General features: G+C 37.0%; 1 protein-coding gene and 1 long non-coding RNA gene across 3 annotated transcripts; one reads left to right on the top strand and one right to left on the bottom strand.

Moving 5' to 3' along the window:
* Window positions 1–3,775: 3,775 nt before the first annotated feature.
* On the bottom strand, window positions 3,776–98,298 carry HHIP (hedgehog interacting protein). Of its 2 annotated transcripts, XM_023226013.2 has the most exons (14): window positions 97,338–98,298; window positions 91,492–91,684; window positions 84,494–84,650; window positions 83,545–83,746; window positions 36,379–36,530; window positions 35,797–35,970; window positions 34,436–34,579; window positions 30,645–30,766; window positions 28,387–28,510; window positions 27,305–27,435; window positions 23,623–23,704; window positions 7,712–7,860; window positions 4,701–4,829; window positions 3,776–3,858 (listed from the first exon to the last, which is right to left on the bottom strand). In XM_023226013.2, exons 1-14 carry the CDS (start codon window positions 97,614–97,616, stop codon window positions 3,848–3,850), a joined length of 2,049 nt encoding a protein of 682 aa, XP_023081781.1. In that variant the 5' UTR covers window positions 97,617–98,298; the 3' UTR covers window positions 3,776–3,847. The 2 variants fall into 2 exon arrangements, with proteins under 2 accessions (XP_023081781.1, XP_023081779.1); XM_023226011.2 differs by lacking the exon at window positions 3,776–3,858 and having other exon boundaries at window positions 4,547–4,829.
* On the top strand, window positions 98,270–101,370 carry LOC111551930. The gene is made up of 2 exons (XR_002734507.2): window positions 98,270–98,585; window positions 100,554–101,370. It is a non-coding gene; the product is annotated as an uncharacterized LOC111551930 (long non-coding RNA).
* Window positions 101,371–144,179: the final 42,809 nt, after the last annotated feature.

The raw sequence follows: 144,179 nt of genomic DNA on the forward strand, positions 1-144,179 counted from the left end.
TATTCCATAGAGAAGGTTGTTCCTTGGCTAGGAAATAACTACTAACTTTCCCTGCTGTTAGCTAACCCCAGTGTTATTCTCCAGGTCTTTCCTGTATCTTTGCTAGACCAGCTGAATTGGAGCATCTGGACTGGTAGAGATTTCTGCTCTTCCTTATTTCTTTCAATGATTGTAATAGATCAGCCTAGTATGTCATTTGTTTACTATCCACTTCTTTGTTACATAGAATTTGAGAAAATGTGGAACCAGGAGAGGCTATTTTTCAGAAAAACAAAGAAAAGATCATAACCAGCAAAATCAATAACAGTCTAGCCCAGGATACCTTCAACATGGTTGTATTGAGAACACGTCTATTTAGGCAAAACCAATAGAAAATGTAGGAGAGGGAAGTGGCTAAATAAGTGCATGTGTGTGTGTATATATATATGTGTATATATATGTGTGTATATATATGTGTGTGTATATGTATGTGTGTATATGTATATATATGTATGTATATATACATGCATACACACACACACACACACACATGCACATATATATTAGCCGAGAGAGCGAGAGAGAGAGAGAAGGAGGGAGGGAGAGGAAGAGAACATAGACATTATAGGTAACATTTTATAAACTAATTGGTTAATCAGTCAACTACAATTAAAACTACAACTGCCAATGGTATACCTTAGCTTTCCTCTAAAAATCTGGGCTTGATTTTTATGTTTCCAAGCTAAGAGTTTTAGTGGAAAGTTGGACTAATAAAAGTTTAAATTAATGTATATCTTGAACTCTCCTAGATGTAGCATCTAACCTCACAACTTACACCTGGTAAGCTTGTATAGTTTATAACTCAGAGATAAAAACAATATCAAAAGCAAATGGAGGCTGGGCATGGTGGCTCACGCCTGTTATCCTGGAACTTCAGGAGGCCTGGGCAGCTGGATCACTTGAAGTCTGGAGTTTGAAATCAGCCTGGCCAACATGGTGAAACCCTGTCTCTACGAAAAACACACAAAAAATTAGCTGGGAATACTGGCGGGTGCCTGTAATCCCAGCTACTCGGGAAGCTGAGGCAGGAGAATTGCTTGAATCCAGGAAGCGGAGGTTGCAGTGAGCCGAGATCGTGCCACTGCACTGCAGCCTGGGTGACAGAGCAAGACTCCGTCTCAAAAACAAAAACAAAAACAAAAACAAACAAACAAAAACAAAATGAAACAAAACAAAAAACAGCAAATGGATTAAAATTGTTAGTATACTATTTTGTAATTATTTTCAAAGAAATAAATAGGGAAGAAGTAACTGCGCTGGGGCATGCAAATAACAAAGAGAACAGTTTTCTATTTAGGTTGTGTGTGTATATTGTATGTGTTGGTTTCCCTGCTCTTTATGAGATACTCATCAATCTGAGAAAACTTCCGAGTATTCTTTGTGATAAAATAAAAAATATATTTTACAATAATTACATTGAAAAAAAATCGAAGAAAAAAGTTATGGATGGAAGCACTTTTAGCCATCACTCAATTTCTTAAATCTTTTCTCCTTTTCACTTAAAGATCTGCCAATTGGTATGCCTTTTATTACCTAAATAACTGTCAAGAAAACAAGGTTTTATGAACCAGGACAACAGTGTGGCAGAAACAGTAGTAGAAAGGTTATTTCCAACCATTTAAAACAACTACAATGTCATTTCACATTCAACTGACAACCACAGCTTAAACTTGAGAATGGACAAGGGAATAATAATATACATTTTTCTTTTGCATTATTTTGTCTTTATCTTATGCATCAGCATTCTTACGAAGAACCTTTGTTTCTTCCATCTGAGATTGTGTGCTTTATGAACTGAGCAGATGTTGCCTTTCATGTGATTAAACAATATTTTTTTCCTAGCTCATACTTCTTAACCAATTCCTACCTGCCTCTCATCATGAATCATTGAAGATAATTCTCCAGTCATGCATTTAAAAAATCTACTTGAAAGAAAAGGTCAAAGAGATTTTTCGAATTGACCACTTAATTTAAAATATGTTGCCATCAATTAGCCAGTGCTATCTACTTTTCTCCTAAGAACAGAAATAAATGACTCCAATGACTTGACTTTCTTTGCTTGGTTTAATATCCGTGGATCTTGCTATCCTCTCTTGAGAAGAATTTGGTCTTTTATTCTAACGACTCACAAAAGGAAAGGCAGTGACACCTGGGGCACATATGTTTTTCTAAGTCACTTGAAAATCTTTCACTTGGGAAAAAGCTGTATTAAAAATCTGGGCCTGGTCAACTTAATATAGATATTTTAAAACAGTAGAACTAATGGCAATAGAACACCTTTTATTTTGGGGAGGAGATGGAAAGTTTAAAGATGTAAGAAGAAATGCTTGATTTTTTTAGATTTTACTGAATATATAGCAGTATCGTTATTGTTTTCAGGGAGGCTAGGAAGAATTGGAGAATGTGTAATAAAACTGCACGATTTGACAGATTTAGACAGCTGGCTCCCTCACAAGAAGTTCACATTTTGTTAATGTCACCCACGTTGAATAAGGGACGATTAGATGGTAAGGTCCATTTACAAAAATGGTTGTCAGGACATTTTTTTTTTTAATTGTAAAACTTTCTGTGATGGAATTCAGTAAAAGGGCTATGAAGAGAAAGCAGTGGAGACAAAAGATTGCTATTAACCTACAGATGCAGGCTACTGCATGGTTCATTGCAAGATTTGTCACACTGTTGGGCCAATGAAGTGTTAGTGTGACTAGAAGGGACCACCCCTTTTCTGGGGTAAGAGGGCAATTTGGTCTCCATGCTCATTTAATCCTGAGACTTCTTTGAATAGACTGTCAATTGAATCTAAATTGTGCAAAATTATGCATGCACTTTTTAATGCAGGCTATTGTTCACTAAGCACTGAACCAAGATTTCTCAACCCATTTCCATTTGGCATGAGGTCACTTGAAACTTAAGTAATCATATATGGAAGACAAGAGCAGTGTACTTAACCAATCTTTCTACATTGTGGCTTCTATATAAATGCTTACTGGGCTTTAATTGCAAATCTCTCACCTTAAAACAACAGAGAAATACTAGCTACAACATATTTTTTAAATTGAGGCTTGTATTCCTAAAGGTAAGGAGCAGGTTTAGAAAGTCAGCTGGTGCTGCATAATCTCTACTGCTCTACAATTTAGATTCTAGAGGAATGGGTGTTTACAGAAGGACAGCCATAGTGGGTATGCACTTGTCATGAGTAGATGTGTTTTTTCAGTAGTGCAAAGAGGCCTTATATTTTGTTAAAATCCAAACGTGGAGAGCTGGCTTTGAAAAACATGAAGAAAAATATCTACTATACTTTTTGCAGTTTTAAGTCAGAACATGTCATCTCTTTAAAACCCTGAACAGAACATTTACAGAAAATTTATTGATACATTAACCAAAGAGTATTTTCATTGAGTTCTGAAGGAATACGTACATTTAAAGTCTTATTTGGCAAGAATGATTATGTTAAAAATTTGTACAGGTGACAGCTTACATAGCCAAGATTTTTAAAAAAACAAGTGAGCTCTTCTCCAGTGAGGTTCGATTCAGTGGAAATCTGCAACATTCTAATAACATGGACTCTGACAGTCTTGCTATGGTGAAAAGCACTTTACAAATGTTTAATGCTGGAATTTTATAAGAATTGGCTGTTTTCTTGCTTTTTCTTCCGTCGTTAATGATTACATGTTGGCACAAGGATACCTTGCTAGATTAGATCCACAGCACATTAAAGACTGTTTGCTTTCTCACTCCCCTTCTTTCCAATTAAGTTGGTGAAAAATGTAACTTTAGTGTTTTACAGGACAGGGTAAAGGTGTTTCATCTAGGTGATGTCTATATTATAAAAATAAAATAAAATATATAAATATGTAACACAAACCCAGTGCCTATTGTTAAATAAAATATACAATAAAAGCAGACCTTTTAGGAAGACTGATTTTAAAATATGCTGTTATGATTTAATTATAAAACACTTAAAAACAATCTTGAGATTAAGAGGAAGTAATCAGATTTCTCAGCCAATAAAAAGGTAAGTGTAACATTCTGTAATTGGATACACTGACAAAAATGAAGGTTACAATTTTATATCAAGTTGCTCACTTAGAAATTCATCAGGGAGTTCTGAAACATTCTCTCCTAGTATAGTACTTTAATATAAAAATATTGCCTTTTTTATTAGATCCATCAGATTGCACAGGAATGTTTCAAAACTCTATTAAAGTTGACTTTAGTGATTACTGACAGAAGATTCCTGGGAAGTCAAATAATCTCTTCTAGTGACATAAAAAATTCGTTATCAATTTACAGTGGAATTTCTGTGTAAATTACTCTGCCCAAGGAAGTATATATTTTTAAAAATCATCTGTTAAGTAACAACGCATATAAGGATTATGAGTATGTGTATGTGCATATGTGAACAAACATGCTGACATACACACAGAGGATCTGCACATTTCTGGAAATCATTTTTAAATTAATAAAAGAGAATGAAATCACAGGAGTGTGTAGCAGGATAACAGTCTTTTTTTTTTTTTTTTTTTTTTTTTTTTTTTAATGACAGGCTAAAAAATAAATGCCCATTGGAAAGGAATACGCAAACAGTCCCAGAAACTATACAATGTAACTTGTTAGATCCAGCAAGTAAGATGTCATGTCAATGATCTGATCAAGAATACCTGCCCTGGTCACTCTGCGGATGTTTCTGTCCACTTGTTCACACTGAGGACCAAGATATCCTTTTTTACAGAGGCACTTGTTCGGTCTAACACAGACACCTCCATGACGGCATGCTGGCTCACATTTTGCTGGGAGAGAAAAAGAGCAAGAACATCACACTCTCATTCTGTGTGTCAGAAACAGGACCGAGCATGAGACCTACAAATATTGCTGAATAAGGGAAGCGAGGGAAAAAAGGAGGGAGATAGTTACAAAATGATCTGAAAGATAAATATACCAGTAGCAAACGCGCTTTTACACCCATAGTTATTTGGAGGCCTGAACTCGGCAGAGAACGAGACATTTCTAGAGAAGCTGAGATCGTGAGAAACAGTTGCAACCCTTTGCAAAATTAACTCTATTTAAAATGAAGATTTTAGTCCTTCAAAATCTCTGCTCCACAGGAGCATTTTCTACAGAGGGCCTCCCAAACTCTGTTCCCATTCCTTCAAGGTAGGATCTCAACATGGGAGTGACCCAGCCTGAGGGGGAGACAGAGAGACTCAAGCATCTTCAATGTAACATAAAGGAACAATCAGTTTTGGATTTTGGTTAGGTGGAATATCCACCATATAAACTCCTTTGGATTCTTCCTTCCTCTTCCTTCCAGGGGCAGACAGCATAGGCTTTGCTCTCTGATGACACTTTGAAGTCCCTTTCTGGAGTCAGTGCAATTGGCCAACAAAGGATGTTCTGAGCCAACTTTTTCAGGGTTACCCTACAGCACAGAATTTATTCATTAAAGAATTTTTACCACTACAATATAAATGGGGAATATAAAGATATACTGCTAAAATGAGACATAAAATTGGATACATAAATTGCCATTTTCTGATTAAATCTGGGGAGTACAGTCACTGTGGATGGAGTCAAATTCCTTCAATACATTTCCCTATGTTTTGACAAGACAGGGTTATTTTAACCTTTCAAATACATTAATCAAATTCCAGGGGTCTGTTTTTGACACATGGAAAAGAAAAAATAAGCAGAAAGTAAACAATTTTATGTTTTAAATCTGTGGGAGATGAGTAAACAATGTGAGTACATGAATAAAATTCTTGATTGGGTCCAAAACATCTCAAATAAACAGATTACTTTTATAGAATGGTTTTGGTGAATGTTATATATTCAAACTATTTAAATTGATTCAGTGTAAAAATGAAAGTACCTCATGGAGTAAAACTTTATTTAACTCAATGTATGTCTATTTTCATTTATATCACAATTTATTATTAGTATCTATTAAGGTTTGTATAATGCCAACTGTATTCAAGATAATTCATTCACCCTCATTTAAACACGCTGTTACTAGCAGGCTTCAGGTAACATAAGAGATTAGGCAAAATGCAAAGCAGGGAATATAACAGAATGGACACTTTATGTTATATTCTGTTACTAAAAGATGCAGAGAGGCTGGGCATGATGGCTCACACCTGTAATCCAGCACTCTGGGAGGCCAAGGTGGCAGATCACATGAGGTTGAGAGTTCAAGACCAGCCTGGCCAACATGGTGAAAACCCATCTCCACTATAAATACAAAAATTAGCAGGGCATGGTGGCGGGCACCTATAATCCAAGCTACTCGGGAAGCTGAGGTGGGAGAATCACTTGAACCCAGGAGGCGGAGGTGGCGGTGAGCCGAGATCGCCTCACTGCACTCCAGCCTTGGCGACAGAAAGAGACTCCATCTCAAAAAAAAAAAAAAAAAAAAAAGGAAAAAAAAAAAGGCAGAGAAAGTAGATATTGTCAGGCAGCAAAGAAAGCAGAAAGACAATAGATTAGCAGGAATTTGAATATCATTACATTTGAATACTGATTCTCATATTTTTGGTCAACTAACAAAAAGGTAGAGAGGGTGGGTCAATAACATGTAAGCATTTGTTTTAAATAATGTAATTACTTAATTTCTGTTGAGTTTTAATTTTGATAATTCCTTCCTAGATACATAACCATAGTATTAATCAAACACATAATGTTATTAATGCTGAAGCAATTTAAGTTTAAAAGGTATCCTCTATGTGTGGTTTTAAATGTTGGTTATTTTTGTTGGGCAATATAAAGATAGACAAGTTATAGTTATAATTCTTGGAAATACATCTTGAGGACAAACAAAAAGATAGCATTTATGAATAAATAATATTAAATGTTAATTTGATATTTTAATTTTCATTGGCAATAAGTATTTTAATATTTGAAATAACCGAGATCAAAATCTTTTCTAAGTGATGGTATATGCTAATTGTTAATTATGCATTTTCAACATACACATTTTAAACTCTAGGTTTCTAAATTTATCTAATTTTCTGACTTTACACCAAGTAGAACTTAAACATCACTGCACATAATTGAGGAACTATCAAGTTAAAGGCTAGAACAACCCTGGAAAAAAATCTCCTTTGCTCTCTCTGAGCAGATGCACACCTAGTTGATGGTTCACAGGGGAGCGGCAAAAAGCATGAAAAAATCTCGTAATATGTCTCTAGATAATTGCATTTTCCCCTTTTATTTAATAACACCCACTGAAAAGCCCTGTTTTTAGTCTGCTGTGGTAGGAAAGCAAGCAGTAAAGGCAGGGAGGGCATTTACGGGGTGTCTGGAAAATGCTAGTGCTTGGAGAGGGGTTTGGCAAACACTATGTCATTGGCTAGTGTGAAATCTCAGAACCCAGGATTGAGAGGCCCACAGAGATTATCTAGTTGTGCTATTTGCATTTTTGACTTTTTGAAAGGACTCAGTCATTTAAAGGTTTTGTATATTTATAATTAACTTACATAAGTGAATTGTTTACATTAAGAAAATGAGCAAGATTTTACTTACAAGCTCAGAAACAGATAAGCATTAATAGTATTGTAAATGGCTAAACACTTTTGAACACTATATTGTTGTAGAAGAAACAATCGGTGTTGAGTTCTTGAGTACCTAAGGATTGACTCATCCCCAGTCCTTTTCAGGTGAAAACAAAAATACTAACCGATTCTGCAGAAGTCCCCCTCCCAGCCTGGACTGCAGCAGCACTTTCCCGTGGGGGTGCAGTAGCCGTTTCGACAGAGCCTGGAGCACTCTGAAGTCAGTGTCTGTGCAGGTTGTACCGTGGCTCTGCATTCCTCAGGCATTAAAGGTCTACATTAAAAGACAATAGTTGAAAGTGTATTCCAGTTGAAAACCAGCAGTGGAATGAAATTTAGTGATTCTGTGGTTTACAAAGCATGCCTCTTACTTTCTAGAGAGACTTTTATTTTATTTTTTTAAGACACTCAGATTTACAACTTTCTAAGGATAGGAAATACATACCAGTGAGGAAACAAACTAACCAGTTTGTAACCCAACTAAATACACTAAACATCGTAAGAAACTTTATCCTGATCAAAACCCATTGATGAAAACTATCTTTAATTAATTTGATATTTCACATTTGGTAACTACAAATTTCTAACAATTGCAATATTTAAAGTAAAGATGTATAAATATCTTAAAACTTTTCCCCCATATATACAAAAATGTTTAGGAATAGTGTCTGAGATAGTTTCACTTGTTATTGACACAGTTGGCAGTAGTACAAGGCTGAAGGCATTCATCAAACTGACTTGTAGCCTGAAAAGCTTTGGAATCAATTTTTGTTTTAATTTTACATTTCTTTTGAGATAATATTTTTAGACTGATTTTTCTTGAAAGGCAACCGTAATATATGTGTGTATACTATTGAGTCAAAGTTTAAACTCCATGCACAGAAAGATCCATATATATGTAAAGATTATATATATATAAAATCTGATTTTGATCTATACATATGTCAAGATTATGTATATATATATAAATAACCTGATTTTGTCCTGCTATAAGGAAAAAGAATGCCAAAAGTAGCAAACAGAAACATCTTATTTGCAATGTAAAATGTCATAGATTTTAATTGTTCTACAACTGCCATCATTTAGAGTGGAAACCAAGATGCCTTCAGAAGATTTTTATGGTTCTTACTGTTTTTAAAACAAGATGTCATTCAAGCTGGGTCAGGTTGGAGTCATGGTCACAACTGCTCATTACCTAATCTTCAGGGAAAAAATGTGCAGTGGCACTTTCCTATCAGTCGCTGTTACCTGTGCCACAGTGCGGTGAGAAGATTCTTTTCAGTTGAAGGAATGTAAACAAATGTTTTCACTGACAGTCAAATCAATAGCATTAGGATGGCCAAGCAGATGGACACCTTAAGTACCGTAAGAAGAAGATGACCATTACAGGTCAAAACCTCAAGAGGTAAATTACAGAGCTTTCTGAGACAAGCAAATAATTAAGCCCTGCAGACTCGGCTTTTTTGAGATAGGTTACCTTGTTATGTCCCTATGGCAATATGAACAGTGATAATAATTTGGGGCCTGATCACAGACTGTTTCTACAATGACTCAAAACCATATAAACCATATATGTTAAAAACAAAAATATTTAAAACGTACAGTGGCTTCCCTAGCTCTTCTCCCGAAGAAAAGTCCCACTCTATGTTGAAAGTGCTGTGTTCTGCAGCTAACATGACAATTCAGAAAACACCCTTAAATCTATTCAGCCTCTTATTTGAATCTAGGAATGGTCAATTTCTGTGAAAGGTCCTGCAGGCATTCTATGCACTAAGCATATTTTTATTCAAAAAACATTAACAGTTCCCATGTGTTCCTCAAAAGTGTCTTTCTGGGAGTAAGTGTAGGGTGGGATAAGGTAGAGAAAATGTTAAATGTCTATGCCAAGAAAAGTAAGGACACAATCTTCGCCTTCTTCTTGTTGTTCTTGAGTATCCCAAGTATATTCTCTTTCTTTCTCATTTAAAATTCTTATTTTATTTGTGAGACAATGGCGGCATTTCTGACCACAAGAAGAGCAGTTTTTCAGTAGCCATGAAATTCTTCTGAGTTGTAGGCCATGATCATCTACGAAGTGGCATTCAGTAAGCAAATATTCTAATTGAAATTGCAGAATTCTGTGCATCTAATTTCTATTCCTTACTCACTTGCTCACCCACTTTCTGACTCATTCAAGAAAAGAGACCCAGAAATAGAGTATGTCAAAAATCTATTACATGTTATAGGCAATGCAAAATTTGCAGGTACCTACCCTCACATACTTCCTCATAAGTTGGTTTACCCCTAAACTGGTGAATCTAAAGAGATGGCATCATTTAGATCATGAATATAGGTGAACTTTGTTAAACAACAACTAGAAGATGTTGCCTGTTTGAGGCAAAGTATAGGAACACTGATTCATGGGCACTGGGAAAAGGAATGAGGACATGATAAATAGGAATCCGATACTGAAGGGCAATTCTTTCGGGGAGAGTGACCCCTGTTTCCCCGCCGATACTCCAATTTGATGCTTTGACTATTTTTCACTGAACATTCAAACGTATGGAAACTCAGATTAGGGAGAAGATTCTAAAATTTTTTTTTTTCCCTAAAATTTGGTAAATGTTTGTCTACCTGCGGATGTAGTAATTATTTCACACCTGGGCTTATTTACTTTAATTTATATAAGACTGTGTAGCTGTAATATACAAACATTGTAATTCCCTCAAGTTTTATTTAAATACCGGGAGACTTTATCTTTTTTTGTTCTACATAGTTGATAAATAACATTCTGTACTTATTATATTAAATCAATCCTCTCTCTTTTAAACTGTTACTCTATCAAGATTCCCTTAATATGAACATTTACATAAAAGATTGCTTGTATCTTATAGAGTTCTGTTCAGGAATAGGCTATTTATCTTTTTTTTCCCCTTCTTCACTGAAGGTTTTCTGAGGGCAGAAGCTACATACTCAATCCCCTTCAAGTCCAATCCTTTACTTGGGCAAGTACTGAGCTCTTCAGGGGGATAAGACATAAATAGTACAGGGTCCTGAGCCTCACACAGACCACTGAGGATAAGACAAATAGGCATACACAAAAGTATAATGCAGTGTGATCTTTGCTATGATACAGGCACACATGAAGTATTATAGAAGCACAGATGAGGAGGCAACTAGTTTAAGGGATGTTATAGAGAGATGACATTTATACTACCATGTATTTTATCTTCTTCAAGTATTCATATTCATAGGAAATAGGAAAATTCTGTATAAGTCAGTCAATAAATGTTTATTAAATTAAATTAGGTCAGGTACGGTGGCTCACGCCTGTAATCCCAGCACATTGGGAGGTCAAGGTGGGTGGATCACCTGAGGTCAGGAGTTCGAGACCAGCCTGGCCAATATGGTGAAACCCTGTCTCTACTAAAAATACAAAAATTAGCTGGATGTCGTCATGGGTGCCTGTAATCCCAGCTACTCAGGAGACTGAGGCAGGAGAATCACTTGAACCCAGGAGGCAGAGGTTGCAGTGAGCCAAGATCATGCCATTGCACTCCAGCCTGGGCAACAAGAGTGAAACTCTGTCTCAAAATAAATAAATAAAATAAAGAAATTAAATTGAATCTATATAGTAGTAACTTTCTGAAGCACACTCTCTGAAATATGAACTCCATGAGGACAAATATTTCCTCTCATCTCTTGTGACTCCCCAGGACCTAGAAGAATGTGTTGCACGTGGAAGATGGTTAATAAAAATCTATTGAATGAGTGAAATTAATGAGAATATGGAATTTTAAAAGGGTGTTTGCGCCCTTTCTATGTTGTTGTGTAAAGACATCAGGAAAATATGGGTCATTCAGGGGAGGGATATCCTTAAAATCTAATTGCTATACTTTCATATCATAAACACAAAACATTTATTGTATTTCTCTCTATTGCCTAAATAAACTTGTCTTAAAGTTTTTTTCAAGGTACAGTTATACTTATTCTGAAAGATACATTTTGATAATAATTATAATCATAGTAAATAAACCGAAGGTTAAGAAGTCAAAGTCAGCATGAGATAAAGAGATAGGACTGTCTTCTCTTCCAGGTGAGAATTAAGTCAACACATTAAAATTCAATTTTCTAATATTTGGTAGCATCTGACAAAGATTTTTGGTGATTCCAACCATTCCCCTGCAATCACTTTTTGTAATGGTGACGTTCTCCCTTTTACTGAAAAGAACAGGGCCTCTTTACGTGGAATAAAGAGAAACAAAAAGGGAATAAACAGTACCTTTAAACTTTATTATTATTGTCTTATTGAAATAGACCATCTTACATATACTTAAGTGCTACATATATACACCTAGATAGGACCTAAACAAAACTTTAGGGTATACATCTGTGATGCATTAACCCATTTTCATACTTATTTTTATTGTACTGGAAAATTGGGTGCTTTAATGTACAATCTAATACATTAGATTTAAATGTATTAAATTAGATTTAAATATATTAAATAGATATCTATTTTAAATCTAATTTAAATTGTTTTGTTCTTCTTTTAAACAACAACTCTTAAACCTCTGGACCCTTCACTCTACTAAATGAAGTCAGAGTAACTTTCAAAACAGAAAACTTAACCAACAGGGTGTTTAGGCTTGTAGAAAAGAATATATCTAGTCTATTCGTTCACAGCTATCCCCATAGCCCTTGAATTTAATTTAAATCTGAAAAACATATTTCCTAATCCCTTCACGCATGACAAATAATGAAATGCTAAAACCCTAGTGCAGAAAACTGTCCAACATTCTTTAATGTATAAAGCACTGTTTTCAGAAATTTAAAAAATGTTCTTAGAAACCAACTTTGGCTTGTTTTGTGTAGTAGGATAAAGATTTGGATACTTTTTTGAAAAAAAGGAAGTTGAGAAGCATAAGTTATTATAAGACATGTTATAGGTGATGACTTTCTGTGAATAGCTAAGACTAACAGTGAACGTCTTTGGGTAGTGGTATTATGAATGGTTCTCATTTCATGATATTTAATTTAGGGGATGAACAAATAAATCAATACATGGGAAGTCCTTTGATTCTGTGTGGAGGTACAAGGATAAATCCTGTCTGAGCAGGACCACCCTTCCAAATGAGCACTGCAGAAATCTATTTTGTCTAACAAAAAGGAAAGGAGCTCATTCTGAAATTTTTGTGAGGTGTCCAGATTTTGAATTCATTTCATTGTAAAACAAGACATACAGATCAAGAGTAATATTTATATGTGAAATCCTGATAGGGGTATTAGAAGATGTACTAATTCTGTAGCCTCTCTTAGACAGCTTTATGTTTAAGGCGGAAGGTGACATAATAACTGTCTTACTTCTTTATCCATAGACACAATGGGACACATGGAAAAGAGCACCCTTGCAACTCTAACATTTAAAAAACTACTTTTCTTCCATGCTTTCTTTCATTCTCATGAGTTAGGAAAAACTGATAAGTCAAAATCCTCGTTCCACAGAATGCAGAATCTCAGGCCATAACCCCAGATCTACTGATTTTGAATCTTTAACACAATGGTCAGGTGACTCACATGCATATTCAAGTTTGTGAGGCCTGTTTCTAAATTAGGTCCATTTCCCAGCCAGGAGGAATCAACGTGGCCTTTAATTAGTGTATTCAGGTGCTTCCAAGTACAGAATGCTCTGAAATCTTCCAATTGGGTGGAGTCTTTGCCTGAACAAGGAGGCAGTCTTCGAATGCCACAGCAGATTCTATGGTTTAATGAATTTCCTCACGCTGTAAGCAATTTGATACACAGTGATTATCCTTGACCACTCATCGTTTTTAAGCCAATACTCATCACTTTTACCTAAAAAAGGGTAAGGAAGTGAAAAATTTCTTATGATGGGATAAATTTTTACTGTCTCCCATCTGTGGAGCTTTAGGCATAGGAATAAGTGCTAGTATAGTACTTGCTGTGTCATCTTTTTATTGCCTTTCTGAAAGGCAGTACACAAACTGATATTCTTCTTCTTTGTAATTGTCTTTAATCTGGCTGTTCACTGAATTTTTCCTGGTCATATTGGTGTTTCTTTCTTCAGTGTCAGTTTACTTATAAGAAGTAGAATGCTATATTCTGAAGGATTTACCGCATGTTTTGAGACTATACATAGCCATTTTGTAGCAGCTTTAAAAACAACAATGCATTATACAAACTCAATTTTGCTGAGGAATCATATATTTATAATACAATCATATTTCAGGTAGAAGAACGGAGCCAGTGGAATCTATTCCTGTGTAACCATGTAATATTGATCTCATTGAGACTTCATGGCAGTATCGACAGCAACATACATTTCCTAATGGCATTTTTCAAGTTCTATTTGAAGTACAGCAAGAAATTAAATGTTTCAAGAGTTACTGCTTTCATTTTATTTTTAAGGAATACCTTTTTTGACATTATAGCATATGTAGGCTGCAGAAATATATGTTTTATGTATTCTTAAATAACTCTGATACTAGAATAAAGAGAAAAAAAACCTTTGAATTCAAGGATAACTCTGATTTTATGTACTTTATAAATCATATTCAAATTTTTAATTTGTGCTAAATATTTCTAAAATTTGAGTTTAGGACAGATAAAGCTAATGTTCTGTCTTATTTTCACATAGTGTCTAGAAATTTCTCTGTTCTGAAATGTGTTGAAAACAAGTGGGGATTGGCATTGGCTGTCTTCTTTGTGACTAATATTCCCTTCATGTTGAGGGTTTCTGCTGTTTAAAAGTCTCATCCTCACATGATGAACTGACTTGCTCACTAATAAACAGTGTTACTTGGCTTTAATACCTAGGCAATTTGAAACTGAGTTGGCACTAAACCTTTCAAAGGAGGCAAAAGCAGTAGTAATTTAGTGAATTGAGCCACAGGTTTGACTATCTACTGCTAATAAGATTGTCAGAAATTTCACAAATATCCATCTAATTTTCTTCTGTGGTTAAAGATGCAACCATAATAAAAGCAAATAATGAAGCCACTTACATTTTTCATGTTTGACTTTATTCTCATGAGTGAAGGCCAACTTTGCAATTCTTAAATTTAAAAGATCAGAAAGTGTATGAAGAGATTAAGTGGCTTTCACACAGCTAGTTACAGAGAATTCTGGAACTCTTTCCTGGTTCAGTGTTCTTTCCACTGAACTGGCCCTCTTAGTTTAGGAAAAAAGGTAGCAACGTAACCACATTTCAGGTCCTATTAATCTCACTACACAAACATCACCACAGTGCACAAATATCTAAAAGGGTATGTGGATCTCCTGTATCAACTTTGTTTTATCAGCTTAACTCAATGCATATATTTCCATGGGAAAATCAGGACGTGAAAAGTTATGTAATATCTTACAGGAAAAACCTAGGAGAAAAGATTAATGAAACTAAATAATAATGTTACGTGCTTTTAGATAGACAACATCCAGTTTTATCAAATTGCCATAGGTATTTGTTGTATTATATTTGCAATATCCTAGTTTTAGAAACTGATCAACTATAATATGAGCAGTGAATATAGAAAAAATAGGCATTTCTACTGTAATTCAATGTACATGTTCCTGAAAAATATTGTATTCCACAAAATGGCACTTAAAATAAGTGGGCTGTTATGGATTGCTTGTTTCCCTCCAAAATCACATGTTGACGCCCTAACCCCCCAAATGACAGCATTATGAGACGGGGTCTTTGGGAAGAAGTAAGATTTAAATAAAGTCATGAAGGTAGAGCCCCCATGATACGAATATTGCCATTATAAGAAGTGTCACCAGAGAGCTTGCTTTCTTTCTCTCTCCATCATATTAGGATACAGTGAGAAGGTGGCAATATGCAAACCAGAAACAGAGCCTTCACCAAACATCCAACCATGCTGGCACCCTGCTCTTGGATTTCCTCCAGTATGACTGGAAGTAAATGTCTGTTGTTTAAGCCACCTAGGTATTTTGTTATAACAGCCTAAGCTGACTAAGACAAGGGCTTATGGGAAGAATTGTTTTGGGGCAGACCCCTCAAGATCTGTGCAGCTTTGTAACTAAAGCAGTGATGAAAACAAAAGCTGGTACCTTGGAAGAAAGTTTGGGCAACCAAGCAAGCAACTCAGAAGTAGCTGGAGGTCGTTTCAGGAAAGATTAGAAACACACAAAACAAAATGATGATGGAAGTGGAACTCTGAAAAGAGGATGTGTACCCTGAAGAGAGCCATGGAAGGCTGTGGGATGCATCTTGAAAGGCGGAAACCCAGTGCAGGTACTTACTTTCCATTGACGGCTCAGTTGAAAAGGCTTTTTCTGCCTGTGCAACAGCTAGACTGAGGGCGTGTTCCTTTCCCTATAATTCTTGTTACATCTTGCTTGAAAAGCTGCAAAACTACCTTCATGTTATGCTGAGATTCTCTTTTGTACATGAGCTTATTAGTGTTAAAGAAAGTCACACTGTAGCAGAACAGAAATGGGAAACCAAATAATGGTGGATTTTACCTACATCAATAACTTCTGGATCATCAGTTTGGCAATTTATAATGTACAGTGTTATGGTACAGTATTTTTGTTTCAAAGTGTTTTACCTCAAATAATAATTTTTATATTTTAATAATATATGCAATCTCCTGGTTTAAGGTAAAAATAAACTCCTTAGGGGATGGGACCAACTTTTTATTCATTCTCTGCCTCTGTGGCACATCATTGAATTCAGGAGACATACAAAAAATGCTTCTAATGAAATCAGCACTAATCAAATCAGGAATCTTGGATTATATCTGTACTTACTCTGATATGGCACAAAAATAAAAATTAAATAATTAGGGTATAATAAAAAAGCCAATGCCATTGCTTCCTAATATAAAGAAGGAAATATATTCTGTTCAGAATTTCATGTCCAAAATCAAGTTTTTAACTTAAATACTTAATTCATAAACCATAATTGATAAAAATGTTAGACACAAGTATTGCTTATGTAATAATATGATCAGAGAAATTTTTTCAGATTTTATCTATTTTTATTGTGATGAAAACAGCCCAGGGGAATGACAACTAATATTAACAAATACAATAAATAGGCTGGGCACTGTGGCTCATGTCTGTAATCCCAGCACTTTGGGAGGCCAAGGTGGGCGGATCGCCTGAGGCCAGGAGTTTGAGACCAGCCTGGCCAATATGGCGAAACCCCGTCTCTACAAAAAATACAAAAAATTAGCCGGATTTGTTGGCGTGCACCTGTAATCCCAGCTACTTGGGAGGCTGAGGCAGGAGAATCGCTTGAACCTGGGAGGCAGAGATTTCAGTGAGCCGAGATCATGCCATTGCACTCCGGCCTGGGCATCAAGAACAAAACTCCGTCTCAAACACACACACACGCACACACACAGAATAAATAAATAACACTTGTATTACAACATCATTCAAAAGTTTTAAGAATGCAGTATTTTTCTTTTAGAAATCATCAAAAAATAAATTCTTAACTCCATTTCCCCACTTATAAAGCAATAGATCTACCAGTGTTTTAATTTCATATCATTCAAAGGTAGAAATTTAAGATTCACTAAATGCTTTAAAGGAGAAAAGAAATTTTAAACAAGTTTCTTTCCTATGAAAGAGCACAGGAATGTCAGTTCAAATTCTCTTTGAAGATGACTAGCCTGATAAATTTCCAAATTTTGATGTTCATATATCATTCGTTAGTCACAGTTGACAAAAATAAGTCATTTAAGTAACAGTTTTTTTAACTCAACCGAAATGAATTAGTAACAAAGTGATGCTAAGATGCAGTTTTTTCTTTACAAGCTACATCTTCCTCTAGAAAACATCTTTTTAAACAATTTGCATGACTGTTTTAGACATATCTAATGCAACATTAAATCTGTCTTTATCTAAGGTACTGCAATATCTGATGATATACTACCTTATGATAAAAGTATAAGATATTCAAAAGGACTAATATCAGACTTCTAGCATTGTCCTAGAAGAGACAGTGGTGGGTATGGCAGTGGTTATGGCCATGTTAATTGAAAAGAAAATGCTTTTAGGAATTTTTGACTCAATATATAAGTCTCACTTTGAAGAATATATTCTTCATCATTCACATTCTCCATATTATATCTTTTTAAATGAATGCCAGTTTGAAGTGGCAATTCAGTCAAGTTTTCATAGCAATCTGTCCAATTACTAAAGAAGATGATATTCTAAGATTTGAAATTCATAGCTTAAGAGAGACTACTTAGAATAAAAGAGAAAATTCCTTTGAATGCTGTGGTCATATGTCACATTTCCAGGAAATAGGAGATATATATATATATATACATACACACAAGAAGACTGGTACATGTTCTCACTATAAATAATGATAAGTATGTAAGGTGACGGATATGCAAGTTAACTTGACTCAGTCATTTCACAACATTTATCAAAACATCATGTTGTACACCGTAAATATATGCAATTCCTATTTGTCAATTTTACCTTAAAGTTGGGGAAAAATTAAGAGTTTAGATTCATCTTTAATAGCTGTGGGAGACCAGTGAAGGATTTCAAGTAGGGGAGAAATAGAAGTAGTTTTGCATTTTATAAATATAAATCTGTCAGCATTTGGAATAAAAGCATATGATGGATTTTAAAAATAAGACATAAACACTTTAAAATAACACGGTCACACAAAGTTTTTTTCACAAATTATTATATAATAGTGCCTATTTATTTTGAAATAGGTGATGGCTCTACATAACATTGCATGTGCTACCTGTATGTTTCAGTGTGTCTGTACACATGTACATGTATGCAAATCTTACTAAAGTATGAATAAAATTTTAGTTATACTCGGGCTGCTACCATCTATTATGTATGCCTGCTGATCCATTCATTAGAAGTTTCAACTTTGATCTTGCTCAATTCTTTTGTAGTATATCTCTAAAATTTCTGATGCTATATGGCAGCTTAGTAGGGATTTGTTAGTTGAAAAGGTATTGTGCACCACAACAGGAAATCTAGTGTACTGAGAAAGAATATAATCAGGCAGATACATGTATATTCATCTTTGGTTACTGGATACGTAGAATAATGATGATAGCAAAAATGTGGAAAATGTTTCCTTGCCTCTTAGACTTCAAATCCACCATGCTGAATGGACTTTTATAGGGCATATACTTGTTCATGACCTCTAGTGTTAAGAAATTCTGTCATGTTTGAAAACTAGTCCCTAGTGGAGCCTGTATCCCTGTTAATAGCTGAAAGGTCAATGGAGCTGCTAAACAGTTTGTATTACTGTCAGGGTGGCCATGAAAACACCACCTGCTGCAAGAGGACTTGGCAGCTGGGTCAACAGGCACTGTGGGAATTTATCAACTTAGGGGGGCCACTTGCATAAAACTTTGACTGATGAATTGGGACTAGACTGGCTTATTGGGCTAAAGCTGCTCTATTATGTATAACTTTCTTTGGGATGGCAGAGCTGCCTGCTGGCTCCCTGAGACATATGCAAAGGATAAACAGAACTGGTTTCCTCTTATGAAGTGATTTTTTTGAAAAAACACTCTTTAGCATCCAGTCTAATAAGAAGTAGGATGAAGATATTAAGAAAACAATAAACAAAGGGCAGTAAGTGGGCCATGGGGGGAAGAAGAATGAGGGGCAGTTTTTGATATTGGTCACAGAGGAGATTGGGGATACAATATTTCTATAAAATGACCCCTCAAGCCTGGAATTTGCATTGTTAATTTATAGACTTATTAAGGGGATGGTCTGTGTGACTTGGTTGGGTAACAGAGAAGCGATATGTCAAAATATAGCAAGAGTGAGTACATAGTAATTAAATCTACATGATGGAGAATAATTTTCCTTTACAAATTCCTAGAGAAATAAAGCCTGGAAAAGTTTCAAAAAAAGTCATTTGGTTTAAGTTCATCTGAAACAAAAATTAAAGAATATTTGTCAATACTATGAAAAAAATTTGTGTTCTATAAAACTAAATCTTGGAAGTTACATAACTTTGTCGGAATTCTTTAATTTCCACCCCTAGGAACATTTATGTACTTCTGAAAGGATTTAGCAAAGAGCAACCAAGGTATAATTTGGACATTTGAAAACTACGTATTAAGAGTTATTTATTTATTTTTTTTGAAACGGAGTCTCGCCCTGTTGCCCAGTGCTGGAGTGCAGTGGCATGATCTCAGCTCACTGCAACTTCCACCTCCTGGATTCAAGTGATTCTCCTGCCTCAGCCTCCTGAGTAGCTGGAATTACAGGCATGCACCACCACGCCCAGCTAATTTTTGTACTTTTAGTACATAGAGGGTTTCACCATGTTGGCCAGGCTGGTCTTGAACTCCTGACCTCAAGTGATTCTCCCATCTTGGCCTCCCAAAGTGCTGGGATTACAGGCATGAGCCACCATGCCTGGCTCTATTGAAGGTTATTAGAAGCTCCATAGATGTCTTTATTCCAATTTTTGAACTAAAGGAACCTTAAAAGTTGAGAGATCATCTGAAAATAATCCTGGAATGCCTGGAATAAACATACAAAAATTACTAAAGAATGTAATATGTTTAAAATATATTATTTAAACACCTTCACAGCCCTCTGTAGAATGCAGCAGGGACAGAAATATCATCTTCTACATATTTTTTGATGGACAAAGGGGCACAGTATGGTGAAATAATCTATGCTGGGTGCCACACTAAGGAAGATTTAGAGACCAGACCAATTGACTCCCTGTCTGACCCAGATAGACTTGCTCCCAATCTTGACTAGTTTCAGATGGCACTACTAAGTGAAAGTAAAATTATTGCCAAGATTTTGTGTTCAGTTCATCTAAATCTGTTTTCTAGAACTGCTAGCTGAAGGAGCCCCCAGGCTAAGGCATACTGAATTCAGTACTAGAGACTTTTTTGGATCCTGTGAGTTGGCTGAGTAAACTGGGTGATTGGTGTTGATTTGACCTTAACTCTGCTCTGCCATAAGATGTGACTGTTCAATCCCTGAAGGTATTCCAAGAGTGTGTACAATGTTCTAACATGGAGGCAAACTTAATTCCTTTTCTGTTTCCTTGGAAGTTGCTTTTTTTTTTTTTTTTTAAATTTAGACAGAGTCTCACTCTGTCACCCAGACTGGAGTGTAATGGCATGATCTCGGCTCACTGCAGCCTTCTCCTCCTGGGTTCAAGTGATTCTCCTGCCTCAGCCTACCGAGTAGCTGGGATTACAGGCACCCACCACCATGCCCAGCTAATGTTTTGTGATTTTACTAGAGACGGAGTTTTTACCAGATTGGCCAGGCTGGTCTCAAACTCCTGACCTCAGGTGATTCACCCACCTCGGCCTCCCAAAGTGCTGGGATTACAGGCATGAGCCACCATGCCCGGCCTGGTGGAGTTTTTTCTTAACTCAGGAGTTTTTTCTTAACTCCTGAGTTCTAGGCATTTTCTTTTTTATTTTTTATTTTTCATGCTAACCAATGGCATTTAATTTTTACAAGAGGATATCTCACCATCCTTTTCTGAGATTGCTGCACACTGTAATTGATTTGAAACTTACGTAAATGATTATGTAGCTTACAGCTTTAGATCAAATTGTCCTTACAGACTGAGGTGGTAATACTAGAACCTTATCTGTTTTTGCCAAAATGATTTAAGAGATACTACATATATAGTTTCTATGGTTTCTAAACTCCCTCATTGTGTGTTTGTGTGTGTGTACATGTGCACATGTAGAAAAAAATAGGAAAAACATAAATCCTATGGTAAGAATGTAACTTCTATGACATATAACACAGAAAATAAAAATTTCATAGTTTTCTGCTTTTCTCTTCTTGGGCCACAAATCAACTGATGTTTGAAAGTTATTCTGAAAACATTATTCTAGCAAGTCTGGGGGCTTTGGTACGAGAATACAATTAACCTAAGAGTTCAATTTGTGTTTGATTTTTGGTATAACAAAATGTGTCTATATATTGTTTTTATAGTTGATAAGATTATTTTTTAAAATTCAGCCTCAAAAATTTTAGAAAAACAATTCTGCCCTAACACAGACATCCTGAACACTACTATGCTTGTAATTAGTTTGTGTCCAAAATAATCCTGTTCACACACTTAAGTGTCTGCTTATATAGAGCTTCAACTCATCTAGGAAGAAATATAATAACAATAAACATTGATGGCCAAATCAAAACAGCATGAGACTCCCAACAAATGTTTATAAAAACATTTGTTTTCTTATAGTCAGTTTAATTTTGAAATTTATGCTCATGTCTGTGTACAAGGACGGTTTCTTTGGGACTCTGCTACTTCCCCCACCTTCTGAAAAGCAAACACAAATCTTAACCCAGGCCCCCCACATGACATGACTCACCAGAAACAGGCACCATAATGAGAAGTCAGGCCTTCAGGTATGTCACTCTGAGACCACCCTACTAGAGGAGAACTAAGATCACAAAGCCAAGGTCCCTTATGGCAACCTTGGTAATTAGACACTAATAATAGACTGAAGGTGTAAAATTCACCTCAACTCAGCCACAGACTAAACAATCCAGATGAAGAGAGAAAGATTTTTGTGAGAAGGAGAGAGAATCCATTACAATGCTACGAGGTACTTTGCAAAAACATATAGACTTAGACAGTATAATGGAATAACAATGACTGTTTTGAAACTAATTGTATTATATCTGAGTGAAACCCCTACACCTCATTATGAATCTTTAGAATTTTGTGAATTAACATTAGTTTGATTTTTATTCTTAAGGTTGCCAACTTCAACAATCCCCTAAGTGTCTGACTTTTTTTTGTTGTTGATGTCTTTGCTTTTCTTATGGAGGACATTAATTTCACATTTGAGGGGAAAAATTGATGTAGTATATAGATGAGTATTTCTCTTACTGTGAAAGAAAATATATACAGTTAAATAGAGAAGGGATGTTATCAACCTGTGATATATGATATGTGATACTGCCCAGAGATCGTTTAGAACTGGTTCTTCTTTTTGTTCTGCAAGATCCAAGGTCAACCTGCATTTCCTTCAGAAAAGCGTTTTGTCATATAAAAAAGGAGAAAATTTCAGAACAACATACACAATTTACAATTTAAAAAGAATATTTTAAAATGCCCTTAGTAAACTTTTCAGAGTATTAGAATTAACTTTTTTGAAAAAGACTTGAATTGAAATTTGAAAATGGAGTCATGAAAATAATATAGAAGGAATCTGAAATGTGCAGCATGGTGTGGCTGAAGAGTAACAAGTCCGAGTGCTCAGCAACAGTCATGTCTGTAAGGATCCTCAGGTTTCGTTATGATTAGCTGTTTCTAAATTTATGACTAATGTCTTTTCAACAACATATAATTTTAGCAGCTTCTGATAACTCAGGTTTGATCCATGAAATTAACAACTGACTAGTGATGATTCAAGATGATTGAAGTACATATGTATAAATGTTGTGATGCGTGAGTGGGAAGGACCGGGGCGAGATAAACATATTCTTTAAAGGATTAAAACATTCAAATCTTTCTTTTGCTGAAGCAAATAACAAAACCCTACTTAAGTTTATATTTGTCTAGTCACCACAGTCTACATGAGCACTGTGAGCTTTCAGATAGTTTCCAAATGAGGCTCAGATGTTGAACTGCCAGAGTAACTTACCTGTTTACTTAACAAAAATCATACTAAACACCTGTCATGTCTGCCAGTATGTTTCTCATTTTCTTTACAATAAGGAGAGTTTATGGCTTAGGCTCCAATACCAGAGCCTAAGCCACCGCCTCACATGTCAGGGCCCCTGTCTGGCTTTTAACTGAAGACTCTGATTCCATGAATATAATGTTGCTCTGTGATGACAGCAAGAACGACACGAATGAGCTTTTAAAGTTCTGCATAGTGGCATCAGTCATCATAGACAGGGGAAGAGGATCCTCTCAGGACAGTGCTAAGCATATGGAAGTGACAGAAGTGTACATCTTGGCTGATTGCTAATTGTGACGTTCCTATCATTAATCGAATGAACTAAAATAACTGGAAGAAGAAAATTATTGACTTAATGGGATAAAAAGAAATCTCACCTTTTGGGATCTACAATTTTGTAGAGTTTTCCATTGTGAGTCTGGGTCATACTTTTACTGCTTGATAAAATGTAAACTTCACCTGTTAAAGAAAGAAATAACAGTAAGCAAATTTATAGCAGTACAGGTCCTTACTTCCTATTGCCTGGCAGTTATTCTGTATGTAAATCTATCTCCATCTGTCCACAAGAAAATCACTTGCCTAAAGATTATGCAAGAGTCTCACATGTCTGCCTTTACGGTGCATCCAGAATTCCAGATTCCAGTCACTCCTTTCCATATCCCACTACTACTCCAGTGCAAGCAGATATTATTTCTCATCTAGATTATGGTAACAGCTGTCTAACTGAGCTCCCTGTTGCCACTCTTGTTCTTCTGTGTGTATTCTCAACGTACCAGCCACAGGGATTCTTTTCAAAAGAGTTAGATCATGTAAGTTGGATCACACTCCTTTGTTTCAATGCCCTGCAATAGCTTCTTATCTTATTCAGAGCAAAAGCAAGTCCTGACAGTAGCACTTACTGCTATGGCCTCATCTGCAACATTTTGCCCTCTTGTTCACTCTTCTCTAGCCTCACTGGCTTGTGGTTTCACACATGGGAGGCAAGTTCCCAACTCAGGCTCCTGTCTCAGGTTATTGCTGTTCCAGGCCCCTATTACAGGCTCCATCTTCCTGTGAGTCTCCACTAGGTTCATCTTTTTGCCCCTCCTTCAAGGCTGTACTTAAACATCACCTTTCCTGACTGCACTTTAAAATCACACCTTCCCCAACTCCCAACAAATTCCTCTTCACTACTAGATTTTTCTTCAAAGCATTTATCATCAATTTATATACAATATTTTTAAAAATTTATTTTGATTTTCCTCCTGCTGTGCAACATAAATTTCATGACACTAGTTTAGACTTCTTGTCTTTTTTCTTTCTTTTTTTTTTGTCAGAGTGTCATCTGTCACCCAGGCTGGAGTGTAGTGGCGCGATCTCGGCTTACTGCAAGAGTTTCTCCTGCCTCAGCCTCCCGAGTAGCTGAGACTACAGGCGCCCACCACCAGGCCTGGCTAATTTTTTTTTTTTGTATTTTTAGTACAGACGGAGTTTCATCATGTTAGCCAGGATAGTCTCTATCTCCTGAGCTCGTGATCCACCCGCCTTGGCCTCCCAAAGTGCTGGGATTACAGGCGTGAGCCATCGCACCCAGCCGACTTTTGTCTCGTTATCCACTGCTGCATCCCCAGGATCCAGAACAGAGCTTTGCACAGAGTAGGTGGCTCAATAAATATTTGTTGAGTGAATATTAAATGGACAAGTTTTATCTTGATTTATTTCTGTGCAAGATTGATAAATGTTAGTTATCAAGTTGTTACCGTTAATTGATAATTTGAGGCCACATGAAATTGGGCTGTGCCTTCTTAATCTTTAACTTTTTTGGAAGATATGAAAGTACATCACAATATGTTAAAATAAACACTGGGGGAGAGGGGAGAGAAAGACAGAGAGAGAGAGAGAGAGAGAGAGACCGTGATGCTCAGTCTCAACTCTCTAAACTCTAACTCTTGATGCTAGCTGTTGTTTATAATGATGAAATACAACAGATGGGGTATTCTTTTAGGAGAAAACCACCCCGTTTATCACCACTACTTCCATATAATTCTATGTGTTGAATTGATCATGTGAATAGAAAATTAGAAGCTGTATTTATAATTACACATTTATAAAGTTTTAAAATTTATATTTGGTTCTCCCTCATGAAATAATCCTTGATTTAGTCTATATTTCTCTTACTATTGTGCATCAAACACACCCTGCTACTTTTCTACTTCTGAAAAAGATTTACACAGTTTGTACTAAAAACGTAGGCACAACAGAAAAAATAAAAATGAAAGTACAAAGGAATGTAAGCAAAATAATTAAAATTATTTTGTCAAATACTTTATAGTTTACTTCATTTAATCCTCACAACAAATCCGTCCTGACTTTATAGTTAAAAAATAATATGCAAAGTCCCAGACTCTCAATACTTTTATTTCAAAAGGTGCGAAAACTTACTTTCTTGTATGGTTCTTCAGTTACAGCTAGGGAGTTTCACATTAAAATGTAATCCAGTGAAACTGTATTTATTTTAATTATGAGGTATATTCAGGGTTGTAGCTTTTGGAGAGTCAGGATTATGTATTTTTATTTTTTAGTTCTGCTCCTAAATAGTATTAAGTGGACACAGACATTTGGGATGGTTTACCTAATGGTGGTGATGTTAACATAATGAGTGATGATGAATCATTTGTAGCAAGGTCTGGGAAAATCAGAATTATTCAGTCACAACATCTAAACATTCATCTTTAACTCAGACACAAACCATTCTTTGTGCAATCTCGGCTCTCTGCAACCTCCACCTCTAGGGTTCAAGCGATTCTCCTGCCTCAGCCTCCCAAGTAACTGTGATTACAGGGGCCTGCCACTATACCCAGCTGATTTTTTGTAGTTTTTGTAGAGATGGGGTTGCACCATGTTGGCCAGACTGGTTTCGGACTCCCAACGTCAGATGATCCACCTGCCTCGGCCTCCCAAATTGCTGGAATTACAAGCGTAAACCACGATGCCTGTCCTCATTCTTTTACTTCTGAAATCATTGTTTGCCAGTGAAATTAAAATTATATTATAGAGGATGTAAGTGAGGAAAAGTATCTTTCTGGTTCCTTTGAGTGGGGTAAGGGAATGTTAAGGAAAATTTTTAAATTGCTTTCAGTACTGGAACAAGAAAAGAGTAGACTGGATTCTCTTCTTTGAATTGTTATGTTCCTGTGGCTCTGAAACGTATCTTATGTGTTTCAACAGTCTTGTCTGAGTCCCTTATTATTCTAAGTAAAGAGCATGAAACTATTTCTGATGAAGTCTCCATTTGATGTAAAAAAATCCAAATCTGAAGTTTTAGAGAAAATATTCTGATTTACATGAGAAACATACATTCTTCTTTATGCCTAGAAATTTATCTCTGAGGCTAAAGGAGCATAGTAGTTATGGTTTGTTTGATTATTTTTTAAAGGGAGTCACTATGAAACTACATTTATCTCTATAATTTGAATTAGTAGAGAGTAAAATATTTACTCACTGATGAATCATATTTCAATTTCAACTTCTTTTTTGCTTTTTAAGCTGCATACATTTTGATAAACATGCCAAGAAATACATTATATGTTATACCATAGATTGTCCCATGAGAACATAATTTCTATTCTATTGGAAAGAAGATCTGTACTCAGCTCATCTTGCTCAAGTTTCATGCCCCCATGGGCAAAAAGAAAAAAGAAATAGCAGATAAGGCAAGTTTCAGATTCCAACAAAATTTTTTTATTTATTCCAAGAGACATGGATAAATGGAAAGGTTTTTAGATAGAGAATATATACAGATTACTCAGATGTATAATCAAACATATTGTTAAACATTTAAAAAATTATCTCTTCAGGACTAAAAAATTATTTTCCCTGCCTCCCATTTTTCTGCCTTATATTTTAGTATTTCTAGTGTGAAAATAAAATATAAAGGCCTTCAGGGAAAAGTTACTGGTAGAGAATATATAACTGGACCATCTTAATCTCTGGAGTAGGTAATCTTTGCTGTAGATTACATTTCCAACAAGTAGAGGATAAGATTGCTATATTTATGCTTCAAGGCAGATTGTACAGTACCTAGTTCATCTTCTCCAAATCCCAAGATGTGACCGGAAAAGTAGCCTCTACAGGACCCACTAGTGCCGAGACAGAGTGGTTTTTCTTGCCATTGCTTTGTCACAGGACTTTGCTGGAGAGTTAAGAAATTCCTACAACAAAACATAACATAAACCTACAATGAATACATACTTTTGTTTAATGATGACAATAAAATGTCTACAATAAAATTCATAACAAACAATTGCTTTGCCATAGACCTGGCTTCTAAAGGGAAAAATAATAAAGCCCATAATGTGTGTGAGTACTGTGAAATTCCCATATGTGGAGAAAATACTGAAAGATAGGATTTTGTTTGGAGGGGGCACTAAAAGTACCTGAGTATGAGAAAAGCCCTCCCCTTCATCCAGAGAATGATACTTCCTCGCCAGGACTAGAATCCATGCTGTGCTATTAATCAGAGAGAGGGACAGGGGAAGAGCATGGGGTCAGTACATTTTTCTAGTTCCTTGTAGCGACCAAGAGTATCAGCTCTGCCATATGCCTGAATGCCAGTGACTTAGGAAACAAGATTCTTAATTTGGATTTTGTCACAGAGTTTCTTACAATTATCCACAATGTGACCTTGAAAATTGAGACTAAAATTTAATTTTGTATTATTCCTACTTATAGAGACAAATTTTATTATCTTGCTTAAAGTCCTGAAAATTTGGCAAAACCAAAAATCTTGAGCCTTCCAGTATAATTTAAAAAATATTTATACGGCAAGTAAAATAATAGTTTTCAAATTATTTATTGTCATGGTAAATTTATGTTGAGGATGAAGGGAAGAGCCCAAATAATATGAAAAGTCCATCTGAAGACTTCTGTGCACTTAAAAATTATTTTATGAAATTTATCAAGCCTGTTGAGACAGCATCTTTTTGGAAGTTCTTCAATTAAACCACTATATCTATGGAACTAACAGTAAATACTATTTATGTGTGATCCCCATCTGACGCACAAAAAGAGACAATCCATTTGAATATTTTGTGGCAGTTTGCCAAATGATTAATGGGTATGTCATTTGATATATCATACTGTTGTGGTATCAGGAAACCTACCCGTTACGATCTCCAAACACATAGCTTCCATACAGTCTTTCTGACTGGCAGCCCCGGTATACAAATCCACCAACCAAAGGACCATTACTGAACGGCTTGAATTCTAAAAGTGATGGCTCACTTTCTGAAAAGAAACATAGCATTAGATCAAATGAAACATATTTTCGTAAAGTTAAAGGAATGTACACCAAACAACAATTACTACAGTGATTTAACTCTGAAATGTGTTCTATGATACACCAAAGGGTTTCTTGCTAGGGATATTTAATGAAAGCAGTCTTTGCTAACTAACATCAACATTAAAAGACCTCCATGTACAGCTAAATGAAATGAGCATGCTCTGCAAACGCCTGCTGTTGTAATTTTCAAGACATACCAAGTTTTCAACGAAATTAGAATCTGGATATTTTGTGACTCATGATTATTTACTTTAGAACCAAAATACTTTACAAAAAACGTTTAAGGCTTTACATACTAAGTTTTTGTAGAAATGCTTCTTTATATATTGAGTAAATTGAGACAGACCTCTGTCAAAAGATACAAAATGTTTAAAAGCCTACACTTTAATGAAAATAAAAACATAGTACAGAAAAGGTCTTTAAATATGCACTTATTCTATATGTGAAAATGTTGTAACTTAGTCAAGTAATATCTTCATTAAAATATTTTAATGTTCTGTTCATAGAGTTGTGTGGATAACAAAGTCTATTTCAATAACTCCTGATTACATGTGTATAGTCTTGTGCCTCTGTCTTTCTGTTCAGGCCATTACATACTTGGATATCTGCATGCTAATTGTAATGGAAAAGCTCTAAAGCTACTTGCAAACTAATCTGAAAATTACCTTTTATGTATTTAATATCAAATAAGTCATTATCAACAGATTTTATCAAACGCTTTTGTGGAAAGATGGTAATTTTAATGACCTCTTCCCCTCCCTTGTGATTATGGTGTATATGATACTACAAAAAAGTAGAAAAGGTAAGAGAAATTGTAAATAATGAGCACACTGAGAGGTAGCATAATTGAACAATTGAGGTCACAGACTCTTGAATTAGGCTGCTCAGATTCAAATCCAGACTCTGCCACTTTGTATTGTGTGACAATTAATCTTTCTGTGCCTCAGTTTCCTCATTTGTACAATGTGGCCAATGATAGTGCCTATCACATAGAGTTGTTCTGTAAAGGAAATGAATATAAAGTGCTTACTATAGGGTCTGGCATGTAGTAAGCACTGTAGATGTGTTTTAAAATAAATAAATGTAGTGCTGTTAATATTGTAACCAATTTTAGCTTAACCTCAATTAATGTGACTGTAGAATTTTGTTTAATCTACAAATATAGCCAAAATTCCATCGAGCTAGTGACTCATTAGTTTTTTTTTTTTTCAAATCACATTACTCTTTGGTTTGGCTTTTACAAGATGCGCGTGCGCGCACACACACACACCTAAAAAAAGTAAAATAACTGAATACCACATGAACTAACACAGCTGCTTCATTCCTGGTGTTAAACAAATATCTGTATTGAATGAGTAAATAGAAAAAGCAATCAATTTAATAATCTTAATCTACTGTGCTTCCTGAATCATAATAATGGTTGATATATTGCTTCCTTCAAAAGGAATAAAAACTAAAATATTGAAAAAACTAAGTGTTTTGAACTTTATTATTATCTAACTTTATATTTTTACATGTTCTCTCTAAATATTCAAGTAATCATGTTATTAAAAATACTGCTTAAATGTCCCATTCCCATGACTTGTTTTTGCAAGTTGATTACTTTGTTTTCTCTAAGATAAACATTTTTTTTAAAAAAATTACATTCTTATTTGAATCACTTACAATTTTCCTAACTGCTGAGACAGGCATGTTGGATGTTGAGAAATGTCTTACTTTTAACACTTTTCCCTGTATGTAAGATGTTAAGACAAGCTGCTCTCCCCTATTGAATAGAAGTTATTCATCTTGATTCTCTGATGAGCAAAATATAAGCTGCTAACTTTTGAAGGACTGTTAAATTTTTTGGACCTACTGAGAACCTTTCAATCCATGGTAATTAACCAGATGGAACCCTCAGGGCTTGTAAGAGTCACTGGAGCTTTAAAAAGTGAGCAATTTACTCCTTCATGATTGTTAGGCCAGTGTTTTTATGCTTTCCCAAATGCTCATTTTTCAGAAATCCTTTTTCTTCAATTACTAAATATACTAAAACAAAACTCGAACTAAAGCAAAATCAGCAAATTATGCTCTACATACCATAATCTTTCCCCTTTATAATCTGTAGGATTCTGGCTGACGATCTGTTTTTTCCATTGGAGTCTGAACAAAGTATCGTTAAATTGATGTTTATATCAGTGGGATGTCGATCCACAGCACATCTGCATAACAAGAGGGGATGCACATTAATTCCTACCGTGATCTTTTCCAAGCTCAGACTGGAGGTTCCTGACATAGGAAGGAGCCCTTTGTGGACTGGCAAGGATCCTATGAGCAATTTAGTTTGGATCTTCTAGAAAGCACTGAAGGAAGTAGTCCAGTGTGTTTGCTTACTTGGTTGAAGCTTAATCTCTGGAATATATTTCTTAATTTCTCTTGTTATGATTTATAATGTCTTATGTTACAAATGTGCACACTGTCTTAAAACAATTGTTAGTCTGTTGTTAAGGAATATCACGTGTATAATACACTGATAAAGTATTGTGAATAAGAACCAGTGTCACCATCCAGGAACAGAAAACCAAACACCGCATGTTCTCACTCATAAGTGGGAGTTGAACAATGAGAACACATGGACACAGGGAGGGAAACATCACACACCGGGGCCTGTTGCAGAGTGGGGTGCAAGGGGATGAAAAGCATTAGGAGATATACCTAATGCATGTGGGGCTTAAAAGCCAGATGATGGGTTGATAGGTGCAGCAAACCACCATGGCACATGTAAACCTATGTAATAAACCTGCATGTTCAGCATGCATATCCCAGAATTTAAGGTAAAATAACATTAAAAAAAAAAAAAAAAAAAAACAGTGTCACTGTCAACTCATCTCTGTGCCACACAATACAGTACTAGTTATAATATTATTTTTGGGTTTCTTATATGAATTTGCTGCATTCTAAAACTTAGGTTGCTCTAACACAGGAAAACATGTGCTCTAATTCCGGGAATATAGTAAAGCTGGTCCCTACAAAAGTTGAGGTCTTTACGTTGACTCTGTTTTCATGTTTTCCATTCCTAATCTGGGGGCCAGAGTATCTCTGTGACTTAAGCCACTGACAGGAAGCTCCATAAGAGGAGGCAGGACTTGCAACTTCATCACTATCTTTCTGTTATCTGGTTCAAAGCCAGGAATATAAGAGGGGCTCGAGGTTTGTGGAATATTTCAATCACTGAGGGACTGGGTATGAGGAGCTTGGATTGGGGGAAGAATAAAGTTATATAATACAATTTTTGAAGTTATCAAAAGTGTGGAAAACAGGCTTACATTGTTTTTAGGTTTCTCAACCTTGGCACTGCTGACATTTTGGGCCAGGTAATATTTTGTCTGGGGAGGCTGTGCTGCCAACTGTAGGGTGTTTAGCAGCATCTCTGGCTTCTACACACAAAATGCCAGTAGCATCACTCCCTCACCCTCCACCACACCCTAATTGTGAAAACCAAAAATGTTTCCAGACATTGCCAAATGTCCCCTGGGGGTAAAATTATCCCATTGAGAATCACTGTTCTAGGCCAACAAAATATATTAATTACTTAAAAACAAAATCAAACCTTTGGAGCTAATAAAGAAATTTAAAAAGTAAGATAAAAAAATGAGAGTTGGTGCTGGTTCTTAAGAGACATAAGAGTCATGAAGCAATTATAAAAAAAAAAAAACCAAAAAACAAAAAACAAAACATAAACTCTTGGCTCCAGATGATCTCATTCATGACAGGGAAACCATAAGCCTGACCTGCCAAAGATGGGTTAGTTGTTCTGTGGCAACAGTCCCTTTATTGTCCTCTCTAGTTCAATGATTCACAGAAGACAATGCCTGGCAGGGATCATGATAGAGTCATGCTGTGACTTAAGGTGGAACTAAATCCACAGCGGGGAGAACATTTTCCTCTATTACCTTTCTTTGAAGATGGAGAAACTATGAGAAAAAGAGGATTGACTTGTTTCCAACAAGAAACAGCAAATCTGGAAAGTAGGCCAGATGGAGTTGCTGGGGGCTTGGAGCTATGGCTCTGGCTGAATACCAGGTCCACTAAGAACTGCTTGACCGTTGTAACCTTCAGTTTCTTATGTGAAAAAGCGCCCTGCCAGTGACACTCTCTGGGTGATACTATAATGGTGGGTATATGTTATTATCTATTTATCTAAACCTACAGAATGCACAACACCAAGAGTGAACCCTAATGTAAACCATGGGCTCTGGGTGATTAGCACGTGTCAATGTCAGTTCATCGACTATAACAAATGTTTCTCTATGGGGGATGATAATAATGGGAGAGACTATGCATGTGTGGAGGTAAGGGTAATATAAAAATGTCTATACCTTTATCTCAATTTTGCTGTGCATCTACCACTGTCCTAAAAACTAGTCTATTAATAAAAGGGGAGTGGGAGAAGTGGGGCTGATGGTGAGCCTTGCTGAGAAGCAGAGAGGAGATGAAGTACACAAGATACTTAGTTCAGCACCCTGCAGCAAAGTGCTTAATAAAAGTTTGCTTTATTTTTAGCCAATAATTAATTTAGTTTTCTTTCTACTTTATTAAATCGTCTTCTGCTTAGAATACTCTTGGAGGGAAGTGGAATATATAAACACCAACTTTTCCTTCAGCCCTCTGCCACCAGAGGTGGGAAGGCTCCGCAGCACAGGCATCTTGCCACACATCTGGTCTGTAAAGCACCTCATCCCATGTTTTTGCACTGAGGTTCAGGACCCCCAGGAAGGTTGTGAGAAAGCTCCAGTGGGATTGTGGTGACTCAGGCTGCCTGACTTCAAAGTGTTGCTTTGTGGTGGTATCTGTGAGTTCTGAGCTCTAGGAATGGAATGTGACAGTTTCCTCCACATCCTGAACCCACCTTAAGTATTCCCTGTCGCATAGATTTTAAGATCTGCTGAGATGCCAAAAAGGAAATGAACTGTAGACTTGGGTTTGATGGAGGGGAGATGAAGGGCATGAGGGATTATAAAAATAAAAAGTTTGAGAAATATTCGCCTTGCACATAGTGAACACTCAATAAACATTAAATGGTAATAATAACTTACCTAGTAAATGAATGGATGTGGCTAGATATCCCTGATTAGGAATAATAGATCATAGACTGGATGAAGCTTTTGTTACCAAATTGCTGTATTATACTTCATAGCATTTTTACAAAATGTACCCCAAATTTCTCACTCTACATACTTTTTAGTTTTCTTTTGTTTTGGTTCATTACAGTACCAACAGTTAATATGGAGTCCTTTAGTATTTGCAATGTTTTCAAAGTGAAATAAAAGTTAATATTTCACTCAACTCCTTGCAAATTAACACGCAGCATCATATTTTAAGTGAAGCTATGATAATAAGAATTGCAATTTATTTAAAACTTACCAGGGGTCAGACACACTATTTGGTACTTTACTTACAGATTTTTATTTAATCATTGCAAGGCAGTTATTATTACCCTCATGTAATATATAAAGAACTTAAGATTCAGTGGGATTTAAGGAGACAGATCAAAAAGTGTATCTCTCTAAACTGTTCAGATTAAAGTCTTGGTCATTACACTAATCCAATAGTGTTTATCTGATAATAACCTCTCCACATTTTAAGGTGAATTTTTCTCCATTAATTTGTCCTTTTCCTTGTCTAATCTGCCTTCTCAATCTGCTTCTCACAATGATAGAAGACAGAGTGCTAAATACTCACTTGAGTAATGACCTGTTCTGATTTCAGAGGCACGGCCTTAGACACCATCTTTGGCTGCTTTGTGATGGTATATGCTCTATGCTATATTTTCCCGGTTCCCGGATCCCTGCCTGGCTTTAAAGCCAGGGAGAAGACAGACGTGTTCTCACCTGCCTGGATCGTGGAGCCCATGAGCAAACACTTCAGGGGGCTGGTTGGTGCTGTTGAAGTGTGGGTTGCTCCTTGGTATGGAATAAGGCACGTTGCACATGTCTGTGTCCACATCCAGCCGTAGCACTGAGCCTGTGAAATCACTGAGAAATTGGGGGACAGAATATGTGTTTTACATTTTTATTATATATCTCACCTATATTAAATATGGTGAGGTTGCTCTATTGATGAAAGAATCATCCCCTTAGTTGAAATAAAATATTAAAGTGGCTGGATGCAGTGCCTTATGTCTGTAATCCCAGCACTTTGGGAAGCCAAGGTGAGAGGATTGTTTGATGCCAAGAGTTCAAGGCTAGCCTGGCGACATAGCGAGACTCCATCTCTACAAATTTTTTTTTTTTTTTTGACGGAGTCTCGCTCTGTCACCCAGGCTGGAGTACAGTGGCGTGGTCTCAGCTCACTGCAAGCTCTGCCTCCCGGGTTCACGCCATTCTCCTGCCTCAGCCTCCTGAGTAGCTGGGACTACAGGGGCCCGCCACCACGCCTGGTTAATTTTTTGTATTTTTAGTAGAGACAGGGTTTCACCGTGTTAGCCAGGTGACCTTGATCTCCTGACCTCGTGATCCACCCACCTCAGCCTCCCAAAGTGCTGGGATTACAGGCGTGAGCCACCGCGCCCAGCCTATAGAAAATTTTAAAATGAGCCAAATGTGGTGGCATGAGGCCAGGAGGATCTCTTGAGCCCAGGGGTTTGAAGCCATGGTGAGCCATGATGGCGCCGCTACATGCTGGCCAGAGCAATAGAGTGAGACTTTGCCTGAATAAATAAATGAGTAATTAAATAAAATAAATTCCTTATTGTGGAAAATGAAACCAGGGCATTCCAGACAAGCAACTGAACCAAGACACAGTGTGATGGTGGTGGCCGAGGACTGTGGCATCAGCAGTACACTGCTTTTTTTTTTTTTTTTTCTGCCTCTTTTCTCTTAATTTTTGTCAGCCTACATCTATGTATTCTATATTCCCCAAGCAGCTTCGCTGGGCGATCTTAGCCCATTACGCAGTGTTGAGAGGCAGTGTGGTTGTACAGGGCCACTGCTTTTCAGTGCTGTGTGTAGCAGAGGCAACCCCGGAGCAGAGAACTACACAAGAGTAACTCTTTTCATGACAAACAAAAGATCACATAGCATATTAGTGAATTCCTCTCCATTTCATAAATGCAGACACTGACTACAAAAGTTAAGTATTTAAACAAGGTGACCTTTCAAAGATGGTTCTTAATTCACCGGTGCCCACCTTTTCTCCTGGCACTTAAACCATTTTAACCTTGACAGGAACCCATTTGTGATCAGTCTTTTACCTTAACCCATCCATTTCTTCCATATCATCCAGTGTAATCATCCCATCACCGAGAATGATGTACAAAAAGCCGTTGGGACCAAAAAGCAGTTGTCCTCCCAGATGCTTTCTGTGGAGTTCTGCAACTTCAAGAAAGACTCTGGCTGTTCTCAAATCAACTTGGTGTGGATTTTTTCTACATTGTGGGAAGAAAAGAATACCATGACTGTTAAAAGATTTAAGGTGAGTCCATCAGAAAGTAAATAGTATATAAATGAAAAAACAAACTCCTGGCACATAGTAAATAAAGAAACATATATTTGAAATGAAGCTAATAGAAATTGCTGAAAAATCACATTATTTTCCAAGTTTCAGAAGTAGCCTTTAAGTTGAGAGATAATTGAGGAAAAATGTCAAAACCATTGTTGTCCTCAATTTCTCTTAAAGACACATAGGGAGTTTTCGGTAAGATGGAGGTAATGATTTAATTATTCCCCACCTTATTTGGCTACTTATTTGCAACTTCTAAATAAAAAAAACTTATGAAAAGATGATGAGAAAATAAGATGAAAAATATCTATGCTTTGATGCCTTTTAGTGATACCTGGATACTGTGTATTCCACAACCCTAAGAATGTGGTCATGAGGCCCGATAGCCCACCGTTCTTGGTTGGTGGTATAAGACACATACAACTTTCCATTTTTCTTGTAATTGGGATGGAATGCGAGGCTTAGCAGTCCTCTTTCATCTCCTCCCTGCAGTCAAATGAAAAACACAAAGAATTGTAAAGTTAATTATGTTCTTTATTGTGTTTCAACTGGAACCCCAAAAGAGTCTCTTTCTTTCCTTTGGATAATCTTTGTGCAACCTCCTTTCTTTTCTTCCTTGCCTACTGCACAAAAAAGGATTATAAAGCATTTCACTTTGTGGAACTCTTTAAGGGTTAGAACAAGACAATTGTCTTGTGTGGTTATCTATGCGCAAGAGTCTTACACCACTTTTGTCAAGTGATTTGTGTATGTAATCTTGGGACGCCAGGAAGACAAGTTTAAGTGCTGTGAAGAATTCTTTCCTGGGTTACTAGGTTGCTTGTAGTTCATAGAAGACAAATAAAAAGGTTCATAATCAACAGTCACTTCTAATCCAAGTCTCCAAAACCTAAAACACAGTGTGGGCTGCCAACTCCCACTGTCTTGGCAATATGTTTAGAAAACAGTTAAATTGCTTGTGTAATATGTAAACCTTTGCTTTACCCTGGAGGCATCTACATCAGTTGTCACAACGATGGTGGTCTGTTCATCATAGCTAGGTAATAGGCAGCCTTGCCTATCTATCTATAAATGAGGCAGTTTTACATGAATCCCTTCGCTGTATAAGGTTTTTCTTTACAGAAGGATGAAGCAGCGGGAGGAGGCCTAAAGGCCACGGCTGAGGAAGGAGTGGGAGAAATGCTAGGGAGGAAAGGGGACACTAGGAAATTAAAGAAAAATCCCAAACAACTTTCTTGTGTTATTATACGAATGTCAAGGATTGTATACATTAGGCATGCCAAATGCTATAACAATTAAAACATCATCATGTTCTTAAATAGAAAGGCATTTTATCTTCATTTTCTGCTAATTCAACTTGTTGAAATTCAATATGGTCTTAGCCTTTGTTTTATCCCACAAGTAGTCTAGGAATTTCTATAATGAAATCAAAGTATCTAAAATTATCTAGATCAGAGTCTTAAAGTTCACATACTAATAAAGCCAGGGAGCACTTTCTTGGTGAAAAATATGGCATATAAATTGAATGCTGCAACTGCTGATAGCACATCACCTTATTTATTCCATTAAACGTCACGACATAGCCTATGGCAAAAAGCTATGAGAAGTTATTCCTTCTCAAGTGTTAGCAGAGAGAAAAAAAAATCTCCAATACTGCAACCTCTTCACAAGGTCATGTTCAGTCATGGAAGCACTCTCATGTTTTTGTCCCTCACAGAATAGTATATGTTATTAGCAAAGCAAGGAACTGTTTGTAGTTCTTATTTTACATGGAGTTCGGAATTGAAAGGTTTAGGCATAAAAGTTTACTTTTAATAAACATTGATTTGTTTCCTGGCTTAGAGAAAACCATTTTTAGATACAGACCACTCAAAGTAGAATATCCAAACTTTCAGAGCATATAACTATTAAAATGGCTGCAAATACACAGAATGACCAAATCATTATTTCAATGTCAAAAAGTCAACTTTCTTGCTCATCACAATATGCATAATTTTAATTTTAATCATAAAGGTAAAACTCTAATGACTTATATATGAATGACTCTCTGTTTTACAGATTATCTTGTTCTGGTGATTTTAATATTAACTCGAGGGTACTGTTTTTCTGCTTAAATCTTTATTATATAAAAATCTCTTGGCTTTCTCATGAGACACTGGAAGCTAGGATATGTAAGTACAATTTGACTGTAGAGTAGCCACTGCACATTGGAACCTCCTTGACGGATTGTCTAATGAGGCCCGAGGGTGGGATTTCGTTTGTGATTAATTCCTCCCTCAAATATACTTCCCTCTAAAGCTGTGAGTTCAGGTTAAGTACTGCATGCCTACTTCACAAATGTTTCTGTTCCACCATAAGCAGCTTTTGTTGAAAGTAGTTCTTTGTAGTTTTTAATCAAATCATCAGAAATACAATTTGAATTGGATAGCAACATGCTTTAAAACTGTGTTGGTTGCTTTTTAGGAATTAAGAATGTAGAATTAAGGCACTGTAGAAAGCCAGATGGGAAAAGAGATTTAAACAAATCCACAAGTGATAGAGGACAACCGTTCACTTTAGAGATACCATCTATCACAGAAATGACTTTGGGGGCATTTTTGACATTTACTCAAGTGCCAAATATGGAAACAGAATGAGACATGTGAATGACAGAGAAATAAATCAAAAAAGCAATTTAAAAAAAGTCAGTAATTCTGAATTTTTCAGGTAATAGGATTTACAATTGATTAATCATTACATATGATCTCATTTTTGGGTCAACTTCCAGGTGCAAAGTAGTTTAGAAATTTTACTAAGTCATTTCAGGGAAATACTCACTTCCATAACTACACTGATGAAAACGATTTAATATATTATGTAAATATCCTAGATTTTCTTGAATCTAGATTTTAAAATTATATAACAGGATTCCTAAATGTTCAGAAATTAGAAAGGAGAGATACACTCCTGTTGTGCCACACTGTGCCAGGAGATTAATGTATTGAGAGCTCATATTTCACTTGAATTAGACTTCAGAGTTATGTTGTCTATTTAATTAAAATATATTACTGACAAATTATGATTTAACTTTCAAATGCAAACCTATCTCTAAGGTCTGGGTCATTTTTCAAGGTCTTATGAAGAAATATGTTGATTGGGCACTGAAGGGTTAATTTTAGACCAGGGTCAGTTAGAGGCCACACCGTCAGAAATACCACCAGATATTTAAGGTTGCTTCAGCTGTAGTCTTCACTAGGACACTGTCCTAGCCCGAGAGCCTGGATGTTGGTGCCTGGAACCGGGACTGGCCAGCAGACCAGATCTCCCAGGCTCCTGTACTTCCTTTTATTATCATAGTCCCCTTTGCCCCAGCTCTGACTGTGTGTGTTCAAAGCCCCATTCTGTTGGTCTGGTCCCCTAATCCAAAGACTCCCTTCTCTTCACTCTGTTTCCAAATCCGATAATGCAACTTTAGAGGCTCAGTAGAAAAAAACAACAAAGCCCTGGTGTCAATATTACTAACTGCTCTCCTTCTTACCCCTTCTTGTCCTTCCCCTTCATTATGTGTGGTTTTACAGCTCAGAGAATATGGAATCAAAATCATACACTCCTTCCAGAAATGTCAAATTACTGAATTGAGTCTAGGGAGCATCTGGGGAGTTTTTATTTTATTCTTGAGCTTCTAGTGATTAGTTGAGCCAAGCTGGCTAAAAAGGGAGAAAAACATATTAATAGAATGGCAAATGGAAGATTCGTGATTCAAGCAGTCGTGCCTTTCAAAAAGACACTGACTTCTAACATTATCCTTTTTTTTTTTTTTTTTTTTGAGATGGAGTTTCACTCTTTTTGCCCAGGCCAGAGTACAATGGCTCAATCTCGGCTCACTGCAACCTCCATCTCCCGGGTTCAAGTGATTCTCCTGCCTCAGCCTGTACCTGGGATTACAGGCACTTGCCACCATGCCCAGCTAGCTAATTTTGCATTTTTAGCAGAGATGGGGTTTCACCATGTTGGCCAGGTTGGTCTTGAACTCCTGACTTCAGGTGATCAACCCTCCTCGGCCCCCCAAAGTGCTGGGATTACAGGCGTGAGCCACTGCACTTAGCCCTCACATTATACTTTTAAAAACTGTTAACCAGTGTCCAAAATGTTTATCCTTACTCATGTGAAAAGCAGTGATTTGTCCAAATATTCACATCATAATTGTACTTCATTATTAGCACTGAGCACTTTGTATGTTGTGCTTCTGGGAATGCACAGACAGCATTGCTAGAACAAAACTGAAAGCTAGAAGGGCAACAAGTAACTTACCGACAAGAATTTAGGGTTTCCTCAGTTTGGTAATGCTTTAAAAAAAACAACTTACTGACTTGAACCTCATCCAAGCTTCATAGGCTGCCACAAGACCCCCTCTTCCCTTTTGCTCAGCTCTTCAGTGCTACATTAACTTCTGGACAGCCCTACAGCACACACAAATGACTACTCAAATTTGGAGTGTTGAATGATTTGAAAATAATGTTCCCACAATTTGGAACCTGGAGACTAACTTATTTCAGAGAAAATCATAACACCCTCTTCGGGCACTTTTAATAAGTGTTTAACTATCTGCCATTCTAGTTATCAGTCAGCTCTTAAAAGCAATTTCACAGGGTCCACAGAAAATAGACAACCACAAAATGAAGAGTACTGATAACTTTAATGTAAGTACAAGATCAGACCTAGTGCTTCAGCTTTGGGATAAATTCTTCCCTGGTGAACAGATCAAAATTCTAACCAATTAAGGATATTCCCTTCTTTGAATAATTAAGTATCTATTTGAAAGAAGAGATAATCATAAAATGATTATAACATAAAGTATTTTTTTCTTTTCTTTTTTTTACACATGGTTTCACTCTATCACCCTGGCTGGAGTGCAGTGTCACAATCGTGGCTCACTGCAGCCTTGAACTTCTGGGCTCAAGCGATCCTCTTGCCTTGGTTTCTGACAGTGTGGGTATTACAGGCGTGAGCCACCGCACTCGGCCCTATTTTTTTCTTTTTTAACAGACATTGTAGGGCAACATCTTTCATTGTGATATTTAAAAGACAGCATTCTCTTCATACTTTAATGTGGTTAAAGTTATTTTTTTTCTGATTTCTGTTTTTGCTTTAAATTTGCCCTAATGTCCTTCAGGAATTACTGACTTGTACATTTTAGGAAACATAATTTTTCTTAGGGACCTTTTGGGAAGTGGCTGACTTCAAGTTCAGTCATCCACAACATGACCCTATGATATTAAGAAAGCCATGAAACATAAACTAAACAATGTGACACTATGTTCAAGACATTAGTTGTTACTGCCTTGTCAAAAATTTTATTTTACATTTATTCCACAAATACTTATTGAATACCCATTATGTGTTGGATATGGTGCTTAGGGATAAACAATTAATGAGAATAAATCCCTGCTCTCAAAGAGTTTATATATGGAAGCACTTAACAAAGTATAGTTTTGAATTTCCAGTTGTTTCATTCTCACCATACTTGGAGATTTTTGAGGAGAATGAACAATGCTACACTGTTGGATTATGTGCATGGTCAAAAAACAAGTGTTAAGATAAGAATTAAATATTTTTGGTAACTTCTGACACAAAGATTAATTTATATATTGGCGCCTGAGGTTTCTCCACTCTAAAACTCGCTAAGAAAAAGAAAAAAAACAGCTTGATTACATAAAAACTAAATTACCTGAAGAAATAAGCAGAGTTTCTACACACAGTAAGACCATCTTGTAATTTATGTTACGTACATGACACAGGCACACAGGTATGAATGAAGCTCTCTAGTAAAATTGTTGCTCTCTTAATGCTCAAGGAATTTTTAAGAATTAATCTAAGAATAGAGTGGTCGTATTTTGAATTCCCTATAAGATATATACTTTTGCTATAAGGCAGGCTTTCACATTTCTTTTATTAACCGTCATTTTCTTGCGTATGTTTTGCTGATATGTATCATGAAAGGAAAAAAAGGACTTGGGGCTAACATGTGACCCTCTCACGCAAATCTATGCTTTCTCTTAGACTGGAACTATTTCCTGGTTGGAAATGGGAAAACAGGTTTGTTTGAGAACTGTTAGTTCAAACACAATACCAGATTGTATTCACTTTCTATTGCTGCTATAAAAATTTACCACAAACTTTGTGGCTTGAAATAACACAAATTTGTTATCTTAATTTGTAGATTAGAGTTCAACATGGGCCTCACAGTTTATAATAAATGTTGGCAGAGCTAAGTTTCTTTCTGGAGGTGCTAGGAGATAATCCATTTTCGTTCATTTTCCAATTTATGGAAGCCATCTGCATGTCTCAGGTTGTGTCTTCTTTCTTCTATCTTCAAAGCCAGCAATGGTGGGTTGAATCTTTCTCATATCACATCACTCTGACCTCCTTTGTCTCCCTCTTCGACTTTTAAGAACTTGTGATTACACTGAGCTCACCCAGATGATCCAGGATAATCCCCCTATGTGCTGTTTAGCAATTTTAATTCCATCGCAACCTTAATTCCCCTTTACCATGTAAGGTAACATGTTCACAAGTTCTAGGGAAAGGATAAGGATATCATTTGGGGAGGGGCATTATTCTGCCTACCACATGAATATTTTAATCGGTTTCTAAAAAAGGATCCCAAGGATTTATGACTTGTGTCTTCATGGCCATGCCCTCCTGTGAGCACTGAAAGAGACCAGTGAAGTTCATATATAAGTTCACAAGGAGATACTTAAGGAACACTCTGTTACAACAAGCTCTTTCTCATAGCTGTCAGTATTGAAAGAATAACCAACATTCTTCAGAATGAAGTGAAAGTATCCTTCAGAATTGAGGAGAAGGAGCGAGAAGACCATTTGATAAAATGTGGACATGTAAAACTTTCACATATGAATTCAGGTCAGATCAAAACTCCCAAGTTAGTCAAACGAGTATCCAAGATACAGAGAAGGTAAAATTAAATATATATAAACCATTTCTACTAACTGGAGGACAGTCTTTGCATTTTAAGTTGATTAAAGCTGTGTTATTTTGCTGTGTGTATAAGCTGCGAAACACATTGCAGAGCACTGATTTCTTTACAACTCTTGGAAAAGATAAGGAGCATCGCTTTTCAATAGTTCCAAAAGTCTAAATTGGTCTCATAACAGGAGTCAATCCCCTGAGGTCCCTGAGCTAGCTTATGAGAGGGACTGAATGATTTGTTTCTGTGATATAAAAAAAAATATTTGTTCTTTGTCTCCAGTTCTTAGCACAAAGCCTCTAAAACTCTTGGAATTTCCTGAGTGATAGGAGTGCATTTCGGTTTTCATTTGTAAGGAACCACTTTAATCACACCTGATTTTATACTAATAAGCTGACTTTGGTGGGCTTCTAGATAACTTCAGGATGGGGGCTGGTAGCCAGAGGAACCCACCATGTGATTAGAGAATTGGAAATTTCAGCCCACCCCACAATCCCAGGGAGTGAGAGGGGTTGGAGGTTGGATTCAATCACCAATGGCCAGTAATTCAATCATCAATCATGTCTGTGTAGTGAAACCTCCATAAGACCCTAAACAATAGGGTTCACAGAGAGTGGCACGCCCAGAGAGGGCAGGGAAGCTCTGCACAGCACCCCCTTGCAATATCTTGTTTTATGCCTCTCTTCCATTTGGCTGTTCCTGAGTTGTATCCTTCATAGTAAACCAGTAAATAGTAAATAAAAGTGCTTTCCTGTGTTCTGTGAGTCATTCTAGTGAATTATCAAGCCTGAAGGCGAATTATGGGAACTTCCAAATTTGCAGCCAGCTAGGCAGAAATGTGGTAGCATGGGCACCCCATTTGTGATGGGTAATTGAAGTAGGGGCAGTCTTATGGGGCTGAGTCCTTAACCTGTGAGGTCTGAGCTAAGTCCAGATAGTTTCAGAATTGAATTGAACTAAATTGAATCATTGGGCGCACAAGTGGTGTGGGAGTACTGGTGGGTGTGAGAGGAAACTTCTCATTTGGTGTCAGAAAACACCCCAGAAAGAACCTGAAAGTTTACTTAGCCCATTCTCTTTTTTAGGGAAATGGAGATCATGATCAAGTCCACTCGAGAATACTTCAAATAATTTGGTAGTTTTCTTTTCATTCATAAAATTCTTACTCTTGAACTTGACTTTTTTTTTTTTCTTCTAAACTTAGGTTTGGGAAAGACATAAAATATCTCATGTCATTTTGTAATCCACTCTTTTGGCTTTTCTGACCTGCACTATTCTCTGAGGATGCAAGCAGCCACAATAAACTAAGGACCTATCACTTCTAACAGGAATTCTCCCTTTTCATTAAAATTTCCTCTACTTTTCCGGATTTAGTTTTCCTTTAAACTTACTCTAATTAACAGAATACTGAGGCTCAACTTGTCTCTTCTCCTTAATCATGTTTACTCACTGTTTCAGTCCTCCAAGAAAGTACAGTTGTGAAAGGCTTAACAATGGGGATTCCTTCTGAGATGGTAGAGCCTACTACACACCTAGGCTATACGGCATGGCCTATTGCTCCTAGGCTACAAACCTGTGCAGCATGTTACGTTACTGAATACTGTAGGCAACTTAATACAATGGCCAGCATCTGTGCATGTAAACATAGTAAAGGTACTGTAAAAATACAGTGTTATAATCTTATGGGACCACTGTTGTATATGTGATCCATTATTGACTCAAATGTCTTTATGCAGTGCATAACTGCATATACAATTTTAAAATGCTGGGGGGACAAAAGCTCACCTCCGTCACACTCCATCACACCCGACAAAGAAATCTGTCCTGCTTCAGATAACATTGGAGAGCTGCTAGAAGATAACCAGCAATTCAGAATTGTGGGAAGCGTCTCATGGAGTATATAATCTCTGATATGTGGCAATTGGTCCATGTCAAATCTGCGTTTAGGATTTTCAAGCATTTTATCTTTTGAAGGTAGCAGATAGATTAGAAAAGTGCAAATGGGAGAATAAAAGAGATTCCACACGGGAATCATCTACCTGTAAGTGACAGTAATTCTCTTTTCTACTTTCTTCAAAAAAGCAAAATAAATCAGTCATACTAGGTTTAAGTTACAGCCTACTCAGAGTGAAGATATTGGAAGATACTGGAAGTGGCTATTTTCTACTTCTTATTCCATACATGAATGATCTTTTGATATTTCCACCTATGAGGAAAAATGTATATACATACTCAGTTATACACTTATAACTATTATAGTCACAAGATTTTATGTATATATATGATTTATTTTATATAAAATTTATGTTTGTCAAGTGGAATTTAATTTACTGTCTTCATATTACTATTTCCTCCCTAGGCTTTTAAAGCATTTGAACTGTGGCATGTGATACATTACGGCGTATTAGAGATTGGATTGACTTGTACCTTTTATCTTGCCCGGGCAGCAGTCGACAGCTGTGGAAACTTTAATATATGTGCCCAAGAAATCCAATATAATATGAGAGAATGACTTAAACACAAGGGACTATCTGGCTCAATATGCATCAGATGTTAATAATATCCATAGTATTCCAAAGTTCCGTTTTCTAAAATATCTTCTCAATAAGACAAAATGCTCTAATAAAATTAAACTGTATGAAACATCTATTTGAAATAATAAAGTAATAAAACAATAAGCCTCCAAAAAACATAAACCCTTCTCAAAAAGAAAATCCTGGCAGTAAACAATTTTTTGAAGAAAAAAATATAGAAATATTGGTGACAGAGAAAGCAAAGCTTTTATTCTGTGCACTTAGGCTAAATGAAAATAAATTAATGATGGTTTAACAAAACTACAAGAATATTCTTGGGAATAAAAAATGAATAAAAATTAAAATTAGAAAAAACTTTGTAACCTCACAAAACCATTATGAACCATAAGCTTAAGACTTGTTGAACAAAAAATTTAAAAATATATTCTAGATGGAACTGTAAAAGGGTAAAATATTAAGCTAACTACTTTGTTAGACACAACAAAATGTTAGATACAACCAAATGTTAGATATGTAAATTAGGAACAAGTCTCCAGTATACTGTAACCTTCTTGAAGGCAGAGACCACATATTGGTATTTCTGATTTCTTACATAGTACCTCATTGACAGTGGAGGTACTGACTGTACCTCCTTGTTATAGTACAAGTAGGATGTACTGAGTTCTTACTGCATGCCAGAGACTGTATTAAGTGATTTTCAAGCATTATTCTGTTTAAACTTTATAACAACTCTAAAGTTTAATGCTGTTTTCTTATCTTTACTTTCCATGTAAGGAAACAGAGGCATAGAGGAATTGAGTAACTTGCCCCAAATGTGCAAATAGAGGTAGCAAAGCAGAGATTGTCTGTGATTGGAAGACACACAATGAGAACTATTATGTTACAATGCTCTACCCAGTACTTCCTAAATGAAGAAATGAACAAAAAGAGAAGAGACTATATTCTCTTATCAGCACCTATTGTTCATGAACTGAGGCAGTTTTGAAACAGTCTTAAGTAACTTGGGTTTCTGAAGTTCTTCAAGGCAATAAAATGAAGCTCATCCCTCAGTTACTTTAACTCATATATATTACTTTAAGTTAAATGACATAGTCATTTTAACTTACGTGGAATATACTGAAGTGTGTACCTCAGTTATTTTAACACAAAGGTTAATTTAGGTTTTAAGATAGTGTTGTGCCAGTAAATGGCCTGTTTGGGAAAAAAAGAAGTGCGGATTTGTGTAAATTTTTGTGGCATAAATACTCTCACTGAGGCAAAGGAAAACTTCTTGGTAAATATCTTCAATCTATCACATAAGGTTGTTCAGATAATCCAAGAAGATGATGAAGGTAAAATTACTTAATGAGCTCTAAAGTGCTATTTGAATTGAAGATCTAACTATTATAGTGCACAGAGAGGGAAGAACTATTCTCACATTCAGTTGTTCTATAACATAATAAGCTTCTCAAGTAGGGAATGTGATTTTGAAGCAGAGAATGTGAAGTCCTATATTTTGATCAGATGAGGAATGCGTGCACATTTTGTAGAAGAAGTATTAACTTGCTGCCTGCTATCCAAAGAACTTTTGGACTTCAGAAAATTGCAGGCATGGACAGGCACATTGATACTTATATTTAGCACAAGGCTCACCACATACTTTTGATAAAGATTTGTGTATATCTTTTCAGGAGGTTTAGGTGGTATGTATTACCAGTGGTTGGTTTATTAATGAATGATTTGTAAGGCTTGATGTAATGTAAACTTTTGTTCTAAAACTGAAACAACCTTAACTTTGCTATGGTAGAAATATAGTTTTTCATTAAAATATATAAAATTTATACTCTAAAGTTAAACATAAAGCAATTTATTTAGTAGACAAAGATAAGAGGTGAAAGAAATAGACCCCAACGTTTGTGTGTTCTTTAATAATACCGATGGCAAATCACAATATTTCCTCCCCACCAAAAACAAACCCAATGTGAAAATGCACTGCCAAGATTTATGTTAGAAAAATGTGTATTTTTGATGGTAGCAAAGAGCTGTGAAAATTACTTCAGGTCCCTATTGACTAATATGACACATATTTATAGAAACAAAAAAGACACCAAATTTAGATTTAAATTTGGATATTCAATTATAAGCTAAAGATGAATATAAGACTATTCAAGGAGTGTGTGAGAGTATGCACATGCATTAAAAACATACATATCCCCAAAGACTAGATGATGCCACAGAATAAAGGAAATATTATTTATATTTGGAGAAGTTCAATTCTTTCTTCTCTCAGTGTCTCATGGATTTCACTCTTAGGACCATTCTTAAATCATGAATAGTTAAAAAAAAACTAAGTTGACAAATGTTGAGCAAATCTTGTTAGGAAAGCAAGTATTTCCTTTGGAATAAGGAAGACAATTTAGAAAACCCATTAACTTATTCAGACTCCCTTATAATTTATTAGTGGATAAGAAGTGTCTTTTTTAGAATGACTTGGTCTATAATAAAGACAAATGCATTTTCATACTTTATTAGTAACAATCTTACAAACATAAGAACTATTAACTTTTGTAAAAACAAAAGCTAATTTTATGGAATTACTGGAATATTAGATTTTTATATTGAAAACAAAGGAAATAAAATGGACTTATATGATTTAATTCACCATCTTTAAAGCTAAAATCTCTGAGACATAAAGTCTTACCATTTTATTTTAAACATTAAACCCAGGAATATAAAGTAAGTATTCTCGATAATTTCATGTGATTTATAACATTTTTGCTTTAATTTTTTTTCTCCTTTCAGAAAGTGGGAGATTCAGGGCCCTTTTAATAGAAGAAAGAAATCACAATATTAAAGATAAATGCTTAACTGTAGCAAAGGGTACAAAATTGTTTTTAATGAATTTGACCTCTTGCTTTTATAAAGTTTGGTTTTTACGATGTGTGGCTAATATGCTGGTCATGCAGCTAAAAGCATTATCTTCACATCATTATATAGAAATATAACACTGGTATACTTGAGTTTCCTAGTCATGTTTCACTACTCTTGGCCATTATATATTTCTATTGTTACTCTAAATAAGAACTCAAACTGACTTATATAAGAGAAAACATTAAGCAATTAAGTAAGATTATTGCTTTGAAAAGAAACCTTGAAAAAAAACCCCAATAGTTTAGACCACCAAGGAACACTAATAAATTTAAGGAAATATGAGGTTTCCTCCATGTGACTTCTCTTGAAGAGTTATGCAATAGATTGCTGGAACTTCAAGGTCATATAACAATCATGGTACTTTAAAAATTATTTTCTAAGTAGAGTTTGTATTTACATGATTTATATGTCAATTAAACTTGCAATTTACCCAGTAGCAGAATCAAATTCTTTGAATCTTTGATATTTTTATTAAGTACTATTTTACAAAATGATCAAATGCGGAATTCTAACAACACAGAAACATTAAAACACTAAAATATGAACAATGTAAACATTCATTTTTATATGAAAAATTATTCTTATTCCAAAATATCATTCACTACAAATCAACATTTAGAAAATAAACATTCGCTATGACTCAGATATATCAAAATTAAGAAACTCTTTTTGATATTTGATATCTTATATCTTTGTATTAATTCTGAATAAAAACTATTATATATTTCTGACTAAATGCATCTTTAGTACTAAATTATATGACAATTTAAAATATAAAATTTTGTAGTTCTATGTTTTCTATAGGAAAGAAATTATGTTCTATTCCATACAGATATAATAAATGTGGGAACTGTATATTATAGATATCTAAAAAATCTGGATGAAGTTCAGATTGAAGATAGAAAAGTGATTATAAAATTAGAACAGGATTTATAAAGAAAGTCTAAAGGGAGGGCTTGAATTTCTTAAAGTCACAAAATAAAAAACTCTGAGGAGTACAAATAACCTTATTTAAGTACATGAGGATTTATTTTAAGGAGGACAGTGTCCAGCTGTTCACCTTTTCCATGGCACTTTCACCAATAGGATAGATTTCAATGAATAAAAGCTCTGTTCCTCATAATTTTTAATATAATGAAAATTTACTTTAAATATCTATGATTAATACAATTTTGGATCAAAGGACAGAATTTGAGGGAACTTCTGATATTAAAATTGCTTGAGACTGTGTTATTGGTCAACTAAGGGAAGAGCCAAACAGTGAAAGACTGACTAGTGTTCTAGTATGTTCATAATTCGACCCAGGTAGCAGCTTGAAAAAAAGCTGATGGAAAATTGAGTCCCATTCCGATTCCCAGAATCACTATGCAGAGATTAGTTCCTGATTCTAAATCATAGGGCAAATGAAGTGTTTATAGTGGTTCCACTTTCCTGACTGCCAGCACCTACTCTCTTCAACACCTATAACGTTATGAACATTTATCTTCACTCACTGCACAGCTCTTGCTCTCAGATCCCAGCATGTCACTCAGTCATCAAGGGGCAGATGTGGTATGCCAGTTGCTTCCATGTCCTCATCTGTCAGATCCCTATTCATTCACAGCATGGTGTTTAAGAGTATGGGCTCAGGGATCCAGACTACCTTGCTTTACAACTTGGCTCCTTCACTCAATAGCTTTCTAACTTTGGGAAAGTTACCTTAGCCTCTCTGTGTCTCAGTTTTACCACTTTCAAAATATGCACATTTCCTACCTTGTGGGTTGTTGTATGGAAAGATAGAAGGATGATCCCTGACACACTATTTGTGCTCAAAAAAATTTAGCCATTGTTACAATATACCACAGCCTGGGATATTGTATTCTAGTTGGGGAGAGACTTTACACAAGTGAGGCTATACATAAATACATATTTCAACTTTGGAGAGGACTGTAGAAGACAAGGATAGGGTGTTACGGGAAAGAATTCAAGGAAAATCTAATTCAGACTAGGGTGTCAGGGAAGACCTTTCTAAAGAGGGAAGACCTCTCTAAAAATTCAAGTTGAGACTTCAAGAATGAGAAGGAGCCAGAAAGGGAAGAAAGTTCCAGGTAAAGAAAGAACAGCACCTCTCAGAGAGATACTTTATCTGTAATGAGTGTGATTCTTTGGGAAAAGAGAAATGGAAGAGAAGAGTACAAAAATATGTGTGCTCCTATTCTTGCTGGTTGTGGAGAATTTTAGATATCTGAGGGCACACATAAATATGGTGGAGAGAATGTGGGCTCTATTACATGACAGTTGGGTTTGAATCTTTACTTATGTGACTTCTAGGCTGTTTGACTTTGGGGAAATAATTTAACACCCCTGAGCTTCAGTTTTTTTCTATTGTAAAGGCATGAAAACTTCTAACTCACAAGGTACTTTCTTAAAAAATGAAAAATACGTTAAATAAAAATTTAAAGTTACTAGTACCCAGATGGCACATATTTATTAGTTGTTCACTAATCAGCTCTATTCTTCATCATGGTGGGGATGGGTGGGAGGAGCAATGAGTGTCCTGTTCCTGTACATGACAGTGCCACCCTTGAAATGCATAAGGTCAACTCTAGCAAAAATGATAATTCAATGATTCTATGTGAGCACTTAGACTTTTTCCATTAGGAAAAATTCTTTTTCTTTCTATTTTGATAGTCTCAGGTGGAAAACTATAATAGGATATAGTATTTGGGTTTTTCTCCCTTCTTTGATAGAATGTGTGACAAGTGACTTTAGAGTGAGGGCTTTGGAGGAGGCATTGCTGATGGTACTTAGACTTCTCACGTGCAGCTTTTGCAGTAAAGCTGCATGTGTTACTGGGTGGCTGGAGTTATTTGAAATCAAATTTAAAAATTAATCTAAAAAGGCATCTCCTTCCTTATATAAAAAATCCTATACATAGACTTATTTAAGTATATAAACAGAGGCACTGTTTGTATTTATATGTATTATGTGTGATAATTAAAAAAGAAAATAGAAATATAAGCACATTAGCAAAAACTACATAGATATTTCAAGAATCATCAAATGATTAAAAAAGCAAAACTCCTGAAGCAGCAATCCATCAGCCTAATTATGGACACAAATGTCAGCAATATCAATCAATTGCCTTACTCTTCTCTTTCTTAAATATTGCCAGATGCAAACATATTGTCTTTATGTCACACATGTAAGCCTAGACAGCAGGAATCAGGGGCTCAAATGTGAAACTACCTGTCAAAATTAGTAAGCATGATATAATAAACCTTGAATTTTTTTATACTTATAAGCAAAATGTAAGGCCATATTGATGTTGATATTAGAAATCCAGATATCTGGTGGTCTATATTTTATCACTATGAAAATGATAAAGGAAGTTTAATAAATGGTAGATATTGGAGATACATGTAAGATTGTCTGGGAGCCCCTCAATTACAATGAAATATTATTTTGTGCAATATTACCCACCATTCTAAAACAGTCTTGAAGTAGGAATATGGCCTAAGGTAGAACTGCCCTTATTAATGCTGCAGTGACTTTGGCATCCACTGCTGCTGAGCTGGTTAAAACACAGATAAAGGTGTTTTCTTTGAATTTCTTGATATAAATCTAAATGGAGGTTAAAAAATATCATGGACAGCGTAAAGAACAGTTCATTTTTCTTCTCTGACTGTGAGAGTTTTTTGTTTCTGTTGGCCATGCTAATAAGACACTGGCCCATTCTTCACATAGATTTGTAACAAACAAATCTGGTCATTTTACTTTGCCTCTTCAAAATAACAACAAAGCAAAACTTTTTGACTCTTATAACTTATAAAATAGGCCCAAGTAATTTATCAGGAGCTATGAGACACTTTACAATATGGCCTTAACCTCTCTTTCCAGTCTCCGCTCTGTCATTCCATCTCATGTTCGTGTCTTTCCAGCTACGGTCAACTCTGATGCTCTCTTGGCTTTCATATCCTGATGCATTTGCATTTGTTTGTTCCCTCGGCTTTGAAGATCATTCCCATCTAGTTTCTATGGAATAACTTGTTGATCGTTTAAGACCAGCTCCAGCACTTCTGCGAAGTCTTCCTTGACTCCAGAGTGTAGCAAGCATGTCTTTTTCTTTTCGTCCTAGTAGTTTCTGGGTGTTGCTAGGACACCATACTACCATCATATCACTTTGTGTTGATTATACCTACCAGTCTCCCTACCCCATACAGAAATCTTAGATGGAAATCAAGTTTTATTATTCTTTGATTGCACATTAGCACTTAGCCCAATGACTGACACCTCTAGGTATTCAAATATTCATTGTGTGGGTTAATAGTAGACTCTAAGACCTACACCTCAATTTCGTGAATTTCATCTGTCTTTACACAATTATCTTCTCTTTCAAAACATACAATTATCTAACAAGTCATTTAAAATGGTTTACCCGCCTGTAATCCCAGCATTTTGGGAGGCCAAGGTGGATGGATCACGTGAGATCAGGAGTTCGAGACCAGCTTGGCCAACATAGTGAAACCCTGTCTCTATAAAAATACAAAAATTAGCCAAGCATGATGGTGCATGCCTGTAATCCCAGCTACTTGGGAGGCTGAGGCAGGAGAATTGCTTGAAGCCAGGAGGCGGAGGTTGTGGTGAGCTGAGATCGTGCCATTGCACTCCAGCCTGGGCGACAGAGTGAGACTCCGTCTCAAAAAAATAGTAAAATAAAATAAAATAATTTACCTAGAAAAGATATTAGAGTAAGGCTTCAGTTAGAAACAGAATGTCAACAATTTCTATTTGATAGTAGTAGAAAAAAGAAGCATCTTGCTAAAATATATAATAAACAGTTATATTAAACCTTCCTCTGATAGTAACAAATAATGGTCTATAAAATGTTGGTCTAAAATTGTTTTTCAAGTTGTAGACTAATCCAAGCAGTACTCTAGGCAAAAATCAAAAGTAATTATTTCCTGTTTTGAGTTTTAAAAAATGTTGTACTTTACCACCATGTTGTTTTTGATGATAAATGTATAAAAGAGAACTCATGGTAGCATAGTAGTCCTGGAATCACTTCCCAAGATTAATGTCACTAGAAAACATCAGGCAAATTATTAAGCGGTAACACTAGACAATTTGTTTTTCTTTGTAACTACTTGTCTAGATCTTCAGAGCAAAAACACTAATAAAAGTCAGTCATCATTATGATGTCATTCTCATAATTTCCTTAGAAATAAACTAGCAAGTACAAAAAATATTTATAATGCACGACATCATCTATGTGCCTTTCCATTGCTCAAACTTTGGATTATAGCTAGTGAGGTTTCCTGTTTGTTATAAAGAACACACTCTGAGTGAAATCAAATACATTAATAAAAGTTTTCTGAAATCAAACTCTCTTGTAAATCACATGTGTACAGGTATAGTTTAATCACTATAGATTGAAACAATTGTGTGACTTAATCCAGCAATTGATAGAAAGATTTTTTTTTTCTTTTTGCAAACCAAACCCTTGGGAAGGTATTTACCTGTCACTGAAATGGTTTCAGTGTCTAGAACAAGCTCTAAATGATATCTTCCTACTGGTATGGCATCGTCCCTAGATGACATTTACACCAGAGCAAGCTTGAAGAAATAAGCACTGCAATGATATTTTTGGTGCTCCCACCTTAAATTCATAAAATATCTATGGCCTTCATCCAGACACAGGAGAATTGAGAAGTTTTGTGTGTATGAGAATGACTTCTCATCCCTTCCATTCTTGCATGTAACTTCTTAGATGATGCATTTCCTCATTTATCCAATCCTGCAACTGTTTTGTCTGGCAGAGTTAATTAACATCTACCAGTTTACATAGTTTCTTTGACATTTAACATGCTCCCTGTGACTTGTGTCTTTTAAAGGATAAAATGGACTGGGAAAGGGACCATAAGAACCTCACATTTATTTAAATACATTAGAAAGCATAACTCTTCCCTGTAAGTTCTAATACTTAGACTTCCAATTTATTTTTGCAGAAAAATTAAACTTCCCACTCATCCAAGATAGGAAAATCTTATCTTGGCACAGGTGAGCCTTTTTCCCAACACTTGCATAAATTATGCATTTTCACTCATTGGCTGCCTGGAACGTCAAAAAAAAAAGACTCTCCAATTAATTCTATAGCTGGACACTCTGTCGACCAGCGCCACTGGGGCTCTTCTAGCAAGCTGCGCTTAACTTCCTTTACAATTCACGTTGCTACTCAAGGCCAAATCAAGCACAACTTTTTTTTTTTTTTTTCCCTGCTTCAACAACAAGCTATTCTGAAAGTGACTCGTGCTTGGGAACCAAGGCTGACTTGGACAGGAACATGGTCTGTATTTGACTTGGTGTTAGTTTATTATGCAATGTTCACAGAAGACAGCAGAGTTGAAAATCAGTGCTGATTCTGGAGCAAAATTTCTTTAAATGCGTTCATAGGCTGGGTTTTGGATGGTTATTAGACGGATTTTGTCCACAATTATTGGACATAAAATTTGAATCCTGGTTCTACCAGTTGCTAGATATAGATCATTGAGAAGATTACTTAACTTTCTGAATATGAGTTTCCTTATCTGTAAAAAGGGATAATCATACCTAGATTACAAGACTGGATCTTGTAAAGACACTGTAACACAGTGGAACTTCAAAAAGGTGGATTCTCATTCCTAACAAGTTAAAAACCACATGCAAATAGAATGTAAGTTGTCAAACTTAGCTTTGATAATGCTGAGATGACCTATAGGCCAATAGCAAAAAAAAAAAAAAAAAAAAAAAAAAAAGTTGCCAAAAGTTATTAGGCACCTGAAACATGTAAAACACTCACTAGACCAAGTGAGTTTTATGGCTTTGTGGTGGAGGAGTGATGCAACTGATTGTGTAAGGGATGAAGACACTGAAGCATCAGTTTAATTTAGGGCAACTCCACACAGAATGAAAGAATTCAAAGGCGTTGGCTTTCCTTTTCACACATAAGGCTCACTACACTACGAGCACATCTAATAAACTTTCTTGATTCCTACTTGCAGGAGACAAAAATATCCTCTGTGAAGTTGGTAGAAATTAAGCAGGGATGCCTCATTAAGCTCCATACTAGCCTAGAATTTATGCATTAATGTAGACTCTAAACCAAGGCCATGTAGAGGAATGGCTGCATTAAAGATGGATTTGCCAGATACTGCATTCAGCACTTTGATTTGTCTGTGGAATCACACTTTGCCCTGAGTCACTCCTTTACTCCAAAACTCTCTACTTATGTGAAAGCCATGCTTATTGCAATGTAGCTTCTGCACAAAACACAGGAAGAGAATATTATTAGGTTGTCATAGGATTTATTGCATGGATGACTGACACTTCAACAGATAAACATAAGCAGGATTATTTGTGACATTATGAAGCTGTGACCAATAACAAGCAGACTGGCTGAATACAACAATTACATAGAGTGACAAAGCAGTGGTATATGACCAAAAAAATAAATCATCCTTGCCCTGAAGACTTGATGATTTATTTTAAGCCACTCCATCATGGGGCCCAAGAGATAAAGAGCAATGCTTTGAACAGCAATTATTTGGAAAGAAATAGAGGCTAAGCATCTTTCTTTTTATGTGTTTAAGTTTTCACACATGTTTCTGTTTTCATATTTGTCTCTGTGACTGTTGCACCTGGACTAGGATTCTACCAGAAAGTTCTGACAACTGTACAAGCTGCATTGCTAAGAAAGCTGTGGTCTTATGCTGAGCCAGCAAATGGCTGTACATTCTCATTCTCTTTTCTCCTTCTTTCTACTCAGAGACATGCAGGTCTTTAATAATCTTTTAATAGCCTAAATTAAGTCTTTAACTTAAAAGTCTAAGTTGTTATTAGAAATTTTGCATTTTAATTACAAATTGGATAAGCAGAGAGCAATTGCCTTTCCCATAATTTTTTTGAGTAACATTTCCTATTTTCCTTTGTTTTACTATTAATATTATGAATACATCTTTAATCTTCCCTTTTCTTCTCCATCCCAATTTCAATAACATCTTTAATCCCAAGGCATCCTATTTTTGTGAGAGACACTGATTTAATAGTCCTCAGGATCATAGATAACTAACTACTGTATTTTAACCAGCCTTTTTTCTTGAACAACTTTTAGGTATTTCTACTGATTTTTAAAAATCTTTGCAGCATTTCCCCCAAAGACTGCTTCTCAGAAGTTTCCTGGCTCTTAAAAAAAAAATCCCTCTTCTTTAAGTTTGGTGTCATAATAATACTTCTTAGACCCTCTAGGGAGGATACCAAACTTAATTATATTACGGCCACTGTAATTTGGTGGGTGAGCCACACTTACTTCCTTAACCAATTCATATGCTACTCAAGGCTAAACCAAGAGTAACCTCTCTTTATGCTTCAGCAACAAGCTGTTCCAAGAAAGCAGTTGTTTATAGTATTGAGAAACTGTGCCTCCAAGCCACATCCCAGTGTAATGTTCAGTTGGCAAAAAAAGAAGGTTGTATGTTGTTCAACAGGGAAATTTGCCTCATTCGACCACCCAGGAGGGCAGCAAAAATAAGTCACCTAGTAAAGGTGGTCTTTATACAAAGGTCAAACAGAACTTTACTGGAAACTTTGTGTGGACTGGAAAGTCCTGGCTTAATATAGTGAACTGCATAATTTAAAATGTGCTTCAGTTTTACTATAAGTAAAGCTTATTGTAAGATCAATGCATGCCTGATTATGCTTTTGAATAAAAGGAGCAGTAATTTAAAAGGAAAGAAATGGAATAAGATAGCTGGTGCAAGACATTATTTCCTAATCCTGACATAATCCTAGATGAGCCGTCTTCTTCTATTTTGTTTTCTTTTATTGGTAGTTCTTTTATTGGTAGTTGAAAATCAGCCACCTGATTTTCTTGATGATGAAAAGGATGAGAAGGTCCTATGAAAATAGAAGAGCAAGAAAAGGAGGCTTGGCCATCATGTTGCTTCTATCAGGCACAAGATACTAAGTCCAAGTTAACTGAAATTCCACAATTTTTCAAATGTTTTTGTTTTTGATCATTTGTTGTGATTATAAAGGTCATTTTAATGTCTGCTTTTTGATGTGCAAGTATTTAATATCAGACATGGTATAGTTAAGGAAATTTTGTAATTTAAAAGTCTCCAAATATTAAGGTAACTGTATGTCCTGGTTTTCTGAACATAGTTCTGGTCTATGTCCTAGTACAACTATTCAGACATTCTTCTTTAACTCTCAAAATCATCCTAATTTGGTGACAAATTAAATGGACACTCTTACTTTAATATATACTTCAACTATTGAGCTTGAACAGAGGAGAAAATTCTAAAAGTACACTTGTAGATAAAAATTTCAGTTTTGTAGAGCAAACAGTGCCCAAGGCTGACATGCAGGAAGATGATATTGGTACGATCCCTCTTCTCCAGGACATTACGGCCCACATGGACAGGGAATGTCAGTGTAAGGTGGGTAGTGCTACAGTTAGGATGCAACTCATGAAGAGTGTTCTTGGGCTATCTTGTATAGTGCAAAAGGTTGCAGTTATATAGTACATGGAAATTGTTGCATTGATAATGGTAGAGAGTAGCAGCATATGCAGGGGGACAAGATAATGAAGTTAGGATGTGAAATATGTATACAAGACCCAGGCAAACCAATTACTGGTGGAAATCCTACACAAGTCATTTAGAGTTGAAAGTTACAGAATGCAATCAGAAGCAACAATGCCACTTTCTTTTCACTAGTCTGGTATATGGAAATAAAAAATGGTTCCTTAATGATGTCCTAAAAAATTCAAAGCCCTAGGAAATATAAACTATAATCTCAAATGTGACTATAATCTGTATCTAGAGAAATATGCTAAACTTTTTAGAATATCCTTAATTTTGTTAAAATATCCTTGTACAAATGATATTCTAGTGTCTTCAAAGATTTTCTTTTCTTTTCTTTTCTTTTTTCTGTATTTTTAGTAGAGATGGGTTTTGCTATGTTGACCAGGCTGGTCTCAAACTCCTGACCTCAGGTGATCCGCCCACCTTGGCCTCACAAAGTGCTGGGATTATAGGCATGAGTCACTGTGACTGGACTAATTCTTTCTTTCTTCTTGCTTTTTTTTTTAAGACGGAGTCTCATTCTTTCGCCCAGGCTAGAGTGCAGTGGTGCAATCTCAGCTCACTGAAACTTCTGCCTCCTGGGTTCAAGCAATTCTCCTGCCTCAGCCTCCCAAGTAGCTGAGACTATAGGAGGTCTTCAAAGATGTAAGGCAACATAACTCAGGGAGGAGTGTGCTGAGAATCACTAATTGACCATCCAAATCTCGGGTCAGCAAATGTTTTTATTAAAGAGCCAGATATAATAGTAAATATGTAAGGCTTTGTGGGCCATGGAATCTCTCTGGCAACTACTCAAACCTTGCTGTTGTAGCACAAAGTAGCCACAGAGAATACATAAACAAATGATGTGGCTGTGTTCCAGTAAAACTTTATTTACAAAAACAGGCTATGGGCCAGATTCAATCCGTAGATTGTCAAGCCTGAATCTAAGTCATTACCATATAGTATGTCTTAAGTACACTTTACTCTGTCCAAAAGCTAAATAATATCCACGTATGTGGAAGCAGTTGGTATACAATAATTTATCATGTTTTAAATTCAATTAAATTTACATTATTTGACTATTATCTTAAATTTAATTTCCAAGAACCAACTATTGTAAACACAGTGGTCTTTTGTTAACTCCTTAACATTACTAAAACAAAAGGAAATGTTGTAATTAGCCACAATTTTTTTTAACTATAGCTCAACTTTTATATTCAGAAACTCCTCATAAAATACCAACTTATTCTTTATTTCTTATTTAAAAATGAAGACTAAAGTGAATAGCTTAGCTCTGTGTTTATCCCAAGGGAGGACTGAGATTAAGAAGATACTTTATGTCTGTTCAATCTGATCCAAGCTTCTTTATTTTAGATAGAAAACAAGAAACATTAATTATTAATTACATATCAACAATCTAAGCAAACTAATAATGTTTGGAAATTACTGGACAAGAACGTAAAATCCTATGACCTGACAATGGATCTTTATTCTAGAAGTTACTACTTTAATGTGGGCAAGATTATAAAACCAGAGACTTGTTTTCAGTGTCCAAATCCTCTAAGGTTTTGCCTTTCTTTCTCTCTTTGCTTAAATCTTTTTCTTCCTCTCTAAATCCAGATATATCCAAGTTTTATTTTATCAGAATCTGCATTTGAGACAATAACTGGAATTTGCTCTCATTAAACTAAAAAGACTGGTAAGGATAACAGTCAGCTTTCTCAGTAATATTTGCACTTTAACAGAGATAAGCTAATAAAAGTTTGGCCGACGATCTTTGAAAAATATATTTTACACATCCTTGCCTATGTAAATACAGTTTTAACTTGTTCTTAGAGTCTTAGTGTCAACCTTTTAGGAAATGGTCTCATCTGTATTTTGTTTCACACATAGAGATGGCGTTTTCTTAAAAGTAATTAATAGTCAATAGCAGTAATGCTGCTGTTTCAGTCTCTCTTCCCAAAAGTGTCTGTTAAGAAATTCCATTAATTGAAATATCAATGAGAAGTGAATGCAATCTCTCTCTCTCTTTCTGTCTGTTTTAATAGATTTATTTTTAGGAAAATTTCAAGTTTACAGGAAAATTGAACAGAGATAGAGATTTCCCATATATTCCAGTCCCCTGAAATATTCTTCTTTTACTTTGATATTTGGTGGTGTTTTGAAAGAAATACATCTAACCCAGGGTGAATGGGTTTGTCAAAACGTGGCCCTTCACTTTGTTTTCATGGGAAAACACTGCATTTCCTTTGGTTAAGAGCACCTGAACAACCAGTAGGCATTGTTATCCCTAAAGCAATCTATTACTCGTGCTGTCTAACTTTCAGAGTAGGTTGAGAAGTTTTTGCTGTCCTGCAAATCTGCTGCTTCCTTCTCTGCTTCTCAGTTCCACTTCTCGGTAAATTAGTCTCTAGAGTGCCTTCTATGTCCCCCATATTTCTAATCTGCTGTTCTAATCACTATCACTCAGAAACATGAACGTTCTGGGAAAGCTTACAGCAAAACATTAGCCTTGTTAACCAATAAGATTAATTTTACAAATAATTCAACATGAGTATGGCTCTGTTTGGCTAGCCAACCTCAAACTAACAATTTTGTCTCCCCATGTTTTAGTTTCCTCAACTGTAGAATGAAAGAGCTAGGTGGCATGATTCCAAAGGTTCCTTCCAATTCCAAAAGTTTTATAATTTTATAACTAAAGCACGTGACCCACAGCTATTTTCTTTGATGCTCAGAAGCCAGTTTTGCTTCATTTTGCCTTCCCGATTCTGTCCCCCAAAGGTGATGATGAAATCTAATTGCCAGATAAATGAGATGCTAAAGCATGCTGCTGTAAGAAAAGAAGTCTGCAATCTGGGGGCCGGATGCAGTGGCTCCTGCCTGTAATCCCAGCACATTGGGAGGCTGAGGCGGGCGGATCACGAGGTCAGGAGATCAAGACCATCCTGGCCAACAAGATGAAACCCCAGCTTTATTAAAAATACAAAAATTAGCTGGGTGTGGTGTCCTGCACCTGTAGTCCCAGGTACTCAGGAGGCTGAGGCAGGAGAATTGCTTGACCCAGGAGGTGGAGCAGTGAGCCGAAATTACGCCACTGCATTCCAGTCTGGGTGACGGAGCGAGACTCTGTCTCAAAAAAGAAAAAAAAAAAAAAAAAAAAAACTTTGTAATCTGATAGACTTTTGAAGTCCAAAAAACTCTGAAGAGCAAAAGCAAAAGCTTTTTTATAAGTTTAGTGCATACTTATTTTCCAGCAAAACTAGACCAGAACGGTTGTGAAACAATTCATAGTCTTTCTATATTCAGATGTTTTTCTGCAGTTAGATTAATGTATAATATATGAACCATATTGACTTATTATACATCTGAAAGTCCCTGAATTCTAATACCTATCTAGTCTCAGTGGGTTTCACATAAAGAAAATGAAAGGTGGTAAACCTGATATATTTGTAAAGATGACCCGAATACTACAGTATTTCATATTTTACATATAAGAATAAGCTGTTTTCACATTTTTCATGATACCTTTATGTACATTCTTTGAAAATTGGTCATTTTTACCATGTATCTTTTAAATTATTAGTCAATCAAAATATTCGGTTAATGAGAAGTTCATATTCCTTGGCAGAGATAAATAGAAATTTTCTGCATTTTAGTATTTTGCGGGTCAATACTGGGAACAATGAGACTGCATCAATAACTTGACAGAAAACAAGTAAATGGGAAGACATTTGAACCTGCTTAGACAGCAATCCTGGACACAAGTCCAAAAGCCCTCATTCCTTCTATCTTTCTCTCTTTCTAATACCATAAATCTCTACCTGAATGTTTACAATTGGTTTATTGTAATTCATCAACATGCAAAAATAGAATTTCTGGATTTTTTTCTTTTTTCTTTTTTTTTTTTTTTTTTGAGACGGAGTCTCGCTCTGTCGCCTGGGCTGGAGTGCAGTGGCTGGATCTCAGCTCACTGCAAGCTCCACCTCCCGGGTTTACGCCATTCTCCTGCTTCAGCCTCCTGAGTAGCTGGGACTACAGGCGCTAGCCACCTCACCCGGCTAGCTTTTTGTATTTTTTAGTAGAGACGGGGTTTCACCGTGTTAGCCAGGATGGTCTCGAACTCCTCCTGACCTCGTGATCTGCCCGTCTCGGCCTCCCAAAGTGCTGGGATTACAGGCTTGAGCCACTGCGCCCGGCCTGGATTTTTTTCTAGTTCTTCTGCTTCATTTAGAAGAAGTCCAATAATCATTCTCTCAATGAATGAATGAATCCATCGATGAATGGCAAACATATAGTCATAGCTCTGATGTAGAGCTGAACCATATTATTTCTGCAGATCTACAAAGTACAAGGAAGACATTTGCTAAGTCCCTACATAGAGATCTTGTAAAATAGATTATTATTCTGAACTGATTTCCACAAATCTGTCCGTTTTCTGATCAAACAGAAAGTAGCTTTGTAACTGTCTTCTGGTAACAATCCTCTATGGGTTGCGCCACGGGTAGAAAGCTTGTCTTAAAGAAAAATGTCTTCCCATCATTTGAATGAATGACAGAATGAACAGCATGACAAGGGGTTAAAGTGGTGAAATAAAGCAGAAATGTTATTTATACTTTCTACATAAGTAAATTAAACATTGATTTTAGAATGGATATGGCAGACAATAGAAAACAAGAAGGTTTTTTTAGTAAAGCACAGTGAGCACATAAGCATGTTTTTAGTCAGAAAAAACTAAAATCATGTCATATAATTACATAAAACTACTCCTACTTAAAACTCAGACATATAAGACATAAACAAGTTTTTTTATTAAAAAGAAACTGACTTTTTATTTTTGAATGCTTATTGTATATAGTTAGCATTAATTTCATGAACATGTTTAAATGTAACAAAGACTGTAAATGAGAAAACAAATGACTAATTTAAAGTCTTTCCAAATTGCTAGAGATAAAAGCACACACTTTCTCCAACAGAGTCAGGATTTGTGCTTTTTAAACTTTCTCTTGTTTTCATTTAAGTGAATAAACAGGAACAGATTTTAAGATGCATATTAAATAGCAAAGACACATTAATAGATTCATGAGAATGTTCAGAAATGTCCTGCATATTTCAAAGTATAAAGAAATACTGATAATATTACATTTTAAGTAGTCTACAGCATGTTAATCATGCTATTATGAATAAAGACAAATTAAAATATGTCATACAGAACAGAACAGAGGCCTCAGAAATAACGCCACACATCTACAACCATCTGATCTTTGACAACCCTGACAAAAACAAATTGGGGAAAGGACTCCCTAATTAATAAATGGAGTTGAGAAAACTGGCTAGCCATATACAGAAAACTGAAACTGGACTCCTTCCTTACACTTTATACAAAAATTAACTCAAGATGGATTAAAAACTTAAACATAACACCTAAAACCATAAAATCCCTAGAGGAAAACCTAGGCAATACCACTCAGGACACAGGCATGGGCAAAGATCTCATGACTGAAACACCAAAAGCAATGGCAAAAAAAAGCCCAAATCGACAAATGGGATCTAATTAAACTAAAGAACTTCTGCACAGCAAAAGAAACTATCATCAGAGAGAACAGGCAACCTACAGAATAGGAGAAAATTTCTGCAATCTATCCATCTGACAAAGGGCTAATATCCAGAATCTACAAAGAACTTAAACAAATTTACAAGAGAAAAACAGCCCTGTCAAAAAGTGGGCAAATGATATGAACAGACACTTCTCAAAAGAAGACATTTATGCGGCCAACAAACATAGAAAAAAAAAAAAAAAAAACCTAATGATCACTGTTCATTACAGGAATGCAAATCAAAACCACAATGAGATACCATCTCATGCCAGTTAGAAAAGAGATCATTAAAAAGTCAGGAAACAACAGATGCTGGAGAGGATGTGGAGAAATAGGAATACTCTTACACTGTTGGTGGGAGTGTAAATTAGTTCAACCATTGTGGAAGACGATGTGGCGATTCCTCAAGGATCTAGAACCAGAAATACCATTTGACCCAGCAATCCCATTACTGGGTATATACCCAAAGGATTATAAATCAGGCTACTATAAAGACACATGCACACGTATGTTTATTGCAGCACTGTTCACAATAGCAAAGAACCAACCCAAATGCCCATCAGTGATAGACTGGATAAAGAAAATGTGACATATATACACCATGGAATACTATGTAGCCATAAAAAAGGATGAGTTCATGTCCTTTGTAGGGACATGGATGAAGCTGGAAACCATCATTCTCAGCAAACTAACACAGGAACAGAAAACCAAACACTGCATTTACTCACTCACAAGTGAGAGTTGAACAATGAGAACACCTGGACACAGGGAGGGGAACATCACACACCGAGGCCTGTCAGGAGGATGGGGGGCTAGGGGAGGGACAGCATTAGGAGAAATACCTGCTGTAGATGACGGGTTGATAGGTGCAGTAAACCACCATGGCACATGTATACCTATGTAACAAACCTGCATGTTCTGCACATGCATCCCAGAACTTAAAGTATAATAATAATGAAAAAGTCATACTTGTCTACAAAAGTTAATTAAATTGCACATAATGGAGCTCAACATCACTGGAAAGAAAATGTGAACTTTAGAGCCGTAGGGTACAAAATATTTCAGAATTATGTTACCAAAGTACAAAACCTCATCAGTAGATGTTTCATAATCTCTATATAAGCATTTTGGAGGCAGTTCGTGATATACTTCTGTTATTCTTATAGATTTCGATGCAAATTACAGTGATTCCCTAATAACTATGATTAATGGACAGAAATCAAATAGAAATTTTACAAAAGCCTTTTAAAGTAAGGATGGGACTATAGATTGTATAGGTGTGTTTCCTATAAGGATTCATCTACTCCTTTTTTGGGAGATGAGCCATTTTCTGCAACTTAGAAGTTACTAAGTCAGTCTTTTTGACTCCATTGCTTCTGGCTTTCCAGTAAGGCTTCTTGGACATATTTCATTGCTACTTCAAATGTGGGTACCTCTCTGGGTCTACATGTTTTATAAAAGTAAGTAGATATAAGTAAGCAAGAAACAAATATTATATGAACAGTAAGAAAATATCGCCTAATTAGGCACACTCTACCAAGTGAAAGCCTTAGTTGGGTTGCTTTATAAACCTTAAATGTCCCTAACAGAGGAAAGCCCAGTACTAAGAAGCACAGGGAGAAAGTCAGGCAGGATTGAATATGAACAGTCTGGATTCCGGCTCTGAGTGGTCTTATTTGTTCTGTAAGCAGTGCATGTCTGTTGTTATTGCTGCCCAGGGTCCACTCCTTTCTCTACTACTAACAACACCTCGATTTCCCCTGGGGGTGGTACCCTTTCCACACTTGTGGCTGAGTGCTTTGGACTCTGTCCTTGGCTCCAGAGAAGTTCTGGGACCATGAGTGGCCCCAGGATGGGTGTGGGGTCCAATCCAGTGGCATCTGTTATGAGACTGCTGTTGAGACTCAGGGAAAAACAGCCCTCCTTCTCCTGGATTTGCTAAGATGGTAGGATGTAAGCCTAGAGCTGCTACAAACTGTGCCACGAAGAGAAAGGCTATGAAAAAATGAAGCCAACACAGGGGAAAGTAAAATTGTTTTGGTTTTTGATGAAGTGCATCTGAATTGAGTTTCTGTTTTTCCTAAAGTCTTCTCCCCTTGCATTCACTTTTCAATTCTTTTGAGACTCAGTTTTTAAGTCATCTTGTCCCCCAAACAGGGAGAAGCTCCCAAATCCTGTACAAGGGTAAGAATGGCAGTCACAGTAGCTAAGGTAACATTTGTCTTAAGCCAACTGGTCTCACAGAGACCTAACACATCACTGGGAGGCTGGCCATAACTTCCCTTGCTGTCTACCACAGAAGAGACACAGAGTCCCTAGCTGAACATGTAAGATGCTTTATAGGTACCCTCTCTCGTCTCAGTTTACATGTTTAGCCTCATCTCAATCTCTTAATCATGTTTCTTGCATGAAAGGCAATGCCCATATCCTTTAAGAATCATTCCTATATGAGACACAGACATCCTCAGAAGGATGGAGTTACCTGTTCACCTGTTCTTTCCTCTGGCATCTCTAAGACTTTGATTATACTTTCCTTAAGGCGTACATCAGGTCATTTATAGTTTCTCTGCTTCTATTTCCTCTCCCTCATGATATTTGAGTTCTTCATATCCTTGTTGCTTTTCCTGACCACCACCCATTTACCTTCCTCTGATCAAAGCACACTGATATTCCTGTGGGGAAACTACCTTCCACATTCTAGGTCCTGTGTTTTGGGTTGGGCTTCAGAGATGACTCCAGAGATGGGCCCTGTCCATTACATAGAACATATTATGAGTGTGTCTTTTGGTCCAGGCTGAATGGAAACTGAATAGTAAGTCTCCAGAGAATGATAATGTGGGACATGCTATAATGGTTACAACCATAAATTTACTTTCATGCAAAATTTTTGACAAAACAAAAACAAACACACAAGCAAAAACTTAAAAAACCCTGCTCCTAACCATATCTAAGTAGAAATGTACATGATGATGAACAAATGCTTTCGGCAGGATTAAAATAACATTTTATTCTAACTTTATTTTCAAATATGTTTCAAAATTCTGAGTTTGGTTGACATGTTCTCAAGTAAAATCTTTTGCCTTACTATCTCTCTGGATCCAAATATAAACAATTTAGGGTGAGGGAAAAGGGGACATTTTGTGCTGAATTTCTTGGAAGCACATGACTGTGTATTCCCAACATTAGTGTCATTAATTTAATATTTTCCCCATCATTTAAAGATTGCCCTCAGTCTGTTGACAACTCTTTCACCATTGAATTTCTCTCCTGGGTGGCATTTAAGCTGTATTTAAAACATACATCTTGTTTACATACACTCTTGAGCCAGAATCTTTGGTTTATAGGAAAGAATTTTGATGATCTCCTTCTTTCCCCACTGAAAAATCACTGAAGTTATACTAATGGCTCCTATGACTGCTTTTGTTGATCTCCTCCAAAGGATTGATATCAAATGCAAAGTTTAGACTGCCTGGCTTTGCTTATGCTATAAACTGAAATATAAACCAAAGAGATTATGGAAATATTCTACATTTAGTCTATGTACTCATATACCTAAACATTCTCTGGTTAAAAATTAGGTGTGTAATTTTTTAGAAAAGCTTATTATTTTTAGTAATATTTCATTGAACAATACAGTGTTTTATGCATATATATACACATATATGTATATGTAAATATTTTTTAATCAAATAGTACAATTATAGATAATAAAACTGAGCCACGAACTATTTTTGTTTAGGAAAGAATTAAAAATACTGCCCTATCAAATGTCAGCCAAAAATACTGAGAAATTAATAATCTCTTTGTATTTTATGTTCTGTGAACAAAAATTATTTCCCAATGATTTCAGTTTAATATAGCCAAATAAGATTTTTTTAATCCAAAACTGAATCTAAATTCCTATGTTTGATAATTTCAATGTATTTATTATTCCCAAAAATCACCATAAAAACTTTCTCATAATGAAGACAACAAAATTAGCAAGATTTGTCTTCAATAACTAAATATTTTGTGAAAAATTAATTGTATTCTGATGTACTATCTTCATTCATCTCTAACTGTTCTTATGCATTTTCAAGTCCCATAGTAAGTTCAAATTAGCAAAATTAGAGAGATTAAATGTTCTGCAGTGTTTCCTAAATTTCATCTAAGGCAGTCATAATTTAACTATGAATCCATTTGGAACTCTTTTCTACTTCAATTCATTAAATGGTATTTAAAATTAAAGTATAGAAATAAAATGCTTATAGGATGCTCCATTTAGAGGTTAAACAACAAATTTGTGGTTAACACTGTCTTCTGAGTACAGGAGAGACTCTTTTATAATGATATCCAACAATGTGACTAACTGCCTCCCTGAAATTTAGAATTAGAAACACAAAGGTTAGATGAAGTTAAAGGTCATCCCCCTACAGGCAAAGGGGGCCAGTTCCCTACCAAGTTTCTAGCAGACCTACTTCCCTAGGGCACATCATAAAAGTAATTTACTGACAACTCACCTTACCAGGGGTCATTTGGGGCCTCAAGTCTTCTGGAATTCACTTTTAAGAAGCATGATTAAGTGGGGACAACTATTGGCCCTAAAGTATTTATGCTGAGAACAAATGTCTGTCAGAATTAAATTCTTTGTGTGTGGTGGTTTCAGACTTAAAAAGGTGTGTACCTGATGAAAAGCACATATATTCTATTCACCAAATTAAATTTCAGAATGCATATTGGTTAATTGATTTATTCATTTTTTTTACTCCAGCAATCCAAATAGAGAACGCAGTCTAAAAAAAAGGATAATACATTTACCAAAAGTTAGTTATATCCTTTTCATACTTTTCTAGTTCAGTTTATTCCCACAGTGGAGGAAAAATGCATTATACTATTTTAAAAAATGAAGATGCCATTTAAACCCAACCAAGGAAGTTCGCTTAAAAAATAAATGACAAGAAAAGCTATTTCCTGATTAAAACAAGTCTCCTGCTTTTATTTTTTGACATAAGATACTGGGTTTAATATTAGGCAGAGATGGCCTTCGCACATTTTTTAAAAATTGCTAGAAGTTAAAATATGTGTTCCTTGGACAAAATTAAAACATTATTTGACACTGTGTGTGGGATATAGCTCTAATCTATACAGTGTATGGAAACGAGGCTGGTACTTTCAATTGCACAGCACACATCTCAGTAATAACAGGGGATGAGGCATACAATTTCAAGGAACACCCACAATGAAAATTATTCTTTCCAAACAGAGAATTGTTTTGGAATAAGTTAGGTTAATTGGCATCATGGGAATTCTCTCAAGGAAACAGAGCCCTGCAATCCTTACATGTGCAAGTAAAATGATCAAGCATTAACCTCTTTCCCTTTTCAATTTTTCACATCTAATTTACTCTATCCGCAACAAAATTAACTTCTGTAGATTCAGATGCAGGTAGGAAAGGGCACAGTTCTTTGCCAGCTTAACATACAGCCTGAAAGAATGATTTGTTAGATGAGGTTATTTGCTCATCTACAGCAAAGAAACCCATTATGGATATTTGGGATTATTCTACTTTTGAGAATGAATTACAGGTACTTTATTAGTAAGGTCAATTATTTTACAATTTAAAAAGTTAGAAATTCCCTACAACAAGCTTTCCATATCCCCTTATTAAAGGTCTATGTTTTTACATTCCATTATCATTTTAATCCTCTCTGACTTCAAGATACCTGGATTTTGACCTTTTATATGCTAAACCCAAGTGTAGTTATGCTTTAAAAAAATCATATTTTCCTCCCTTTACCCCTTTAAATGTTTATTTCCTAGGAGGAACACGTGTGTGTGTGTGTATCATTCAAACAGTCTTTAATTGTGGTTACCATTTTCATGAATTAGCAATTACAACTGGCGTAGAGTGAGCCTTCTTCATTACATTACCACAATTGATATTTTCCTGTAATTTACAACCTTTCACCAGAACCCATGAAATATCCTATGTTGCTAATGTACTGAGTTTCAAAATTTGCACTTTAAAACTATGAGAAAGAAGGTATAAATTTTGGAAATACCATGTGTAAAAATGCTTATGTTTAATAGAAAAAAATTGCAATATTCTTCCAAGTATTGACCCACTGAAAGGTAGAAATGAAAAGAACCTCAGATATTAATGATCCTCTCATTTTACAGGTAAAAATTGAGGTTCCTGTGGTGAAATGACTGGCTTACAGGCACAAAGAACGTTCACAGCAGAGCCGGTACTAGAAGTCAGTATTCTACCCTACATCTCCGCTTCTACCCTTGCCTCTCCAAGTCTACTCTCAGCGTGGCCGCTATAGATCATATTTAAGAAGTTTGGGCCAGGGCCGGGTGCGGTGGCTCACTCCTGCAATCCCAGCACTTTGGGAGGCTGAGGTGGGCGAATCACCTGGGGTCAGGAATTCAAGACCAGCCTGGTCAATATGATGAAACCCTGTTTCTACCAAAAATACAAAAAATAGCTGGGCGTGGTAGCGGGTGCCTGTAACCCCAGCTACTTGGGAGGCTGAGGCAGAAGAATCGCTTGAACTCCGCAGGCAGAGGTTGTAGTAAGTCGAGATTGCGCCACTGCACTCCAGCATGGGCGACAGAGCAAGACTCCGTCTCAAAAAACTAAATAAATAAAATAAAAAATAATAAAATAATAAAAAATAAAAAGTTTAAGTCAGATCATATCACTCCAGTTCAAAACTCTCCAATGCTTCCCCATCTCACTCAGTATAGAAGCCAAAGACCGTAGCAGATCCTATACACTTCGTGCTCCCACCAACACACGATGCTCAACTCTGCAATCTTATCTCCTACAACTACTCTCCTCTTCCTTCTCTGAGTTCCAGGCTGGGCTTCTCCCCCACCACCCCAAGTACTGTCCACTTCGAGGTCATGGTATATCTTCACCTTGACCAAGGTTTGAAAATTTACTTCCCTGTTTTCCTGCACATTCAAGACATTATCTTGTCATTAACTGAAACCTGAAACCTCACTACATGTTGAGTTACTGCAGCTTTTAAAATTTTAACCGGAGCAATGATGGTCGTACAGAAAGACGATGCACCTATTGGTCAATGAGGCAAGGTACCCACCCAAACTCTGCATTGGGAGATGCTGACTGGGTTTCTGTATTACTCCAAAGGGAAAAAAAATCAAAAGAAAGCAAAGTATGCCCCACAGTTTCTGAGCCTGGACCAGCAAGGAGTCATCCAATGCCTGATCACACGGAACCCTTATCTTTTCCATAATTCTCTTGGAGACTTGAACTACTTTCCATTCCTCAGAATTGTAGAGCAAGAAAGGACCTAAGGTATTATTATTATTACTATTTGTTTATTTTTAATTAATTAATTAATTAATTAATTAATTAATGTATTTATTTATTTTGCGACGAAGTCTTGCACTGTTGCCCGGGCTGGAGTGCAATGGTGTGATCTCAGCTCACTGCAATCTCTGTCTCCTGGGTTCAAGTGATTCTCCTGCCTCAGCCTCCTGAGTAGCTGGGATTACAGGTGCCCATCACCACGCTCAGCTAATTTTTTGCATTTTTAGTAGAGACAAGGTTTCATTATGTTGGCCAGGCTGGTCTCCAACTCCTGATCTCGTAATCCGCCTGCCTCAGTCTCCCAGAGTTCTGGGATTACAGGCCTGGCTGACCTAAGGTATTATTTAGCCTAGTCCTTTGACTTCATAGATGAGGCCATCACGATCCCAGAAGAGATGATGTCATCACTGTGTGGCAAAACTGATATCATACGGTCAGCGAGTGAGTGATATGGCGCTGCCATGATTAGTTCTCACACATCCAACTGAGGTGGAATATTACAGGAATGCAACCCATTAGAGATCAAAGGCTCTGACAATTGATGCTGTCACCTAAGTTTTATTTAGTAGTCCCTCCAATAACTAATTCTTCTCAAGGGAAAAAGCTTGCATAGACATGCCCAGAAGGGTTTTCGGTTTTTGTTTGCCTGTTTGCTTGTTTATTTGCCCAGAAACCTTATATGTATTAACATTTAATCAAAGTCAAAATCTTAAGGAAAATAAAACACTCTCCTTGGACAAGGAGACATTGTCTGTAGTTTGCAATTAAAGCATTTATGCAATTAAAGAACTATGTCTATGACAGGGTAAAGCATTCTGATGCAGCAAGCATAAGATCAGCCCCAGGGTGATGTACACAGACACCTCAGGTGTAAATACATTATTAACGTCATAGAGTCATCTGATCTTCCAAATCCCTGGAGATTTAAACAGAAGCTTTAAAGGTGATACGTAGAAAAATCACGGACAGGGTAAGAGAATGAACTATGGGACTTTTTCAACCTCGGATCACAGGCTTGAGTCCAGTCTAGGGTAGTAATTGATAACTTATGACAGATGTTTGGTGACCTGTGTGTGGAGGGATGTCGGTTCAAGTTTTGTTTCACCTTTCCTGAACATATGTGTTCACAGCCATCCAGAAAGATATTTGCAGTTACGGGAACCTCATCACCACGTCTTTCCTAGAAAGCCTAAGAATCTAATGGGAATTAAATTTCATTATTTCTATCCTCTTACGACTAACACTTCCCCCCACCCCTTTTTTTTTTGTCCAATCTTAAGCATTTTTTCACTCACACACACAATCCATTTTTTTTCTTAAAGGAATTCTTCTGAACACTTTGAAACCGTGGGCTAAGGTTTCTTCTCAGTCATGTTTCCCTATCTAGAAAAGCTTGAGGACAGATGCCATTTTATGAAAGTTTGTGATCTGTTTGGATCAAAGTCAGGTTAGAATAAGAGGGTGGTTTAGAAACAGCTTATTAGGACCAAATAGTATGGCAGAAACCATAATTACTCTTGCACCAACCTAAAAGTAAATAATTTAGCTTTTTTTTTTTTTTTTTAAAGACATGGTCTCTTCAGTCACCCAGGCTGGAGTGCAGTGGCATGATCTCGACTCATTGCAACCTCCATCTCCTGGATTCAAGCAATTCTACTGCCTCAGCCTCCCAAGTAGCTGGGATTACAGGCATGCACTATTATGCCTGGCTAATTTTTGTATTTTTATTAGAGATGGGGTTTCACTATGTTGGCCAGGCTGATTGAGCACTCCTTACTTCAAGTGATCCACCGGCCTCAGCCTCCCAAAGTGCTGGGATTACAGGTGCAAGTCAATGCAGGGGACCAATTTAGCTAATTTTTTTTTCTTTTTTGAGACGGAGTCTCACTCTGTCACCAGGCTAGAGTGCTATGGCGTGGGTCTCGGCTCACTGCAACCTCTGCCTCCTGGGTTCAAGCGATTCTCCTGCCTCAGCCTCCCGAGTAGCTGGGACTACAGGTGTGTACCACCACACCCAGCTAATTTTTGTATTTTTTTTTTTTTTTAGTAGAGATAGGGTTTCACCATGTTGGTCAGGATGGTCTCAATCTCTTGACCTGCTTGGCCTCCCAGGGTGCTGGGATTACAGGTGTGAGCCACCACATCTGGCCAATTTAGCTATTCTTAAAGAGAAAGTCACATTATTCAATATCTGCATGTTTAAAAGAAACACTCTTTCCACAAGAATTTTTGTGGCCATATATAACACTGTAAGATATTTTTAAATAATGCTTTATTTTTGTGTTAAGCTTCAGTTTACTGGATTTAGTTCTATAATCAGATTAAATTATTTCAACTGCTAGCGATGATGGAATTCGTTTAGATCATATTCATTGGCATTCTCTTTTTTTTGTTACCCTGCTACATAGAGGTATGATAGAGTAATTAGCACATATTTTATCTTAAACTAGTTGATATTTTTAATAAATTTTCTGTAAGTTGAAGTTGAGGACTGAGGAATTGCATAATATTTTAAGTGAGTGAATAGATGAACTTTAAGGTGTATATGACATGTATAGATAGAGTAAAATGGAAATTCTTTAGCTAAAGGATTCCAATTTGACCTCCCTTCTGATGGTAATTCCTGAGTGCAACTTTGACTGTATGCATTGTCAGCTGGTACCACAAGGTCATGCTGGATACAAACTTACGTGATTTAGAAAAAACTTTTCTCATGATAACACATTATAAAATGGTCTTGATAAATAGCATCTTATTTTTCAAAACATATTTGACTGAAAGATCCAAAGATAATTTTAATTTCTAGACAATGATCTAGTTTTTAAAACACTTTGGATTATGTCCTCAGTTCTGGGCACTTTGATTTGTAATAGTTCAACATAATTATAGACTTTAAAATTAAATATCAGTTGATGACTACTATCAACAAATACCTTAAAATGTATTGTAGTAATTGACAACATATTTGTTGTACATACTTATTGCATATAAATATTATATACTATATAAAATAAATTTATGTATATACTTATATAAGTGCAAAGATGAAAGAAGCCTATTAAAAACCTTATGCTACATAAACAAACTTCCAAAGTTGGTCATAGAAAGGTAGACACAAACCAAAGGGCAAATTTGCTTAGATGTTTAGACTTTATATAAAATATTGAATCAAGGTGATAGAAAGAGGGTCTACTGTAGCCTGAGGTTTGAGAGATAGGTAGTTGGGGCTCTTTCATTTGTATATTCTTTTTTTTTTTTTTTTTTTTTTTTTTGAGATGGACTCTTGCTCTGTCACCAGGTTGGAGTGCAGTGGCATGATTTCAGCTCACTGCACCCTCTGCCTCCCAGGTTCAAGTGATTCTCCTACCTCAGCCTCCTGAGTAGCTGGGACTACAGGTGTGCACTCCCACACCCAGCTAATTTTTGTATTTTTAGTAGAGACGGGGTTTCACCATATTGGCCAGGATGGTCTTGATCTCTTGACCTCATGATCTGCCGGCCTAGGCCTCCCAAAGTGCTGGGATTACAGGCGTGAGCCACTACGAGCGGCCCTACGTATATATTCTTGCACCTGATCTTCTGCACATTTCACTGATAATGTCTACCATCTACTGTTGCTGTTATTTAACTTTAAAATCTTTTAAACTTCTCTCTTCTCTGATTTCATGGCACGTTTTACTGATCTGCTTTTTATTTTTTGAGATGGAATCTGACTCTGTCACCCAGGCTTGAGTGCAGTGGCATGGCATGATCTCGGCTCACTGCAACCTCCGCTTCCAGGGTTCAAGTGATTCTCCTGCCTCAGCCTCACAAGTAGCTGGGATTATAGGCACCTACCACCACGCCCGGCTAATTTTTATATTTTTAATAGAGGCAGGGTTTCACCATGTCAGCCGGGATGGTCTTGAACTCCTGACCTCAAATGGTCCTCCTGGCTCGGCCTCCCAAATTGCTGGGATTATAGGTGTGAGCAACCACGCCTGGCCTGATCTGCTTTTCAAAATAATAATAATAATAATAATAATAATAATTTCTTGAGAAATATACCCTCTGTAACATCCATTACATATTAATTTTATAGCAGCTTTACCCAATTGCCTCCCTCCCAACTGACATTCTAAATCTGTGCTGTGAACCATAGTTGCTAGTGGGCAAAAATATGTGCCTTCTTACTTTTCAGTCCCAGTATATTTCCTTTGCAAATCCTACAATTTATTAACTCTGTGGCAGATTGACACAAACCGTGTTCCAAAATAAACACAAAAAAGACCGACGTTACTATAATATCCAGGTTGAGAAAAACTACTATGAAAGCAAGGAAATGCTGCTGAAAGTTTGCTGTAGTTCTTAGGGGTTGGTTGCTTTGTGCTTAGTCATCATTAGTCATGTGCTTCGAGAAACTCCAGAGCTGGGGGCTCTGCAGAGTGAGGTGGGCAGCAATACTCTATAATTAATGTCAAAAGTTGATGCTGTCAAAAGATGTTGTTTTTTCTCTAGTAACACATTTAAATAAAAAATATATCCTAGGTTTATCTTTCTGAGGTAAAGAAAGCCACTCCGCATGCATCAATAACTTTGTTTCCATGGGATTGCCGTATTATTTTGGTGCAAATGCTAACACTATCATGAGTTTTCCATAAGTTATTCAGATACATTTTATTTTATTTATTATTTATTTATTTTTATTTTTTTTGAAATGAGGTCTGACTCTGTCACCCAGGCTGGAGTGTGGTGGCAAAATCATAGCTCACTGAGACCTTGAACTCGTGTGCTCAAGGGATCCTCTCGCCTGAGCTTCCCCAATAGCTGAGACTATAGGTGTGTGCCATCACACCCGGCTAATGTTTAAGTTTTTGGTAGAGATGGGGTGTTGCTATGTTGACAAGGCTGGTCTTGAACTCCTGGTCTTAAGCGATTTTCCTGCCTCAGCCTCCCAAAATGCTGGGATTGGAAGTGAGCCACCACAATTCACTTTAGGAGGGACTGTTTCAACCCCAAGGTGTATTGCTAGCAGTGGTCACTGGAGCTTGTGAGTCATGCATAGTTTCCTTCCTCCCCTCCTTTTTGTGTTAGTATGATAGATGATGGTTAACAGCTTACAAAGCACTTCACATTTATGTGTGATTGTGCATGCAAAATATTAGGTGTGACCTTTTATTGTCTCTACTTAACAGATAAAGAAAGTGAGCCTAGAGAGGCTAAACAACTGGTCCAAGGCCAGACAACCAGTAAGGCTTGGTAGGAACAGTGATCAGAACCCAGGTGTCTATCTGTGACTCTGGATGCTGTGCTCTCAGCGTCCTCATTGAGCATGCTGACACCAACCATCACCAATCTGTTTACTTAACATGTTCTGCAGTCTCTCCTCTCATGCAGTGTCACTCATCAGAGGGATATAGCAGCATTTAGCAGTATAGCATCGTGGTTGAGAGCACAGTGTCAGACACACTGCATTTAAAATCTATCTGTGGTACTTGCTAGCTGTGGTATCAGGGCAGTTTCCTTAATATCTGGGCCTCAGTCCCTTCATCTTTGAAAAGGGATATTAACACCTACCTGACAGGGATTCCAGAAGTGATCAATGTAATGACTGTGAAAGTAAGGGCTTAAAAAGTGGTGGTTATGATTAATAAGAGAGAAGAAGAGAATTTCTGCTAATATCATGGCTTGCTTGAAGACTACAGTATTAAACTTTATTGTATACTTGAAATTTGCTAAGAGAATAGATTTCTAAAGTGTTCTCATCACACACACACACACACACACACACACACACACACACACAGAGATATGCACACACACACTACTGTAGTATCAGGAAACAATCAATTATTTTTAAAAGGAAATTCTGTACCAAAGGGAATTCTATGCCATTTAGAGATAGTTTTGTGATGTTTGATATTTTCTTTTTTGAGGTAATACAGCCACTGGAAAACAATGATAACTGATATCACCAATAGATTTTCTTTTTTTTCCTAGTCAGAGATGGTCTCTAGAAGATGGTAGATATCTCACTTAGAGAGATGCCCTTTAAAGATGGCAAACTTGGCCGGGCACGGTGGCTCACGCCTGTAATCCCAGCACTTTGGGAGACCAAGGCGGGCAGATCACGAGATCAGGAGATCGAGATCATCCTGGCCAACACAGTGAAACCCCGTCTCTACTAAAAATACAAAAAATTAGCCGGGCGTGGTGGCGGGAGCCTGTAGTCCCAGCCACTCGGGAGGCTGAGGCAGGAGAATGGCGTGAACCCGGGAGGCGGAGCTTGCAGTGAGCCTAGATCGCGCCACTGCACTCCCGCCTGGGCGAGAGAGCGAGATTCCATCTCACAAAAAAAAAAAAAAAAAAAAAAAAAAAAAAAAAAAAAAAAAGATGGCAAACTTTTTCTAGGGTCCAGATTTCTTGGTTTTTCATTTGTTTTAAGTGATTACCATGAGATTTCTCAGATTTATGGCTTCTATTTCCTTTGCCCTTCAAATCTTAGGTAAATATAAAGATATTAATGTAAAAACTTTCCTCACCTCTGCTGTAACTGACAGGACCTAAAATTTAAGAGAAGGCAGGGCTTTCTTTACTCAACTGGAGAAACGTTGCATCTGCCACGCCAGTTTCTCCTTCAGTAAAAAATATGACGGAAAGTAATCTATAGATTAAACTGCCTTAAACTGGCATAACCACATAAATGCTCATTTATACTTATTAATAGGTTTTATCAATAGAATAGCAATTTCAAAAATAATGAAAGAATACCAGGAGCAAAAACTAACTCAACCAAATGGAAAATTACACTGAGGTTATTTCACATTATTAAGGGACTTTTGGCTTTATGAAAAATAATTTTTCTTTGTGGGCATTTATACATTTAAAATGAGATTAAACTTATATAAAAATTGAAAATGACATTTTTCACAGAGTACAGAGCATTATGATATAAAGGATCAGCAACACTTAATAAAATAAAAATAGTTGGATTCAAAGCCATGTTATTACTACCTTGATATTAGAAATAACTGCAGTCAAAAACTTTATTACAAGAAGCCAAGCGTGGTGGAATCCTAGCATTTTGGGAGGCCGAGGCAGGTGCATCACTTGAGTCTGGGAGTTCAAGACTAGCCTGGGCAACATGAGGAAACCCCGTCTCTACTAAAAATACAAAAATTAGCCAGGCATGGTGGCACATGCCTGTAATCTCAGCTACTCAGAAGGCTGAGGCAGGAGAATCTCTCTCTTGAACCTAGGAGGTTACAGTGAGCCGAGATCACACCACTATACTCCAGCCTGGGCAACAGAGCAAGACTCTGTCCCAAAAAATAAACAAACACACAGAAAAAAACCCAAATAAAAACATCTTTATTTGTAATTTGCATTTTGTTTATATTTTTACGTGACATAAATGGTTTGTAACCAGAATTTTAAACTATAAAAAAAAGAAGTTGCCTAAAAATTTGTATTTTGGGGAAGACAATTTCTACCACTTTTTGACTGAGTTTATTTATTGTTTATTTCCACCACTATAGCAACTCTCTTTTAGATGAGGCATAATGACTTCTGACCAGTAATCTGATTAAGTCAAAAAGTTCAAAAATGTCATTCAGTATACAAAAATGTGCCACAATGGTGATTCTTCTATTGTAGTGTTCAACAAATATAATCTGTTGCTTTCTTTCTATTAACACAGACTTTATTCTAACCTAACGTGTATTTAAAAGCAGAGTTCTCAGCAGTTTTTCTGGGGAAGCATTTGTTACATGATGTAATAATCACCATATGTGTATGTGTGTATAATGTGTATGCATGCTGTGTTACCAATACTACTTTTGAAAAATAAATTGCTTCTCAATCTGCTTTGACTCATTTCACTCAAGCAAAAACACACTAATGCTTCATGGGTTACCTTAAGGTTGCAAGTCAAAGAAAAAAATGTAAAAATTCAGGTTTGACAAAGTTCAGAGAAATTGAACATCAGCCTCCATGGTTGATGAGGACTTAGATTTCATTAAATTTTTGATACTCATTACTATGTTTGTGGTTTACAAGCCTGTGAAACCAGAGGCTGCCCCATCAGGGCTTGCCCTGGTGGACCCTGCATCCTCCTCCACATGCTCCTGTGACTCCCGGGCACTGGGACTGCTGTCTCTCAAGAGCTCCACCTCAATTGGCTCAGTCACCCGGACAATTAGCAGCTTTCAGCCTCATGTCCTCTCCTCCCCTGGTAAAAGGACTGCTTCTAAAAGCATCTTTTGAAATGAGGATCCAAGTAGATAGAGAGGGACAGGAGTCCAGTGACACTTGTTCCAATGATAGACAAGTCTTTCAGCTGTGTCTGCTGTGTGCTGCCAGCCGAGGGCTGCTGAGGGTCTGAACCTCTTTGTCCTCTGACCACTCGCAAGAACTAAGTGGCAGAGAATGGTGTTTGCTAGTTTCCTTGAGGGGCCACCCTGTCAAGTGACAGGTGCGGGCATGTCCTTCCTTTAACACATATGCAAAGCTAAGGCTGATTCTCCCATTCTTGGCAGCCAGGGGCGCTTTGGTGAAATTACACTAGAGTATCTTCTGGTGGCCTTGTCGCTTTTAATAAGGGTTTACATATATAATCACAATCCACATGTTTTAAGAACAAGAATAATAGCAATTTTACCAACTAGCTGAGCACCAGATTCCAAAATGGAATAAAAACAGAAAAAGATTAATGGGTAAAGCCATTTCCCAGTTAGAATTAACTTGAGATTTTTAAATACCATTTTTTTTCAAATGGTATTTCGTATGCTTTATATCAAGCATCTTACATGCTGCCAGAATTAACCCAATTCCTCACTCAAATTGGATAAGTAATATATATAAACTAAGTAAATGAGAAAAGGTACAGGGCAAATGACAACTGGTGTCCAACCACCTGCTCTTAGTTGTTAAGTCAGGAATAGGACTTGGGTGTAGGCTTGGCAGAGAAAATATGTCTCATTCAATGTGTAACTGACCCAGAAGTTTGGCTCAGTCTCTATCAGTGGTTTTCAAATTGGTTACATGTTGAGATTACCTGGGAAAGCTTTAAAAACATATTGATGCCTGGGTACCAACCCCAGATATTCTGACTGACTATTTTGGGGTACAAGAAGTTGGTTTTTTCTTTTTTTTTTTTGAAATGCAGTCTCGCTCCATTGCCCAGGCTGGAGTGCAGTGGCATGATCTTGGCTCACTGCAACCTCCGCCTCCCAGGTTCAAGTGATTCTCCTGCCTCAGCCTCTGAAGTAGCTGGGACTACAGGCACATGCTACCATGCCCGGCTATTTTTTTTTTTTTTTTTTTGTAATTTTTTTAAAGACATGGTTTCACCATATTGGCCAGGTTGGTCTGGAACTTCTGACCTCAAGTAATCCTCCTGCCTTGGCCTCCCAAAGTGTTGGAATTACAGGCATGAGACAGCGCACCCAGCTTGGCTATAAGAATTTTTGAAAGCTTCTGGGTGATTGTACTGTGAAGCCATTCTTGAGAGCCATTAGTCTGTCACTGCCGAGGACTTTACACAGACAAAGCTGGTTCTAGTACTTGCCAGAAGCTCTGATTTCAGAGCTCAGATATAAGCTCAATTTAAAGATTTCAAATCACCCAGTATCTTAAAGAAGTGTTTCTTTCGGGAGATAGGAAAATTTTTGTAATTTTTGCCCTTTGGAATAAAACGATAACAACAGAATAACAATGCTGCATGTGCACGTGCACACACACAGGCACACACACAATGAAAGTTTTAAAGTTTGTTCATCAGTTTGACACGTGGCCCATTCTTCACAGTGCCAGTATTAGCGATTGACTTGTACAGTGCACTGTCATCAAAGACCTATCAAATCACTACATATTTTAAAAACATATTCCTGACTTACTCTTTAATCTCAATGCCACAATTTTTTTTTCTATAGCAAAAAGAAGTTAATTCTTTAGCTTGTGCTTTGCATTTTTTGCAGATTAACTTTTCCTTTGTGAATTATAGATAGTTTAGCCCCAACGGTACTACAATCTCCTACAATTTACGTAGCACTATCTTGGTGTTTAAAAACAAGACATCATCTTTTTAGCTTCAGTCAGGACCCATTTAGGAAGAGTTGTCCAAGTTCCCTTATGATTGGCTCTTGGCTGATGGCATCCCTCTGAAGCAGTTATAAGAATCAGGATTGGTAGAGGTTTAAAGAGATAAGCAAGTCCAACTGTTCGCCACAAAAAGGTCAGCCTTTACCATGTGACAGAAATCACTCCCAATTAATTTACATTAGCAGACAAGGAATGCTAGATTTTTTTTTATAGCCAGCAATATATTTTAGAAACTTTTATAATCAGAAATTCCTCCTTATGTCTGACTTAACATATTCCTCTTGGTCATCAATTAATGTAATCGTGAAGGGGTTCTGCACTGTGGTGTTTATTATTCTCAATTTCAAACATGTGGAGACTGGGTTTAGTATGTATTACCAATTCTGTGATTTGAGTATTGCAATTAATACTTCAGTCTATTAAACAGCTTTATGCCCTCTCTTAGGATTTTAAAACTGAAAAAATAGAGAAGAGTTGATATGTATAATAATTTATGAAAATTCATAAAGTATAAGCATTACTTATGCAAAATGATTATTGACAAACACAGAATCCTGTCATAAATATATGATAACTTTCATATATTAAAGAAGCCAAAAATAGCTGTGAATACTCTTTTACATTACAAGTATCTGAGGGGCAACCACCAAAATCAGTGCTATGATCAACTCATAAATGTGATGGTATCTGCCCCCTCATACTGGCAGTGGCCTTGTTTAACTCTTCCAATCAGAGAGTTCCATAGACACTGAGATAAAGGCCACCTGCAGCATAACCTGCTTTAAGTAAGAAGGATGTGATCTCATTACTCACTATATACACTCTGATATCCATGTGATACATTCCTATCTTGTGGGTATAACTAGTGCTAAAACATCAAAGGAATTTAAAATATTACACCTTAAAATATGTCATATCAGTTGCTAGAATAATAGATTTTGAAGTATATTTTAGGCCCCAGAAACTCGGGAGCTCCTCTGGAAAAGGACGTCCAAATTCTGCAAGTTTTCTTGCAAATTTGGCCAAGTTCTGCAGAATTCCTAGAGGACTGCCAAACACACATACTCAGAACCAAGGCACGGTTATATCCTTGCTTGTACAATTTTATTGCATAATGAAACATCTCCATGTCAGAGCTGAATATTCTAATGAATCATCAGCTATCCCTATGAAGGGTATAAATTGAAATAGGGATGCTGAAGGAACACTGATTTAAAAGGCAGTCAAATTGAAGTAGAAACAAGAACATCAGTTCTTGTTATAAAACCATTTTCCAGTATTCTGAGCCCTCCTTACATCTACATTATATCATACATATCTTTTTAATACCAACATTTTTACTCAAAGCACATTTGAAAACTGTTGTTAATATTAATATTTTCTCAAATAATTAATATTATTCTCAAATATCTGAAAATATTTTTAAAGCAAATTGGCAATATGTATTATGGTTATAATCTTCAACTCAGTAATGCCCTTCCTGTGAATGAATATTAAGGAAGTCATCCATGACCAGATTAAGTAAAATGTATACGAATAATAAATAACATTATTTACAATGGTTAAAAGTAAAGACTGGAGTCATCTTAACTCTCACACAATAAGAAAATGAAATAGAGAGCAGGAATATATCTGTATTTTTCCTGACTTGTTTCTTCTGATTTGGGTCTTCTTACCACTGAGTACAGCACAACAAAGCAAGAAAGAGCTCATTTCTATGTGAATAGAAGACTATAAATCCTCCTTTAGGTTTTTTTTTTCAGTTAAGAAATGAAAAGGATAACCAGTTCTTGCCAAATCATATTGTTACTTTGTTTCACTCTAAAATAGGCATGAGCTATTAAACATGTCTTAATTTTAGAATGTCATAATTTGCTTTATGGTTTAGTACTGCTAATGTACTGTGTTGCTCTTGTGAAACAAACTTGACAATAATTTTGTTTACATACCTAGGTTATTTAACATGAGAATTCAAATTAGAGAAGTGAAAAAGAGGGCAATATATGTTATATAGATGGCTAATTATAGAAATATTTGACTTACCTGTAAAAACATTGTACAAGGAAGTCATAGTATAAGTAGTATTTTTTTATGAGACAGACTCAAAAACAGAGATGGTGAAAGAATGATTTGCAATTGCCAAAATAACCAAAAGACCTCTTTGTTTCTACTAGCAAATGCTGATGTACAATCCTGTGCTATGCCCATTAAACAATATTTAAACAAATACTTTATAAAGCCAAAGATTCCTTTAAATGTGTCAATTACATAGGGAAAGCATGTCAGATATCAATTCGATTGCATTGCACAATAGTCAACAAATAACAGAAATTTAATGTCACTGTCCTAATTCAGGTGCCATAATTATTGTTTCCTTATGTTGTCGCCTTATTTTCTCCTGTAAGATTCTTTCTTTTATTACAAAGAAATACCTTCAGTGAGGAAGGTAACACTAGAATAAAATTAACATAGCCAGCACAAAAGTAAATAAAATTTAAAAAGCCAACCTTTATTCCACTTTGAACAAGTTTGTGAATGTCCAAATAAGGCTCCTTGAAAATTTCTCCTTCAGGGGTAAGTATCTTCACATAACCTTCTTTTTCCAGAATGAAGAGACGGTGCGAGCCATCCCCACTATGCAGGGCACCAACGGGCTGCCGCAGCCCACTCACAACCTCCTGAATACAGAAGCAGTTGTGTTTGTGCTTTCTAAACAAATTAAAGAAAACCAGTAAGCTTTTCTTGAGATGAAGGAGATAAGGGATGCACTTGGCATCCTTTTCAAACTCTATTTCCTCTAGGAATCATGGTTTTGAGAACCATGAAGTGCTGCTAACCCAAAGGTCACAATATAATTCTTTTAAGTGGTTCTTTTAAATTCTTTCAGTGGCAAACAACAAAATAGCCTTCTATCAGAAAGTAAAATAAGAGAATCAAAACATGTATATATTTTCAAATGTCATAATCTCATTTTTTCATCTTTCAGTGACTATAATTAAAATTAGTTTTACTCACAATAAATAAACCTTATGGAAGGCATGTAGAAAGTTCTAAGATCTATTTAGAAAAATCTGATTTGCCAATAATAATTGAGCTGAACATTTCTCAAAAAAAAAAAAAAAGAAAAGAAAAATCTGATTTGCCAATAATAATTGAGCTGAACATTTTCACAGTGCCATAGGCTAACAACAATCATAAGATTCAGGCTTAAAACTATACCCATAAAATTCACATGAGTCATAGAGAAGCCAAGCTCATAATATAAGATTAGTAGTCTAAGTATCGAAAGCATTTAAGCTAGAATTTTAGAGAAACAAACTACCACAAAGAAAAAAATAAAGCATCTGGAGGATATAGCTGCTGAACATAAGCACAGACAGTTGATTCACTGTCAAAACCACAAAATTTGTCAGTTGGGTTTTTTAAAAAGATTAAAGAGCATTTATCTTTATGAACCTGCTGATCTCTTCCACTTTGTCATATTCTTCCATCTGGTCCAAGTAGTTAGATGCTGGTCCTCTGACTTGTTTTCTTGGAAAATCTGGAAAGCACAACCCACCATCTTTTCTTGCATAGTAAAAGCAAAACTCATCTGCAGTTGTTTGAAGGAAACCTTTAAAAAATATAAAAATACTCATTAGAAACACTTAGTGTCATAGTAAAACCACCTTATTTGAAAGATATAAGATGAGGAAAACAATTTTTAGAAACTAGATGGATATTTTAGGAAGAACCTAGACTGAAATAAAAACACTCCTGTAATCCCAGTACTTTGTGAGGCTGAGGCGGGTGGATCATCTGAGGTCAGTAGTTTGAGAACAGCCTGGCCAATATGGTGAAATCCCGTCTCTACTAAAAATATAAAAATTAGCTGGGCAGAGTGGCATGCACCTGTACTCCCAGCTATTTGGGAGGCTGAGGCAGGAGAATCACTTGAACCGGGAGGTGGAGGTTGGAGTGAACTGAGATCATGCCACTGCACTCTAGCTTGGGCCACAGAGTGAGACACAATCCTAAAAAATAAATAAATAAACAAAGACTAAATAAAAAGAAAGACAAAAATCAGGGATTGGGATTCCTATTTGTGTTTTAAACTAAATTTAAAAATTGTGGTAAAAGTGAAATAATATTGTATTGGGTATTAAAAGGCTCCTTTGAGGTACAAATAAGATAAACTCAGCATTTATCTTGCTATTGCATTGATGTCTTTTCAAGATTCTCTAGCTACTGTACGTTGTACCTGTGAGCTTATCTCATCATCAGTATTTAGCATTTTTTCCTACAATATTAAATAACTTCCTCAAATGAACAAGCAAGAATCAAGAAGGAGACAGGCCATCAGGTGCCAATTTTGGTCATTTTACAAGTCTTAGTGTACTGTCACTTACATAAGATTAAATAATAAATCTGATGAATAACACAAGGTCATTATATACTATAATAAACAACTGACGCACTGTGTAATGATCAAGCAATGAATTGATGCTTATAACAGAACCTCCATATTCAAATATGTAAGTGCATTTTTCCTGCACTTCACTTATAGGAGATAATGATTAATTTGTAATAGAAAAATTATATTTAAAATATTCCTTCAATCGTCTCAAGCAGAAAAGCTGACATATCAACAAGTCAAACAAAAATAACAACAGAGTTACTTAATAGGATCTAAAAGAAAGATGTTTTTTCTTTTCTTACACATTAAATATTTTATTATATAAAGACAGCTATCTTTGGATATGAAAGAAAAGAACTTTATGGCAAAAAAGTTTTGATATTACCTTTACAATTTGAGTTAATAAAGTGTTACCTCGCCATCAGAGAAATGCAAATCAAAACCACAATGAGATACCATCTCACACCAGTTAGAATGGCAATCATTAAAAAATCAGGAAACAACAGGTGTTGGAGAGGATGTGGAGAAACAGGAACACTTTTACACTCTTGGTGGGATTGTAAACTAGTTCAACCATTATGGAAAACACTATGGCAATTCCTCAAGGATCTAGAACTAGATGTACCATATGACCCAGCCATCCCACTACTGGGTATATACCCAAAGGATTATAAATTATTCTACTACAAAGACACATGCACACGTATGTTTATTGCGGCACTATTCACAATAGCAAAGACTTGGAATCAACCCAAATGTCCATCAGTGACAGACTGGATTAAGAAAATGTGGCACATATACACCATGGAATACTATGCAGCCATAAAAAAGGATGAGTTTGCGTCCTTTGTAGGGACATGGATGCAGCTGGAAACCATCATTCTTAGCAAACTATCACAAGAAGAGAAAACCAAACACCGCATGTTCTCACTCATAGGTGGGAACTGAACAATGAGTTCACTTGGACTCGGGAAGGGGAACATCACACACTGGGGCCTATCATGGGGAGGGGGGAGGGGGGAGGGATTGCACTGGGGAGTTATACCTGATATAAATGATGAATTGATGGGTGCTGACGAGTTGATGGGTGCAGCACACCAACATGGCACAAGTATACATATGTAACAAACCTGCACGTTATGCACATGTACCCTAGAACTTAAAGTATAATAAAAAAAAAAAAATAAAGTGTTACCTTTCTGGGACATATTAGAAAGACTCACTTCCACATTCTAATGATTTCTGCTCTCAAAATATCATGGTGCTACCAGAATCAGCCTTATACGTGGAACTAAATTGTTGCTTCTGGTCTTATACTTTATATCATATATCTAAAGTTTTTATTTTTGTATAACAAATTAGATTTTCATACCTCATCAATTTTGTGATAAACATACTGAGCAGCTCAGTAGAAATTTAGGAGTTGTATAAGAAATTCAGATTTAGCAAGGATTTCTAAGAATTTGGAATCAGCCAAGTGAGACTCATCAATGGTGCATAAAAGACACCACAAGTTTACTTTCCGTGTGCTTGACCTAGGACCCCTCAAACCTAAAACTTATCTTCGAATGTGAAGGTCCCAAATGGTTGTAAAGCTTGAGGTACATTTTGACCTAACTTTTGAGTGAAATGTCTCACCCTGAACTTTCTGAGAGAGACTCTTCACTGCCAATTTCTGACTAGGCTATTGGAAAGGATCTTGTCTTGGCAACCAGGCAAGTAAGAGCAGATGTCCTTAGGAGTGCGTGTGTGTGTGTGTGTGTGTGTGCATGTGGTGGGGGGCACAGAGAAAAAGAGGCAAGCAGCTGGGAAGTGCTCCACGGGAGGGGCAAGGCAATCAGAAAGTTATCTTTCTTTGAAAAAAATTCAAGGATTAGAAACTAGGGAGGGGAATGAAGGCCATAGAAGCATTTACTCATCTTTAGCAAGTCACTATTTGCAAAAGATAACTTTTCCCCTCCCTTCTTAAATGGGTAAGCATTCAGATGAAAACTGCCTAATAGTGTTAAACAAGTCTCTTACAGGTAAAAAGAAAAAAAAAAAAAAAACGAAATTGTTAAATCAAACTCTTTGCACAGTTTTGGGTTAGATCTTGTTTTGGAAATATTTACTACCAGGCAACAAAATCTCCATGTCTATATTATGCATGCAGGAAGACTGTCATACTATGGTCATACTTATAACTGGATATGTGAGTGAGAAATATAGTTTTAATGTGATGTTTGCTAGAAGGGTCACAGAAAAATTTCAAAATGCAATTCAAAAGAAATGTCAAGCTTGCTCAAAAAACATGTGTATTTCAGCATTACTGTCTACTAACCAATACCATCTTAAGGGGAAATTAATTAACAATGCTGGTGGTCGATTCCAATTTAAATGGAATTAGTAACTTGGACAAACACGAGGAAATGAGAAGTCATTTTCAAACGCAATATCTAAAGATTAACGAATACATATTCATAAACTTGGCGGCTCCAGAGGTATGATGCCTGCTTAGCAAATTAAGAAAAAATACAGACAATAAATTTACTCCAAGCTTCTTATGTAATTTAGACAAATTGAATAACCTAAGTGTGAAAACCAGTTCAGAAGATTTCACTTAAATACATGGGCGTGTTTTTTTTTTTTTTTTTTTTTACAATCATGTAATTTTATTTGAATTTAAGTATCTAACACTTTTATTAATATTTTACCTTAAATGACCCGATTCTGCAGTGAACAATGATGAGTAGGGAGATATATTTTAACATTTATTGCCAGGGTTCCCTTTTGTTTGGCATTTTACTGAAAGCGCATGTTTAGCTCACTCAGGATCATCATAATATGGTCAGGTCTACTAATAATGAACAAACACTGAATATTCCAGCAGCTGTATTTTTTTAAGTTCTGATCATTTATTAACTATCTTGGACCTGTAAATATCTCCTGGATAGTGAGCCTGGTTGTGCTATACCACAAAGCACCCTATAAATACTGACGTATAAAGTAAATGCTTCCTTGGAGTATTCTGAGTTCTCCCTTTTCTCTCAGCATGTATTCCAGGGAAAAGTTATTTTTCCTCATTGTAAGTGCTGCTCATCACGATAAGGAAAAAAAAAAAAAAAAAAAAAAAAAAAAAAGAGTCACGGACTCTTCAGGAGTAAGACTTACTCATGAACATATCCTAGTAGAAGTGGTGGATTTTGATATATCCATGTATTTATTCCTTCTGGTTTACTCTCCTTGGGACTAAGAAGATACATGTGTAAGCTAACTGACCAGGGTTAGGAATGGCTATGGACTAGAAAAATTCAGTTGAATCAAACCCTTGACCTTGGCCTTCTTAGCAACAGGATTAAACCAATTCAACTAATTGTGTGCAGACATTTCACACTACAATAACCTACTGCTGAGAAGATGAGGTCGAAGAGTGATAAAAATCATTATGACCACAGATATAGAGGAAGAAGCAAGGCCAATAGATGTCCATTAGATATGCTTCCCATAGAGTATGTTATGCCTTCTTTTAGTGATTAGCAAAGTAGCTACCCTGCTCAGTTAAGCAGAAGAAAAGACCTGAGGAGATGAGCAGAGAGTTTTTGGCAATTTTAGAAGTTTTGAGAATTTACTTCCCTAAGTGAATTCACAACTGGAAAATATTATGAGTAATAAAACTCTAGTATATACTCACTATATTGATTTGTAATATCTTTTCCCATTTTTGGAAAAATAAGCAGACTATGACTACTTCTTAATTAAGCATTCTAGGAAGTAGCTATCTTGTAGGTATATGAATATTCTAAAGTGACTGTGCTTTCTTAAAGCCGTGGAGTCGAAGCAAATCGTTAGGTCATTTATATATACAGTTCTTCATGTATTGGGCGATAGGGAAAAAATGAAGATGTCTCTGGAATTATTTTTTCTCTCCCAATTCTTTCAGCATTTGCCTTATTTTAGCAAAATACATCCCTCGGGGTACCTTCCTCTTCAAGTTCTTGTTATGTAGAAAGATGAAGCTATTAATGAGGATAGTCAAAAATATGTTGATTAGTTCCTTCTAAAAAAGAATCACAATGTAGCTGCTTTCCAACACTTTGAACTTCAGAGGAAACTGAACCATATCATTAAATCAACTTAAGGGAAAACTATTAAAATTTGCTTTTATACTAATTTCCAAAAAATCTGTGTTCCACAGTTGTGAAGACACTTCTTTGCTGGGAGCGGGGGCTGGGAAGGGTGGGGATTAGCATCTTATTTATCATACCTTAGGAAGTGGTAACCTACATGCCAAGGATCCATCCAGGCAACAAATCGATTAGCATAAGTAATGCAAAGAGTGTGTTATTATAGCTCACTTTTGGGGCAAGTATTGAGAATGATCATTAGCATTTGATGTACGTAGGGGCAGCCCCCTCTGCTTGTGGGTAAAGCCTTCCATAGTCTCTGGAAAGCACCCTTGCTGCTCTGTCCACCTCTAGAGTGGAGCTTTCATCTGGTTATCTTTCAAAGCAGCCTGGGTGGCCACCAAAAGCACTTGACATCTTGATGCACTTCAGCAGTTTTACATATATACAAACTTTGTAGAAAAATAAATTTGTCATTCGTCACCACATATGTTGATCTGGGGAGTGAGGTGCTTGCAGTTCTGGCTCTGAGCTGTTTGCTGTGCTCTCTCTTTCAGTGGATATTACTTTTATTTTATTGTTGTTTGAAGCTAAAATTACTTCAAATATATAAAGACCCCCACAGTTAAGTCCCCAAATCCAGCATGTTGTATTTATCTAAAGTAGATAATGGTAAATAAAAATGCTTAGTGTTGATATCACTTTCAATTTATAGTCCTAAAGGCAAATGTTCAAGACTTGAAGTTTCCAGCAAACATTTATGGTATCTAATCTGTTATCACTTCTTTGTAGGCCATCTAGGCAACCGTGACCTGTTCTGCTTTGCTCTGGGGAATGTGATAAAGAGGAAGAAACAGCTGCTTGAGAAAAGGCTTAGAAACATGGCTGTGGTTTATGAAAACAATAATAATATTTTCATACTGAATGGGTTTAGATATATGTTATGCTATATTCAAGGAAGCAAGCAACCTAAGTCAAAATATTTTATAAGGTTATTAAGAGAGCTATATTAAAAATACAAAAATCTACACTTTCCTGGGTCAGAGAAAAAAGTAAAATGTACATAGCACTTAAAAAAATTCTCTCAGTGCATTCTACAGTTCTTAAAGCTTGTCTTTTCCTTAAATATTGCTTAATCTTTAGTAGATTTGTATGCGACATTGCCTAACTAAACAGAATGTCTCACTAAATTAATTTTTTCCTCTGTGTTGAGTCTTCCAACTAAAGCAACAGCAACAAAAGTTTACAAATTTTTGATGATAAAAATGAATTAATGAATATATATGTTTATTGGAGTCCAAACTACAATAGTGACTAGACATGTTCATGACACTATGTGCATGAGAACGTCCATATCTCTCCTATCACCTTCTCATTGTATAACTTTGAGTAAGGCGTTTGACTTCTCCCAAGGCTCAGATTTCCTCATCTGTCAACTGGAGAGGACTCCACTGTTTGTACCTACCTTACAGGGGTTTTGAGGAGAAAATTTGTCATTTTATGTGAAAGTGCTTTGTAAGATATTACTTTTTTGGATTGCTAATCGTATTTTGTTTAAGGATCTATCTTACAAGTCAGTGGACATTCTCCAGTTATGTATCAGCTGTGTAGAAGAAAACGCTGCCTTGATATTGATGCTGATGGGTAAAGAAGGCACCAACGAGGAATTTGGATTGAGAATACAATGTGTATAAAGATTACTACCTGTATTATCAGCTTAACAAGAAATATATAATAAGTCGACAAAACCAATTATACTATTTGCAGACTGAAATTACAATATTCCCTTTAGAGGCAATAAAAGTTATAAATTTGGAAATGTTAATTATGAGGTAAAATAGGTAATTTTAAAGACAAGATAAATTTTACAAGTCTTATAAATAAGCATTTAAGCACAGGTATCTTACAAGGATATTGTGCAGTGGTTTATTTTACTTATGCATTTTTTTTCTTACCTGGAATATGGCCTCGGCAAGTGTAAAAGAATTCTTTGCAATAGTCTTTGCAGAGCAGAGGAAGTACTAGATCTCTTTCCAAGACTTCTCTCTCAGGTGAGTGGAACAGGCTTTGAGAATGTGGAGAGCAAAGTGCACATTTGATTTCCTCCAGTAACTTCCCACATTCTGTGTTGTTGGTAACAGAAAATATCTGAAAGTCATAAATCAGAAACAAACATTTTTTTTAGTTAGGTAAAGTTAGGTATAGTTATTTTTTTTTTGCAATTGTGTAAGTAGAAAAGTCTAATTTAGCCAATGAAGTTTTCTGAAAAGAATTACTGTATCACAATACAGAATGCCTTTATAAGGATACAGGTATAGTCTCTGGGACTGGGCTGGGAGAACAAAAGGCAGGGATACATTAAAGTGCTTCTTATTCTTGCAAATCAAAGACTTCATCTGTATTTCAGGTGTGAAAAAATAAAGGGCAATTATACTTAGACTCTTTAAGATTTTATCACTTCATTCTGCCTCAAAGTGTATACTGAATGATACTTAGCTTTAAAATCCCAACCTTTGTCCAACTGCATGCAAAACAGAATTTTTCAAGACATGGCTTATTTGTGTCTTACGTGAAAATCTATTTCATTCCTCAGATTAATATGATTATGTCAAAAATATACTTGGGTTACATTTCTCAAATTTCAATTAGTTTTCAATCTGCAGCCTGCATTAGGGAAAGTTTTCTAAAGTAGGATTTGCCGTTCATGTTTTATAAAAATAATATCCAAAGTGAAATCAAACAGGTTTAAAACCAATTTTTATTATTCATTATATCTTAGCCAGGACAAATTTTTTAACTGGGTCCTCAGGTATATTATATGCATGAATAAACACAAGAGCTTAACGAATTATTTTTGAATAATATGTAGTGAATTTTAATGAAAAATGGCATACCTTCATCACAATTTTTACAGTGACATGTCTTTTATTTCACTAAGACCAATTTGAGTTACTGATTCATTGAGTTTAGCAATTAATAGACAGAATAGGTCTTGTTGTTTAGCAGTAACTTTAAAAACTTTCCTTCAGAACCTCCTTTAATATATATAGAAGGCAATATCAACACAATATTTGACATGGGAAATGTAGTGCTGTCAAAATCAAGTATTGATTTTTTACATTAAAAACAACATAATGGAATTGAATTTTAAACCTTTTCCCAATTCATCTAACTATATTTATACTTTATTACTTCTTTAGAACTATCAATCAAATTTAATATTTTAAATTCTAGAGCACTGTTTTAAACAAATATTCCTTTAACAAATTAAGGTTCTAATTTGGGTAAATCTATGGCTTCTGTTTTTTGGGATAATGATATTCCAGGTCATCACAAAAATTTGAATCTGCAAGAGCAAAGTAATGAAAAAAATTGAATACAAGCATACTGAAATTTTAGTATGCAGCAAATCCAATAGAAGTGATCATATTTTGGAAAAATGTATAACGGGTTGTAGCTACAATATTCAGAAAAGTTATTATTAATCACAATTATATTTGTAGTCTTATCAATTTATTTAAATAACAATTGCTTAAATAGATAAAATTTTCTAAAAGGAAACATGGACTACACCCTTAGAATTTGCATTCCAAGAATGTTTTAAATGTCTTTTATTGTCCATACTCTGGCAGACCTCACCAAATCTATTCAATATTAATAGTGTTCAACTCTGTTCTGTTTGTTTATCATACAGCAATTCTGTTTGTTTATCATATAGCAGTCCACTAGGAACAGAACAACTGCAGGATGCTGAAGCCACCTCTTTTGCTGGCTGAAAAACAGGAATGTAATTACCTTTGGTTTTATGGAGATTATGCATGCTTCCATTTTTTATAGCTGAAACAAAATGATCCTCGTATACTCTCTCAGCTGCTATCCAGGAAGAGCTTGATTTTAGTGCCTAAGGAATTTTGTCTTTTACAATTTTTGGAATGTGTTCTGGCCACAGATCTCTCATCAAAAGTTTCAGAAGTAGGATTCAATAAATTATCTGAAATCAAGTATAATATTATTCTTTTTAAAGTTTCATGCTGTTCCGGCCCAGCAGGATGGTAACATTTTGCTCTGTGTGAGGTCTGCAGTGTAAATACCTATTTGAAGATAGATAGAGCCATCATTCTGGCTTTGGTTTCAATGAACCAATAGTCTTACTGAAGTCAATTAAACTGACTCAGCCAAAGCTGCAACAGTGTTTTAGACAGATGAGTCTGGGTGTGTGTAGCGTAATTTCTTCTTCTTTTTTGCCTATGTGTCTGTATCTTATATAGGTCCTTAACTTTATTTCTGATGATGCCGTCAATCTTAAGAAGAAATTTAAGCTAATTTCCTGTTTCAATTTTTAAAAGCTATATACAAAACCATCATAGTGGTTAAAACTAAATATACTTCAGAAATCATGTAAAACTTTGAAACATTATTACAGCATGCCTAGTAATCATTGTGGCTGTTGCTAATTTATAACATCTGGCAGGTCATCCTTTAATCTTTAGCCACACGAAAGTAAAATCTATAGAAGAAGGGTAAGATAAATAGGGGATACACAGTAAAGCGTGGCCTCCAACTATAGCTTATCAACAAATAGTAAAATGGGTGACAGAGACCTTCTGTATTTCTCTTTATTTACCAAGTAACTAAACAAAGAGGGCAAAAGGCACCCACATGGGTTCGATGAGGGGACAAAAGGAGAAAATACATGACAGTATATTAAGATGTCGCCTTAAGATCACTTGGTACACAAAAAGTTATTTCTAAAAATCATATGCCTACAAGGTTGTTCAGCTGTTGGGTAGAACACATGTGTCTCTGAACTATAGTGCTGGATTATGTCATTAAAGAGTTCAGTTTCAATTTTAGGCTAATATGTAAATAGATCATTGTACTAAGGCAGCTGTTAAAGGGACCCCAGGATGAGTTATTTGTTTAGTTGGATGTGTTCAACAATAGCCTTTGTGCCTGAAAGAGCCAGAGCAAACAAATGATTGTAAAAGGGCACACTTGAAAACAATTACTTTTCACCCATTCCTTGACAGCTTTGGCTGTGAAACCACCCAAGGTAGAGAGAGCTTCTATGCCTCTGTGGCTACAAGTTAAGTTTTAGAAATGGGGGTATTTTAGTTGGTTGCAGATTCAATTTGGTTAATGAGAATTAGATTCTTTTAGCATGCTGTATTTAGAAAGTGCGATAATATTGCTAAGATAATATGACTTCCTAACTTTTGACAGTATTTATTTGTCAAGGTAGTTAACAATCTTATTACAATATAGAACATTATTAAAATATATAAAAAATTAAAATAGAGCATAATTACATGACTAAAGAATTGAACTCAATTCTAGTTCGTTAAAGAAAATTTCTTAGCCTAGAAACAGGAATTAATTGTATGGCTGAGCATGCTAATATTCCTACCTAGTTTGCTACTATCTATTTGTCTAAGAAATTTCTTCCTGTAGGAAAAACCTACTACTGTAGTTTCTTGAAAAGCTGCAGAAATCTTTCTGGGGATTTTTTTTTCTTCCATAAACAAAAAAAGGGCCCTTTCAGATAGCAATCATCTCTCCTGTATACACATTATGAAATAAGATCCTAACATATATTATAATCCAGGAAGGCTTACGGGAAAAAGGGAAACACTGAAGTTTATTATAAAATAACATGTTTTAAAAACTATTAAAACTTGAGAACTAATATAGGTCAAGAATGCATATGCATAGCTATAGCAAATCTCTGTTTTGAACAATTTGGGTATTGTTAGTTTATAAACCACTTGTAATGGAACCAGCAAAAGTCTAGTGTACCAAACTTAATTCAGACAGACTTTCCAAATGAGTAGGGGTTTGTTGGAGATTGGAAGCACATAAAACAGAAAGGAATGTGTATAGTTAACATGGCAGATTGCTTCCTAAAGAATGATTTCTTTAAAAAAAATTATATAACTTCTCTTAAGGGCTATAACTTTCTCGGTCCCATCCCCCTTCCCCTTCTCCCCACCATTTAGTGAAGAACAAAATTTTCATTCCATATGTCCCTGGAAGAGTTGAGTACTGCAGGGGTCCCTAGATCATCAGTATATTCATAGCATATATTACACCAAGGGAGACTTAATGGCAAATATTTCTAAACTTTTCTCTGAATTTGCTGGTTCTTTAGGGCTCCTGATAAAACCTTTAAGGTGACCTGAATGTAGCTATTTTGAAACTTAATTCATTTGCAACACAGGAGCTTAATGACATTGTTTTGAATAAAATCCTGGAATATCTGTTCCCTGAATCTCAGGCTCCTGCTGCATATGGTAAGAATAAAAAGAGAATTGCAGCTGAAAACCTGCAGCAAGACAGTTCTCACTCATCTGGGAATAGAAGGAGTTGGACAAATGCTCCCTCAAAAGGCATGAACATTTGGACAGAGCTGGGGACTGAAAGAGAATGATGTTCTCTAGTTTCACCCATTAGTGAACCAACTAACAAATACAATGGTGTTGTTGTTATTCTTTTGCCATAAGCAACAGGACTCTGTGTGTGGGCAGCAGTTTAGTGGGGAGGAGGATAAGTCGACCCCTTTTTGTCCTATTGATTTTTTCCTATTTGCATGACTTGAGCAAATTAAATGATGCAATATGGCTTTTTGTTACAAAACAAAGTGAGAGATACCACCCAGACACATATGTTGATTCGTAGGAGCTGTTTACATGAGAATAGAGTGAAATCTACCGTGAACTGAGCATAAAAATTAGATTCAGCCTGGGTATTTTTTTTTTTTTTTTAATGGCTGGGCCAGCAAGACTGAAGCACGAGTTTTCCAAGAGTCTCTCAGACCTTGACAACTGGCAGTGTTCTAACAGAGGAATTCTTAATTAAACCTAAAATGGGGAAAGGGAGGGGGAGCAAAGACACCTGATTGTTTATTTCACGTGCAGTGATTGTTAATGACGTGACCCAGCAATCATTCCTTGGAGTACAGTGAATACCACCCGTGACTGCATCTCCTGGCAAGAATGATATTGCAAACTCAAACACAAGCGTGTCTTTACAGTCAACAAACGCGATGTTAGTATTTACTTAAACTCATTAACACAAGGATAACGTAAATGCCATTACTCTTAAAACAAATTCTTAGAGAAGATCTTCCTCCAAGACACCTAACTGACCCTGAAAGTCTGAATTTATAATGTTACAAAATGACGAAGAATCGTCTCAGTTTTACGTGATAAATGACGCCCCAGCAAAATCTTTCGCCAGTGGTTTTCAGGTCCCTAACCGGAGGACCAAGAGTTCCTTTCTGTTGGTTTAACTAATGTAATGAAAGACACCCCCCTCTGACGGGGCTGGGGATCATAAACCAACCATGCTTCAACGTCCTTTACAATTCAATCTTCTCCCTAACCGAGCACGTGGAGAAAACGGCACAAATCTTTTTACCCTAGAAAAATAAACCGGAAACCACAGCCACCTTAATTTACAGTTTCACCGCAGCCAGTGCCCCATTCGATCCAAAACACACTGTTCATCGCGATTCTTTTAAAATATTTACCCAGCCCAGGGTGCGGGTACCGCAGAAGTGTCTGTTTTCAGAGATAGGCAAGTTTGCACAGCATCCCGACCGCGGACTCTGGGGGCGGGAATGCTATTTGCTTACCCCAGAGGAACACACAGCAGAATCACGTTAGCGCTTTAGAAAAGTTATGAAAAGAACTCCCCCAAAGAAGTTTTGCCCTTCTTACAGCCACCGGCTTTGCCAGAGCCACAGGGAACCCCACCCAGCCAATATGCCAAGTACGCGTCCGTGAGGCCGGTGACTGCCTACCTTATTCTCCAGGCGCCCCAGCCCCGGGCTGTCACTCCGCAGGCAGCAGGACAGCCGAGGGTAGAAGCCACCGCACAGCATCTCTCCCCCACTCAGCAGCTCCAGCTGGGACATCATCCTCCTGTCTCTCCTTTTCAGGCGCTTCGGAGGGTTCCCATTCAGGCACCTTCTCCTCCTTGCTCCACTCCCTTCGTTTCTTTCCCCAAACTTAGCATCTCCTTCAAAGAAGCCCAGAGCCACGGCCAACAGCAGCAGCTTAAAGGAGAGCATCTTCAGCATCGTCTGTCCAGAGCAGCAGGGGCTGGGCGCGGGAGGATGGGGGGGAACGCCACTGCCCAGCAGAGGCACTAAGGCGCAGCTCCAGGAGGAGGCTGCGGGGCTGCAGGGCACTCCAGAGGCAGAGGGAGGTGACGGGGACAAAAATATGTTCAGCGATGCAACTTCGCAAAAAATAAAAGACGCGGTGATGGGTCCAATGCCTTAAGGGAGCCCGAGGAGCGAGATAAAGTTGTGCAGATGACACCGTTTTCAGTTGTGCCAGTGTCAGTGGGGTTAGGGGCTCTCTGCTGCGGCTGGGAAGTGGGAGGAGGAGAAGGAGTTGGAAGAGGAGGAAGAAAAGGAGAGGACAGCCACAGATGTTCACTTGTCCGTGTAACGGGAGTTGTTTAGGTGGTACAGTAGCAGGAACAGAAACGGCGACGGCGGCGGCGGGGCAGGCGGAGGCAGGGTCAGCGCTGGGCTCTAGATGATGCCGAGGTCTCCTCTGCCGGCGGCTGCAGCTTCTCACACAGCCTCTCATGTTTCGCTCCCTCTTTTCTTCTTCTTTTTAACTAGCGCGCGGGGAGGTGCTGCCACAGCGCGCCCCTTGACGTCACCGCTTCTCGCGCGCCCCCGCCCAGGGTGGGGGGAAGGGGAGGGGGCAGCCCCTGCGCGAGCGCGTCCCCCGGGCCCCGGCGGCCTCCCTGCTGCGGCGGGGAGGGGCGGCTGGCAGCGACGGCGGCGGACGGAGGGGGAGGGCCGTGAGCGTGCGGAGCCAGCCTCGAGGGTGCTGAACCCAGCGTGCCCGCCTCGCCGCGGCGCCCGGGTGGGGGCGTCCACGGCCCCAGTTCCCGGCGGGCTTGGGGCAGGGGTGCAGTCCGGAGATTCCGGGACTGCCCGGCTGCTGCAGCCCGCAGGCTCCTCTCTCCTCCCCGCTTCCCCTCCGCATCGCCTGGGCTAAAGGCGGCCAAGCGGAGGCTCCGAGAGAAAGTAAGTAAGGGTGGGCTGTGGGAGGTGGGAAGGGAGGGACCCCTTCCAGGGCCATCCCCACCCCAGCCTCCCGGCCCGCCTCTCGCCCCGTGGGAGGGTGAACTAAGTGGGCTGGAGCGGACGGGAGGGAGTTTTTGGGCCCCTTTGTCTCTCCCAGCCGCACGGACACCCCCATTTTCCACACTGATTTTCAATGTGAAGCTCAAGTCCTCAAAGATCTTTCTTGGGGTCTGACTTAGAGGCAGGGGGACATCCCAGATGCCGTTGAGTAGACTGAGATGGTTTGGAGACATCCTCGCTGGAGGTCCTGCAAGCCACTGAAGTGTCACAGACACGTGTGCGCGGAGTGGGGCGGTGTGTCGGGCCACAAGCCAAGCCCGAGTCGGCCTCCCAGAGTGTTTGCCTCGGTTTGGGCGGGTTAGTCCCCGACGCACCTTTCAGGGCCCCACATGTGTTCCGGAATAAGCCAGGCCCCTCTGGTGCCATCTGGGAACACAGGTTCTTGGGCCACAGGTGGACGGAGAGAAGCTGGGCGCGGACTTAGTGATCATTTTAAAGCGCGCGCGCACACACACACACGCGCGCGCGCGCGCGCGCAGTCCCTGGGGAGAGATTCCCCGGAGTAGAAACAGAAGCGCTAGATCTGGAGAAAGAATTAGTTGCAAGTTTAAGGGCGTCCAGAAGCGCTGTGCTCTACTTATCCCCGTGTATACAAATAAATTAACCATTCCTCAGCTAGCCAAAGTCTGTATAAATAAAGTGTTTCTAAAAAGATGTCTACGTTATCAAGAGCGGTGACTTGAGGTTTACTGGATCCCTGCAAGTTGGCATCAGGACGAGCTTCTACAGGGTTGCACACAAAATGTGCTTCTAGCCCACTTGGATATTTGACAGAGGAGCTGATTTCCCAGAAGATGGGCTTTGATGAGGAGATAAGGCGGTTTTCCCATTTTGGCAATGGAGGAATGTTCACCATATTTGGATTTGCTTCACTTGTTGGACATTGATTTCGCCAAGCGATTGCAAAAGTTGGTGATGATTGAGGTGGGCAGCTGACTAAATTAATCACTTCTTTAAAGTGGTCACGGTGGCTAGGTAAGGCTTCTGTCTTTTTCACTTGCTGAACCTGGATATTAGTGAAGTTAGGTTTTTCCCAAAAGAGGTGACACATCAGAATAACTGAAAAGAATCTGCTAGGATGTCTGGCTCAGTCCTCCCCTAAAGGTAGGGCCCCGATGACACGTTTAACATTTTCCCCAGGGGCTGCTATATACACATGATTCTTCATACTCGTGATTGTAAGTCCACTTAGGATCTCACAGGCTGTTTTTTTAATCTGATATTCTTTCTGTTTTGAGGACTTTTAATATAAAATTAATCAGAGAGCTGCAAGCACTTTAAGACTTTAAACTCATTAATAGATCTCAAAATGAATCCCATCAAATTTAAATCACTTGCGCAGTTTCATCTCATTAGGTAGTTTGAGAATAAGGACTCGAACCCATTCTGGGGTGCTTTCCACTATCCAACCCTTTATTCCCAAATGCCAAGTTTATATTCCTTTTCCAAAGTAAAAATCCTTCTAAAATCATGTTTCAGTGGTTTGAACTCCTACTCTGATAAATTCATGTTAGTAGTTTTGAAACAGGCCCTTCTTATGGCTTATATATTCAAGACTAAGGACACTTAAAGGTAAATTAATTTTGTGTTTAAAATACTATGCATCTGTTATAACCCTTGACCCTAAGATATAGAAAGTTTATAGAAGATTACTGAAATAAGACATGCTTGTTAGTTCTTGATATACGGAAACTAGAATTGATTTCATCTACTGTTTGTCCTGAAAGTCAATAAATTGGGTCACTAAGGAGATAGCTTGAGCTTATTCTTAGTGTTATTGATATAATTTCTAAACAGTTACTAAGCAGTGTTATACAAATGGACTAACTTCTGATTCATTTTTTCCAGAGGGAAAATTGCAACCCTTGCCTACAACCAGACTGACAGCATAATTTCTTAGGAATCAACAATCAACACAGGGTTATTTCTTTAGATTAAACCTTGAAAGCCCCCTTGGAGGCTGAAGGAACAGAGGATAGCCATGCATACACTTGAACATGAAAAATGGTCCTCTTTCATTGGAGAGGTCTCCCTCTTCAGCTAAACAGACAGAGTGGTGAAAAGAAGAAGGGACCCCTTCCTGACCAAAATAATCATCCAGACAAATCAAATTGGCCTTTTCTAGCAAGGAATGGAACAGCCCAAGGGTGGCTAGATCACATCTGCTCACACCACCACTGAGTAATCCTCTCCAGGACTGCCACCTATGTGCGGGTCATGCCCTGTGCAAGAGCACCTAAAGTGGGAGCTGAAGTCCTGCCCAGGCTCCGTTCACCAAGCAGAGTTTATGTTGCTGTGTGTCTGTGTCTACGCAGAGGATGTGGGTCCTTTTTAAAATGTACACCAAGTCATTGTGTATGAGCTAGCACCAGCTCGGACCATCCCTCCCTCATACCCTGGTCCTATCCAGAGTTATATTCCCTACTTTAGAAGAATTAATTATTCTCATGAACGTATTTAGTTGATTGTAAAAAATGAAATATGTGACACAAATTGAAATTAATTTCAGAAGTAAAGGTCAAAATATTATCATGTATGTGAATTACGTATATACGTTTGTATATGTATGTATCAAGAGAGTTATATGAATATACATTTCTGTGTATCAGAAGTGAGGACAATTTAACTTTGGTAAGTGTTTAAAATAAAACTATTTTGAGTTTTGGAATCAGTTTTATGTATGGATTTCTGGCCTTCACATAAATATGTACTATTTAATTCCATTTCAACAAATATATATTAAGTGTTAGGCACCATGCTGATATGTATACAGTACTGAAAGATAATGCAAACACCCTGCTTCTAGGTAGTTATTAATCTAATATAGAAGTCAAATGATAAGGTAACAAATAAAATTACAGTTATAAATTATGGCAAAGGCTATGAAAGAAATGCTAAGGGATAGAATAACAAAGAACATCTATTTCAGATTAAGCGACTGGAAAAAGCTTCTCTAGGAAAATGACACTTCAGTTGAGACCTAGGATAACTTGGAAGGAGTGCAAAGTGACTCCAACCACTGTTTAAAGTGTAGGACCATTTGAGTTCAGAATATAATTTGATACATTTGAGAAGAAGTGCAGAATAGATAACTCAGAACGGAAAGACTAGAGGCCAAATTCACAGACTTTTCCTTTATAGACTCCAGGTAACTAATTAAGTTAGTTCCGTGTATTTGTCATTCCCTTTTGTTTTTGCAAGTGCCCTTTCTTTCCTCCCTCATATTTATCCGTCTTTGTCTCTTTCTTTAAATTCAGGCTTAACAACAACCTCTTCTAAGAATTATTCTAGTTTGAATGGCCCTTCAACCATTGCCCCTCATCTAACAAGTGTATAGATACTGTATTTTATTTATTTTCTTTTGTGCATCATTGGTAAATACCTGAGACGTTTTCACATGTGCAAGTTGAATATTCATGGGATTATAAACTTCACAAGGGCAGGAATTGCATTTCCTTCTTTGGACACCCCAACATAGTTTAGTTTCAACTCCTAGCACAGCAATCAGCCTCTCAATAAATGCTGCTGAGTGGCTGATCTTGACGGAGTTGATAATTTTTTTTTTTTTGAGACGGAGTCTCGCTCTGCCCACCAGGCTGGAGTGCAGTGGCGCTATCTCGGCTCACTGCAAGCTCCGCCTCCCGGGTTCCCGCCATTCTCCTGCCTCAGCCTCCCGAGTAGCTGGGACTACAGGCGCCCGCCACGGCACCAGGCTTTTTTTTTTGTATTTTTAGTAGAGACGGGGTTTCACCGTGGTCTCGATCTCCTGACCTTGTGATCCGCCCGCCTCGGCCTCCCAAAGTGCTGGGATTACAGGCGTGAGCCACCGCGCCCGGCCCATAATTTTTTTTTTGTTTTTCAGGAGGAGTCTCGCTCTGTCGCCCAGGCTGGAGTGCAGTGGTGCGATCTCGGCTCACTGCAAGCTCCGCCTTCCGGGTTCCCGCCATTCTCCTGCCTCAGCCTCCCGAGTAGCTGGGATTACAGGCGCCCGCCACTTGGCACCAGGCTTTTTTTTTTGTATTTTTAGTAGAGACGGGGTTTCACCGTGGTCTCGCTCTCCTTACCTTGTGATCCGCCTGCCTTGGCCTCCCAAAGTGCTGGGATTACAGGGGTGAGCCACCGCGCCCGGCCGATAATTTTTTTTGTTTTTCAGGCGGAGTCTCGCTCTGCCGCCCAGGCTGGAGTGCAGTGGCGCGATCTCGGCTCACTGCAAGCTCCGCCTCCCGGGTTTACGCCATTCTCCTGCCTCAGACTCCGGAGTAGCTGGGACTACAGGCGCCGGCCACCTCGCCCGCTAATTTTTTGTATTGTTGGTAGAGACGGGGTTTCACCGTGGTCCTGATCTCCTGACCTTGTGATCCGCCCGCCTCGGCCTCCCAAAGTGCTGGGATTACAGGCGTGAGCCATGGCGCCCGGCTGGAGTTGATAATTTTTAAAGGTTTAAAATGGAGCTAATATTTGCATTAAAAAAACTTTAAATTGGGCCAGACATAGTGACTCACCCCTGTAATCCCATCAATTGGGGAGTCCAAGGTAGGAGGATAGATTAAGCCCTAGAGTTCAAGACCAACCTGGGCAACACAGTGAGACCTCATTTCTAAAAAAATAAGAAAAATTATCCGGGCATGGTGGAGCACACCTGTAGTCCCAGCTGCTTGGGAACCTGAGGTGGGAGGATCACTTGAGCCCAGGAGATCAAGGCTGCAGTGAGCAATGATTGTACTGCACTCCAGCCTGGGCGACAGAACGAGACCCTGTATCAAAAAGTAAATTGTGAAATAGAAGAAAGCACACAGTTTAAAGTGCACCATCACTAAGGAAGTGCAACAGACCATGCTACTAAAGTGTGATTCCACAAAGGAAGGACGGCCAGCAAAGCAAGGTAATAAATACATATCCTTTAAAAATTAAAGGTTGGTTATAATTCAGGTAAATGGACACAGTGGTAGGGATGCTTCTAGGGTTTTTTCTCCAGTTAGTCTTTCTTTCAAAAGTCAGCACCTACTGTGTGCCAGAGCCTGATCTGGACCCTGGGGACACAGCAGTGAACAAAACTTTTCTCATGGAACTCATATTCTAATGGGGAAGACAGGTAACAAACAGAGATTATACCAGATGGCGCATGGTGAAAGAGTGCCGGGGTTGGGAGATATAATAGTTTTGTATACATTGTCAGGAAAAGTGTTTATTGAGGCAATATTTGGGCAGAAACAAATATTTGGGCAATATTTGGGCAGAAACAAGGGCAGAGAAATAGCCAGAGTCCACACTGCGTGGGATCTTATAAGGTATGTTATGGATTCAGGCTTTTAATTTGGAATGAAGTGATTTTCACTCAGGGGTCTTTGTCAGAAATAAACCATGCTAGCTATTTTCACAGTGCAAATTACAGATGAGGAATTAGTTAAGTAGGTGTCAGGGAACTGAAAAGGCAAAAGGGGAACACTACTGCAGGAGGACACTCCCATCCCTAGGGATTGAGGACGAGGGAAGAGTTGGGGTTAATAGAACCTAGATGCTTATTGGAGAGCCCTGGTAGAGCTGTGTAGATAGGGTTGCTGCCCAGCGGGTGTGGATAACCTGAGATGATGAAATGAAGCTGATGATGGCAGTGTGGGAAGAAGATTGGAGGCTGAAGCCAGTTGCTACTGACAGGATATATTCCTTTCCTAGAGCTGCCTTAACAAGGTACCACAAACTAGGTGGCTTAAAACAACAGAAATTCGCCAGGGCCTGGTGGCTCATGCCTGTAATCCCAGCACTTTGGGAGGCCGAGGTGGGTGGATCACCTGAGGTCGGGAGTTCGAGACCAGCCTGTCCAACATGGAGAAACCCTGTCTCTACTAAAAATACAAAATTAGCCAGGCGCGGTGACGCATGTCTGAATCTCAGCTACTTGGAAGGCTGAGGCAGGAGAATCGCTTGAACCTGGGAGACGGAGGTTGCGGTGAGCAGAGATCGTGCCATCGCACTCCAGCCCGGGCAACAATAGCGAAACTCCACCTCAAACAACAACAACAAAAACCCAGAAATTTATTATCTCAGTTCTGCAGGCCAGAAGTCTGAAATTAAGATGTTGGCAGGGTTGGCTCCTCCTAGAGATATGAGGCACAGTGTGTCTGGGCTTCTCTCCTAGCTTCCGGCAGCCTCCAGTGGTCTTCTCCTTGGTTTGTAGGTAGTGATCTCTGTATCTGTCCTCTATGCAGGTCTGTCTCTGCATCCAAATTTCTCCTTTCTATAAGGACACCAGTCATATTGGATTAGACTTCACCCTAATGACCTCATGTTACCTTGATCATCAGCAAAAACACTATTTCCAAATCAGGTCCAGGCATTAGGATTTTAACATCCTTTTGTGGGACACAATTTAATCCATAACACAAGATAAGGGGTCATTGCTGGGGAGCAAGTCCTTTCTCTCTCTCTTTTGCCTTCTAGCCTCCCTCTAGTGCCCTATCTTAGGTAGGATTTTCTATAAGCAGAGGCTGAAACGGATTCTTGGAACGTAATTCATTGAGAAGAACTAACGAAGAGGAGGTTGAGAACAGCAGAATATGGCCAGGGAAGGAAGCTAAATAAGCGGGATCTAGCTTCAGCCTGATTCCAAGGGGGCTCTGGAGCATGAATTGCACCATAGAATTGGTTCCAACTTGAGACAAGGGTAGAGGGATTAATTTTTTAACCCCTTTAATAGTTAGTTATTATTTGCAGGTTTTCCCCTTAGGAGTCATGCATTCCCAGGTAGGCAGGTTCCATTCTGCCAAGAACAATTCTCTGGAGACAGGGCAGCTGTGAACTGTTGGCAGCATGGTGAGCTTTGGTAGCCTCTACTTTTCAAGGAATCTGTCCATTTCATTTATTGGCACAAAGTTGTTCATAACGATTGCCTTGTTATCCTTTTATTCTATAGAATCTGTAATAATGTCACTTATCTCCTGATATTGGTGGTAATTTGTATATTTTTGTCTTATTTCTTCATCAATCTGACTGTAGGTTTATCAATTTTATTGATTTTTTTTCAAAGAAATAGCTCTTGGTTTTATTTATTTTCTCTATTGTTTTCTTTGTAATTTAATTGATTTCCTCTCTGATCTTTATTGTTAATTCTGTTCTGCTTACTTTGGGTTTAATTTGCTCTGATTTTGATAGATTCCAGAAATGAAACCTGAGGTCAGTGATTTGAGACCTCTTTCTGTCTTGATGTCTCTCTCTCTCTCTTTTTAATGTAGGTATTTTCCTCTTAACGCTGCTTTAGCCACATTCCAGAAATTTTGAAATGTCATGCTTTCATTGTCATTCAGTTCAAAACACTTTCTAATCTCTCATTTAAGTTCTGTGATCAAATACTTGGGGATTTGCTTTTTAAGACTTTCTGTTGTTGATTCTAACTCAGTTCCATTGTTTTTAGTGAATATATTCCATATTCATAGAATTTTTAAATTTTTGACACTTTTTTGTGGGCAGGAAAATGGTCCATTTTGATAAACATTCTGTGTACAATTGAATGTATACTCTGCTGGTTTTGGGTGGAGTATTCTGTGACAGTGTGATTAGGTCAGTTAACGTTGTTTGAGTCTTATGTTTTCTTAATTTTCTATCTACTTGCTGTGTTAACTATTGAAAGGATATTTATATCTCTGAGTATAATAGGGGTTTATCTGTTTCTTCTTGCAGATCTATTAGTTTTTGCTTTGTATAATTTGAAGCTTTGTTGTTGGGTAGATAAACATTTAGGATTGTTATGTCTTCCTAATAAATTGAACCTTCTGTCATCATGAAATGTCTTGCTTTATTCCTAGTAATTTTTTTGTTCTAAAATTTTCTATTATTAATATAACTAATCCTATTTTCTTTTGATTAATGTTAACATGATATATCTTTTCTCATTCATTTACTTTTAACCTATTTCTGTGTATTTAACATAGGATTGAGTTTTGCTTATATTGCCAATATGATAACCTATGCCTTTTAATTAAGATCTTTAAACCCTTTACATTTGAGATAAATAGTAGTTCAGTTGGGTTTAAAATCCATTATCTATTTGTTTTCTATTTGTCCTATCTGTTGTTTATTTTCTTTTTTACTCTTTTCCCTATTTTGGAGTTGATCATTTTTTATTATTGCATTTTATTTCTGTTATTGGCTTATTACCTCATATTCTTTTTTTAGTAGTTACTTTAGGGTTTAACTTGTCACATTATATGTTCAGTTAATATTACACCACCTCATGTCTAAAACCCTTAAAACAATATACTTTCATTTCTCCTTTCCAGCCTTTGTACGTGTGTTCCCTGTACGTTATACAGTTCAGTATGGTATTGTTAATGATTTTTATTTAGATAGATATTTATCTTTTAGAGAGATTTTAAAATAAAAAAGTCTTTTATATTTATCCATATATTTACCATTTCTACTGCTATTTATTTTTTAGTGTAAATACAAACTTTTATCTGATATGATTTTTCTTCTGCTTGAAGAACGTGTATTAATGGTTCTTGTAGTAAGAGTCTGCTGGTGATAGTTATATTTTCAGCTTTTGTGTGTCAGAAAAAGTCTCTACTGCTATTTGTATTTTAGTGTGATTCCAAACTTCTATCTGATATGATTTTTCTTCTGCCTGAAGAACCTGTGTTAACAGTTCTTGTAGTAAGGTCTGCTGGTGATAGTTTTATTCTCAGCTTTTGTATATTGGAAAAAGTTTTCTTTTAACCATTGTTTTTGAGAGACAGTTTTGCTGAGTATAGAATTTTAAGTTGACAGATTGTTTTTTCCGTTCAGTATTTATAGATGTTGCTCTATTATGTTCTTAATTACATTTTTCCAGTGAGAAATTACCCTCATTTTTATTTTGTTCCTCAGTATATAATGTGTCTTTTTTCTCTGGTTGCATTTCATATTTTTCCTTTATCAGTATCTTTAAGCCATTTGATTCTAATATACCTTGGTGTAGTTTTCTTCATATTATTGTGCTTGAGGTTTATCGAAATTCTTGAATCTGTAGGTTTATAGAGATCATCTAATTTATTGGTTATTATATCTTCAATTTTTTCCTCCTCCCCATCTTTCAACAACTCTCTCTATATATTAGGCCACTTGAAGGTGTTCTACAGCTCACTGAAGCTCTCTTCATTAATTTTTTAGCCTTTATTCTTTCGCATTTTAGATAATTTCTGTATCTTTTCGACATTTAGATAATTCTAAATGTCTAATCTGCTGTTTACCTCATCAAATGTATTTTTTTTTAAATTTTAAGCATTGCATTTTTATCTCTAAATTTTGATTTGAGGCTTTTAAAATCTCTTCAGTCTGTTTTTTGCCTGATTCGTCTTTCTCTACATTCTTGCACATTTTTGAGCATAGGGAATAGACAGTTTTAATACCTATCTTAGTGTCCTTGTGTATTGATGCTGTTACGTGTGTCAATTCTGAGACTGATTTTGTTGATTTTTGTCTTTTTTACAGCTCATATTTTCCCGCTTTTTTGCATGCTTGATAATTTTTATTAGATTCTGGTTATAGACACAGCGTTTGTGTCCTCACAAACGTCATATGTTGAAATCCTAATTCCTAATGTGATAGTATTAGGAGGTGAGACCTTTGGTAGGTAGTTTCTGCATGGAAGTGGAGCCTTCATAAATGAGATTGGTGCCCTTACCGAAGAGACTCCAGAGAGCTCGCTCACTTTTTTCTGCCATGTGAAGATACATGGAGAAGTTGGCCATCTGCAACCTGGAAGAGGGCTCTTACCAGAACTTAACAATGTTGGCACCCTGATCTCTGACATCCCACCTTCCAGAGCTGTGAAAAATAAATAGTTGTTATTTAACCCACTAGTCTATGGTAATTTATTTTAGCAGCCCAAACTGACCCAGACAGATTATAAATATTGTGACATTTACCTTGTTGGATGCTTGGCATTATGTTTCTATAAATACTCTTTGCTCTGAAGTACAGTTAAATTACTTAGTAATAGTTTGATCTTTTCAAGCCTGCTATTAAACTCTGTTAGGTGAAACTAGAACCGTTTTTATTCTAAATCTTATTTTCTCCACTACTAAGGCAATACCATTCTAAGTTTGCCTAGAAAAAAATGAACACTACCTGATTTTCCTTGAAGTATGAGGTGTTCTCCTCTGGGTCTTGTAACACCAACTATTCTTAGGCCTATGTGAGCTCTAAAGACCTACTTCTTTCAAATGGTTCTTCCCTTTTCTCAGGTAATTTCCCAGTATGTATTTTGCACTAAATACAGCTGAAGAATTGGAGGGTATCCCTCTGTGGATCTCCATAGCTTTCTGCTTGCAGCGGACTCCTCTCTAGTACTCTGTTTTTTGAACACCAGTTCCCTTGGCCTCTCTAAACCCCATGTCTCTCTTCAGTTCAAAGTTAATGCTTAACTCTCTCTCAATTCCCCCTCCCTGTATTGCTGCCTAGAAAATCTGTCTGGGCAGTAAAATGGGACAGTCATAGGGCTTACCTTGTTTGTTTTCCCCCTCTCAGGGGTCAGTGTCCTCTGATTACTTACTTGATATGCAATGCCTAAAAATGTTGTCCAGTTTTAATTCCCAGTGTTAAAATATCACAATATTAACTATTTAATTATTTCAGGGAGTTGATTAATCTGATCCCTGTTACTCCATCTTGACTAGAAGCAAGAGTCTTAGATCTTTTTATTTGTGCATATAGGAAGTTTTTCAATAACCAATTCAATTACTTTAGTAAATATAGGATATAGCATGCCCAGTTACCAAGCCAGTGGGTGATTCATTTCAATATTTTATTATCAGCCTCTGTTCATGTCTTTCTGTTTCTGTGGGTCTATCACTTTATGTAATCTACAGTGTCACAAAGTAGTTGGTGGGAGTTTATTTTAGTCTTTTTCCATTTTTGCTCTTTATTATGAATAGTGATCTTAACTACATTTCCCTGTCTCATATCTAAACCTTTTAGCTCTGTCCGTCACCTTTTGTTTCCAGACCCATGACCATGCCTTCTTCCCTACTCTGCCATTACCCTGGGGAACCATGACTCTCAGAATGTTTTTGTTTTTGTTTTCCTGGTACTCCAACATCCACAGTTACTCATTTTGTACAGTGTTAAATTTATTTTGAAAACACACAACCCTTCCTTTTTTTTTTTTTGCCCAGAGGGTAGCACCTGGCTGCTGTGTATTCTGAATATAAGTAAGGGAGATCAGTAGCAGACTTTCAGTAACTGTTTCTGTGTTTAGTATTATGCTGTACTCTGCTGCCTATCACACCTGGCATCTTTGAGTCTATAACCTCCCCCAAGTTCTGAAAGACAGAATGGCTCACACCTTGGCTGCAGCCTCTCCATATTTATTCTGGACTGCATCTTTTCCCAGTCTGCTTTATTGAGCTCCACTCTTCCACTAGTTTTCCACTTTCTAGAAATGTGTTGAAATAGTTTATCCACTGATAAACCCCTTCTTGTTCTTTTCACAGCTCTGTGTTTGCCTCTGCCCTTTTAAACTGTTATGCAGTAGCCCTCCCTTAATCTTGGCGCTATGTTTCAAGACCCCCAGTTGATGACTGTCATCAGTTGAAACACATTCCTATTTATGTCTTTTACCCACAAATTTAATGTCCTTTTCATCTTAAATCTAAGATGAAAGCACTATGGCTATAACTTTTGCAGTTTGAGGTGTGATAGTAAAACTAGCACAAATTTCTTTTTCATTCTTCACAATTTCGCAAATAAATTTGTTTTTACTATAAAGCTTAGCAACCTCAGCATATGAATTTTTTCTTTCCTTAAGTAGAGGACTTTCACTTTTTGCTTAAAAGAAGCACTTTCAGGCCTCTCTCTGGCATACCCAAATGGTCAGCACCGCTCTTCTTGCACTTTGGGACTATTAGTAAGTAAATTAAGGGCCATCTCATCTTATAACTGAGATGCCTACTAAGTGACTAAGGGGTGGGTAGAGTATTTAGTGTGAATACACTGGGTAAAGGAATGATTCACATCCCAGGTGGGACAGAATGGACAGCATGGGAATGTATCACACTACTCAGGATGACATGCCATTTAAAGCTCACAAATTGTTCATTTCTGGAATATTTTGTTTAATATTTTTGGGCTGAGTTTGATCACAGGTAACTGAAACCCTGGAAAGCAAAATCTTGAATAAGGGAGGACTACTGAATCTTATTTTAGTGGAAGCCAAAGGAAAAAGAGGAGATAAATTTATAGGCTCAGTTTGTGGTCTTGAACTGGCACCACTTGCTATTTAGTTGCTAAAACTAAAGATCTATAGTAATTAACATTTAATTATTTAATTGACACTATGACCAATTCCTTTCCCTGAAACTATGTCTTCTGTTTCAGTAACTCCAGTCTCAACTTGGTTTCTTATTTATCTGGATACAACTCCTCAGCCTTCACCTCCTCTCTACATCTCCTTTACATGTTTGTGTACCCGAAATTGCTATCCTTGGCTCTTTTTGGTATTCTCTTTGGACAGTTTTGCTTGGATATCCAGCTAGTATTTCAAACTCAGCAGATCCCAAACTGAACTCATCATCTTTACTTCTAAATCTGCTCCTCCACATGTACTTTCCGTCTTGATGATGAACAGTACATTTGTACCTTTTTTTTTTTTTTTTTTTTTTGACATGGAGTCTCTCTCTGTCTCCTAGGCCGGAGTGCAGTGGCAGGATTTTGGCTCACTGCAACCTCCATCTTCCAGGTTCAAGCGATTCTCCTGCCTCAGTCCCCGAACAGCTGAAACTACAGGCGCCCACCACCATGCCCTGTAAACTTTTGTATTTTTAATAGAGACAGGGTTTCTCTATGTTGGCCAGGCTGGTCTCGAACTTCTGACCTCAGGTGGTCCACCTGCCTCTGTCTCCCAAAGTGCTAGGATTACAGGCGTGAGCCACTGCACCTGGCCAGTACGTTCGTACTTCTAATCACAAGTCTAAAAATTTATGAGCCATCTTCACTTCCTCTTTTAGATACAATTGGCCATTACGTCTTGTGCATAGTACCTCTTAAATATTGCTCAAAATTATATACTTCTTTTCATCCTCTCAGCTATTGCTTCTTTTATTTAACAAACATTTTACATTTTTTACTATAGAAAATTTTAAACACAGTAAAACGTAACTGTCACTCAACTTCAACAATTACCAACATTTGGCTAATCTTATTTAATGTATATTCCTCCCTATTTCATCCCTCCACTGGATTATATTAAAATAAGCACCAGATGCTATATCATTTCCTCGGTAAAACTTATGCATTTCTAAAAGGAAAAAATTCTTAAAACATAGGAACAAAATCGTTACCATCATAAAAATAATAATTCCTTAATTTATTCTTAGGCCAGGCGCGGTGGCTCAAGCCTGTAATCCCAGCACTTTGGGAGGCCGAGACGGGCGGATCACGAGGTCAGGAGATCGAGACCATCCTGGCTAACACTGTGAAACTCCGTCTCTACTAAAAAATACAAAAAACTAGCCGGGCGAGGTGGCGGGCGCCTGTAGTCCCAGCTACTCGGGAGGCTGAGGCAGGAGAATGGCGTAAACCCGGGAGGCGGAGCTTGCAGTGAGCTGAGATCCGGCCACTGCACTCCGGCCCGGGCGACAGAGCCAGACTCCATCTCAAAAAAAAAAAATAATAATAATTTATTCTTGTGTCCATTATGAAATATATTCATATGTCCACTATATTTTCTTGATTGTCATATATATTTATAATAGGTCTGTTCAAATCTGGAACTAAGCAAGATCCATGCAATGCATTTGGTTGACATGACTTTATTGATTCTTCTTTAGTTTAGAGAGGTTCCTCCTTTTTAAAATTTTTTTATTTTTTAAATATTTATTTATTTATTTATTTTTAGACAGAATCTCAGTCTGTCACCCACGCTGGAGTGCAGTGGCACGATCTTGGCTCACTGGAACCTCCATCTCCTGGGTTCAAGCAATTCTCGTGCCTCAGCCTCCTGAGTACCTGGGATTACAGATGCATGCCACGCCACCATGCCTGGCTAATTTTTGTGTTTTTAGTAGAGATGGGGTTTTTTCATGTTGGCCAGGCTAGTCTGGAACTCCTGAGCTCAAGTGGTCTGCCTACCTTGTCTTCCCAAGGTGCTGGGATTTACAGGAGTAAGCCACCATACCCAGCCCCTTTTTGTTTTTCTTTCCCATTTATTTACTGAAGAAATCAGGTAGTTTGTCCTTTAGGATTTCTCTAAACATTGCAGGTTTGATTGTGTTATCCTAGTATCTTTAAGCTGGTTTCTGTATCTCTGTATTTTCTGTAAACTCATATCTAGATCTAGAGGTTTGAATGGAATTTTTGCAAGAATATTCCATGAGTGGTTTCTATTGCATCGTATTTGGGAACATATAATGTATGGCTATTTCTCTCATTGTAACGATAAGACTTTTCAATGACTTTAAGCATTATTATACTAACCCATTCACTTAAAAAATTCCTATGTCATCTATCTAATGGGTTCAACAGCTATTCATGATCATTGTCTAGGTCCATTATACATTAGGGACCTATCATTTCTTAGTAGTGTTACTGCAATAACTCCCTAAGCTTTCCAAGCCTATAATTTATTTCCTTCAACTCTACTCCATTATGCCTAATGCCACTAAATGAATTTTTGTATACCACGACTCATTTCATATGCTTCCCCTGCATAAAATTATTCAATGAATTCATAGTCAATTAAGAAAAAGTCCAGATTCTATAGGAAAAACATATAAGAGCTTTTATCATCTGATCCCTGCTGACCTGTCTATTACTCACTTTACATTTATAAGTGCTTAAGTTTTTCTGAAATAGAATTCTTCTTAGAGAAGTTGCAAAATATTGGTTGAGTGTTTATGGGAAATGAGAAGTAAGTTGTTGACCTACAGGCAGATGGCAGAATTATTTTTATGGAGATGACATCTAAGCCCTCAAGAACGGAGCATCTTGAGAGGTCTTTGGTTGAATCAACAACAGCAACGTGGCATGCCTAAGACCGTGCCCAAGAGTATTGACTCCAGAGCGAGGAACTTTGGGGAGGGATATTGGATAAGGGAGGAGTGATACCTGGCAAAGTTGTATTTTAAAATGCATCAATTGTAAACTTGCCAAAAAAGGTACATTGTTTGCTTAGGTTGTATCATCTTTTCAAGCTTCATTCCCATGACATTTTCTCTTAAAGTTACTGTGTGGATATATTAATTATGGTTTAATTCATATGAAATAACCATAGTTTCATAATTGTTTTAATTCTATTCAATTTATATTTAATTGATTCATGATTTGGTATAACTATTTTACTATATAATTAATTCATTATAAAAGAGATATTAAGGACTATGTATTAATTATGCCTTATTGTTTCTACTTTATATATTATATTTACTTTTTAATTCAAGTGGATAAAATTTTGTTGCTAGATTTAAAATCTTTAGGAGAAGCAGCACTTAGCAGATGGCATCTACATTTACTAAATGTCTATAATTGGTACTTTATCATGTCCAAATAATGATGGAATAATCTATCTGCAGCATTCACTACATCTGGCTGCAGCTGCAGGCTCTGTAACCTACTGCCATCTCCATAGCCTCTTCCTGTATCCTATATGTATTTTGAATCTTCATAACTTTATTAACACCTTGCTGGACCTCAATTCACTGATTTGCTCTCTGAACATTGACTGGAGTCAGTGTAATAAGGACAGAATTGAGATGGAGATCCCTGGGTGCCTGCAACAGGAGTCTCATGTAGATTTCTTATGATGCCTGAAAGTTATCTCTCTTGGAATTGCATCTTGTCAAATCAAACTCACTTAAAAAGTAGCTTTATTTAGTGGTAATGGCTTAAACTGTTATTTGTATAGTATTTCTTTAGTAAGTGTCAATCTTCTTTAATACCTGAATCAGCTGCAAGTAGTGTAATTTATTAATACGTTTTCCTTCCATGGAATTGCAAGGGTGAGCTAATGGGATGAGAAAGTGTGCAGAAATGGCACTTAATTATAAAATAATGGAAAACAGTCTACGTTGTGAAATTACCTCATAAAACAGAACAATCACAACTGGGATGATTCAGTAATTAATGATTACATCAATTAAATTATTTGTATCTCAAACGTGTAAATATTATAAGGAAGTATAATACCTTAAACTATGTAAACAATAAAATGTGGAAGACATTATAAATTCACAGGATTGAAAGCCTACACAGCTATAGAATTAATTACTTTTGTGTGCATTAGGTGTTTTGGAAACTAAGCATTAATTTCCTGGTTTTGACTCAGATCAAGACCACCTTGTAGGAAAGTTTAACTCCTCAATGAGTATGTATCATTTAGCTAAATGTTTGGCAACTAAGCCACTAAAACAAAATATGCAAATGAATATTTGCTAATGACTGAATGAAAATATGCTCTGTTTCTAGATGTTTTTAACTCAAGAATAGTGTAAAAATGCTAAGACATTTATTCTAAACAGGCTACCTTAATCAAGACACAGAACCAATCCTCAGAAATACTAAGTTGTGTACAATTTAGGCAGTTAGACTATCTGGTAAAACATTTTTTTTTTTAATTTGAAGGATAACTTTATTTCATATTTTCAAAAATATATAGTTAAATCAAACCTAAATATATGATAATTTAAATATTGTCAACTATTTAAAGCATTCCTTATCTTATAAATAATTATCTTGGAAAAATGCTGTGTTATAAAAATGTCTAAACCTAGTTTAAAATGTGTATTTGCAATAGTGTTTTTGGTCATGCAGTCTAGAAGGGGATAGATACATTTCTGTAAAAATGTTCTGACAGACTAAAACAAAAACTTGTCATGTCAAATTTTGGACCAAAGACATTATTGAAACTAAGGCAACAATATCTGATTTAATAGCATGTGACATAGTTAAAAATTATTTGTGTGGTATGGAGCATGACTGCAAATTCTGTCTTTTTCTAAAATTTGTGAATTGTATGTATTGTTTTATTTTCCAAATGTGGTTTACTTATAAAGAAATTCTTCAGTTTTTTGTTGGAAGTATTCTAAATTTTATGTCCTGCCCAAAGGCATGAAGTTCTACAAACATTTTCATTTATTAATGGTTGTAAACACCTGGGCATTTGGTACACATTACAGATACTTTTATATGCAAAAAATTAGAATAAATGTTGGATATAAGAAAAAGCTTTTATACTTTAAGACCTGTTTGTATTGCATAAGACCAGAGGTTCCATGAAATTTAACCTTTTGGTGCTTTGATTTTTTATCTTACATAAAATGTGATTTTTCTATTTAAAATATCCAAAAAATATATTCTCAAACATACCTAGTTCTTGAAATTTCTTTGGATAATTATAAGTATAAATTAATACAAATATCAGGATTGTGTGCCCTTTAAAACAGGTGATCTTTCTTTCTTCTTGGTAAAGAGATGGAGAATTACATGGTGGGTTTTCCTTGTGAGTGTGAATCCAAAACATATTGAGCCAGACTTTATTTTCTTGTGAAAAATAATCCTATGCTAATCACCATGTGTGCATTGTTTATTGCTTTTAAACAATACCTTACGATGATTAATAAGCACCTGAGGAAGAATAGCTTTACTTTCATCTTGAAAAAGTGACAAGCACTGTATATGAGGCCAATTGAAAGCTAGCACTACATCTGGAAGTACAACATAGTTCTGAAATAAAGTCTTCACTCACAGTTAGAAAAAAGAAGGGTTTAAAAGTATGTTGCTCTTGTGAGGTATGGATGCCGATTTAGTATCTCCTCAGGGGAAAATCAGATCATATTTCTGAAAGTTAGTGTTGTGTTCTGTAAGTTTGTAATCAAGTCTTACCTCATTTCTTTTAAAATCGGGCTTTTCTTCCTTCTTCCCTGCTAGGACATAATTAATTTCTCAACTTCTTTTGTGTTACTCTACTTGTACGGATGGATGAGGTTTTTTTGTTTTTGTTTGTGTGTGTGTGTGTGTGTGTGTGTGTGTGTGTGTTTTGAGTTGGAGTCTCGCTCTGTCTCCCAGGCTGCATTTCAGTGGCATGATCTCTGCTCACTGCAACCTCCAACTCCCAGGTTCAAGCAATTCTCCCGCCTCAGCCTCCTGAGTAGCTGAGATTACAGGCACGTGCCACTACACCCGGCTAATTTTTGTATTTTAGTAGAGATGGGGTTTCATCATGTTGGTCAGGCTGGTCTTGAACTCGTAACCTCAAGCAGTCCACCTGCCTCGGCCTCCCAAAGTGCTAGGATTTAGGTGTGAGCCACCATGCCCGACCTGGATGATTTTTTAAAAATAGATTCTTCTAAGATCTTTCTTTGGCCTCTTATGTGATATTTTCTAGTCTTTGAATTCATTTGATCAGTTTATGTGTGTGTGTGTGAAGTAGGAGTTTCTCCTGTGAAAAGCTGGTAAAAAGAGTTATATTTAAGTCTTTACGCCAGGTGCAGTGACAAGTGTTCTGCATCTATTATCTCATTTAATCATCATAACAACCCTACGTTAAATATATACATTTTATACATAAGAAACAAAAACTCAGTGAAGAAAATTTCCCATAGTCATATAGTTGGTAAGTCACAGAGCTATGTAAAAACACAGACATGTCAAATGACCAAGCTCAATAACTACATTGGGCTTCCAAAAGAGTGGGCTGTGATTATTGCTTTATCCTAGACACAGATAGCCTGTTACTGTGTTCATTTTTTGATTATCAATAAAATATCACATCCTTCCATATGTGTACTCCCAACAGTTCTCTCAATAATACCTTTTGTTTAATCATGCATCTTCAAAGTCTGAAGTTCATTGCATATATAACTTCTTAGTCATTATGGAACACAAACAAAACATGATTCTCTAAGTTGTTCTCATTCTTACTATTTCTTTCCTTCATTTCACCTCATCCACCTGCTACTGACATAACCCAGTGCTTGTCATCACTTCTGGTCTGACATTCCTATCTCTGAAGACATCCTCTGCATTGGCTATATATGCTTTGTAACCATATTATCACAAAGTCAGCAGCTTAAAACAAAACACATTTACTATCTCACAGTATCTATGAGTTAGAAGTACAGGCTTGGCTTCAGGGTCTCTCGATGCTGCTACCAAGATGCTGGCTGGGGCGTCAGCCTCAATGAAGGCTAGACTGAGGAAGGAACCCCTTCCACTGGCTTCTCAACCCACTCCATTCTGGTTTTCAACTCCAGTGTTCCACTGAAATGGTCCCTGCTAAGCTCACCAATGATTACTATGTACAGTTACTATATGCAAGTAACACTTTTCAGTCCTTGCCTTGCTTAACCACTCAGCAACTTCAATAACTTTCTCCACTCTTTTAAAATAATATTCTTTTCCCTTTTTTTCATGTCAAGACATGCTTCAGGATTCATGTTGTTGTTAGCAGCATTCAGTCTCTTACAGGCTGTTGGACCGAAAGCCTCCATTTCTTGTTGGCTGCTGTCCAGAGAGCATCTTCAGTTGCTTGTCACATGGCCCGTGACATAGGCCAGTGCACAATATGGCAGCTTGCTTCTTCAAAGCCAGCAAGGGAGAGAGAGTCTCCCCTAAAGACAGCCTTTATGGGCTTACATAATGTAATCATGTGCATATAATCGTGTATATTCCATCTCCTTTGCTGTATCTAGTTGTTTAGAAGCAAGTCATAGGTTCTCTAAGTTGTTCTTCCCATTCCCACTGTCTCTTTCCTTCACTTCACCTCATCTACTTATTACTGAGATAATGTGGTGCTTTATCATCGCCTCTGGTCTGGGGAGGGAATAGGATCCCACAAAAATCTGAACACCAGGAGGTGGGCAATGTGGGGCCAGGTTAATATCTGCCACATCCTCCTACACTTCAAGGCTTCCTGCTTTACTATTTCTGCCATGTCTATCTTTCAAACTCATTTGGTTCTCTAGGCCATTGATCTCTCTTCTTTCTACTGATATACCAGTCTCCTCCTGTCCTTGTCCTTCGTACATTCGATTTCTTGCATCCATATTTCAATTGCTGTCTTGCTAACACTCTAGTGCCCTTGACCCTTTCTCAGCTGCATTTACTTGGATAGCCCCAACTCTAGATGAGCCCAGATACCCTCCTCCTCTGAATCTAAACTCAGATGGCACTACTGTCACCAAATAAGGGCTCTGTTTCCTATAAGAAGTCATTTCCTCCACCTGAATCTCATCCCTACTTTAACCTCTAGTTTCAACCTCTTTCTCTTCATGGGATCCTTCTCATCAACATTTAAGTATGTAAATATTTAAACCATTTCTTGACTCTATGTCCCTCTGTGTAGCTATATTCTTATATTTCTCCTCCATTTCTCAGCCTGACTTGTTGAAAGAGTTCTGTACACTACCACTTTTAACCTACTTTCCACTGTCTTCTCAACCCACTGCATTCTGATTTTCAACTCCAGTGCTACACTGAAATGGTCCCTGCTAATCTCACCAATTATAACTATATCCAGTTACAATATCCAAATAACACTTTTCAGTCCTTATCTTTCTTAACCACTCAGCAGCCTCAATAAAATTTTTCAGTCTTCTTTAAAAGTATTGTTCCCCCCCTTTTTTTTTCATGTCAGGACATGCTTCAGGATTCTGTTTTTCTTGTTTGCTTTCAATCTTCTTAGCTAGATTCTCCTTCTCTATTAAACTTTTAAGTGTTGCCATCCCTTCAAATCCTGCCCAAGGTCATTCATTCTCCTCATTTACACTTTCCCCTGTCTAGACAATCTCACCTACTTCCGTGTGTCTCTATTTTTATTTATTTATTTGTTGAGATGGAGTCTTGCTCTGTCACCCAGCCTGGAGTGCAGTGGCATGATCTCGTCTCATTGTAACCTCCACCTCCTGCGTTCAAGTGATTCTTTGGCCTCAGCCTCCCAAGTACCTGGGAATACAGGCACATGCCACCAAGCCTGGCTAACTTTCGTATTTTTAATAGAGGCAGAGTTTCGCCATGTTGGCCAGACTGGTCTTGAACTCCTGACCTCAGGTGATCTGCCCGCCTCAGCCTCTCAAAGTGCTGGGATTACAGGTGTGAGCTACCACTCCCTGCCAACTTCTGCGTATCTTTAATTTCCATTACTATGCCAAATAATTCTGAATATGTACATGGACCAAGTATCTCATGGAACTCTAGAATCATATATCTGCCTTTTTATTATTTCCACTTTAATAATTTCAAGAACACTTCAAAGTTAACACCGTGAGATTTAAATTAATACTTTTCTTTATGTAGACCTCTACTTTCAATGTTTCGTACCTCAATAGAGAGCACCATTATTTACTGGCAACTTGCTCAAGCCAGAAAACTGTTATCCTTGATCATTCTTTTGGCCCACTCCATATTTTTAATCAGTTACCAAATCTTATACTTTCTATCTCTTAGCTAGTGAATCTCTCTATTCTCTATGTAAATGGATAACATCTTATACTAAGTTTCAGTCATCCCTTTTTGGGACTATTGCACTGGCCTCCTAACTTGTCTTTCAGTATACACACTTACTCCTTTGCAAACTATCTTTCATATTTTAACGGAAACAGTCTTTAAAATGCAAACCTAATCATTGTCCTCTTCCTTTAAAGACTTTTAGTAGTTTGTTACGGTCTTTATGACAAATCAAATTGCTCAGTAAGGCTGATAGACAGGTAAGATCCATGAGGACAGATACCTTATGTCTTGTACACTGCTGCATCTCCAGTGCCCTTTTAGCACAGTATCTGGTAAAAAGTTGGTGCTAATAAACATGGGATGAATTAATCATAACTATAGGATCCCATATAGTTTGTGCTCTATTTGTATCAGTTAGCTTTTGCTATGTAACAAATCATCCCAAAATTTAACAATTTAAAACAACAATGTATTTGCTTTTAATTCTGTAGGTCATGTAGGCATTTCTTATCTGGGCTGTCTTGGCAGGTCTCTGAGGTTACCTGGCAGCTTTTCTATGGCTGGATAGTCCAAGAAAACATCACTTCTATGTCTGGCTATTGAAGGCTGGATGGTCAAACAGCACTCAGCTGGAACAGCACATTTCTGTTCCACATGATCTCTCATCCTTCAGTAGGCTAGCCCAGGCATGTTCACGTGTGGTGGTTTCAGGGTTCAAAAGAGCAGATGAGAGTGATTTGTCAAGGCCTTGCTAACACTGTGTCTGGTATTTTCCTATTGACCAGTGCAAGTCACATGGTCAAACTGTGTATAGCAGAGGTGTGAACTAATCAGGGGCCTTTACTGGAACAATCTACTATACTCCCTCTGCAGCTTCGTCTTGACAAATCTACCCCTACTTTCAAACTAGTCATATAAAAGTTTTATGTCCTTTAATGGGTTTTGCAAAATTATCTTTTTATCTGGAATGCTGTCCTCCTCCTTTTCTGGTTTACTTAGGCTCTCCCCTCAAGACAATGTTAAGATATATGTTGAATTGTGTGTAGCAGAGAACAACAACAAGAACAAAACTGGTAGTAAACAAGACTATATTTCATTTCTCTTTAAGTTGGTATGGCTGCTATGCTCTGGATATCATTAGAGACCATTTTCTTTTTTTTAACTACTCTCTATCACCATAGTTTCTTTTACTCTCATTGTCCAGGATGTCCTGTCACCATGATTGTATTCCCGACAGCAGAAAGTGAAGAAAGGAAAGGGAAAATCATGCATGTTTTCTCAAAGGGTATAATTCAGAAGTTCCACACGTTTCTACTCATATTTCATTTGTCAGAAATTGGTTATTTGACTTTATTTAGCTGCAAAGAAAGCAGGGAGTCTTTATGCTGAGTCTCTATATAACCAGGTAAAATTCTATTCCTGAAATATGGAGAAAACCAATATTGGAGGACAATTGATATTAGTTCTCAACATAATTTCCCCCAGAGAGCATTTCCTAAAATTCTGTTGAAGATTAACTCTCCCTCGTGAGATTCTGTAATACTATACATTTCTTCATAGGACCCACTATTCCTGGTTGTTATTGGTTCAATAGCAGTTATTCCTGTCAGATCACAGGTAGACCAGAGATAATATTCTTGTTCACACCGTTATTTCCTCAGTACCTAGCACAGGGCCTGATCTATTGTAGGCGATTGGTGCATATTGGTTGTAGAATAACTGTGACCCAAGCCAAACCAATTACCAATTGGTCCAGGAGAAAGAAAGCCTGGTTGCTTTCATAATTTTTATATTTGTTCACATTAATTTTTTGAAATTTAAATGAACAGAAAATAACATGAAAATGTGAATGAAAAGTCAAGATCTAGTTGATAGCAAGTGAGAAACTGTTGCAAATAAATGGTACATAATCCCTATTAAGTGTAATTAAAAGTGCTTCTTGGAGATGTGACTTTGGTGTGACTGAATAGAGTGGTTTCAACAGCCTGTTTAGCAAACTAAAACAAACCAAAACATTATCAATTTTTATTAGAATATATAAAGTAGAGATAAACTCTAAAATGCAGAGTAAATCCGTACAATCCAATCCCCACAACTTTTGGATGCAATTTCCTAACATAATAGTCTTATCCAGGAAAATCAAAAGCAAATTCTTAACATTTTAGACCTTCTCAATAATGTGATTACTGTACTACTATTCAATTATAAATTACTTAAACATTTTTACATACTTCTGGATATATTCTTTCTGCTTTTTTCCCTTATTGTACAATAAGGGAAACTTATCTGAGGAACCAAGGGCCTTATGAATGCATGTGCATATTTTTCCTTTTTGTTATGCCCACAAAGTGGTAACATTATAATGATAAAGTTTTAAAAAATATATGAACTGAAAGCATTATTTTGAATCTCCTCATAAAGACCCAGAAAAAAAGGAACATAAAATTTCTGTTTTCAATATGTATTGTGAAACTGCAGCAGCTTTGTATCCCCTGATACCTTGCTATTCAGTTACCGCCAGTGTGTTTACATATAACATCATCTGTCTGGAATATGTCCTCCATAACTCCAAAGAAAAGGATTCCTTTAAAGGGGAACAGATAGATGAAGGGAGTCAGTGGTGTGTTACAAAATCTTCGATTGTTAACATACTTTTTGACAATCCCTTCGTAAACAAATTGGTTTGAACTTATGTCCTAATGGGCAGCTTCTTCAGTGGCGTGTTCGGCAGTTTTATGCTTCTATGTTGGCCTGGAAGCCAACGGATAGACTCCTTCTACTAGACTCCTAGAACAAGGCATTTCTGCAGTTGATGTTGATGTAGTACTTTTCTTCTCGGTTACTTTGCAAGCTGGGGACCCTGGCTGGTGCCACCCTGCCTGGGCCTCACTTGACCACACTGGCATGCCCCAGCTTGCCTGTGTTATAGTTTGTAACCATGTTTGGTGGTATTGAAGGGTGAGGAGGGCAAAGAAGAATTTTTATTGAGCAATGAAAATAGCTTTCAGCAGAGAGGGGACGCGAGGTTGGTCCTCCTCCCGGAAGGTGGGAAAGTTTTCCCATGTGGCTCGGTCGAGGTCTTTTATGGACTCAGAAGGGGGAATGCATGCTGATTTGTTTGTGAGTATGCAAAAAAGATTAAAGGGAAGACACCACTCAAAGGTGGGCATGACAGTGTAGAAAACAAATTAGGAAAGGGTAGCTATATATAAAACAGGTGAAGGGTGCGGACCAATCAGAGTAAACTGCACCAAACAGGAAGACAAGTTCTCAATCCCATCTGAGGATTTAACTTGTAGCTTGGCTTTCAGGCTTTAAACTGTCTTCAGCTGGGTGATTCATTTGGGACCTGTCCCTATCTGCCTAGGCATTTGGCTGCCTCCTGTTGCTATCGGTATGATTATAGTTCACTGAGAGAAGTACAAGGCTCCTGACAGGTAGCTTGGGTACATCTTTTGGCCCTGTTTCCTTTAGTGACTAAGAAATTGTTTCTGAGATTAAAAATGCTGTGAATTTCCAAAAATCACCCCATCAGAATCTTGAGCATTCCTACTAAGCCAGAGGGATGATTTCTAGGAATTCTGTCTTCTTACCTTTTATTAATATGTTCATAAAGAAATGGTACCACAGTGAACATATCTCTTATGTTCTCTTTATTTTTTAGTGTATGGATATTTACACTTACGTAATAATATTTGTGAGCAGGAATCTAGAAAAGTGAGGTGAACTTGAAATTTGTGCATTATGGAAGGTGCCCTTGGCTGCCATTATTTTCTTAATGGGTACTATTTCACGCTTACTGTTTGCATGGATGTTAATATTCATGTACACAACAGAAATAAAATGAAGGTGACTTGTCCTCAAAACACATAGCAAAGTGAAGCTCAGCAGCCACTGTCTAACCAAGACCAACATGGGGACATTTTTGTTTTATTTTTGCTTAATTATTGAAGTAATATCCACTGGCATACACAGATTTTCATGTCTAGTATTATCATGCTGATAATACAACAGATTTTAGAGGGCAAAATATAGCATAACATATTCAGAGAAATAGTGCTCATTAATTTCTTAATTGTTCCTCATGGAGTTGGGGGAAAATTATGAAAACCAAAAGAATCTAACTTTTAACTTTCAATCATCATCATTGTTTTATATTGTTACCTGAACCAGGAGGGTCAATGTCAAAATAAATAGGAAAATCCCAAGGGCAATTTAAGAGTTTAATTTTTTTTTTATTACATTGCATGTAGTAATTTTTAGTGAATATCAATTTTAAAAGAAACTTTAAAAAGGAGAAGAGGTTTGCCCAGGTCCCAAGTGGGACAAGTTTACTTTGAATGTGAGAAGCAAATATGATGAGTAAAACTTTTCTATTTTTTCAAATGCTTTGTGTTATGAAAACCTGCTACATGTTTTTTTCCCTGAATGAAGTCCTCCTTAATTTAAACACATGAACATTTCAAGGAAAATTTAATAAGCAAATGCTTTTCTGGCCAAAAAGAATTCTGTGCTATGCAAACAATGAAGAGAACCATGAAAGAAGATGCTGACTGCCTGCTGCACCAGGTCTTAGTTCCCCTCCCTGGTTAACTTATCCATGCACGGAACTCCTTGAGAGTCAATGAGAAGAAATTAACATGCTACCCAGAGCAGAGAAAATTGAAATGTGCTGAATTAATACTTTGGATCATAAAAGTCATTCAAAGAGAATTCTTTCAATGGGGTTAACCAAAGTTTGGTTATATAATTCTTATGTAAACCTTATGTCTTCCTTCTGAAAAGATTTTTTTTTTTTTCAGAAAGGAAGAATAGTACTGCTTAATTCCCCCAGAGCACAATGTGAGTAAGCTTATTTTGCAAATTATTTTTAATTTTTTTCTGATTATAAAAATATATTCTCAATGTAGAAAATTTGGAGAAGGCAGAAAACACCAAAGAAAACAAAAATTACAATAATCTCACTCTACTCCCCACCCTGAGGTAGACACTGGCAGCATTTTGGTATACTTTTTAAAATCATAGTGTTCTGAAGCCAATAAAGTTGGTATCTAGTATTGTTGAAAATGCATTTGAGTGTATTTTGTCTGAATGATGGGTATTATAACTTTAAAGTCGCAAGATCAATTTTTTTTTTTTGAGACGGAGTCTGGCTCTGCTGCCCAGGCTAGAGTGCAGTGGCGTGATCTCCCCTCACTGCAAGCTCCGCTTCCTGGGTTCACGCCATTCTCCTGCCTCAGCCACCCGAGTAGCTGGGACTACCGGCGCCCCCCACCATGCCCGGCTATTTTTTTCTATTTTTTAGTAGAGTAGGGGTTTCGCCGTGTTAGCCAGGATAGTCTCGATCTCCTGACCTCGTGATCCGCCCGCCTCAGCCTCCCAAAGTGCTGGGATTACAGACGTGAGCCACCTCACCTGGCCAAGATCAATTTTTAAAAAGATACTTTAGCACCTATAAAGAAAAGCTGGCGTTGCAATTGTGAAAATCTTGGAAAATTAGACACTCTGTTGACGCTTGCTTCTTTTGCTCAAGGTATTTTAGTTTTTTCTTTCTTGTAATTGCTCTCAGAATCAGTTTATGAGCCAAAAGAAAAAGTAATCTTGTAATTGTGTAACCTCAATGCTTCTTTAAAAACACTTTTTCTTCTATTTTTTTTGTTTGTTTGATTGGCTTATTTTTTTAGATCATCTTTATCTGGGGAAGCCAAACAGAGTTACTTGTAGATCAGTTGTGGGAAACAAATGCTTTGAGGAAATTTTATAGTGTCTTCAAGTGTACTTAATGTAGGTTCAACCTCAAATGTTTCTGCTAATGTGAGGTGATGTCTTGCATAAATGTTCCAGAATTGTATGTTATCCATCGGTTTCAAACTGTGTAATGTGTCATTCTTGTCACATTTGCTGAAGAGCTGCTCAGCAATTATAACACTAACACATTTGAAATTTAGTTTTCAGTGATCTACTAATGGAGACAAATGTTTATCTTCATCCTAAGCTTTTTTTTTTTTCTTTAGAGGTTATCCCCTTTCAGAAACAGACGTTGCAAGGCTTCTCGAAAAGACTGAGGATACAGATTACTCTAGTATCTCTTCGTTAACAATCATTAAAGGCATACAGATGTGGTTGTGAAATAAAATGTCTTGATGTATATGGGTGAATTATGGAATGTCTGTTCATATTCACACTGTATAGCAGTGAACAATGGATGTGATGGTGGGGGTGGGATGGAAGTGTGTAACTCCAGCATCTGCTAATGGAGGAGATAGGAATGACAGATATAAAAGAGACTTAAAAGCAAAAGGTACTTTCTTTTTGAAAAAAAGAAGTCATGAATAAATTCAGCAGTTGACACTTTTGAGAACTGCCACCCTGAAACTCCCCTTCTCGGGTGTCTGTGGAGTCATGGCATTCCAGTTGGTTACATCCAAATGGATGTTTTTCCATAAATCAACAATTCTTTGGTGCCTCTCTTGAGCGGTAACGAATTAGCTATGTCCCTACCTCATGAAAAGTGCTGTTACATGTTCTTCTTCTGTGTGCAGTTGGGTATGGCAGTAGCAAGAGCAGCAGTTTTAAAGGACAAAGACTGAAGATGGAGACCCCCACTTTGTTATTTGCCAACGTATCAGACAGTAGGGAAACAACTGTTTTCTTTTATTTGTCAGATTATCTGTGACAGGGGAATAAAGCAAACTCTAAAAATATTTTAAGGAGGTTTATTCTGAGCCAATATGGGTGACTGTAGCCCAGGGAAAACACAAACCCAAGAATCCTTGAGTAAGTGGTCCCCAAGCAATCAGATTGTAATCGTCGTATACATTTCAGGACAGCAGAGTTGCAGGGAAAAATCACCATCCAATATATGAAGATCATATATTGGTTTGGCCCAGAAAGGCAGGATATCTTGAAGCAGGGGTTTACATATCGTAGGTGGGTTCAGAGTTTCCTCAATTTGTGATTGGTTAAAGGAATAAAGCTTTGTCTAAAAACTTGCAGTCAGTAGAAAAGAATGTTTAAGTTTAAGTTTAACATACGGTAATTAAGATAAGTTGTCCGCTAATCATCATGCGATACTATGCCAGAGTCAGGTTGTGAGAGCAAGACAATATACCGTGTCAAAGTGACCTGTGAGGGTGCATAACTCAACTCTTGCCTATCATGGCCTTAGGACTTGATTATAATTTGGTATCTTACTGCTGCCAAGAGTCTGCTCCATCAGTCTTATGATCTTAACCATATTTTAACAGTAATGCTGATCAGTTGCTGTGTCTAAACTGCAAAAGGGAGGGTGTATAACAAGGCATGTCTGACCTTCCATTCCTATTATGGCTGGGAACTCAATTTTTAAGGTTTCTCCAGGGTTCCCTTGACCAAGAGGGGGTCCATTCAGTGGTTGGGGCTTAGGATTTTTATTTTTAGTTTACATCTGAAACACTCCACAATTATTAACAGAGAAATGTTTCCACTTTAGAAATAGTTAGCTAGACCTGGCTAAGATTCACCTTCACCAAAGATGCTACGACTATGAAGGTTTCAAGTGCACAAATGTGGATACATGACTCCTTTTTGTTCTCCATATCTTCACTAAGATAGAAACAATACATTTATTTATTTATACATATATGAAATACCTTTTGTAAAGTCAACTTTTGTCTTAGATTCAGGGGGTACATGTGCAGGTTTACTACCTGGGTATATTGCATGATGTTGAGGTTTGGGGTGTGATTGATCCTGTCACCCAGGTACTGAGAATAGTACCCGATTAGGCAATTTTTCAGTTCTTACCACCCTCTCTCCCCCCTACCTCTATTAGTGTCCAGTGTCTATCGTTCTCATCTTTACCATCTTTATGTCCATGAGTACTCAATATTTAGTCCCCATTCATAAGTGAGAACATGCAGTATTTGATTTTCTGTTCCTGTGTTAATTTGCTTAGGATAATGGCCTCCAGTTGCATCCATGTTTCTGCAAAGGATGCGATTTCATTCTTTTATATGGCTGTGTAGTATTCTATGATGTATGTATATCACATTTTCTTTACCCAATCCACCATTGATTGGCACTTAGGTTGATTCCATGTGTTTGCTATTGTGAATAATGTGGTGATGAACATATGAGTGCATGTGTCTTTTTGGTAGAACAGTTACTTTTCTTTTGGATATGTACCAGCTAATGGTATTGCTGGGTTGAATATCACTTCATTTTAAATTATTTGAGAATTTTCAAAATTACTTCACACAGTGGCTGAACTCATTTACATTCCCACCAACAATGTATAATTGTCCCCCTTTCTCTGCAGCCTCACCAGCAACTGTTTTTTGACTTTTTAGTAAAAACTATTCTCACTGGTGTGAGTTGGTATCTCATTATGTTTTTGATTTACATTTCTTTGATGATTAGTGATGTGGAGCATTTTTTCATGTTTATTGACCACTTGTGTGCTTTTTTTTGAGAAGTGTCTGTTCATGTCTTCTGCCTACATTTAATGGGCTTCATTCATCTAAATGTTTTTGCAACACATTTAGATGAGATGTTGAAGTTTTGGGTTAGCAGAGGGTGAAAAAGAAAATAAAAACAAAACAACAAAACAATAATCCCAAGAATAACATGAAATTGATAGGGTAAGCTTACAAAATGTTCTTTGTCCCCTCTGGGGCTGGTTGACTCTGTCCCATCTGATCTCCTGCCCAGCTACTTTGTTGTGGCCATGGTCTACACCAATAAACAGGAGTCCCCATCATTATTGAAAGAGAGGATCTAGATAGTGAGGCCCAGATAAATAAAAGTTCCTTCTCCTGCATGCCCAAAGCCAAGGTTATTGGTTTTTGTATGGAGATCTGCCTTTTCTGCATTTGCTTGACTGTAGTAATGCCATACACTTTAAGGGAGATCACACCAACCCACGTGTATTAGTCTGTTCTCACACTGGTATAAAGAACTTCCTAAGACTGGGAAATTTATAAAGAAAATAGGTTTAATTGACTCACAGTTCTACATAGCTGGGAAGGCCTCAGGAAAGTTACAATCATGGCAGAAGGCACCTCTTCACAGGGTGGCAAGAGAGAGAATGAGTGCAAGTAGGGGAAATGCCAGATGCTTATAAAACCATCAGATCTTCTGAGACTCACTGAGTATCATGAGAACAGCATAAGGAAAACTACCCCCATGATCTGGTCCCGCTCTTGACATGTGGGGATTATTACAATTCAAGGTGAGATCTGGGTGGGGACACAGAGCCAAGCCATATCACCATGGCCTTACCTGGCATTCAGCATCATAGCTCTAACTAAACATAGTATCGTAACTGGACAACCTTGTAAGAGCTAAAATATCAGGGAGGCTGCCTCGTTACTGTGATTGTGAGCAAGTAACATTTGAACATGCTGAGACATTAAATCCCCATATATATAATAGACTTAACATACCAGTTTCACAGATTGGTTGCCAAGATTAAATGAGACTATGCCAGCAAATAATTTGTAACTCACGTATTATCCTAATTTAAATCTCTTTTATCCTTTTATAAACTCTTTCTTTACTATCAGCTGGTGAACCTAACCAAGGTTTTGCTTCTTAAATTTTCATATGTCCATAGCATCTCTTCAGAACTTGTTTCCTTGAAGATATTTTGTAATCCTCTGCCACCCTCACTCTGTACCACACACAATAGACTCTTGGTACATTGCTGTCCATTGATTTTCTCTATTCAACTTTACCATTGCTGTTAGGAAAGGACCTGTCCTTGTAATTTGCCACTACTGCAACTTTAACTCTGCAGTGGCATCTGGAGAAATGATAATCAGCTGAAGCAGCTTTTCTTTCCCTCTTGACTGTATGACTCAATTCCATGTTGTCATCATTCCCGTTAGTTGTCACTCCACATGACTCAAAAGGAAAGATGGTAATGAGTCTCACCCAAGACAACATAAAAGTAAAGATAATATAAAACAATCAAGATTTATGCTAAATCTACAAAGGAAAAATGATGATTCCAAGAAACATAGATTAGTTTTTTTGGCAATTTATTCCAGTTACTTCCTCAGCCTCATCACTAATGTTTAATTCCTTCCAGAAGCTATGTTCTGAATGAAAGGGTGGAGGTACCAGGATGGTCTATGTTCTGAATGAAAGGGTGGAGGTACCAGGAGCCTGTTATGATAATATCACTACTATGTGTTTGTCTTCTGGAATATCCTTTGGAAATTATGATGCCATTAGCCAAGAATCTGCTGGTAATGCAAGAATGTCATGTGTGGGGTAGGACATCTTGTAGAAATTAGCGACACCCTGACAAAAATAAATTAATGTATGAACAAAATTATTGCCAAGCACAAATATTTCTGGTTAATTTACACTTTAACTCATTTAAAATATGTATTATTGAATTTTTTAATTAAATGAACTAAAAATCATCTATCAATTTAAACTTGGAAAGAATACTAACACTCATGTGCTGTCTTAATTGTTTTCTTTTCCACAGAGTTCTTTAATGTGCAAGGAGAAAATCCAGTCTTGCAGTCACAAGTCACATTTTATTTAATTACTTTTAATTTTGCTTCCTTAAACTTTTTAATATTTTATCCATACAATACCAATTGCTGCTTTCCCTTTGATGCTTTCTAAGGATAATGGATCTTTTTTTTAAGTATTACCCTGAGCTTGTGATCCCCTGCTTTGTGGTGTCACTTTTCCCACAATGGTTGTGCTTCTCATGGTGTTTTGGAATGTTTTGTTCTTTTTGTGTCCCCTTCTACTAACGAAGAGGAATGACCATGTTTTATTCCTTTCATATACTCAGTGGCTGGCATAATTCCTGCCACTTTTCACCTGAAACTTCCTTTACAAGCTAGAGGGAAGGGAAATAATGCCAGTCATCTTCAGTGCCTAAATTGAGGCAAGAGGCTTGGGGTATGATAAACCTTTCTACGATATGGGTAGACTACAGCTAAGAGTTTGGAAGAAGGAGCTGTGAAAATCCTAACTAGTACTTGAAAAATGTCATCTTTCTACCTCATGATGTGGTACTTAGAGAGCTTATGGGAAAAAGAGGTGGAAGGAAATAAAGTTCTGTGGGTTTGGGGTAAGGATGGGAAAATAGTCTTTGAATAATTGCACAGTTTACAGTGACTCTAATCCCTCAGAATTCACCCCCTCTAAGCACCTGCCTCCTCCCCTGGGGTACCCATGTTTGGTTGGGCTACAGTTGATTGGGAGAATCAGGCAAGGGAAACAAAAGGGATCTAACCCAGGCAGACCAATTAAATTCTCTATTATAGGAGTTTGAATTTTGGCTTCAGAGGCAGCAGTGTTAGTCTCTGCAGTGGCTGGGGGTGAGATGATATAATCTAGGAAGCTCTGGGCATATTGAGAAGCTTCTGCATATTGAGAAGCAGAGAAAGCAGATAGTCATGGAGAGAAACATAAGTTTTGAAAGAGAAAAGGGAGGTAGACTGAGAGAGCAGACACATTTTGGGATTTTGAAAACTTTCCAGTTCTTTATTTCAGCCCTGTAAGAGGCCTTTTGTTCCACAAGGCATTCATATCATGTCAATAAATTGTCTCTTTTGGATTAAGCTAGATTAAATTGGTGTCTCCACCAAGAAAAATAGGAAGCATTCAGGGTCCCTACATGTACCTCTGCAGAACTGGAACACTGGAGCCTAATCCTTCTTTACAGTTCTTATTTTCTGTTGGCCCTTTATTCTGCATTCATTTAGCATTCATATAGTTAATTCATAACATGCTATTTTTGCATGTATAGTTTCTATAACTGTTTTTGTACACAATTCAAGTTCTTGGAGTTGCTTATAAGCTCCTTAACCTCTCAAGGGGGCTGAAGTCTATTGTCATTATGTTGAGTTCTCCTGTTATCGGTAAGAAGCTCAGGCTTGTGAGAATGATGGAGCAGAAATGAATTTGGAATCGCTTTCCAAACCTATACCTTTCCTCAGAAGGGCCACAAGTTGGGGACAGTCCTTGGTAGGACTGAATCCCAAGATTTTTTGTCTATCTATTGAATAAAAGAAAGTGATAAATCATTACTTTTCTGTAAGTACTGAAAATCAGATCCTAAGAATTAGCACTGAGATGATTTAAGATTTTTTGTTTTAATTATCTAGAAGAAAAGTAAAGTGAGTGACGAGATTATGAGGTTTGCAGATGACACAAAATTCTTCTAACAAGAAGTGACAAGTTGGAACATTATAGACTTCAGGTCTGTAAGTTTTCACATGGTAATACAGTTGGTAAAAATTATCTTTCTCAATTATAAGGCTCTGAGCTCTCAGAACTTAGGAGAGAAATCTAGAAATGTTTTGTACTGAATGGAATTTGGCAGTCTTCTCTATTGGGGTACAAATTTGCGTGTCTTTGTTAGTAGCTAACGGTACATTCTCACTGTCTGCCAGGCAGTGTGCTAAGTGCCTTAAATACATAAGCCCATTTAATTTATGAAACAAGCAGTAAATCAGGTTCAACAATTACCCCCATTTTGTCCAGAAAGGTTAATTAATTCCTTTGAGTTCCCATGGCCTGTATGTGGATAATGAATGAGACTGCACTCACCTACTCATCATTCAATAAATTTGAGTGCCCACTGAGTAGTAGACATAGTCTAGATATTTGCAATATGTCAATGAACAAAAGAGAACAAAACAATCCTTGTCCTTATGTGGCTTATATTTTAATGAGAGGAGACAGAAAACAAATAAGAGTTATATTAACATTAATAAAGTATATGGCATATTAGAAGGTGATAATTGCTATGGAAAAAGAAAAAAATATATATATAGCAAGTAAAGAGGAACAAGAGTTTGGGAGGGAGGGAATGTGAGTAGTGATTCTTAAATAGAAAGGTCAGAGTAGGTTTCTATGAGAAAGTGATGCTAAAGCAGAGATTTGAAGAAATGAGGGGTAGTCCTTGTAGGTATCTGGGAGGAAGAGCATTTTGGGCATAAGTGAAACAGTGCCAAGGCTCTAAGGCAGGAAGGTACCTGGTGTGTTCAAGAAGAAGCAAAGATGTCGGGGCTGGGCTGGAATAAAGTCAGAGAACCAGGGGATGATGGTTACAGATTGTGGAACTCCCTGCAGGCCAGTGCAAGGCTTTTCAGTCATACTTTGAGTGAGATGGAGAGATCACTACAAAAACTGTCAACTGTGCTTTTCTGCTTCAGCGATGTTTGTCTAATATTCTGGCAAAATAAACACAGAGAGAAGACTAGGATGGAAGAAGCTTGCAACACAGAGCAATGGAAATCCTCCTTCTCATCTTTATCCACTTTATAGTGGATGTTTCTACCTTAGAAACATTTCCCCTCCACAGTTTCAATAACTAGAAGCTTATTTGGATTTATAAAATCATTTTGATATGCAAATAGTGTCTTGAGACTATCACTTTTTATGCCTTTTTGAGAATCACTTCATTTACCTAATAAGATTGGTTTCTTTCCAACACCTAGTTGAGACATTGTCTCTTTTTTTCTTAAATCCCATCCTTCATTGACTGTGACTGTTATGGGAGTCATATTGCAGTTCACTGTCTCTGAAGGACGATATTCTGTTAGTTCCTCAGAAACAACAATGTGCACAATCATGTTAGGGTTTCTGTATTTCTTTATAGAAATATCTGAGACTGGGTAATTTATAAAATAAGGAGGTTTAATTGGATCATGGTTCTGCAGGCTGTACAGGAAACACGGTGGCTTCTGGTTCTGGGAGGCCTCAGGAAACTTACAATCATGGCAGAAGGCAAACGAGAAGCAGGCATGTGTTACATGGCTGGAGCAGGAGGAAGTGAGGGGAGGTGCTACCCAATTTTAAACAACCAGATCTCACAAGAACTCACTTACTATCATGAGAACAGTACCAGCAGGGGGTGCTAAACTATTCATGAAAGACTACCCCTGTGATCTAATCTCCTCCTTCCAGGTTCCACCTCCAACATTAGAGATTACAATTTGACGTGAGATTTGGGTGGGGACATAGAAGCAAACCATGTCAATGTCATAATAAATATTTCTAAATAATCTCTTCCTAAATAACCAATCTTAAAAATGCTGTATCAACATGATCTGTTTTAAAATAGCTCTAAATATTAAGGCTATAAGTTTAAAAAGACATGTAAGATTAAATATGGCAGACAATAACAAATGCAAAATATAAAAATTAAAAAATAATAAGTTAAAAATAAACTATAAACAATTCTTTGTAGCTACTCAATAAGCAGCTATCAAAATTGCTTATGTAATTTTGAAAACTTTTTTCTCTATTGATTATTGTGCCACTCTTCTCTATGAGTCTCTTTCATTTTTTTCAGGTCTTGTGAACAGAGGCACTTACTATCTTTATTCTAGGGAATCTTGTAAAGGTTGTTTGTAGAATGAACAGCCTTGGAAAATACAGTGTCTCACCCGGAGCAAAGAAGGGGTTTGTTTACTAACTAGTAAAATAAAAATGGTATCTTCTTCTGTGGCGAAAGTCAGGGAGACTTAATGCCTATTATAAAATATTTGGGTTATCTTTTCTCCTGTTACACAACCCATTCTATGTACAAGTGCCAAGTGACTTGGTGGGAGCTGGGGTTTAGGGAATCAGAAAAAATGCTGATATTCCAGCTATCACTATAGGTAGAAGTAACAAACTTTCCTTTCTTTTTGATTCAGGAGCGTCAGGCCTCTGCCAGTGACTGTAGCAAGTTAACCTGTAAAATCTTAGTAGGGTAAAATTTTAGGCCCTTCATACTTCTTAACATTAATTTTCTATGAAAGCAACAACAACAGTAATAGCATAAGCCTTATTTCATTTCAAAAATATGTTGAAATAAAACACATGTGTTTATTTATTGTATCCTTAAAAGAAGGTCAAAATTTCTACCAATTAGGGTAGGCAGTTCATTTTCTAGTCAAGTGCTGCCTTATACCATAAGTATTCATTGCCATTCTTGGTTCCAAATGATGAAGCTAAGTTAATTGAAGAAGAATGTATTTATTCATATGTGCAGGAAATACATGTTTAGGAAGGATATTGGGATAGCTCCTGTAGGAACCAGGGTTAAAGGACTAGAATGCTCAACACGACAGAATACTCTGCTTTACTCTGGTTCTCCTTCTGTGTTGATATAATGCTCTCTGTTTTTCCATGGCAGAGGAGTATTTTCAGTGGCATCCTTAGCTCAGAGAAATGCAATGGGAAAAAGTCCCCACCTGCCACTGACGGCAGGAGAAGGGCCTTGAGCCAAGGTACGTGGGTGGTCTCCAGAAGAGAGAAAGGGAAACGGAATGTATTCTCGTCTAGAGAGTTCAGAAGAGAATGCCGCCTTGCTAACACTGTGCTTTTAACTTGGTGATCTCCAGCAACCTACAGAATGGTAAGATAATAAACTTGGTATTGTTTTAAGCCACTAAGTTTATGCTGGTTTTTAATAGCAGTAACAAGCTAATATATCACCCAACTCTACATTCAGTGATATCATGTTGATATCTTGAGATTGGCCATGGTGGGAGCTTTTACATTGCTGAAACTGGAAAATGCTGCAAAACAGAGATCTAGTTTTTCAGAGAACTGTTTCAACATTTTTAAGCATACCACTGGAAATAATTCCTCTTCACTAAGTTTCCCCAAGCAAAGTTAATTGTGTTGAGTTTAATCACATTAGAAAATCAGCCTATAATTTGGGAGGAAAATCACTGTTCATTAATACAACAATTTATGATAGTGGTGAGGGTAGCATCTTGTAGGTTGGGAGAGGGAAACGAGTAGAAAGAGTGGTTATGGGTCAGAAAAGGGATACTAAAATTTTACTTTGTTTTACTCCCCCCACAAAATTAGCACAATTTAAATGAACTTATAAACTCTTCAATAGCTTATACTGACTGGGAGCAAAATATTCTCGGAAAAATCAAGATACCATGGAACCGACCAGTAAATTTCCCAATAAGATGCTCTGGTCATGTTATGTATTAAATGTTTGGATTTCCTTAAAAATATTCCCACCAAATTGTTTCCTATCCTTTACTTAATCACCTTTAGTGAGTGGAAATTAAATTTGTTTTGGAGTCATCCACTTCACATTTGGACAGCTGTCATTACAGGACAGTTTTGTCTTGTACTGAGCTTTACTCTGTTTCACTTTAACTTCAGCAATATTCTTAAACTCAGTCCTCTTATCTCTAACCAATCTAAATCCAATCCATAGTCATGATATAGTAGAATGGAAACTTCACCTGTTCAGTATATCATACTTCAAATAATAAAGACTCAGCTTCAATGAGCTTTTCTTAGAATGCTCCATCATACTATCAACTTAACAAGGAAGCTCTAAGACAGTGGTGAATTGTGTGGACTCTGGAGCCAGATGACCTGAATTCAGATTTCAGTTTATTGTTTACTACGTATGTAACCTCGGTTACTCATCTTCCCATTCTTCAATTTCCCCTTTGAGGGAATGGTGGCAACAGTAAACTCCCCAATATGGTTATAGGAGGATTTCATAAGCTAATGTGGGGGAGAAAGAGCAGTGTCTTTCCCTCACCCATTGCAAGATCTATGGCTGATATACCTATAACAAAACGCAGAGTAGAAAGAGAAAAGCATAATAAATTTATTCAACAAGAGTTTCACATGACACAGGAGCCTTCAGAAGTGAAAATCCAAAAACCCAAGGAAAACTGCATTTTTATGCTAAGGTTTGATGAGAAATGGACAGTGATGTGGAAGTATGGTTGGACAAAAAGGGTATGATTTAATAGTAATAAACTGGTGGGGGAAACCCAGCAAGGCTTGTCTCTTTAGATTCCTCTTGGCCTCCAGGGATAGGGAAGGACCTTTCTGGAATGAGGGTCTTATGACCTACTTTTGGGTGAGATGGGTCAGAGAATTCTCACACAGAAACACTGGGGAAGGTCTTAGTGACCTAATTTCTAAAGCCCTCCCAATCTCCCTTGTGGTAGTGTTTTCTAGGTCCTGACACTAATCTCTGAAAAACCTTTAAAGCAGCACCTGTCACATAGTAGTCATTCAATAAATGCTAGTTGTTAAAGAACAGTCAACTACAGTTGCTAAATATTTTCTTCATGTGCACTTTGCCACATTTCTATCAACCATAAACTTAGGAGGTTTGGCTCTTGGACCTTACAGTGTAACTTCATATGTATCCCACACAGTTTTTTTTGGTCTTAATTGACTTAGCCCATGTTTGTACCTATGGAAATCACCTACCCTGTAGTTGAACCCTCAATGTTCTCTTTCCATGTGGTAAATCATCAGTTAACTTGGCCATCTCAGTCACATTGAATTAAATGTGTATACTCTTTTAAAGCATACATTGGAAGTTACTTTTCTTTTCCAAATCAGAGTTATAAGGTTTTTGTTTTGTTTTGTTTTGTGAAAAGGTGGCTGAGTCTGAAAGGATGGTGGTGGTGGGGACTGAATTTCTTTGAATAATAGAGTTAAAACAATTGGAAGTCAGAATGGCACCATAGGAAGGAAGGACTGAGGACCAAAGCGAGGAATGCTAAAAGGCTGGTGCATGGAGTAGTGGAAAGGGTGTAGGGAGGCTGAAGGACCTTGAAGAATAGAATAGAATGATTGAGAGGGAAATCATAAACAAAGATGATGGCTAGAAGATAGTAACATTAACGTGAATTTATGGGTACCCACAGAATAATGAAGCTTAAAGATGACAGACCAGATGTACATACATACATACACATACATACATATACACAATGCATGCATACACACATATACAGATGTGTGTGTGTGTGTGTGTGTGTGTATTTCAACTTTTATTTTAGGTTCAGGGGGTACATGTGCAGGTTTGTTACATGAGTAAATTGTATATCACTGGGGTTTGATGTACAAATTATTTTGTCACCCAGGTAGTGAGCATAGTACCCGATAGGTAATTTTCCATCTTTGCCCTCTTCTTATCCTCCCCTGAAGCCTACTGTTCCCATCTTTCAGTCCACACACATATACGTATCCATATGTATCCTATGAAGTAGCCAGCTGATGAGTGCATCTTTGTCCAACGTTTGACACTTTAGTGAGTGATTGGGATTGGTTCAGGCACTCAAGAGTTTCTGTCATATGAGCTACTGGCTTTACACTCACACGAGAGAAGAAAAAAACCAATTAAATTTTCATCCCACTCATTTTGTTGTATGAGAAAATTCAAAGTGAACTAGAAAAAGATAGTTACATAAGACAAGAAATCAAGGGACTTTGCCACAATCTTAAGTGACCTATGATACTTTCATGGCCAATATACACTGAATGTCAACTAGGTGCCAGGTGCTATTCTAAGCTGTTTGAATACAATAATGAACAAAGAAAAGTCCCATTTCTCAAAGAACTTTAGAACCTATATTCTAATAGGAGAGAGAGAAAAAAATCAATAAGCATAATACATTATATGCTTAGAAAGATAATAGAGCCTTGGAAAAGAAAAAATTGAGAAGAGGGTAAAGAGAAATGAGAGTACTGGCAGTGGAAGTGGTTTGGTGGCAATATGAAATAGGGAGGTTTGTGTAGGCTTCACTGAGAAGACATTTGTACAGTAACTTGAAGGGGATGAGGGAATCAGTACTTTGGATACCTGTTAGAAGAATGCTCCAGGAGAAGGGACCACCTGATAAACACCCTAAGGTGTTTATTTCTAAAGGAATAAAAGAAAGATGCCATTTATTCTCTGAATTCTAGCAGTGGTTTTCAACTGGATTCCAACCTGGGGGGTTCCTCGGAGGTACAGCAGGGTTATTGTAGGTGATACTAGGACCAGTGGGATAAGTTCTGGTCTTCCTCACCTCTGCTAAAACGGAAAAAACTTAGTTTTTGTTGACTTTGTGTATTAGACTTCTGCGTGTGATACAACTTAAAGGGAGAGTTTCAATTGCCAAAAATAAAATAAAATAAAAAGTTTGCAAACCACCATACTAAACGTTTTGTCCCAGCTATAATATTCTAGTTTTCTTTAGAGAAAGCATGTCTGATTCTATATATAGTGAGAATTATGATATACTGGAGCAACCATGTAATATTATCTTACTCTATTATTAGTGATTCAGCATGGTCCTGAAATGCAAGAGACTTGTCAAGAGAAAGTCTATTCTAGAAACATACAGAACTTTGCTTAAAATCAGGTATTAGGGCTCCACATAAGTGTAAACTCTGTATAATGTTTTCAAGGGTATCAAAATATTTGGATGAGAAATTCTGGGGAATGTTTTATTAAGATAATACTACTTGAAAAATATTAAACATATTTAAAATGGTGTTTATGGAAACATTTTAAATATTTTGGGTTAAGAGAGGAATTTTTAAAAACTCAGTTTTATGGAAGTACAACTTACATTTAATAAAATGCACTCATTTAAAACATTTGAAGTCCAATACGTTTTTGCAAATATATACATCTATGCAACTATTATTACAGTAAAGATAGAGAATATTTTTGTCATCTCAAAAAGTTTCCTTTCCCTCTTCTTTTCATATTCTAAATTACTGCAAGAATATTAAAGATAAAATAATTTGAAAAAATTTATTACAGTGTGAAAAAAATTAGATTGTTAGGAATTTCTTATTTTGAGAAATTTGAATTATTAGCATGAGTTTTCAAGGTTGCTGTTAAACTTACAGGAAATCTTTCGAGAAATAAATTAATGACTTTTTTCCTGAGGCATTTTTATTCTGTTTAATTGTGGAAAAGGAGTTGAGATAAAAATTTTTAGAGGATTTTTTCAGAGAAGTATATTTTATGAATTATAAAATTGTTCTCAGAAGTTCTTAGGAACAGTGCCTATCAAGTAGTTGATACTTACTTTTTTAATATTAAAATTTTGTTCATGCCTGTAATCCCAGCACTGTGGGAGGCAGAGAACGGTGGATCATGAGGTCAGGAGATCGAGACCATCCTGGCTAACACGGTGAAACCCCGTCTCTACTAAAAAAATACAAAAAGTTAGCCGGGCGTGGTGGCGGGCACCTGTAGTCCCAGATACTTGGGAGGCTGAGGCAGGAGAATGGTGTGAACCCGGGGGGCGGAGCTTGCAGTGAGTCGAGTTCGCACCACTGCACTTCAGCCTGGACGACAGAGCAAGACTCCATCTCAAAATAAATGAATAAATAAATAAAATAATAATAATAGTAAATAAATAAAATAAAAAATATAAATTTAAACTTTTATTCTAGGTACAGGAAGTACATGTGCAGATTTGTTATATGGGTATGTTGCACCCAGCTAGTGAGCATAGAACCCAATGGGTAGTGTTTCAACCCATGTCAACTCCCTCCTCCATCTAGTGGTCTCCAGTGTCTCCTGTTGCCATTTTATGTTCATGAGTAGCCAATCTTTAGCTTCTACTTATGAGAAAGAACATGTGGTATTTGGTTTTCTGTTCCTGTGTTAATTTGCTTAGGATACTGTTGCTGCATTAATTTGCTTAGGATAGTGGCCTCCAGCTCCATCCATTTTGCTTCAAAGGATATGACTGCATTCTTTTTATGGCTGTGTAGTATTCCATGGTATATATGGGCCATATGGTTTTTTATTATTATTATACTTTAAGTTCTGGGTTACATGTGTGGAACGTGCAGTTCTGTTACATAGGTATACAGGTGCCATGGTGGTTGGCTGCACCCATCAACCCATCACCTACATTAGGTATTTCTCCTAATGTTATCCCTCCCCTACCTCCCACCCCCAACAGGCCCTGCTGTGAGATGTTCCCCTCCGTCTGTATAGATAATATATATTATTAAAAATCTAATCCACCCCTTGATGAGCACCTAGGTTGATTCCATGTCCTGGCTAAGGTGAATAGCATAGCAATGAACATAACAGTGCATATGCCTTTTGGTATAATGATCTATTTTTCTTTGGGTATATAGCCAGTAATGAGATTTCTGAGTTGAATGGTAGTTCTGTTTTAAGTTCTTTGAGAAATCTTCAAGCTGCTTTCCACAGTGGCTGAACTCATTAATATTCTCACCAACAGTGTACAAGCATTCCCTTTTCTCTGCAGCCTTGCTGGCATCTGTTGTTTTTGACTCTGTAATAATAGTCATTCTGACTGGTTTAAGATGGTGTCTCACTGTGGTTTTGATTTGCATTTCTCTGATGATTAGTAATGTTGATTTTTTAAAATTGTATTGACTGCTTATGTATCTTCTTTTGAGAAATATCTGTTCATGTCCTTTGCTGCCCCTCACTCCTTCACTCCTTTTCTTTTTTTTTTTGTCTTGCTGTGTCACCCAAGCTGGAGTGCAGAGGCAGAGTCTTGGCTCACTGCAACCTCTGCCTTCTGGGCTCAAGTGATCCTCCTAACTCAGCCTCCTGAGTAGCTGGGACTACAGGCACACGCCATCAAACCTGGGTAATTTTTTGTTTTATATATAAAACATATAAAGACATGTGCAGAACGTGCAGGTTTGTTACATAGGTATACGTGTGCCATGGTGGTTTGCTGCACTTATTGACCCATCCTCTAAGTTCCCTCCCCAAACTCCCCAAGAGGCTCTGGTGTGTGTTGTTCCCCTCTCTGTGTCCATGTGTTCTCATTGTTCACCTCGCACTTATGAGTGAGAATATGTGGTATTTGGTTTTCTGTTCCTTCGTTAGTTTGCTGAGGGTGATGTTTTCTAGTGTCATCTATGACCCTGCAAAAGACACGATCTCATCCTTTTTTACAGATGTATAGTATTACATGATGTATATGTATTATGTTTTCTTTATCCAGTCTAACATTAGACATTTGGGTTGGTTCCATATCTTTGCTATTGTAAATAGTGCTGCAGTAAACGTACATGTGCATGTGTCTTTATAGTAGAATGATTTATATTCCTTTGGATATATATGCAGTAATGGGACTGCTGGATCAAATGATATTTCTGGTTCTAGATCCTTGAGGAATGGCCATGCTGCCTTCCACAATGGTTGAACTATTTACGTTCCCACCAACAGTATAAAAGTGTTCATATTTCTCTACATCCTCCCCAGCATCTATTGTTTCTTAACTTCTTAATAAACACCATTCTGACTGGCATGAGATGGTATCTCATTGTGGTTTTGATTTGCATTTCCCTGATCGGTGATGTTGAGCTTCTTTAATTTTTTTTTAATGTTTATGGACCATATAAATGTCTTCTTTTGAGAAGTGTCTGTTCATATCCTTTGCCCACTTTCTGATGTTTTTTTTCTTGTAAATTATTTTAAGTTCCTTGTAAATTCTGGATATTAGACCTTTGTCAGATGGATAGATTGCAAAAAGTTTCTCTTGTTCTGTAGGCTGCCTGTTCACTCTGATGATAGTTTTTTTTTTTATTTTTTTATCTGTGCAGAAGCTCTTTAGCTTAATTAGATCTCATTTGTCAATTTTGGCTTTTGGTATTTTAGTCCTGAAGTCTTTGCTTATGCCTACATACTGAATGGTATTGTCTAGGTTTTTTTCTAAGGTTTTTATAGTTTTGGTTTTACATTTAGGTCTTTAATCCATCTTGAATTAATTTTTCTATAAGGTGTAAGGAAGGGGGCTTCATACCAAGGATGCAAGACTGGTTCAACATATGCAAATCAATAAATATAATCCATCGCATAAACAGAACCAAAGACAAAAACCATATGATTATCTTAACGGACACAGAGAAGACCGATAAAATACAACATCCCTTCACGTTACAAACTCTCAATAAACTAGGTATTGATGGAACATATCTCAAAATAATAAGAGCTATTTATGATAAACCCATAGCCAATATCATAATGAATGGGCAAAAGTTGGAAGCATTCCCCTTGAAAACCAGTGCAAGATAAGGATGCCCTCTCTCACCACTCCTGTTCAAATAGTATTGGAAGTTCTGGTCAGGACAATTAGGCAAGAGAAAGAAATAAAGAATATTCAAATAGGAAGAGAAGAAGTCAAATTGTCTCTGTTTGCAGACAACATGATTTCATATTTAGAAAACTCCATCATATCAGCCCCCAAACTCCTTGAACTGATAAGCAACTTCAGCAAAGTCTAAGGATACAAAATCAATGTGCAAAAATCACAAGCGCTCCTTTCCACCAATAATAGACAATCAGAGAGCCAAATCATGAATGAACTCCCATTCACAATTGCTACAAGAGAATAAAATACCTAGGAATATGGCTAACAAGGGACGTGAAGGACCTCTTCAAGGAAAACTACTGCGTAAGGAAATAAGAGAGGATGCAAATAATTGGAAAAACATTCCATGCTCATGGATAGGACGAATCAATATCATGAAAATGGCCATGCTACCCAAAGTAATTTATAGATTCAATGTTATTCTCATCAAACTACCATTGACATTCTTCACAGAATTAGAAAAAAACTATTTTAAATTTCATATGGAATCAGAGAAGACCCCATATAGCCAAGACAATCCTAAGCAAAGAGAACAAAACTGGGGGCATCATGCTACCTGACTTCAAGCTATACGACAAGGCTACAGCAATCAAAACAGCATAGTACTGGTACCAAAACAGACAAATAGACCAATGGATCAGAACAGAGACCTCAGAAATAACTCCACATATCTACAACCATCTGATCTTCAACAAACCTGCCAAAACAAGCAATGGGAAAAGGATGTCCCACTCAGTAAGCAGTGCTGGGAAAACTGGCTAGCCATATGCAGAAAATCTTTGTTAGTTTTCTACTTTAATAATCAGTCTAATGCTGTTAATAGGATGTTGAAATCTCTCACTGTTATCGTGTGGTTGTCTAAGTCTTTTCGTAGTCCACAAATAACATATTTTATGAATCTGTGTGCTCTGATGTTGGGTGTGTATATATTTAAGATAGTTAAGTTGTTTGTTGGATTGTACCCTGTATCATTATGTAATGTTGCATTAGTCCATTTTCACACTGCTATAAAGAACTACCTGAGAGACTGAATAATTTATGAATAAAAGAGGCTTAATGGACTCACAGTTCAATTCAGCAGGCTTAGCAGAAAGCATGACTGGGTGGTCTCAGGAACCTTACAATCATAGCAGAAGGCAAAGGGAAAGCAAGGACCTTCTTCACACGGTGACAGGAGAGA

The sequence above is a fragment of the Piliocolobus tephrosceles genome, chromosome 3 (genome assembly GCF_002776525.5).
Source record: "Piliocolobus tephrosceles isolate RC106 chromosome 3, ASM277652v3, whole genome shotgun sequence".
Taxonomy (NCBI): Eukaryota; Metazoa; Chordata; class Mammalia; order Primates; family Cercopithecidae; genus Piliocolobus; species Piliocolobus tephrosceles.

Bases quoted from the DNA above. Each gene is read 5' to 3' on its own strand.
- HHIP (XM_023226011.2), bottom strand. From the start codon at position 97,616: ATGCTGAAGATGCTCTCCTTTAAGCTGCTGCTGTTGGCCGTGGCTCTG. The intron at 36,531-83,544 runs GTTGGCTTTTTA...ATTTGACTGCAG, and splicing joins TTGTTCAAAGTGGAATAAAG to GGAGGAGATGAAAGAGGACT. The intron at 27,436-28,386 runs GTAGGTTTCCTG...GTTTTGTTGTAG, and splicing joins GTGTTTGGAGATCGTAACGG to GAATTTCTTAACTCTCCAGC.